General features: G+C 42.2%; 8 protein-coding genes across 15 annotated transcripts in view; 5 read left to right on the forward strand and 3 right to left on the reverse strand.

Annotated features, from left to right (window-relative positions):
- The window catches only part of chst3a (carbohydrate (chondroitin 6) sulfotransferase 3a), a 6,699-nt gene extending 472 nt beyond the window's left edge, over positions 1–6,227 (reverse strand). The window contains exons 1-5 of the mRNA XM_004551678.4: positions 6,144–6,227; positions 5,787–5,948; positions 3,689–3,845; positions 1,477–2,013; positions 1–1,210 (exon numbers count right to left, since the gene is read on the reverse strand). The exon at positions 1–1,210 is cut by the window's left edge and continues 472 nt beyond it. Of these exons, the coding sequence (XP_004551735.1) occupies positions 514–1,210; positions 1,477–2,013; positions 3,689–3,831 (1,377 nt within the window). The 5' untranslated portion in view covers positions 3,832–3,845; positions 5,787–5,948; positions 6,144–6,227 and the 3' untranslated portion in view covers positions 1–513. The remainder of the gene's footprint in view (positions 1,211–1,476; positions 2,014–3,688; positions 3,846–5,786; positions 5,949–6,143) is intronic.
- Positions 6,228–12,029: 5,802 nt separating this feature from the next.
- Positions 12,030–42,409, forward strand: cdhr1a (cadherin-related family member 1a). Of its 2 annotated transcripts, none has more exons than XM_004551680.4 (17): positions 12,030–12,195; positions 12,845–12,940; positions 13,367–13,512; positions 13,602–13,652; positions 13,746–13,835; positions 13,929–14,015; positions 14,644–14,760; positions 14,899–15,042; positions 15,900–15,978; positions 16,071–16,171; positions 16,541–16,744; positions 33,298–33,450; positions 33,554–33,718; positions 35,027–35,094; positions 39,809–40,037; positions 40,109–40,366; positions 40,664–41,627. In XM_004551680.4, the coding sequence occupies exons 1-17, from the start codon at positions 12,117–12,119 to the stop codon at positions 40,862–40,864; spliced, it is 2,268 nt and encodes a 755-aa protein (XP_004551737.1). In that variant the 5' UTR covers positions 12,030–12,116; the 3' UTR covers positions 40,865–41,627. The 2 variants fall into 2 exon arrangements, with proteins under 2 accessions (XP_004551737.1, XP_004551736.1); XM_004551679.3 differs by having other exon boundaries at positions 12,031–12,195; positions 41,518–42,409.
- Positions 42,410–50,520: 8,111 nt separating this feature from the next.
- Positions 50,521–54,684, reverse strand: lrit2 (leucine-rich repeat, immunoglobulin-like and transmembrane domains 2). Of its 2 annotated transcripts, XM_004551683.3 has the most exons (4): positions 54,267–54,684; positions 53,253–54,043; positions 51,610–52,349; positions 50,521–50,609 (listed from the first exon to the last, which is right to left on the reverse strand). In XM_004551683.3, exons 1-4 carry the CDS (start codon positions 54,374–54,376, stop codon positions 50,583–50,585), a joined length of 1,668 nt encoding a protein of 555 aa, XP_004551740.3. In that variant the 5' UTR covers positions 54,377–54,684; the 3' UTR covers positions 50,521–50,582. The 2 variants fall into 2 exon arrangements, with proteins under 2 accessions (XP_004551740.3, XP_004551738.3); XM_004551681.3 differs by lacking the exon at positions 50,521–50,609 and having other exon boundaries at positions 51,530–52,349.
- Positions 54,685–54,787: 103 nt separating this feature from the next.
- Positions 54,788–59,806, reverse strand: lrit1a (leucine-rich repeat, immunoglobulin-like and transmembrane domains 1a). Its single transcript, XM_004551684.4, has 4 exons — positions 59,200–59,806; positions 58,309–58,769; positions 57,162–57,467; positions 54,788–56,866 (listed from the first exon to the last, which is right to left on the reverse strand). The coding sequence occupies exons 1-4, from the start codon at positions 59,319–59,321 to the stop codon at positions 55,800–55,802; spliced, it is 1,956 nt and encodes a 651-aa protein (XP_004551741.2). The 5' UTR covers positions 59,322–59,806; the 3' UTR covers positions 54,788–55,799.
- A 915-nt stretch (positions 59,807–60,721) lies between these two features.
- On the forward strand, positions 60,722–67,740 carry rgra (retinal G protein coupled receptor a). The gene is made up of 7 exons (XM_014409856.3): positions 60,722–60,893; positions 61,170–61,326; positions 61,687–61,808; positions 62,324–62,477; positions 62,574–62,691; positions 67,205–67,318; positions 67,578–67,740. Exons 1-7 carry the CDS (start codon positions 60,815–60,817, stop codon positions 67,719–67,721), a joined length of 888 nt encoding a protein of 295 aa, XP_014265342.1. The 5' UTR covers positions 60,722–60,814; the 3' UTR covers positions 67,722–67,740.
- A 10,901-nt stretch (positions 67,741–78,641) lies between these two features.
- On the forward strand, positions 78,642–81,454 carry slc18a3a (solute carrier family 18 member 3a). Its single transcript, XM_004551686.3, has one exon. The coding sequence runs from the start codon at positions 79,131–79,133 to the stop codon at positions 80,679–80,681; it is 1,551 nt and encodes a 516-aa protein (XP_004551743.1). The 5' UTR covers positions 78,642–79,130; the 3' UTR covers positions 80,682–81,454.
- A 484-nt stretch (positions 81,455–81,938) lies between these two features.
- Positions 81,939–93,066, forward strand: chata (choline O-acetyltransferase a). Of its 2 annotated transcripts, none has more exons than XM_004551687.4 (15): positions 81,939–83,062; positions 83,305–83,403; positions 83,736–83,927; positions 84,188–84,306; positions 84,827–84,880; positions 84,982–85,162; positions 86,878–87,055; positions 87,146–87,315; positions 89,844–89,944; positions 90,052–90,180; positions 90,271–90,393; positions 90,476–90,617; positions 90,876–90,938; positions 91,018–91,155; positions 91,674–93,066. In XM_004551687.4, exons 2-15 carry the CDS (start codon positions 83,356–83,358, stop codon positions 92,103–92,105), a joined length of 2,070 nt encoding a protein of 689 aa, XP_004551744.2. In that variant the 5' UTR covers positions 81,939–83,062; positions 83,305–83,355; the 3' UTR covers positions 92,106–93,066. The 2 variants fall into 2 exon arrangements, with proteins under 2 accessions (XP_004551744.2, XP_004551745.2); XM_004551688.3 differs by having other exon boundaries at positions 81,939–82,122.
- Positions 93,067–95,447: 2,381 nt separating this feature from the next.
- Positions 95,448–107,654, forward strand: LOC143421789 (uncharacterized). 5 transcript variants are annotated; one of them, XR_013101364.1, is made up of 6 exons: positions 95,448–96,978; positions 100,715–100,794; positions 102,601–103,373; positions 103,854–103,984; positions 105,801–105,922; positions 106,065–107,654. XR_013101364.1 is itself a non-coding variant. In XM_076891651.1 (6 exons), the coding sequence occupies exons 1-3, from the start codon at positions 100,160–100,162 to the stop codon at positions 102,763–102,765; spliced, it is 507 nt and encodes a 168-aa protein (XP_076747766.1). In that variant the 5' UTR covers positions 100,149–100,159; the 3' UTR covers positions 102,766–103,373; positions 103,854–103,984; positions 105,801–105,922; positions 106,065–107,654. The 5 variants fall into 5 exon arrangements, 4 of the variants coding, with proteins under 4 accessions (XP_076747766.1, XP_076747767.1, XP_076747769.1 ...); XM_076891651.1 differs by lacking the exon at positions 95,448–96,978 and adding an exon at positions 100,149–100,421; XM_076891652.1 differs by lacking the exon at positions 95,448–96,978 and adding an exon at positions 100,149–100,421 and having other exon boundaries at positions 103,859–103,984.
- The last annotated feature ends 11,923 nt before the right edge of the window (positions 107,655–119,577 follow it).

Genomic DNA, 119,577 nt, shown 5'->3' on the forward strand with positions numbered 1-119,577 from the left:
AGCAAATGCCTAGACTAATGCTGATGTATAAAAACATGAAACCAGCCAAACTGGGTGTTATTAAGAAAAGGTCTTAGGATCCTCTAAGACAAAATTTCCCTTAGATAACATATGCACATAACTTTCACTTTAAGTTTGTAACATGAAATTCAACCATGAAGATTTAACAAAAATCCTACACAATAATCTGTCACATTTGGCCTTGATATCAATGCTTGTTTCATTTCTAAATGAAATAAAGAGAATGAAACAAAGTTTAATCTTCAGGCTACTCAGTGAACACAGTATGCAAATAAATACTTCCCTTTATCAAGTAGTTTTTCATTATTTCAATGAGGCACATCATTGGCGAGCATCTTACTGTATGGCCTACATGTGAGGCACCTTTGTTTGTATTTTTATGGCACCTTTGTTTAACAGTTTTGATCTGAACAGTAATTGCTTCTGCTGGCTCACATGCACTGCATGCCATGCAGTATTGTGCAGTTTCACAGCTGTATGTTGACCTCCTGATTAATTAAATAATCTATCCTCAAGCAAACTAATGGACTTGTTGGTCAGTGTCGTTTCATCATTCACAAATCTGTACCCGAACAGCTTCATGGTGGGTCCACACACTCTCTGAACTACCTGAGCCAATGTAAAGGGAATTGTAAATCTCCATTTCTCTGCCTGCTGTGATGAGTTCTTCTGAGTGGAGTAAATCCCGCTGGCTTTCTGTGTGGTCTGGGTGTTCCTCAGTATCCACTCCCTGGCCAGGGAACTAAATGGTATCCCTGCAAACTTGTACATCTCCTCTGCCTTTTGCATAGGGTAGAGGGCGATATCCTCATAGCGGACCAGCATGTAGCGGTTCCTGAGCCAGTGAGGTTGGCTCAGTCCAACCTCTGCAGACATCCTAATGTGATCACAGTTTCCTTTGAGCCTCTTCACCTCCTCATCATCTTCGGGCACCTGGCCGTTCTGCGCCCAGGCCTTCCACGTGTGATATTTTGAAGAGAACGCCACCATGCGCGATGCTAAGATAGCTCTTGGATCTCGAACTAGCTGGATAACTTTGATATCCAAGCGAGGGTCCTCTACCAAAGGCTGCAGTGTGTCCAGCTGATGCACACGAACAGTCTTAATGGCATGGTGTTGTTTGGAAAGGCAGGATTCAGATGCAAGAGTTAGGTTCAGTGGCCCACAGCGACGACTCTTACAGTGATACCTAAAACAAGACCATAACGTTTTTAAATGATAAAAAGCATTTTACAAAACTGAATAGTGGGAATATTAATATTTCATGCATATACTAAATTAATATTTTTTCTCTGTTGTCATGCAGAAGAACATTGGGAATATTATTAATAAGGCACACAGACGATAGCTTAGTGTTAAAGTAGTGTCATGACCATCAGGCCTTCCTTTTGCAGCTGCATAAATAAAGATTACAGGCTTGATTAGCAGCACAGGGATTTGTAACTTATACAATACCTCTCAAAAACATCTCTGATTACAGGACTGCAGACCCGTTCTTCACAGAGTGATAAACTAGACTCTCTGCGGAAAAGAGATGGGGTGACATGGTCCTGAGGTGGGGGAGAGATGAACTTCTCAAGAGGTGAGAAATCACACAGGAAAAGCCCCTGGAGTACATCTCGGTAAATTCCCGACAACACTGTCCCATTGTTTGCCTCTGCAGCCGGGGTCAGCATGCGCTCGACATGCCACAGTGGCTCAAACAGATAGAACATGTTCTCCCCGTGCTGGTTAAAAAATTCCCCCACAAATGAGGAACCTGTCCGTGTGGTGGCCAAGAGTAATACGTGCTTACGGCCACCGGCGTAGCTGTATGTCCCCAAATCATCTAGTTCTTCCTCCTCTTCTTCCTCTGAGAAATTTGAGTTATCCCTCTTTGTACCAGAGAGTCGCGACAGCAGCATTTTGAGTGCCATCAGGGAGCCCTTTTGTGTTATGTTGCTGAAATCCTGCTGCTGCGGAATCTGCCTCTGGATCAATCTGTCAGAGACCCTGACAAGATAAATAGACTTCATTATAAAATATCCATTGGCAAACCATAAGGTGTTACATTTTATTCTTTTTTTTATATATTTTATTTAGCTGATAGTTGCATTTATGTCTGAGTTATAACTAAAACAACCAGCAAGGGTGAAAGCACTTTTGAGGCACAGAGGATTTTTATAAGGTAAAAAGATATATATCTGTATATAGCCTACAGGAAGGCAGAACCCCGATCAGTTATCAGTGACACTGACACATGAGGCCACCTTCCAAAGCATGGTACAACTACAACCCAGTCCTTTCAAAATAAAAGTACATAACAAATTAAAACAAAAGAAATTATAAATTTCCTTCACAAAAACATGACTAAAACACACAACAGTACAATAACACAAAATATTTACAACTGCTAATCCAAGCAAACCTACCTAAAGATCTACCCTTTGGCCCCCAACTTGATTCATAGATGACCGATTCAGAGAAGACCATCTCTGAATCGAGGAGGCGGCCTAAGGATAGATCTTTCACCATCTTACAATGCTGTGATTGCAGCCATTCCCCAACTATCTGTGAATGGTACTCATGGCCATTGATCAATGGCCGCTGATCAATGGGGTTGTTGATCAATGGTCATGACAGTTTGCATATTAATGATCAATGAACTAACCTCACAGCCCACTGTTCGTCAGTGGTGCTGGTTTCAGTCATTGTGCAAATGTATTGTTTATAAGGTTGGGGAAACCTGCAGTCCGCTGAGACTAAAGAAGTCACTTGGATGAGTGCCAAAACGTTTCTCCCACTGAAAACGCTACGTCCAGATGAACAGACTCAACCTTTTGGAATTTACTTACCTGGATGATTGAGCATGCATCACGACATTCAATCTGAGTTAATTATGTTCAGCAGTGTCTTGTCCTCAAGTCTGCCTCCTCTGGCCTACCAGCGCTTACAGTGTATATTTTTATATTTCTGTCTATTTGTCCTTCTTTTGTGTGTGTGCCTTCACAGTGAAGTGGCTAATACATTTTCTTGGCAAGCCTCAGATCACTGGTTTGATTCCAGCTGAAAGTGTCCCTGCATCTACTCTGGCGTGATCCCTGTTTGAATTCAGTTTTCTTCCCTTTGACCTAAAAAATGTTTCATTTTTTTTATTTTGACAACCTTGAGTCCTGCTTTTGGCTCCTTACTCTCTACACATCTTGACACTGTACCATTTTATCTTTTTTAGATAGGGTTTCTTATCTATCTTATCTATCTTTTCATAATTATCTTAACACAGTTTTCTCAAAAAAACCTTCAGCATGGAAACAAAAGCTTAATATGATAAAGGCTTGAAACTCTCCCTGTGAGACAACTCACACCTGAGAATTATATCCTCCCCGGCTTTATGCTGCTTTAGGGTTAAGATTATTGTTCTTATGATTGTTAAATCAAGAAGGTGCATTCATCTGAAGCACAGAAACATCTTGGCAAGCACATCTGGGCAGGGCAACACCACATCTGAAGTCTTTACATCAAGGCAAGCTAAGCTAAGGTAGACTGCTGGGTCTTAATATGTATTTTTATTGGTAAGAAAGGAAACACACCTCCCAAAAAGTACAAGATCCCTTTAGCTTTCCTCAGATTTGCACAAATATAATATAAAATTTAGCAGATTATTACACACTCTTCTCCATACTCTTACCTAGAGAGGATGTTGCTTTCCTTTTCAATGATGACCAGGGCCACAATACAGATAAAGACGATTGCATACTTGGTCTTCATTCTTAAGTCTTCCCTTTGCAATGTGAGCTCTACAGTGCTGTTCTTTGGGTCATAGCTTGTCATGCAGAGGCTTCATTCTAAAGAAAGAAAAAAAAAAGACAAATAAAAATAGGATCTTAGTTCTTGTGCTATTTGTCACAGAGCTTCCTTAGTGCTTAAAGACAAACCGAAACATAACCAGTCTATTTTTAATCTCTAACCAATATGTGGTTGCATTTGTGCTGCTCTGACATTTCAACTATATTGAGGTGCTTGTGCAACAGCAACAGCTTTTACAAATTTGTTTGTCTTATTTCTTAGAGCAACAGAAAATGACACTATTGGTTTTCACCAGGATTGGAGAATGGCATAAGTTCAAAGACAAATGTTGGAACAGGCAACAGAGACCTACAGCCGAGGCCTGGGTTCAAATCTGTCTCACTCTGCATGTGTCAAATAAAGGCTAAAAAAAAAGGGGGGGGGGGACAAAAACAGGAGGTACAGGGGCTAAAACAGTCTGACTGCAAAGTAGTCCTTTAACACTTAATTCAGCATTAAGCCAAATACAAGACATCGTGGGAAACTGAGTAGAGCTTTACACATATTATAACTGTCTCTGTTGATGAATTGGGTCATCTTATCATCATCTTATCACCAGCATGTCATTCTTAGAAACCAAAAGCTTTCCCATGCCGTGGAGTAACCTTTAAGACACAAGCCTCAGCAGGTTTTCAGTTCAGTAATCTTCAATTCTAACTCTCAATTTTTTTTTAAAATTTATCAGCATAGACAGCTGGGTAAGTCGGAGCATGATATTTTCCAATTCTATTCAGTGTCATTAGCTAAAGTAGTAATCCTTCCATGCTTTGGGAATATTGAGCTGTGCTGGCATGGATAACAAGGAAAACCAGTTAGGAAGACATACCACACTGGTGTCATAGTGCTCCTCTGAAAACAAGTTAACCATATTGACAATGAATTTTAATTGAAATCATTCAGCACAACAAATTTCTTAACTCTGAATAATGCCGTTTCCGTGTTGCTGAGAAAGAAATGTAGACACGCACGCACATGCCATTTGGTCCTGTCAGGAGAGTGAATAATTTCTACAAAGCATATAATTAAAGGAAAAAATACAATTTTCAAGTAGTTTGTGAAATGATTGTGTGCTCCGTGAGTAAATATCCCCCAATTATCTTAGTTTAATACGGCAAAGCCGTCAAACTGTCAGGCTGAAGCGCTTGAGATGAGCACTTTTACATATTCAAGAGTCACTGGAGCGTTTGGCAAATCTGACTATCTGCTCAGGCAGAAACACACATCACTCTGTTTATCATCTCACTACAAATTACATTAATGGCTGCCTTCAAAGCCTCCGAGCAGCATCTCATGGAGATGTTAAAAGCCAAAAAGTCTCACTGAAAGATTTGCTGTTCCTGCAGGAGTGCAAGTGTAAACAATAAGGTGCTATAGGCAAATACTGAGAGCCATTATAGTTTGCACAGGTGTTATTATTTCTATGTAACTGACTGACTTTAATTTCACTGTTTACCACTGTTTCACACTTGCACCCCTCTATGTGTGGTGTGCTCAACACTATGGCACTGGCAGTCGATCATGGGGGAGGGGGATTTTAATTCAGTGTAATTTGTACCATCTACTGATCCAGAATAAATACAGACTACTGCATACTTCTGCACAGTATTAATACAGTATATAATGAGCAGGAATCAAAGCATTATTCCTTCATATATTCGATTTATTTAAATAAGAAATTGATATGTGTAATGGAAAGTGGGCTAAACGGAAATGCAGCTTATTGCAGCATATTTCTGCTGTCATCACAGAAAACAAACCGCGCATTTGAGGTTGAAACAATAGGTTAGCAAACTCAATTCAACATCCTTTTTAGCAAAAGGAAGAGGATGTTTACAAGCCCGTGCGATTCGACGGCTCTGCATATGCGCTGTTTAACCATTTCGCGATTTGCAGCCACTAAAATGAGAAGCGGGGATGTTCAGATGGTATGTCTTACAAACCTTTGTTTGGCCTCTTGGTGAGTTCAAGTGAAATGTCCCTGATTTGTGAGAAATACCGTCCTTTCGTAGCATCCTGCTGCTTTGTCTCGGAGATGGACGCACGGCTTCATTGTACTATCCCCGGTTTCGGGCTGCTCTCCTCCACCAGATGTAGCACAGAGGCTTCGTACAGAAACATTGATATACGAAGACTAAAAAGAGTGACCAGTGCGAAAGCATATGTATATATATCCTTTTTTAAATTAAATCTGACTGATTTAAAAAAGTAAAGCAAAAAGAGAGGAAACGATAAACCGCATAAAAGTAATTAAGCACGGTGTTGCCTAAATATAGTTAAAGCGTAGTATTTCCTCTTACAAAACTTTTTCTCCAACTTTTCTCTCGTGCTGGACACCACGACACGAAGAGCGAGCTGGCCACGCTTCACAGCACCCCTAACTCTCGCCCGGACAGCCTGTGTTGGTTGGCAAGGTCACGTGATTCCAACGAACCTTTCCTATTAACATAACCTCCTGTCAGAGGTAAAGCCTCGTGGCGCTGCGCGAATCATTCATGCTAAAGTGGGCTATAGTAAAACTTATTGTGTACTGAAATAGCTCCTAAAAAATTTAATGTATAAATAAATGTACTTTGTTGATGTTTGTCTTTAAGTTGCAGTCAATGTGGTCATGACATGACTAAGCTGCTCACCACACCGGATCATCTGCCACCATTTCACCCTATCTTATCCTCCTCTGTGACACCAGTCTCCTTCATGTCCTCCTTCAGTATGCATGAATCTTCTCTGTGGTCTTCCTCATTTCCTCCTGCCTGGCAGCTCCATTTTTAACATCCTTTGTCCAACGTATCCTTTATCCCTTCTCTGTACATGTCCAAACCATCACAGCATCCCTTTTCTTTGTCTTCATACCACTCAACCTGAACTGTCCCTGTGATATATTCATTTCTAATCTTGTCCTTGTCCCAGTCACTCCCAATGAATGAGCTGAGCCTATTCTTCTGCTGTAGACCACAAGAAAATAATTCAAACAAAGAAAAACGAGAAAGCACTCTTTGCTTTCGATTGTTGCAGTGTAAAATAATTCATTTCTTACAGGTGAGACTTTGCAGATGTACTCCTGTGTATATCCTGCTGCACTGGTTTGATTACTGTATAGCTATATTTGGTAGGGGTAGGTTAAGCAGCTCGTTTTATTAGCATCCTATCTTGCTACTTTGAAGAGCAGTGCTGACCTTTACACTGCAAGAAACAACAGAGCACAGCAAAAAAGGCTTTTTGCAGATGCTGTAGCTTTCATAAGCTATTTATTTCCTGTTATTCAAGCATGTCACAAAAGCAGGTGTGTGTATTTAGTTAGTATTGCCTCAATTTCACAGAGCCGGTCGATTTTCAAAGAACTTGCATGGAATCATAATGCAGTACTGTGTACAATGTACTTTCACATTGTCTGTGGGGTGCTGGTAAACATTGCTATTCTTATTATTGTTACGTGTATGCTGGCAAAAAGGTCCAGAACACATCTACAGATGTGGTTGTATAAGTATATAACAGCTGGATACTCACTACTACAGTTGACCCGCTGTTTGAGATAGATGCTTGTGTTTTGTTTTGTTTTTGTTTTGTCTTGTCTCTAAACTGTATCCAAGCAAACGCACGCCAAATAAACAGACCTGTTTATTTTTACATGTAGTGTTTACCATCTGATTTGTACCACTTGGGGGCAGCAAAGTAAAAGCAGAGTATGGAGCAGTGCATCAGAGAGCAAATGCTTAGTTTGAACTCCTCCGTAGGCTCCTGTCAGGGCTTAAAGTGTTTAATTCATTGTGATTTTTTTTGTCAGATTGCATTGTTATCCTCATTAAACATTTTGGGTTTAAAAGGATCTCAAGCATACCAAAGAATCATATATTTTCATTCCCTGAAAACAACAAACTAGGTAAGCACACCATACCCATATTTTGTGCATTTTTCTGCATATATTAACATTACTTTAGGTTTTAGTTTAATACTGTTGTGAATACTACTTTTTTTTTTTACTGATGCTGTTTTCCTAGATATTTTTTCACTGCTAAACCCTCATTTTAATTTAAAAATTCTTTTATTTATTTATTTTTAATGTAGTCAGGACTCATCCATAATATGGAAATAAAATGTTAATAGATTATATATAAACTGCTTATTGTGCAGATGCTAATGATCATTTTAGTCCACAGTTACTCCAGCAGAAAAAAATGTGCCGTGTATTCATTCTGCAGTTTATGAAAATGAAAGGCTGCTAACCTACAGTATACTGTAGATGGAGAGATTAAAGGCATGACCCAGTTTTAGAGTGGACCAGGACTGAAAGCAAACCTTTGGCCTTGGCAAACCACACTAGAGATTATCAATAATAATCCAAAGGGCCAAAGCTGAAGTGGGGAGCTTGAGAACAGGTGCTCTTGTAGTGATACAAGTACTGTTCAGTTTATTCAAAGTTTCCCTTTCTATTTTTGGTAAATCTCCTTTTCCGCCCAGGTAAATACATGACTTTCCTTTCATTTATTTTTTTTAAGCAGGGGGGAAAGGGCAGCTTGTTTTAACTGGAATTTTATCAATTTATGTTAAACATATCAAGCTCTCCAGATACCGTATAAACCCACAAGTTTGTTTTCAGGGAATAAAAATATATGATTTGAGTGTATCTTTGGTATGCTTGAGATTCTTTCAAACCCAACAAGATTAATCCAAAATATTCTTCGTCTTAGTGATAAACATATCTACATGTTCACTAGTCCTTTTTCCAGACTCTCACGTTTCAGAGACATGTACAGAAACAGAGCCAAACTAGTTCTACATGTAGCTCTCTCTGTCAACATCGCATCTTGATAAATGGCCAAAAACGTGTTCTAAATATGAGCTATGTACTCTAATCCTGTACAACAAGCTGAAATGTTCATGGCAGAAACATTCAGTCATATGATCATCATTACATGGAATCTGAAATAAAATGTATTTAAATGCTTCAGCTATCATTTTAATTTTGTAAAATAGTCGGCTATAGTTTTAGTTTGCTTACTTTCTTTTGTGTAAATAAATAATCAGTGTTTTCATTTGGCATTTTATAATTTAGGGTTTATTTTTTGTCACTAGACAGTAGCTGCAATATGTGAAAAGAAAAATCCAGTGTAACTGTAACACTTTATGGAGAAATAATGAAACTTAAAGAGCTTCCCCTTTTTAATACTTGGTTTGAACGATTCTTCATGCAGGTGTTTTTCACATATTCAGAAGCTATAAGTGATTGAATCCATGTTTGACCTTTATTTTGGAAAGAACTCTCTTGCTGTGTTTGCTTCCCTGATTGTTTTGTGATACAACATGTTCGTCTTCTGCTGCTCTTTATTCCTTAAATGTATCTTTTTTATGGTTTCATCTTGATGCTAAATCTTTTATGTTAACACAAACCCATTCAAAAATGTGGTATGACAAATGTGACCCATCTGGAAGCTTATCATTGTCATTTGTTGGCAGCTAGTACAAATGGTTCAGGTTACACTGAGGCAGGTTTAGTCTTAGTGATTAGGCATGGCCCTAAAATTCCTTTGGGCATCCTTATGGTCTGTCACCAACAATCAGAAGCTTATCACATATGTCACAATAATTGAAATCACAATACTAGAAACTATAAAAGAGTGAACTTTTAGCCATACTTTTTACACTCATCATTGGGAAGATATAAAAACCTTCATAGCATTCATATGACTATTATTAAATATAAGCACACATATAAAGTACTTGTTTTTGAACCTACATAATGTTACGTGCCATAACTCAGTTGGGCTTTTTTACAACCACAATGTAAGTGCTAACTGTGCTTCATATTTACATCTGATGTAGTTTATATTACCAGAGTTAGGCTCCATGCATCACATGTGTACAGATTAGAGAACAGTGGTTTAATGCATGCCATCCGTCAGTATTACAAAAATTAAAGCTGGAGGCATGACCCTAAGTACCAACACAGAAGTAACTTGACATGTGACCATTTTCAGTAAGTATATTGTGTAAGAGTTTCAAAAGGCATGAAAATGATTGATCTCTTTGAATGCTGGATATTTACATGCCCAGTCTGAAAGCTTTCATCATATATGCTGAGAATTTAACTGCTGTCAGAGGTCAGTGATATTAAACTGTACTGATGTTCCTGATGTTCTGCATCTGTGTGTTGTGTTTTTCTGAGTGAAAACATTCGTGAATTACGCACACACTTAGAACATGTTATCCACTATAAGTTCTAGGACAAAAGCTCAGATTATATATAGTAGATTTAATATCAGCACGAGACTGGATGCTGAAATGCTTTATTCACGTGTGTAAATCCTCTTTCATGCAAAGTGTTTTAATGGTATGCATAGAAATTAAACAATGCATTTGTATACTTGACCTATTTTTCCAAGTGGGGAAGAAACATATAACATCTGCCAATGAAAAACAAATGGGATTTTTTTTCCTTCTTGTTTTTTGGTCTGCAATTTGAGCTTATAAAGTAGATAGTAGATAGCTATGCAATAGAAATGTGGATATAAAAGGCTATCTATAAACACACATCAGGCATAACACTGACTATCTCTTCGCTTGTTAGGGATACTGTTCCATCCCATATTAAGGAGCAACAGAACATTTTGTCCTAAAAGTTGATGTGCTACAAGCAGGAAAAATGGGCAAGTGTAAGGATTTGAGTTTGATGGCTGGATGATTGGGTCCGAGCATGTTGAAAACTACATCTCTTGCAGGGTGTTCCTAGTCTGCAGTGGTCAATATCTATTGCAGTGGTGAAAGAGCAACAGGGTCATGGGCAGCCATGTGAAGGCTGGGCTGTGTGGTCCGATCCAACAGATGAGCTACTGTAGTTCAAAATGCAAAAAACTTTCATGCTGGTTCTGATAGAAAAGTGTCAGAATACACAGTGCAATACGGTTTTTTGTGTATATATACCTGCAGACTAGTGAGGCCCCTGTAGTGGCCCCTGTCCACCACCAAAAGCATCAACGATGGACACTTCACCATGACAACTTGCCACGATAATGGAAGAAGGTGGCCTGGTTTGAGAAATCATGTTTTCCTTTACATCACGTGGATTGCCCACTGTGTGTAAATCACTTACCTGGAGAACACCTGGCACCAGGAATAAGGTAAACTAGTAGACAGTGTGATGATTTGGGCTCCTGCCATCCATGTTGACATTACATTCACATGTACCACCTACTTAAGCCCCATTGCAGACCATGTACACCCTCGTACATTATATTAGGCCTCTTTCAGCAGGATAGAGACAGCGAGTTTGAGGTCTTTACTTGGATTTTTAAACATTACTGCACTCTAGAGAACTGAGAAAGAATTATTAGATTATTTGAGTCACTTTAAGTGATGATGACTGACTATTTGGATTAGTGAAAAAATGAATTTAAAACTATCAAATTTGGAAACATTTATGTTTTGTTTGTAAATATTTGTAAAAAAAAAAAAAAACTACCTTGGTAAAAAGAGGACCTCTGGCTAAGTATTATATAACATTTGTTTACAGGAGATTTCCACCTGCTGGAAAATGAGATTATCAATCAAGAAGATTAGCCCGCTTTAGTACTACATGTGATGTTTTTAGTTATAAAAGTTCAACATAAAAGCTACTTGCATAGGTAGTGAGGGTTTTTTATGTTACTGAAACATATGGTTGTAAAGTCTGCATGGCAGATGGTATCGTTGTCCAATATAAACAAATCACTGACTACAGTTACAGTATAGAATTTACATCAAACATAGTTGGTCACAATATTTTATGTAAAATGGTCATTATATTTAGTACGGGGTGGTTACATAGCTGAGACTGCGGTCATTCAGAGCAGATCATAAATCAAAGCTTTAAAACTAAAAAACAAAATTAACATCCTGATCGTTATGTTTCACTGTGACCAGTGATTGTAAAAAGTGCGATAATAGCTTAACTTTTATGAATTATCATTTAGACAACATCAGAATAAAACAGATTTCTGTATATTTCTGGCTAGTAATAACACAATTTACATTAAAAGTTGAAAATGTGAAGAATATAGCTGTACATCTACTGCAAAGTTGTAGATGTACAGCTTTTGCAGACAGAGTCATCTCCTTTGGCCTTTTGGTTGCTAAGGCCCAGTTGGAGACTACGGGGGCCCTGAATCAGCTCTTAAGATGTGTCATTGGATTAGTATGTGAGCATCTGCGTTTAGCCTTCTCCAGTTGCCAGAGAACACCTTGAGAAGTGTAGCTCATGTAGAGGTCTCTTGACGAAGCCGTCTTCATGGTGCGATTTCATGACTTTATTCTTTAGGATGAAGCATGTAAGGATACCACATTTGCTACTACTGTTTGTGTTTGTGCATGCCTGCTTTGGTAAGTTTACCTTATTGTTTGTCTGTTTACTGTTTACTAATCCTGATGCGATCAGATTGTGAATGATATTCAGACTCTGGGCTATTTTATGTATTAATTTTGTAATTCTGTCACTGTTATAAAGAACCTCCGCTCAGTTTTCAGTTTATTTATGTCCTGGGTTTTCCAAATGGAAATATAAGTATTTTTTTAAGATACACAAAATTATTTGCTTGTTTTATGAAATGAGTTTTAAAGCTGATATGCAATAGTAGGTTAAAACTGTTTTAAATAACGGGAATCGTATTACAGGTAAAAGCAGCAGAGATCGCAGGTCTATGTATAGAAAGAGTATTTTAGGAGGTTGATGTAATGCACCTTTAATCCCAGACAAAGTGCAAAGAAAGAGGAGGTTGTGTATACAGTTTACATAGCATTTCTTCTGCCATTTTAGCATCTATAGAGACAGAACCAGTTAAAATTACAAATTCATATCAGTAGTATGTGTACAAAACACTCAGTAGACTGATTCAGTCATAGATTAAGGTTGTGCTTTATTGCCTCCACTCACCGATAGTTCAGGGAGCACAATTTCTTCTTTCAAAGATTATGCCAAATAAACCTGTGACATTTAAATATTCTTTTCTCTGATTTATGTGTCTGCCGGCAGCACAAGCAGATTTTGCTCCATATTTCTACGACAATGGACCCTACAGTTACAATGGAAACCTGGCCTTGTTCAGCCTCTCAGAGGACACTGCTGTTGGTGAGATTGACCTCTGTACTGGGGAACATTTAGTGTGAACAGCTAATAGGACTGTAGAACAACCAATCATCAAAATGGTGTGTTGTGGTGGCCAATATGTGAGAGTCCAGGATGTTAAGTAGTCTTTGATAGATGAACAGATGTTGTGTGGCGTGTATGCACTCACACTAACATGCTCATCTGCTGCTGCCACCTGTTGATGTCAGGGACAGTTTGCTGGCTGCGAATGCAGTGCAGCTGTCCCTCTACACCTTGCATCAGTCTGGATACTCCAAATGGTACTTAGTGTTTCAGCCTGGTTTGTTCCACAGCAGTTGTTACCAAAAGAAACGTACACCTCATAGTAAATGGTTAGAAACTGTGTACCTTTCCACAATTTGTTTCTGTGAGGGGATATTTACTCTTAATAATGATATCTCTCTATAGGTACACAAATTTATCGTCTTAATGGCACAGATCCTGAAGGCCAAGAGGTGAGGTACGGCCTTTCCTTTGATCCAGGGTCCAAAGAGTACTTCAGCGTCGACTCCAAATCTGGAAACATTACATTAGTAGAAAAGCTGGACAGAGAGGTAAACTTTACAAAGATGTACAGATCGACAATTCAGTGTTTTTATAACAACTTGGTTGCTGTATTAACCTACTACTATTATTTACTTAGAAACAAGACTCTATTGATGTTCTTGTCAGCATCACTGATGGGCAAAGCAAGGTATCAACTTTTAGCTCCTTTTAAAAAAAAAGTCAAAATACTAAACTTCAACATGCTTTGTGGTTTTATCCTACTGTCGGTTCTTGCTTTTAGGTTGTGGAAAGAGTGACAATATTTGTAATGGATGCAAATGATGAAAAGCCTGAATTCCAAAACATGCCTGCGATCATTGATGTACTGGAAGTAAGTTAAGCCGAGACAACAGTATCTGTTTCTCCAAGTGAAAAAGGTCTTGTTAAGCTCTAAATGTTACCTTTTCTTTCTTGTACATTGTAGACAACAGAGTCTGGAATCAGTATCTACAAAGTTGAGGCAGTGGACAGAGACACAGGCTCAGGGGGCTCGGTCACCTACTACCTACAGGTATCACTTTGCAGTGGGAAAATATTGCCCACTCACACGCCCTTCCTTACACAACCCCAAAGGGATTTGTGTCACCTCCCGGGGCTCTTTTACTTGTTAGGTAAAATTGTAAACCGCTAAGTTTTTTCAATAATCTGCTTTCAACACTGATGACGTATAGTTGTACTAAGCAGGGGTTACATATATTTTCCTGTGTTACTGTGTATTTGTGCCTGAATATGTTGGTGTAGTTATGAAGATGGGGATTAAATGGCAGTTACATTTGTGTTGGCGAGGGGTGGCTCAGCGACACAATGTTAGTTTGCACTTTGGACTATTAAGAACAAAGAACAGCTGGCTTGGAAGTAGGAGACAGGCAGTCCACATCTGGACACAACAGCTTTCACCTGCCTGCTATGTCCTTGAGCATATGGGTACTTTACATCCAGATGGGCAAAGACTGGATATTGGAATTGGCTTATTTCAAGGAGCTTTTGTATGGTTTTATTCTGCCACCTGACCACTTTTCATGTGAGTGTTTGTTAAAGGGTTTTAAGAGTGCCAGTGACAGGCTTTTGCTCATGTAACCCCTTATTTGTGTTTCTGCGTGTGCTTTTAAAATCATGCATTTGTTCCATTTTCTTTGCAGAGTGCTCAGTCCACTCTGTTTGCCATCGACAGACACAGTGGAGTCCTTCGTGTCAAATCTGGAGAAATGCTGGACTATGAGAAAGCAAAGACACACTTTGTCATTGTTATTGCAAAGGTGCTTGGTGTATTATACTCAAAGATGAACATAAAATCATGAAACATGATTATAGCAGAGGAACAAATTAGCAATTTCTTGATCTAGGAGACTTACATTTAAAAATGCAGATTTAAACTGTTATTACTTTTGTTCTAGGATGGTGGTGGTAGCTTTAATGGGAAGGAGCAGTTTATGTCCTCCTCTGCTACCCTGACAATTAATGTGATTGATGCTCAAGACACTCTGCCATCTTTCATTGGGACTCCCTACTTTGGCTATGTTTACGAAATCTCAGTGCCAGTGAGTATGAAAACGCTCCCCCGGTGATTTTATGCACTGATTTTAGTCTAGAGTTGAAATACGTGGCAGTTATGGTAAATGGTAAATGGCCTGCATTTGTATAGCGCTTTTCTAGTCCATAGGACCCCAAAGCGCTTTACACTACATTCAGTCATTCACCCATTCACACACACATTCATCAGCTACATTGTAGCCACAGCTGCCCTGGGGCGCACTGACAGAGGCGAGGCTGCCGGACACAGGCGTCACCAGGCCCTCTGACCACCACCAGTAGGCAAACATGGGGTTAGTATCTTGCCCAAGGATATTTGGCATGCAGCCAGGAGGCAGCCTGGGATTGAACCACCGACCTTCTGATTAGTGGCTGACCTGCTCTGCCACCTGAGCTACAGCCACCCCACAGTTAGCACAATGGCTACATTTTTGTCATTTTCTTTTTCGTTTAGGACAACTTAGTTACACTGCTGTCATAAAGCGGCATCATGTGGAATGATTAGGTTTTATATTGGCAGTATAAATAATAACTAACAAAAGAGCCCAAAACCCAAGGCACATCACATCACATAGCTTTAATTACTGGCATTTCACTGCTTTATCACTATTGCAAAATGTCACAGCAGTAGCTCATCACAGCAAGTTTACACAGTCTGACTTTCATCCAAATGAGAATAATTAGGAATGTGACATTTAAATGAGCCTTTGAAAACAGAGAGAAGGTTAGATTTTGGCGATTTGTTGTGACTAACTGCACCAGACACATGGTGGTTCAAAAAGAGGCTTTTGAAGATCTATTTTTTATAGATGCATGCCACCACCAATTTAATAAATGCAAAATCTTTCTACTTTACTCTCTCTAGGGATCTGAAATATTCACTGTTGAGGCCCGAGATGGTGATGTGGGGAACCCAAATCCAGTCCGTTATTCATTCGATGATGGTGAGCCATTTTGTCAAAGGAAGCTACAATCATCTTAAAATGAAGGGAGAAATATTTATATAAAGGTTCATCCATCTAATATTTTTCACCAGGTGATGACGGTTTTTTTAGTATCAATAAAACAAGCGGTTGCATCACCCTGTTGACTCTCCCCATTTATCTGAAGAGAGAAATCTTCAACATTAAAGTCAGGGTAAGTTGCTGTTCAGTCACCAACTCTGTTTTGCATACATTCTCTCCTATATTATTTTAATATAATAACTGCTTTATAAATCAAAGCCTGATCTTCTCAGACAGCTATTTTCTAAAGACTTGCATGTAAACAAACACTTTGGGATTTTTTTGTACTTCTGATTTTATTTACAAGTGCTTGTGTCCACACAAAAATGTTTATAGACCTAATCAAAGTGCATTGATTAGCTGAACAGTGGCTCAATGAATCTACAAGGAAAATTAGGGGGAAAAACACGATAGTAAAATTGGTAGATAAAATACCCAATCGGCCCATGTCTCTGATTCTAAGAGTGATAAATATACCTTGACTTTTACTCCATCTGTTCAGGCTTCAGAAGTAAGTCCCGAAGGCAGACTCATGGACTATGAGGTCACCACAGTGGTGATCCGTGTTGTGGACCTAAATAACAATCCGCCTACTTTCTACGGAGAGAACGGCCCACAGAGCACGTTTGAGTTGACCATGTATGAGCATCCACCCGAGGGAGAGATCCTCCGGGGGCTGAAAATCACCGTCAATGACTCTGATCAGGTGAACACCTTTGTTGTCTTATTTTCTCTACACTGACTATGACAAGCTTCAAGTTTTCCTTTTTTGCAGGTATTTTTCAACACTCGTACCACTCATGGTTGTCTTTCAAAGGTGCCTTAGCCAGCCAAGAGTAACAATGACTGGTTTTTATGTAATAGCATTTGTTTTCTGTAATAATTATAATGTTATCTAATGAGTAACTGGTTTAGTCAACATCAATCATAGCATCATAGCACAGCACAGTGTTCAGGACAGAGTCTGTGTTTCTGTCCTCATAATGACTTTAATCCTGCCATTATCACAGTCAATCCTTCTAAAATTGCATGAGTTTGAAAGGAATCCAACACAATTAAAAGGTGCTTTCTGTGCCATTTGCCAGCTTACGCAAGTGTCTTTGTGTTTTCAGCTCTGTGTACTTTACGAGCCATATGACTGATTTTCACTAAATATGTGTAACACCCGTCCCACGTTCTATTGAGAGGGGCCCTGGGTTCCTGTTGTTACTTTCCTATTGATACTCCCTTTTTAATGCTTATGGTATTAAATATGCAATAAAACTACACTATATGGAAATAAATCACACACAAGCAGGTCAATTATAAAGTTAACTCCACTTTAGTGAATGCTGAATTAACAACACAAATAAAATAAGTAAAATCAATAAAGTTTGTTAAACAATGATAAGGTATCTACCTCAACAGAAACAAAATAATCAAATAATATTGTGGGCCCACACGCACTCTCACCAAACACACACACACACCTCAAGTGCTACAGTCTTTCTGCTAGCAAACCCCTCGTTGCAGGCCTGAGGCGTGGCTAGGGTGCGTTGGGACCTAAAACAATATGGTCGCTTCACTTGTTGCCAAGCAGTACAAATAAAAAGCACGTGCAAACAACAGTACTCACACCTCCAGGCAGTTCAAGGGGATAGCGGGGAAACTGGGTCACGGCTACCAGCAGGCCGCGGCAGCAGCACTCACAGTCGTCCTTTCCACGTGCTCCCACGTGAACACATAACTTCAGCACACCAGCAGAAGGGACCTCTCTGACCACCAGCAAGACGTCCGTCTCCTCCTACTGAATCACACAACTCCGCTAAATGCCAGTTCACATGCGATAACATTCAATCTTAGCATTAGCTTAATAAATAAAAACAGAGCAGAACAAGAGCTTAGCGAATATGCTAGGCTACGCTAGCGGCTATGTTAGCAGTTGTGCTAGCGGCTGTGTTAGCGCTAATCCGTTTTACACAATAACATTGGGTACAAGTGTCAGACAAAATCCACCTTTACCTCACAGTAGGGTACAACAGTTCTCGACTCCAGTTAACTATCCGTTAACCCGAAAATGCGTCTGTCGCCCTTCTATGAACTCTGCGTTCACTCGACACTGTTCAGCTCTCGTCTCTCTCGCTTCCTGCAGAGTGCACACGGCTCCCCACTTACTCCCACCCCTCTACCTGAGACTACTTCAGGGTTCACTGGAGCTGTAGTACATATCAATACCATATCAAAAATAATGACATAAACCTCAAAATACAAATAAAAAGGTTGTGCATTTAACTGACACACATCACATACTTTGCAGGCATTTGTATACATTCTTGAACACATTAAACATTTGCAATTAACTATCAATATTAATGAACAAATTGAAATAATGAGCTACTTATATAGCCAGGGCTACACCCTCCCCCTTCTGAATGTCTGAATGTCCCCCATCAGACCTATTTTCATTAGGCCAGTTAAAATCTCACTAAAGAGTACTGGCTAGGGCATTAACATTTAGGAGTCAGGGTCGTAGCAAATCTGAATTACCATACCTCGGTAACTAATAGTCACAGGTCTGTCAGTGGGCCTTCCAAGTTCATCATAACTGAGGCGCAAAACAGGTCTCACTCTCCTTTTTGTTTGGAGGTTATAGGTTGAGTCAGCACCCCCAACTGAGATACTAGGTGTAGGAACATCTCTGTCCTCCAGCTCTTCAGCCTCCACCAAGTCTTGGTGTTGCTGTGAACTTTCCTCCGTCTGATCTACTACTACTGAGAGTTCTTCCCCCTGTTCCTCCACCTCGGACAATTCATGAACACTGGGATGATCACTTTCCATATGGTCAGGAAGGCTCACAACCTCCTCACGTCGAGGTTCAACACTGTCGCGAAAGGCTAAAGGAGGTTCATAGTAGACACACTGTTCTTCAGACTCTGAGGACCAATCATCTTCACTCAGATGCTCCAAATTTTGTGTCTGACTTTCATCTTCACACCTTACTTGCTGTGCCCTGGTCCTTGGTCTCTTTGGTCGCGCTGTCTTTTCTGATGGAGCAGACATCCTGACCATGTAACCAATGGGCAGCAGGTGATCCCTATGCACGGTCCTCACAATACCAGTTCCTCTCTCTGGTTTTACACGATACACAGGGAGATTGGGTAACTTGGCAATCACTATGTAAGGTAGTGAGTTCCATCTGTCTTGTAGTTTGTGCTTTCCTGTGAGGCCCAGATTCCGAACCAGCACCCGATCACCTTCCTCAAGTGTCTGATTCCGAACTCTCGCATCATACAGTCTCTTGTTTCGGTCATTGTTCCTGGAAGCTGCATCAGCGGCTAGCTGGTAAGCTTTTTGAAGTTCTTTTCTCATGTTAGCCACATACTGGTGGTGCTTTAAGTCATTTTCTTCATCTGACCCCACACCAAAACACAGGTCAATGGGTAGTCGCGCCTCTCTTCCAAACATGAGGAAGTAGGGCGAGTATCCTGTGGCATCATTTCTAGTGGTGTTGTAAGCATGTACTAGCTGGCTTATATGCTGGCTCCACTTAGGCTTTTTAGCTGGATCCAGGGTGCCCAACATTGCCAGCAAAGTACGGTTGAAACGCTCAGGCTGCGGGTCACCCTGAGGGTGGTAGGGTGACGTTCGGGACTTACGAATGCCCAGCAGGGTCAATAGCTCCTTAATGAGCTTGCTCTCAAAATCTCTACCCTGGTCTGAGTGAATGCGAGCCGGCAATCCATAATGCACAAAGAACTTTTCAAAAAGGACTTTGGCGACAGTCAGTGCTTTCTGATCTTTTGTGGGAAATGCTTGAGCATACCTGGTGTAATGATCAGTGACAACCAGCACATTAGCCATGCCTTTAGAGTCTGGCTCAATAGAAAGAAAGTCTATGCAGACCAGGTCTAGAGGGCCATTACTGGTAATGTGCTGTAAAGGGGCAGCTTTCTGTGGGATGGACTTCCTAGCTACACACCTTCCACAGTTCTGTATGTATGTTGCAACTTCAGATGCCACTCTGGGCCAGTAAAACCAGTCTTTAATGAGCTCTGTAGTTCTTTCTGTGCCCAGGTGACCAGCATCATCATGCACTGATTTTAGTACCATTGGCCGATACTTAGCAGGCAAGACGATCTGACTCACTTCTCGACCAGAGGGTCTTGTGGTGACTCTGTACAGAAGGCCACGCTTAACCTTTAACTTGGATCTTTCTCGTATCAGCAACACAACATCTGGGTTTGCATGCGTGGAAGCTGAAACACTTTGGTTTCTCTCAACCTGAGGTTTCACCACACCTATAACTGGATCAGAGTCTTGGGCTTCTGACAGTTCTTTCAGGCTTAGCTGTTCCAGCGGGCCCACTTCTATCTGAGTGAAGTTTGCATATAAAGCTGGAATGGCGTCTGGCGAAACTCCCAGCTGGTCAACAAATCTGGTGGTGTGTTCTTGAAAACCATCTGTAGTGATCCGACGACACAAAGCTTTTACCCCAGAAGGTGGGATATCCACCCATCCATCTGTTGTGTCTTGCGGACTCCTGGACAGTGAGTCGGCATCCACATTTTCACGACCGGGCTTATATTGAATGCTAAAATCATAGGTGGAGAGTGCTGCTAGCCACCGATGACCTGTCGCGTTCAACCTGGCAGTGGTCAGGACGTAGGTGAGTGGGTTATTATCAGTTCTCACCGTGAACTTAGCCCCATAAAGGTAGTCATGGAACTTTTCCACTACTGCCCATTTCAGAGCCAAAAACTCCAGTTGGTGAACTGGGTAGTTCCGTTCTGCATGACTCAACTTGCGGCTGGCAAACGCTACCGGGCGGAGTCCTTCTGGGCACTCTTGGTTCAGGACTGCTCCTAGCCCATCCAAACTTGCATCAACATGTAGGATGTATGGTTTGGCTGGATCAGCAAATGCCAAGACTGGAGCATGTGTGAGCTTGTAAACAATGCTCTGAAAGGCGTCATCACAAGCTGGGGTCCACCGATCACCAAAAGGCTCGGCAACTCGAAAGTAGCTATTTTGCTTTCCTTTAGTGACACCCTTTTTGCTACCCTGTGCAGGAGGATATCCCTTGGTCAGTTCTGTCAAAGGGCGGACTATGGCGGAGTAGTTCTTGATGAACCGCCGGTAGTATCCACAAAATCCGAGAAAAGATCTTAGGGATTTCAGATCAGTGGGTTTCTTCCAGTGAGTCACCGCACTCACTTTCTCAGGATCAGTGGCAACTCCAGAGGCAGAGACAATGTGTCCCAAGAACTTCACCTGGGGTTGGCAAAATTGGCATTTGTCAATGGAGACTTTGAGACCACATTCCTCCAGCCGGTCCAGGACTTTAAGTAACCGTTCCTCGTGCTCCTCCAGTGTCCTGCCAAACACAATAAGGTCATCCAGATATACAAGGACTTGAATCAGGTTCATGTCTCCAACAGCTCTCTCCATTAACCTTTGAAAGGTTGCGGGTGCGCCAGTGATGCCTTGAGGCATCCTCTCAAACTGGAAAAACCCAAGAGGACAGATAAAAGCTGTTTTCTCTTTATCAGCCTCAGACATCTCCACTTGGTAATATCCACTTCTCAGGTCCAGTACAGAAAACCACTTGCTTCCTGTCAGACAATCCAGTGCATCATCTATGCGTGGCATAGTGTACTGGTCTGGGATGGTTCTGGAGTTCAGTAGACGGTAATCAATACACATCCGCACCTTGCCATTCTTCTTCCTGACTATGACAATCGGGGAAGTATACGGACTGCGTGACTCTTTGATTATGCCGGCTGCCAGCAGTTCTTGTAGATGGCGTCGGACATCTTCAATGTCAGCAGGTGCGATTCTGCGAGATCTCTCCCTGAATGGTCGAGGGTCTCTCAGCCTTATGTGGTGAGTGACACCTTTGGCTAAGCCGACGTCCCACTCCTCCAGGGGAAAAACATCCGCTCTTTTTCATAACTTTGCTGCTAACCTGGCTTTCCACTCTTCAGGAATAGGAGAATCTCCAAAGTCAAACAGTTCAGGGTTAATAGACCTTTCTTGGGCGGAGGTCTTTGTTAACTCAGTGACAGTGTCCACCAAGTACACCTGAGCTAGCACTGTACCAGTGGGGACAATAGTCTCTCTTTGGGACTCGTTTCTTAGCAGAAGTGTGAAACTGTTAGTGTCCATCTCAGAAGATGGTAGTACTACAGGTGGAACCAACACTCCAGCTGGGAGGTTTGTAGATTCGCCCACCTCCACCATTAGAATACTTTTGTCTAATGGCTGCTGTTGTTCCACCTTGCAAACTGCATACTGTACTGCACAGGGAGGGATAGTGATTGGCACAGGGCCTTGCCACTTCACATGACCCACCACGCCTGTTTGTTGAGTGATAAGGGCAGTTCTGAGGAGAGACTATTTATCCTCAGTGAGTGAATCTCATCTTTCCCTCCTACCTCTTCACAATCTCTCAGCAGAGAATGCAGTTTCTGGGAGTTAGTGCCAATGATGACAGGAACCGGGTCTGGGCTCTTTGGATCTGGACACACCAAGGCCAAGACAGTGACTGTCTCTACAGCTTCCTTTGAGTTGGGGGGGAAACCCACCTCAACTGCCACATACCCCTTGTATGGGTAGTTGGAATCACTCAGTCCCCATATGGCGAGATCTTTTAAAGGAAGAATGGGCACATTGGGGATGAAACGGGAATACCAGCTCTCAAATATAATGGTGACTCGAGAGCCGCTGTCAAGGAGAGCTTTACATGGTTGTTCTTCTATGGTCACATCGGTCATCATGGACGGGCCGACCAATCCTTCTGGGAGTCCACCCTGTGAGGATGTGTGCACGGAACTTTTCCGGATGGAACCGACCTGTGTGGGCTCAGAAGCGCCACCTGTAGCTCCTTTTCCCTCTTTGCTCCTACGAAGGGCTCCGAGTAGCCTCTGAATTACTTTGGCAGTGTTTTCAGGAGCCATGCAGTGGGTGGCAATATGGCCATTCTCCCCACACCGGTAACAGAAGTAACTTTCTGAATCTTTTGCAGCATATGGTCTGTTTACCTTGCTTCGTCTGGCTCTCCCATCTCTCTTTGTTGAGTCAGTTTGGGTTGAACCCTGTGACACTGCCATAACGGTCAGCTGGTGTTGTAACTGTTGAACTTGCTGCTTTAACTGTTGGACTTCATTCTCCGCGCCAGTCTCAGCAACTTTCTTGGTTTGTTTCAACATTAGCTCGGCATCTGAGCGCTTGCTTGTTAACTCTTTAAGCTCAGAGCGTAACTCTTTGATCTCGGCTTTGAGCTCTTGAACCTCTGTCGATTTGGCTTTTGTCTCTTCGCCAACTTTCACTTGTCTAACTGTGGTGTTTGACTCATGCCTCACTCTTGCATGGTCTTCTTCTTCTCGAATCTCACTGAGCAGCTTCAGGAAAGCGGGTGGCTCTTCCTTTCTTTCTCTGAGTCTTAGCTGCAGTAACATTATCTCTGACTCAGTTGCACCCCGTATAAGCTGGTCAATACGTGCACGGTCGACTCGATGGCTAGGGAGACCCCCTCTCTGCACTACCTTGGTCAGAGAGCGTTCCAATCTTCTCAGGAAGTCTGACAGCTTTTCTCCTCGCTGTTGACCCAGGCTCCTGAAGGCGAGGTACAAGTCTTCACCTGACTCCAGGGATCCAAATGCACTTTCTAGAGACTCTACATAGCTCTCCGGGCTAGCATCAGGGTTATCTCGTCGTACAGCTTGGATGATCTCCAACGCCGGTCCCTTTAGGCTCTCAACTACTCTCCTTCGCTTCTCTCTCTCAGAGCAGTCACACTCTTCAATCATCAGGCGAGCCTGCTCAACCCAGCTATCCAGGCTCTCTTCACCTGCTGGAGTGGGAGAGTGGCCAGAGAATATCCGCAGACGTCGAGATGCAGTATTCTCACCGGTAGGTCGCATAGTTTTCGCTAACAGGTCTCCGACTGCCCGAATGATGGATTCAGGGGAGTTTTCCTGTGGGGTTTCAGTAGACAGCAAGGCACTAACATCATCAATTGTTTTGCCTTCTTCTACCATTAGTTTCTTAAGCTTGGCTGAGAAGTCATCAACAGATTCAGTGAGGAGGGAAATCTTCCAGACAGGACCTCCATTCAATGGCTGTACATGCGGTGGTATGCGGTCTGGCTGAGTAGCTTGACGGCATTCACACAGCACAAGGTTATTGCCTGTCTGGGTGTCTCTTAGTCTATCTCTCACTTTTACTCTTCCAAAAGCTTTCACTGACTGAGCTGTCTCTTCAATGTCTGATAAGTCAAAATCAGAAGGAACATCATGCAGTACAAAAGCCCGGTTTGGGTCTATACCTGCTTTACTGCACCAGCTACTAAGCTCAGGTGCAATTTGAGACTCTTTTCGAGTAGTCATCATATAAACCCTAATGCTGGTGTGCTAGGCTGTGAAAATCTGTAAACAAAATACTCCTTTAAAGAACAAACTAGAAAAGTTAAGCACGGGAGTATCCCAGCGGTGCCTCCATAATTGTGTAACACCCGTCCCACGTTCTATTGAGAGGGGCCCTGGGTTCCTGTTGTTACTTTCCTATTGATACTCCCTTTTTAATGCTTATGGTATTAAATATGCAATAAAACTACACTATATGGAAATAAATCACACACAAGCAGGTCAATTATAAAGTTAACTCCACTTTAGTGAATGCTGAATTAACAACACAAATAAAATAAGTAAAATCAATAAAGTTTGTTAAACAATGATAAGGTATCTACCTCAACAGAAACAAAATAATCAAATAATATTGTGGGCCCACACGCACTCTCACCAAACACACACACACACCTCAAGTGCTACAGTCTTTCTGCTAGCAAACCCCTCGTTGCAGGCCTGAGGCGTGGCTAGGGTGCGTTGGGACCTAAAACAATATGGTCGCTTCACTTGTTGCCAAGCAGTACAAATAAAAAGCACGTGCAAACAACAGTACTCACACCTCCAGGCAGTTCAAGGGGATAGCGGGGAAACTGGGTCACGGCTACCAGCAGGCCGCGGCAGCAGCACTCACAGTCGTCCTTTCCACGTGCTCCCACGTGAACACATAACTTCAGCACACCAGCAGAAGGGACCTCTCTGACCACCAGCAAGACGTCCGTCTCCTCCTACTGAATCACACAACTCCGCTAAATGCCAGTTCACATGCGATAACATTCAATCTTAGCATTAGCTTAATAAATAAAAACAGAGCAGAACAAGAGCTTAGCGAATATGCTAGGCTACGCTAGCGGCTATGTTAGCAGTTGTGCTAGCGGCTGTGTTAGCGCTAATCCGTTTTACACAATAACATTGGGTACAAGTGTCAGACAAAATCCACCTTTACCTCACAGTAGGGTACAACAGTTCTCGACTCCAGTTAACTATCCGTTAACCCGAAAATGCGTCTGTCGCCCTTCTATGAACTCTGCGTTCACTCGACACTGTTCAGCTCTCGTCTCTCTCGCTTCCTGCAGAGTGCACACGGCTCCCCACTTACTCCCACCCCTCTACCTGAGACTACTTCAGGGTTCACTGGAGCTGTAGTACATATCAATACCATATCAAAAATAATGACATAAACCTCAAAATACAAATAAAAAGGTTGTGCATTTAACTGACACACATCACATACTTTGCAGGCATTTGTATACATTCTTGAACACATTAAACATTTGCAATTAACTATCAATATTAATGAACAAATTGAAATAATGAGCTACTTATATAGCCAGGGCTACACCCTCCCCCTTCTGAATGTCTGAATGTCCCCCATCAGACCTATTTTCATTAGGCCAGTTAAAATCTCACTAAAGAGTACTGGCTAGGGCATTAACATTTAGGAGTCAGGGTCGTAGCAAATCTGAATTACCATACCTCGGTAACTAATAGTCACAGGTCTGTCAGTGGGCCTTCCAAGTTCATCATAACTGAGGCGCAAAACAGGTCTCACTCTCCTTTTTGTTTGGAGGTTATAGGTTGAGTCAGCACCCCCAACTGAGATACTAGGTGTAGGAACATCTCTGTCCTCCAGCTCTTCAGCCTCCACCAAGTCTTGGTGTTGCTGTGAACTTTCCTCCGTCTGATCTACTACTACTGAGAGTTCTTCCCCCTGTTCCTCCACCTCGGACAATTCATGAACACTGGGATGATCACTTTCCATATGGTCAGGAAGGCTCACAACCTCCTCACGTCGAGGTTCAACACTGTCGCGAAAGGCTAAAGGAGGTTCATAGTAGACACACTGTTCTTCAGACTCTGAGGACCAATCATCTTCACTCAGATGCTCCAAATTTTGTGTCTGACTTTCATCTTCACACCTTACTTGCTGTGCCCTGGTCCTTGGTCTCTTTGGTCGCGCTGTCTTTTCTGATGGAGCAGACATCCTGACCATGTAACCAATGGGCAGCAGGTGATCCCTATGCACGGTCCTCACAATACCAGTTCCTCTCTCTGGTTTTACACGATACACAGGGAGATTGGGTAACTTGGCAATCACTATGTAAGGTAGTGAGTTCCATCTGTCTTGTAGTTTGTGCTTTCCTGTGAGGCCCAGATTCCGAACCAGCACCCGATCACCTTCCTCAAGTGTCTGATTCCGAACTCTCGCATCATACAGTCTCTTGTTTCGGTCATTGTTCCTGGAAGCTGCATCAGCGGCTAGCTGGTAAGCTTTTTGAAGTTCTTTTCTCATGTTAGCCACATACTGGTGGTGCTTTAAGTCATTTTCTTCATCTGACCCCACACCAAAACACAGGTCAATGGGTAGTCGCGCCTCTCTTCCAAACATGAGGAAGTAGGGCGAGTATCCTGTGGCATCATTTCTAGTGGTGTTGTAAGCATGTACTAGCTGGCTTATATGCTGGCTCCACTTAGGCTTTTTAGCTGGATCCAGGGTGCCCAACATTGCCAGCAAAGTACGGTTGAAACGCTCAGGCTGCGGGTCACCCTGAGGGTGGTAGGGTGACGTTCGGGACTTACGAATGCCCAGCAGGGTCAATAGCTCCTTAATGAGCTTGCTCTCAAAATCTCTACCCTGGTCTGAGTGAATGCGAGCCGGCAATCCATAATGCACAAAGAACTTTTCAAAAAGGACTTTGGCGACAGTCAGTGCTTTCTGATCTTTTGTGGGAAATGCTTGAGCATACCTGGTGTAATGATCAGTGACAACCAGCACATTAGCCATGCCTTTAGAGTCTGGCTCAATAGAAAGAAAGTCTATGCAGACCAGGTCTAGAGGGCCATTACTGGTAATGTGCTGTAAAGGGGCAGCTTTCTGTGGGATGGACTTCCTAGCTACACACCTTCCACAGTTCTGTATGTATGTTGCAACTTCAGATGCCACTCTGGGCCAGTAAAACCAGTCTTTAATGAGCTCTGTAGTTCTTTCTGTGCCCAGGTGACCAGCATCATCATGCACTGATTTTAGTACCATTGGCCGATACTTAGCAGGCAAGACGATCTGACTCACTTCTCGACCAGAGGGTCTTGTGGTGACTCTGTACAGAAGGCCACGCTTAACCTTTAACTTGGATCTTTCTCGTATCAGCAACACAACATCTGGGTTTGCATGCGTGGAAGCTGAAACACTTTGGTTTCTCTCAACCTGAGGTTTCACCACACCTATAACTGGATCAGAGTCTTGGGCTTCTGACAGTTCTTTCAGGCTTAGCTGTTCCAGCGGGCCCACTTCTATCTGAGTGAAGTTTGCATATAAAGCTGGAATGGCGTCTGGCGAAACTCCCAGCTGGTCAACAAATCTGGTGGTGTGTTCTTGAAAACCATCTGTAGTGATCCGACGACACAAAGCTTTTACCCCAGAAGGTGGGATATCCACCCATCCATCTGTTGTGTCTTGCGGACTCCTGGACAGTGAGTCGGCATCCACATTTTCACGACCGGGCTTATATTGAATGCTAAAATCATAGGTGGAGAGTGCTGCTAGCCACCGATGACCTGTCGCGTTCAACCTGGCAGTGGTCAGGACGTAGGTGAGTGGGTTATTATCAGTTCTCACCGTGAACTTAGCCCCATAAAGGTAGTCATGGAACTTTTCCACTACTGCCCATTTCAGAGCCAAAAACTCCAGTTGGTGAACTGGGTAGTTCCGTTCTGCATGACTCAACTTGCGGCTGGCAAACGCTACCGGGCGGAGTCCTTCTGGGCACTCTTGGTTCAGGACTGCTCCTAGCCCATCCAAACTTGCATCAACATGTAGGATGTATGGTTTGGCTGGATCAGCAAATGCCAAGACTGGAGCATGTGTGAGCTTGTAAACAATGCTCTGAAAGGCGTCATCACAAGCTGGGGTCCACCGATCACCAAAAGGCTCGGCAACTCGAAAGTAGCTATTTTGCTTTCCTTTAGTGACACCCTTTTTGCTACCCTGTGCAGGAGGATATCCCTTGGTCAGTTCTGTCAAAGGGCGGACTATGGCGGAGTAGTTCTTGATGAACCGCCGGTAGTATCCACAAAATCCGAGAAAAGATCTTAGGGATTTCAGATCAGTGGGTTTCTTCCAGTGAGTCACCGCACTCACTTTCTCAGGATCAGTGGCAACTCCAGAGGCAGAGACAATGTGTCCCAAGAACTTCACCTGGGGTTGGCAAAATTGGCATTTGTCAATGGAGACTTTGAGACCACATTCCTCCAGCCGGTCCAGGACTTTAAGTAACCGTTCCTCGTGCTCCTCCAGTGTCCTGCCAAACACAATAAGGTCATCCAGATATACAAGGACTTGAATCAGGTTCATGTCTCCAACAGCTCTCTCCATTAACCTTTGAAAGGTTGCGGGTGCGCCAGTGATGCCTTGAGGCATCCTCTCAAACTGGAAAAACCCAAGAGGACAGATAAAAGCTGTTTTCTCTTTATCAGCCTCAGACATCTCCACTTGGTAATATCCACTTCTCAGGTCCAGTACAGAAAACCACTTGCTTCCTGTCAGACAATCCAGTGCATCATCTATGCGTGGCATAGTGTACTGGTCTGGGATGGTTCTGGAGTTCAGTAGACGGTAATCAATACACATCCGCACCTTGCCATTCTTCTTCCTGACTATGACAATCGGGGAAGTATACGGACTGCGTGACTCTTTGATTATGCCGGCTGCCAGCAGTTCTTGTAGATGGCGTCGGACATCTTCAATGTCAGCAGGTGCGATTCTGCGAGATCTCTCCCTGAATGGTCGAGGGTCTCTCAGCCTTATGTGGTGAGTGACACCTTTGGCTAAGCCGACGTCCCACTCCTCCAGGGGAAAAACATCCGCTCTTTTTCATAACTTTGCTGCTAACCTGGCTTTCCACTCTTCAGGAATAGGAGAATCTCCAAAGTCAAACAGTTCAGGGTTAATAGACCTTTCTTGGGCGGAGGTCTTTGTTAACTCAGTGACAGTGTCCACCAAGTACACCTGAGCTAGCACTGTACCAGTGGGGACAATAGTCTCTCTTTGGGACTCGTTTCTTAGCAGAAGTGTGAAACTGTTAGTGTCCATCTCAGAAGATGGTAGTACTACAGGTGGAACCAACACTCCAGCTGGGAGGTTTGTAGATTCGCCCACCTCCACCATTAGAATACTTTTGTCTAATGGCTGCTGTTGTTCCACCTTGCAAACTGCATACTGTACTGCACAGGGAGGGATAGTGATTGGCACAGGGCCTTGCCACTTCACATGACCCACCACGCCTGTTTGTTGAGTGATAAGGGCAGTTCTGAGGAGAGACTATTTATCCTCAGTGAGTGAATCTCATCTTTCCCTCCTACCTCTTCACAATCTCTCAGCAGAGAATGCAGTTTCTGGGAGTTAGTGCCAATGATGACAGGAACCGGGTCTGGGCTCTTTGGATCTGGACACACCAAGGCCAAGACAGTGACTGTCTCTACAGCTTCCTTTGAGTTGGGGGGGAAACCCACCTCAACTGCCACATACCCCTTGTATGGGTAGTTGGAATCACTCAGTCCCCATATGGCGAGATCTTTTAAAGGAAGAATGGGCACATTGGGGATGAAACGGGAATACCAGCTCTCAAATATAATGGTGACTCGAGAGCCGCTGTCAAGGAGAGCTTTACATGGTTGTTCTTCTATGGTCACATCGGTCATCATGGACGGGCCGACCAATCCTTCTGGGAGTCCACCCTGTGAGGATGTGTGCACGGAACTTTTCCGGATGGAACCGACCTGTGTGGGCTCAGAAGCGCCACCTGTAGCTCCTTTTCCCTCTTTGCTCCTACGAAGGGCTCCGAGTAGCCTCTGAATTACTTTGGCAGTGTTTTCAGGAGCCATGCAGTGGGTGGCAATATGGCCATTCTCCCCACACCGGTAACAGAAGTAACTTTCTGAATCTTTTGCAGCATATGGTCTGTTTACCTTGCTTCGTCTGGCTCTCCCATCTCTCTTTGTTGAGTCAGTTTGGGTTGAACCCTGTGACACTGCCATAACGGTCAGCTGGTGTTGTAACTGTTGAACTTGCTGCTTTAACTGTTGGACTTCATTCTCCGCGCCAGTCTCAGCAACTTTCTTGGTTTGTTTCAACATTAGCTCGGCATCTGAGCGCTTGCTTGTTAACTCTTTAAGCTCAGAGCGTAACTCTTTGATCTCGGCTTTGAGCTCTTGAACCTCTGTCGATTTGGCTTTTGTCTCTTCGCCAACTTTCACTTGTCTAACTGTGGTGTTTGACTCATGCCTCACTCTTGCATGGTCTTCTTCTTCTCGAATCTCACTGAGCAGCTTCAGGAAAGCGGGTGGCTCTTCCTTTCTTTCTCTGAGTCTTAGCTGCAGTAACATTATCTCTGACTCAGTTGCACCCCGTATAAGCTGGTCAATACGTGCACGGTCGACTCGATGGCTAGGGAGACCCCCTCTCTGCACTACCTTGGTCAGAGAGCGTTCCAATCTTCTCAGGAAGTCTGACAGCTTTTCTCCTCGCTGTTGACCCAGGCTCCTGAAGGCGAGGTACAAGTCTTCACCTGACTCCAGGGATCCAAATGCACTTTCTAGAGACTCTACATAGCTCTCCGGGCTAGCATCAGGGTTATCTCGTCGTACAGCTTGGATGATCTCCAACGCCGGTCCCTTTAGGCTCTCAACTACTCTCCTTCGCTTCTCTCTCTCAGAGCAGTCACACTCTTCAATCATCAGGCGAGCCTGCTCAACCCAGCTATCCAGGCTCTCTTCACCTGCTGGAGTGGGAGAGTGGCCAGAGAATATCCGCAGACGTCGAGATGCAGTATTCTCACCGGTAGGTCGCATAGTTTTCGCTAACAGGTCTCCGACTGCCCGAATGATGGATTCAGGGGAGTTTTCCTGTGGGGTTTCAGTAGACAGCAAGGCACTAACATCATCAATTGTTTTGCCTTCTTCTACCATTAGTTTCTTAAGCTTGGCTGAGAAGTCATCAACAGATTCAGTGAGGAGGGAAATCTTCCAGACAGGACCTCCATTCAATGGCTGTACATGCGGTGGTATGCGGTCTGGCTGAGTAGCTTGACGGCATTCACACAGCACAAGGTTATTGCCTGTCTGGGTGTCTCTTAGTCTATCTCTCACTTTTACTCTTCCAAAAGCTTTCACTGACTGAGCTGTCTCTTCAATGTCTGATAAGTCAAAATCAGAAGGAACATCATGCAGTACAAAAGCCCGGTTTGGGTCTATACCTGCTTTACTGCACCAGCTACTAAGCTCAGGTGCAATTTGAGACTCTTTTCGAGTAGTCATCATATAAACCCTAATGCTGGTGTGCTAGGCTGTGAAAATCTGTAAACAAAATACTCCTTTAAAGAACAAACTAGAAAAGTTAAGCACGGGAGTATCCCAGCGGTGCCTCCATAATTGTGTAACACCCGTCCCACGTTCTATTGAGAGGGGCCCTGGGTTCCTGTTGTTACTTTCCTATTGATACTCCCTTTTTAATGCTTATGGTATTAAATATGCAATAAAACTACACTATATGGAAATAAATCACACACAAGCAGGTCAATTATAAAGTTAACTCCACTTTAGTGAATGCTGAATTAACAACACAAATAAAATAAGTAAAATCAATAAAGTTTGTTAAACAATGATAAGGTATCTACCTCAACAGAAACAAAATAATCAAATAATATTGTGGGCCCACACGCACTCTCACCAAACACACACACACACCTCAAGTGCTACAGTCTTTCTGCTAGCAAACCCCTCGTTGCAGGCCTGAGGCGTGGCTAGGGTGCGTTGGGACCTAAAACAATATGGTCGCTTCACTTGTTGCCAAGCAGTACAAATAAAAAGCACGTGCAAACAACAGTACTCACACCTCCAGGCAGTTCAAGGGGATAGCGGGGAAACTGGGTCACGGCTACCAGCAGGCCGCGGCAGCAGCACTCACAGTCGTCCTTTCCACGTGCTCCCACGTGAACACATAACTTCAGCACACCAGCAGAAGGGACCTCTCTGACCACCAGCAAGACGTCCGTCTCCTCCTACTGAATCACACAACTCCGCTAAATGCCAGTTCACATGCGATAACATTCAATCTTAGCATTAGCTTAATAAATAAAAACAGAGCAGAACAAGAGCTTAGCGAATATGCTAGGCTACGCTAGCGGCTATGTTAGCAGTTGTGCTAGCGGCTGTGTTAGCGCTAATCCGTTTTACACAATAACATTGGGTACAAGTGTCAGACAAAATCCACCTTTACCTCACAGTAGGGTACAACAGTTCTCGACTCCAGTTAACTATCCGTTAACCCGAAAATGCGTCTGTCGCCCTTCTATGAACTCTGCGTTCACTCGACACTGTTCAGCTCTCGTCTCTCTCGCTTCCTGCAGAGTGCACACGGCTCCCCACTTACTCCCACCCCTCTACCTGAGACTACTTCAGGGTTCACTGGAGCTGTAGTACATATCAATACCATATCAAAAATAATGACATAAACCTCAAAATACAAATAAAAAGGTTGTGCATTTAACTGACACACATCACATACTTTGCAGGCATTTGTATACATTCTTGAACACATTAAACATTTGCAATTAACTATCAATATTAATGAACAAATTGAAATAATGAGCTACTTATATAGCCAGGGCTACATATATTTTCTGATAATAATGTTGCAGCGTCAGACAGTATCTTTCTGTGTGAGCCAGAATATTATTGCTGCTACTCATCACTTTTATAAGAGACTTTACTACATGCCTGCTTTTTTTTTAGCTCTGAAAATAATGCAGATTATTATGTATTACAGATCTATGCATATGAAGCATAGATCTGATATGATAATTATGTGTTTTTGCTTTTGCAGGGTGCAAATGCTAAATTCAACCTGAGACTGATTGGACCAGGAAGAATGCTGCGAGTTGTCCCTCAGACTGTACTCAATGAGGCCCAAGTCACAATCTTAGTAGAAGACTCTGCTGCCATGGACTATGAGAAATACCACTTTCTAACATACAAGGTAAATTATTTACACTAGCATGCCAAAATATACATGCACTACAGTAGATTAAAATTAGGTTTGAAAAATGCATGTATATTTCTAATATTTTTTTCTTCCTCAGCTCCTTGCGGTTGAGATCGACACACCAGAGAAATTCAGCGCTACAGCGGACATCGTCATTCATCTCCTGGACACCAATGACAACGCTCCCAAATTCTCTTCAGATTACTACATTGCCAGAATTCCAGAAAATTCACCCGGTGGCTCCAATGTGGTCACAGTCACGGTGAGCCAGTCTCTTCATCCTGTCTAAAAATACATGCCATCACCAATGTACGTCACTCAGAGCTAAAGAGGAATGCTGATTTTAACAAAATGCCCAACAGGGCTATTAATCCCCTAAATGTAGACTTTTTGAGCGGGGAGGGTTGGGATAATATGTGAAAACATGTAGATAAAAGCTAGGCGACGTAAGCTGCCAGATGGCTATCACTTTCATTTTGTTGTGTAACACCAAATTCACAGACATGTTTTTTTTCTCTGATGCTTAGCAGCACATGCCTCTACAGCATCAAAATATGTACTGAAGTAAAAGGAACACTTAAGGACATGACGATTTGATTGATACTTGGCTCACATCGTCTTTTGCCCTTGTCTGTTCCTGTCAGCCCCACAGGGGCTCAAAGCAACAGGGAGGCTCATTATTAAATCCTGACCTTGCGTGAACACCACAGGGGTTTGTTGCCTTGATCCCAGGCAATTTCAATCAGATAGAAGAGCAGCCAACAACTGACCTTGGACGCATAGAGACAGGCATCCCAGCAGCTACAGACACAAAGATTAGCCGATGATGATGATGATGTTCCTATGACATCAAAAATCTGTCTTTTTATAGCTGACCCCTGAAACATCATGTTCCAGTTGAGCACATTTTCATTCAGTTTACTGAGTCCATGCTGGCAGACAACACGAAAGTGCAGATTTTTCTTCATTCATGACGAAAACAGATGCAAACTAAAAAGAAAGAGGAAAGAGAAAAGGCAAGTCAACACAGTACTGGTCATTGGCTGTGCTTGAATGACAGTTTAGTGTAGGATAGGTGCTGCAACATATTAAACTCACTGCTGTAAAACTTGCGTTGAACTCAGGTGTTTAATCTACAGCCAAACATGACATTTTATTCTCTATGATCTATCATAGCTCTGTCATTCACTTACACGGCACTATATGGATGAGACAGGGTGCTAAATGTCTATTAGGTTGTGCATTAAATATTGATAATTGCATGGACCCTCCTTCTCGCCTGTGGTTGCTCGGATAGATGGATGGATGGATATTTGTATCTAATGACATATTAAAAATAATACTGTTACAATACTAGAGTAGTTAAATAATTATTAAATAATTACAAATAATTAATGAAAGTATAATTACTCAGTGCATAAACATATTACACTAACATGAATCTGTGTGAACGTGAATTTTGTTTTTGTTTTTCCCATGTGAATATGATGGCTTTTGCTGATTTTGTCTTTACTTTATGTTCAAAATAAAGATTTTATTGACTGATTGATTCATTGATACCTGTCTACAGGCATTTGACCCAGACTCAGGACCTTGGGGTGAAGTTAAGTACTCTATCTATGGATCAGGGGCTGAGCTGTAAGTGCAATAAATGAGCTTTATGTTTTGCCAGTAGGACACAGTAAAAATGAGTCCTTTTAAATGCTGTTGTTCCATTCACATATTCAGATGTAACATCTCTGCAACATCTCCACAAGACCTCCACATATTCACATGCATTGGTGTAGAAAAAGCATTAATTTGATTTTAGAATATATCTTTTAAATGTTCAGAGAATAACTAAATAACTTTGTCGCCTTCACTGTGTCTATTCATCAGTCTTTGGATAGTGATCACAGAAGAATATTTTTAATGTTTATAGTACAAAGAAAAAAGAATATATTTTACTATACTATAGTAAAATATAGTAATCAACACCTGACATGTGGGTTTTTTTCCAGTAGTGAAACCAAATTTTATAGAATAAACATTATATCTAATGTACAACTGTGTCAAGAAGCTCAAATAAAGTATATCTCTTCAAATAATGCACTACACTGTAAGCATACACTGTAGCAAAAACACATCTGCCTGAAAGCTGGACAGATATGTAAGAGCACACTAGTTTTTCATATCACGACTTGATTCTTTTTATTTCCCCTAAGCACCGTAGCCCAGAGGATTTACTAGTGTTTTTCACTTTTTATTAGTTTCCCAGCAGAAATCCATTCTCCAGATCCAAGACTACACAGTTCTTTCTGATATTACAGAGTACTGTATATCCACAGCGTGCATTTACTCACACTTAAAATGCAGACACATCTTGCCATTGGGATCCTTTATTTTTTGGGTTTATATTTATGTTCACTGTCTGTTCAGCTGCAACACAAACCCACAGGCACATGCTGGTAGGAATGAGGTTACCATCTACTTTGGTTGTTCAAATGCAAGGGGAAAGTATTTTTACACCCCTCTGTAGCAATAAATTAGAAGAGATATGTGATGTCACATCAAGGCATCAAGGACAAGGATTTCCAAAATAAGCAGAGGAGAGAGATTTAGCTTAGTGCGTACTTGTTTAGTCAAACTGATTTTGAAACTGTGTCACCTCAGATTATTCTCGAAATTGCTGCTTTGATTTTAAAATGGTTATGAAGCAATGCATGACCACATGCTTGGGCTCTGCATCTGAAAGAATAAAGCAGTTCATATTGCAGACTTTACACTGTTTTACACTTTGTGGTTGAGCGCTTAAGTGTACACAAGAGTAGACAGTCCTTTTGCCTGCCCGCCCTCGGTCTGCGATAATCCTTTAATGGGATTGGAGGAGAAAATAGACTGCTCTTTGCTTCTGACTAACTTGTGCTGGAACCTTGTAGGACAGCTAAACAAGTCAGTTTGTGAAACAATCTGTATCTTTTACTGTATCTTATCTCTCCAGCATCGCATAATTAAAGAAAATCTGGCACTATAGGTTGAAGTTTAGTAATATGAGGTCTCCATAACAGCATCCTGCTTGTTTGTTTCCCCCAAAAAGTATTCTTCTTATTTCAATTTCATATTTTTCCCCTGGTTGTCCTCACCTCATCAGGAGTGGTTCTGTGCTCCATCAGTTGAGCCTACCCCGAGAGTTTGAGAACCAGAGTTTGACCTCGCTCACTAACACCTCTGAAGTCACCTTTCAAACTTGTTTTATCTTGTCCGTTCAATTTAATGAAAATTTTTGGCTTTACGAGAAGTTAGGGCAACCTTTCAGTGAGACAAGACTCCGAAAAGCATCTGCACGACTTCAACTAGTTCCAGTCTTTATACAACGTTAAGCTAGCCATGCTAAGACTTGCTGTTGCTGCATACTCTATACTCCATCCATCCTCATCCGCTTTGTCCGGGGCCGGGTCGCGGGGGCAGCAGCCTAAGCAAAGAGGCCCAGACCTCCCTCTCCCCAGCCACCTCCTCCAGCTTATCCGGGGGAATACCAAGGCGTTCCCAGGCCAGCCGAGAGATATAATCTCTCCAGCGTGTCCTGGGTCTGCCCCGGGGCCTCCTCCCGGTGGGACATGCCTGGAACACCTCACCCAGGAGGCGCCCAGGGGGCATCCTTGTCAGATGCCCGAACCACCTCAGCTGGCTCCTTTCGATGTGGAGCAGCAGCTGCTCTACTCTGAGCCCCTCCCGGATGGCCGAACTTCTCACCCTATCTCTAAGGGAGAGGCCAGCCACCCTTCGGAGGAAGCTCATTTCTCCCGCTTGTATCCGCGATCTCGTTCTTTCGGTCACTACCCACAGCTCGTGGCCATAGGTGAGGGTAGGGACGTAGATCGACCGGTAAATTGAGAGCTTCGCTTTTACACTCAGCTCCCTCTTCACCACGACGGACCGGTGCAGCGTCCGCATTACTGCAGCTGCAGCCCCAATCCGTCTGTCGATCTCCGGCTCCCTTCTCCCATCACTCGCGAACAAGACCCCGAGATACTTGAACTCCTCCACTTGGGGCAGGAACTCATCCCCGACCCGGAGTGGGCACTCCACCCTTTTCCGGCTGAGAACCATGGCCTCAGATTTGGAGGTGCTGATCCTCATTCCCGCTGCTTCACACTCGGCTGCGAACCGTTCCAGTGCGAGCTGGAGGGCCTCACCCGATGAAGCCAACAGAACCACATCATCTGCAAAAATCAGAGATGAGATTCTGAGGCCACCAAAGCGAAAGCCCTCCGCCACTTGGCTGTGCCTAGAAATCCTGTCCATAAAAATTATGAACAGAACCGGAGACAAAGGGCAGCCCTGGCGGAGCCCATCACCCACCGGGAACGAGTCCGACTTATTGCCGGCAATGCGAACCAAGCTCTTGCAACAGTTGTATAGGGATCGAATGGCCCGTAGCAATGGGCCAGACACCCCATATTCCCGCAACACCTCCCACAGGACACCCCGAGGGACACGGTCGAATGCCTTCTCCAAGTCCACAAAACACATGTAGACTGGTTGGGCAAACTCCCATGCACCCTCAAGTATCCTGGAGAGGATAAAGAGCTGGTCCAGTGTTCCGCAACCAGGACGAAAACCGCATTGTTCCTCCTGTATCCGAGGTTCGACTAACGGACGAACTCTCCTTTCCAGCACCCTGGCATAGACTTTCCCAGGGAGGCTGAGGAGTGTGATCCCCCTGTAGTTGGAACACACCCTCCGGTCCCCTTTCTTAAAGATGGGGACCACCACCCCGGTCTGCCAGTCCACAGGTACTGCCCCTGATCTCCACACAACATTGCAGAGGCGTGTCAACCAGGACAGCCCTACAACGTCCAGAGCCTTCAGGAACTCGGGGCGGACCTCATCAACACCAGGGGCTCTGCCACCAAGGAGTTGTTTAACTGCCTCAGTGACCTCGCCCCTGGAAATTGGCGGGTCATTCCCCTCATCCCCAGACTCTGCTTCCTCCTCGGAAGACGTGTCAGTGGGATTAAGGAGGTCCTCGAAGTATTCCTTCCACCGCCTGACAATTTTCTCAGTCGACGTCAGCAGCGCTCCGCCAGCACTATACACAGTGCAGGTAGAGCACTGCTTTCCCCTCCTGAGACGTCTGACGGTTTGCCAGAATCTCTTCGAGGCAGTCCGAAAGTCTTTTTCCATGGCCTCTCCGAACTCCTCCCACACCCGAGTTTTTGCTTCAGCCACTGCCCGAGCCGCATTCCGCTTGGCCTGTCGATACCTGTCGGCTGCCTCCGGAGTCCCACAGGCTAACCAAGCCCGATAGGACTCCTTCTTCAGCCTAGTGGCTCCCTTCACCTCTGGTGTCCACCATTTGGTTCGGGGATTACCACCACGGCAGGCACCAACCACCTTGCGGCCGCAGCTCAATGCAGCAGCTTCGGCAATGGAGACGCTGAACATGGTCCATTCGGACTCAATGTCCCCAGTCTCCCTCGGAATGCTGTTGAAGCTCTGCCGGAGGTGTGCGTTGAAGATCTCGCGGACTGGGGCTTCTGCTAGACGTTCCCAGCACACCCTCACTACGCGTTTAGGTGCACCAGGTCTGTCCAGCGTCTTCCCCCGCCACCTGATCCAACTCACCACCAGGTGGTGATCAGTTGACAGCTCAGCCCCTCTCTTTACCCGAGTGTCCAGAACATATGGTCGCAGGTCTGCTGATACGATTACAAAATCGATCATCGACCTACGGCCTAGAGCATCCTGGTGCCACGTGCACTTATGGACACTCTTATGTTCGAACAGGGTGTTCGTTATGGCCAAACTGTGATTAGCACAGAAGTCCAATAACAGAGCACCGCTCGGGTTCAGATCAGGGAGGCCGTTCCTCCCAATCACGCCCCTCCAGGTCTCGCTGTCGTTACCCACGTGAGCATTGAAGTCTCCCAGCAGGACAACAGAGTCTCCAGGTGGAGCACCCTCCAGCACCCCCCCCCCCCCCCCCCCCCCCCCCCCCCCCCCAGGGACTCTAAGAAGGCTGGGTACTTCTAGAAGTAATAAGATTGATTTTGTGTTAGCTCATTTAAAAATGAGGTAGGTTTTTTCTGGACCTAAATGACACTCTAAAGATTTGAGGTTGGGGTATTAGCAGCCTACATCACAATTATATTTCAAAGCTCCAAAACTCACAGTCTGTGTGACAAAATCAGTGCCAAGATTTAGCAAGAAGTGCAATCCAAGTGCTTAAAACAGATGACTAATTGTTTAGGGGGGAAAAGTATCATATAATCTACAATAACAAATACGTATAAAATGTTCATGGTGCATGGTGTCTTGATATTCATTGTCCAAAGAAGTCAGTTTACAGAAGACTCATCACTGTACACAGGTTCCTGATCAAACCTGACTCTGGGATCATCTACACACAGCCGTGGGCAAGCCTGGATGCTGAGGTCAGGTCCAAGTATAACTTCTATGTGAAGGCAGAGGACACAGAGGGGAAATACAACCTGGCTGAAGTCTTTGTGACTGTGTTGGACTTGAATGACCACTCTCCTGCTTTCTATGATAACTTCCTTGAGAAGACCATGGTGATTGGAGCTCCAGTGAAAATAGAGGTATGCAGCTCTCTTTAAACAAAATGAAACTTGGTAAAAGTGAATATTTTCAGTACCCTTACTGTCTGCAGGCTGTGGATGATGATGCAGAGGTCCCCAACAACGTTATCGAGTATGCCATCATGAAAGCTGAGCCAGAAAACAATATCTTTGACATTAACGCTGACACAGGCGAGATAATGCTGAAGTCCTACATCAAGTCAATGGCCATCATTCAGAACATCACCAAGAAGAGAGACTGCACCTGGTCGCTGGTGGTGCAGGCCCGTGACCGAGGCCATCCATCCCTCACCACCACCGCCGTCATCAAGATTGACATCACTGAAGCTGTAAGTTGAAACAAAGCAAAAGACCAGCAATATAACAATGAAATCTATGTGAGGCCTTCACGATAAACCCACTAAGATACCAGTTTTTTATGCATCGACATTGTATAAATCATCCTGCACAGTTGCGATGTTAACAGCATGATATCAAACAGAAGATCCACAGTTTATTATTATTTTTATGCACATTCATCAAATTTGAAACACTATACAAAGTACTATACCATAATATTTTAATTTGAGAATGTATAGTGAAATACAAAACTGAATCTCACACAAATGCAATTGTCATGTTTACAGATCAAATCCAGATTTTTCTCATACTTCATGGGCCTAAGGAAACGTCCAGGGACAGTGTTTGGGATTTGTTTGACCATTGTCAGCTTTGCCATTTCACTGACAGTCTTCATTTCAACTGTTATGTACTGCAGCTCTTTGAAAAAGACACGTGTGCAACCTCAGGGCAAGATCAGAAAGATTATAAGGAGGCCTGTGCCATAAAGGAAGCTCGCCTTGAGCTCATCAACACAGCAATACTATTGTTATTAGTATGTGGTACCAAGAATTTGTAGCAATCCGTGTCCAGAGGATTTTATTTCAGAACAAGGCTGTGTCTGTAAAAGAGTACAGGAGCACAATATAAATGATCCTATACAATTTGTTTTACCTGTATTTCTGGTTTAATATGACGCTACGACCAAATTAAACAAATTATTTACGTTTGTGTTTGGGTCACACATAAATTCTCATTTTCAGAGAAATAGCCGGAGCCCAGTTCGTTGTATGTGTGCACATACTTGGTCAATAAAGCTGATTATGATTCTGATGCTGAATGGTCTCCGCTAGTTTCCCAGACAACCTCTCTGATCTTGTCTTGACAAAATATAAGAAGAGCAGAATACTAATTTAATAAAAAATTAGTGAAGCAGGCAACAAAATCAATCGTCCATCAAGGAAACTACATTTAATAAATAAGCGACTTTGTTTTTCTTTATGTCTGTGTAAATTATAATGGCACTAAAGACTTATTTAACACATCTTTTACCAAATGATGAACGCACAAAGTGCAACAAAACATACACAGGACATATTTTTGTGTGACAGAGTATGACTTCACTCCCATGGATGTGAATTCTCCCTGTGCTCTTTTACAGACTCAACTCAAAGGGGGGCCTTTGGGATCATTTTTAATGCAGAATAGAAACAAGCCTTTGCAAATCCTAGGTATGCTTGCTGGTATCATTAGTCTCATGATCATAGTGACAGTCCTCATCTCCACCGCAACATTCATGCGCAACAAAAAGTCCAACCGGATCCTGCCCAATCGCCGTGTGAAGAGAAGGCCGAAGACACAGCACACCTGGCTTTTTAAAAACCCCTTAAAGAGACCCGAAAGGAACGAACAGAAATTTAAGGTTAAAGAGGAAGAGCGGGAACCAGAGGTAATCGTGGAGAATGTCAACCACAACAACAATGCTGGCAGGATTTTGAGACAGTGGCCACCGCCACCGCCACCCTGTGCACCTCCACCAGCTTTTTGCCTCCCGGTGGAGAGGCAGTGGGTCATTCCCACAGTCTCAGCAACCGTGGCACCCAAACCTCTAAAGAAGGCAGTGGTGACCAGGCAGGACTCTGTGAGCAAAGCGCTGGTTTCAGAGCTCAAGATGAGGCTGGAGCAGAAGAGAAAGCCAGATCATTAACACTATTTAATCAAGGTTCTATTTTTACTCTCAGACCTGAGGCCATCTCAAGAACTTAGAAAGGACAGACAATCAGACAGAGTTTCGTTAAGTCCTGTGTGATGATAAAAAGCTCCAGAGCAGCCAGCAAATGAACCTGAAGGTGGGATTGTTCGGTAGACTGATGCTTTCATAACCTACATGAACAGTGCTTTGTGTGTGTGTGTGTGTGTGTGTGTGTGTGTGTGTGTGTGTGTGTGTGTGTGTGTGTGTGTGTTGAAATATACTGAAACAACAAAGAGCTTCACTCCTTGTAAATCAACAACACAATTTTTATTAAAACAGAAAAACATTCCTGGCATGTTTGTCATTATTCAAACCATGTTTTCAGTTCACACCCTTTGGCTTTTGTATGACTCTGAAACAATTAGATCCCCCTTATTTATGTGGCGACACACCAAATTTAAAATTCCTGAACGCAAACCTGGTTTTGGAAATGAAGTCATTCAGAATTCAACAAATGAGACTGTTTGTTTAGGATCTATCCAAGCTCCTTACAAGAGATTTCATGACACTTGAACTCTATGACAAGATCAGCCCAGGTGAAGGAGACCAAGTGATCACATAAGAAGGGCCTTTAATCCGACTCTGCAGGTGTGCTGTACTGTTTGGATCACTGTTTTGTAGCAGCTGCCATATGTTTATTTTCTGGGTTCTTCTGTTTTCTATGTGGCAGATTTTGGGAATTTTCTACTAATAAAAGCACATTGTTTTTCCAAATAAAGGCAGTGTTAGTTAAATAAAGTAATAACACACGTAGCAACATTAAAGTTCTCCCTAAACTATATTATCAAATTATAAGCTGTATGTTATAGATACAGCTCTATTAACTTGTTAGTTTGCAAGATGAGATTACTTTATTTAGGTTACAATTATTTAGAGTTACTTTAGAGTAGAGTATTTCCCCTTCTTCACCAGCAAATTTAACTTTTCAATGAACTGTAAAATTTGAAAAGGCACTTATTGAAGTATTTATAAACGTGCTGATTTAACTGTTCAGGCATCCAGACTGCAACATAGTTAATGTGACATGTATCATCACTACCGGGTGTGCCTGTCCAAAGTAGCCTTGAAGGCACTGACACAAACTTAAACACAGCTTTGATGTCATTAATTTAAGACAAATGCCGTCTTAATGAGCTTGCAAACCGTACTCTACTGCCACTTTCTGGTAACAGTAGAAGCTGCTTAAACTACTGTCCCTGAGGTGAAACACAAAGAAGGTGTTTAAAAATACTTCAAAATGCTATTCTCAACTTTGCAAATGTTCATGTTGCAGCATTTGTTGTGATATTGCCATAGTTCGAGCACTAATAGTCTTGGAGCACGATGGAAATATGAACAACAGGAATTAAAATGAGATGCTTGAAGAAGGCCTTACACAACAATATTACACATGCGCTGTTTTTTTTTTTTGTTTTTTTTTATTAAACCAGATGTTCTGCAAATATGCAGAGGTGGCAAAAGCACAGACATCCTGTGCAGACACTAGTACAGACACTAGTGTTGAAAAATACTCCAGTAAAAGTTGAAGTACTGATTCAACTTCTATACTCAATTAAAAGTAAAAAAAAAAAGTACTGCCTCAGAAATATACTCAAAGTTAGAAAGTAACTCCTAGACCTGTTTTTATGGAAAGCTAACTGGACCTCGTGCCTTATTCATGTAATAATTAAATTAAATTAGTAGATATGAATACAAACTTTATTTCAGTCTAAATATTAATTCTAATAAACATACTCTGCTTGAATCCGTTAAGCTGAACATGAGCAGGAAAAATAAAGGAAAATAATAAAAAATAGCTCTATTTTCTGTTAATCACATGATGATCAAATGAACACAGTCAGGGTTTAAAGTGGGATTCAGCAGGTGGGGGAACCCTAAAATCAGCTGTAACGGCTCAGTATGAGGAAAAAGAATCACAACTCACAATAATTTCTGAGTGCTTCAGTAGATTTTCTCAATGTACAGGCTGTGATTAGCTGACCTGCTGCTCTTTGAGGATGTACACAACTGAATTCAACCAGATGTGAGCAGGTGTTTCATGAGTTGTCCTGGCTCATTTCCATCGTCTACACTGACAGTACACTGTTTATGCTGTCTTTATATTACACCCTATGCAGCTGGTATGCAGATAGAATTTGATGAATGAATCTAGGCATTATCAGCTAAAGTTCATATTAATCTCTAGTACTCTTTATGTAACTTAACTTGACCATGAGCACCACACTCACTGTGCACCAGTCACACACACTTTAAATCCATCACAGTACAGGAAACTAACCAGTTTATCCTGGACTAAACTGCAGACTATTTTCATGCAACCTTTAAGTAACACCGTCAGCCCACCTCATTTTATTTTGCATAATATAAAAATTAATAATGTCACACACAAACAGTTTGTATGTTTGCTGATGTTTGTTAAGCTGGTGGAAATGCTGCATTTGAAATTACCTGCCACGAAATATAACTCCCTTTATGGTCACTCTTCTTCTGTAGGGCTAGCTAGATGCTGAAGTACCGCTACCACAGCTTACCTGTGGACACCTGCAGTCGTTCCGACACCAAAACGCCCAGAAAACAAACATTTTTTTTAAAAAATCACTGACTCACTTTAACCCCAAACTGTGGCACACAGTTTTTTTTGCATCTTTCATCTCTTTTTACCCAGCATCTCCTGGTGATTAATACACAGGATTGCCTTTAATGTGTTACTGCTTAGGCTCAAATGAGTTTGATGTTTGAAGGCCCACAATGACATGAAATTATAAGTCCCCTCAAATGTTAAATCAAAAGTAACAAGTTAAAATGTTAGAAGTAGAAAGTGCAGATATTTGTTTAAAACGTAGGGCTGAAAGTAAAAACGTTTCCATTAAAAAACTACTCAGATAAATTCTACTTAAGTGCAGTAACAAAGTATTTGTACTCTGCAAATATGTAATATACTTTATTATGCTGATACAAGCCCTTTTGCTCTGCTCAGATTCAATGTCAATGTCAGCACTACTAATTATGAAGTTACACTAAACCAATCTCTGGGTATTTGTGTAGACATCAGGCAAACATGCACACTATTTCAGAGTTACATAAAACATGAAATTTGCAGATTACCCTCTCTAATCCAAAAAAACAACTTGTTCATCTTTGCACAATATTGCATAGTGGCCTAAAACGCAAAGTCCATCTGCCCTGATCTAGTTTGAACCGGCAAGATGTGTGTGACTGAAACTGAACATTTTGCAGCCTCACCTGACACATTTGACGTGCTTATGCCTCCAGTACGATGGAGACAAAACTATAATAAAAGAAAATCCACATACAAAAACGGTTTCACTTTTGTTGCAGGTCAGGACACTTAAAGTTTAAAGTTTTTTGAGGATCCAAACTCACATTTTTTCCCCCGTTTTTTTTCCAATGTTGCAAGCTGTTAATGCTCTGGAGTGAAATGGGGGAATATGAGGAAAAGCCCAAATGATCATGCATTATGACATGTAAGAGGCAGCCAGGATTACTGGGCTATTTGACAGAGGATTACAGAGTGGAAAGTTGCAAAGAGCATTGATGCTTTAGAGTGAAAGAAAGCATGAAAGGTTCAAAGCACCCACAATATGTTTGCAGCAACAAAAGTTTTAAAAGGTAAATGAAATGTGAGTTTTCCTTACTAAAAAGAAAAAAAGGCTTTTGTGTAGAGGGTTAACGTTTCTTTTATTTATGTTGCTACTGCGGAGGTCAGTAATAATAATGCACTGCTTTAGGCAACATTAGGGCAAGTGGGGAAAAAATAAGATAAAATCTTGTGCTGTTCTGTGCTGAAGTAGCTGAAATTGTGTGTTTATAGAATTCTACATTGCATTGTGTCATGGGCAGTGGAAAAGGATTACAACAAAAAGCAGCATCAATCCCCCACCCACAAATCATATAAAGACATCAGAACAAGAAAGAAAGCAGATGTATCTGTGCTCCAGAAAATGAGAGCTGCCAATCTCAGCCAGTCATTTAAAACCCTGATCTTAAGTGAATACATGCAAACCCCGTCAGAGATGAACTGATCTTCTTGCGTCACAGGGGACAACACATGGAGTTGGAGGAGAGGGTTTGTGTGATCTGATCATAAAGTGACGGCAGGAGGGGATATTGGAGAGGATGCCAGTGTTTGGGTATTATGTCAAATGAACAATGCCATTGGCCAAAGGATATCTGATGTGCCATCTGTGCGGGTTGGTCAGTGCAGATCATGTGTGATACATCGCTGCTGTGTTGCGTGTGTACGCAGAAAAAAAACGGGAACTGTGACGTACATGTACAGTGACTGAGATAGGATTTAAAGAAATCAATGAATAAAACTAAACTGAATGCCTTTCAGCACATTATCCACAAAAAGGAAACTTCCTCTCTGCATAACCTAATCCTATGAATGAATTTCACTCAGATGCAATCAAGCGCAATTTTTGCAATTTGATCTTTAAGGCTATGCCTATCTTCAAATATGGAACACACAACTTAAATAATAAAACAATGAGATTCAAATAAACTTGTGTTTTCTGGTAGCCGCAAACTACATAAAACCAGACTCAAAGGTTTTCTCCCTACTTTGAGATTTTCCCCTTATAATCCTGCTTTAGCAGAGCTATAAAAAGGGCTAAACAGACACTGACAACAGACAGTATAGAATAGAATAGAATAGAATTCAACTTTATTGTCATTGCACATGCACAGGTACAGGGCAACGAAATGCAGTTTGCATCCATCCAGAAGTGCTTTAGTGATATAGATATATTACAATATATATTAGCAATAATATAGATATGTGAGTATATTACAGAAATGGGTCTATTATGGTATGTTATAATGTACACGGTATGAAGTATGTTGTGAATATTCTATAACTATAAGTATGTACAGGCTGTAGTGAGTACAAGCTATGTACAGGATATGAACAGGATATAAATATGAAAAACTATACAGAATATGAAATAAATAACTTTACAGAATCTGGGATATACAGCTATACAGAAATGGGAACTATGCAAGTTGTAAACAGTTGTAGGATTAAAGATTATCGAATGTACAGAATGATTATTTACACAGAGCTATACAGTAGTGCAGTTAAGATAAGTGAGGGTGTAGATAGTTTCTACAGAGGCTATATAAAGTGCTAGTGGTTGTGAGTGGTGGTTCACTCCATGTTATTATTGTGTTTGAGGGTACAGTTGTCCATTGTGGGTGTGTGTATGTTCAGTCCATGAGTTTAACGTGGGTCAGATGTCAGGAGGCAGAGTTCAGGAGTCTGACAGCTGTGGGGAAGAAGCTGTTCCGGTACCTGGTGGTCTTAGTCCGGAGGCTCCTGTGGCGCCTCCCAGAGGGCAGGAGGGTGAAGAGTCCATGTGATGGGTGACTGGGGTCTTTGATGATTTTCCCAGCCCTTTTCAGACACCGCTTCCTGTAGATGTCTTTTATGGCAGGAAGTGGTGCTCCGGCGATGCGCTGGGCAGTTTTCACGACCCTCTGCAACGCCTTCCGGTCCGAGGCAGAGCAGTTCCCGTACCAGACTGTTATACAGTTGGTCAGGATGCTCTCGATGGTGCAGCGATAGAAGTTCACCAGGATGTCTGAGGACAGGTGGTTCTTCCTCAGAGTCCTCAAGAAGAAGAGGCGCTGGTGAGCCTTCTTGACCAGCTTGGAGCAGTTGGTCGTCCAGGTGAGATCCTCGGAGATGTGGACTCCCAGGAACTTGAAGCTGCTCACACGCTCCACAGCCGTCCCCTTAATGTGGATGGGTGGATGTGGGTCAGCATTCCTCCTGTAGTCCACGATGAGCTCCTTGGTCTTCTCGGTGTTAAGCAGCAGGTTGTTTCTGTCGCACCACTCAGCCAGACGATCCACCTCCTCCCTGTAGGCGGCCTCATCGTTGTCACTGATGAGGCCAATCACCGTGGTGTCATCTGCAAACTTAATGATGGTGTTGGAACCATCAGCAGGTCTGCAGTCGTGGGTGAAGAGGGAGTAGAGGAAAGGGCTCATCACACAGCCTTGTGGTACACCGGTGTTCATTGTGATGGTAGATGAGCAGCGGTTATCCAGCCGGACATGTTGGGGGCGGTTGGTCAGGAAGTCCAGTAACCATTTGCAGATGAGGGAACTGATGCCCAGGTCTGTCAGTTTCCTGATGAGTTGTGAGGGGTGGATTGTATTGAATGCTGAACTGAAGTCTATAAACAGCATTCTGGCGTAGGTGTTGTTGTTGTCCAGGTGTGAGAGGACAGAGTGCATTGCGATGGAGACTGCATCCTCTGTGCTCCTGTTCCGGCGGTATGCGAATTGGTGGGGGTCCAGGGTGGGGGGGGAGACAGGATTTGAAGTGTGCTAGGACCAGTCGCTCTAAGCACTTAGTGATGATGGGGGTGAGTGCTACTGGGCGGTAATCATTGAGGCAAGATGGGTTGGAGTTTTTGGGTATCGGGACGATGGAGGTGGATTTGAAGCAGGCCGGTACCACAGCGTGGGCCAAGGACAGATTGAATATGTCTGTGAGCACTCCTGCAAGCTCCCCAGAACACGCTCTGAGAACACGCCCGGGGATGCCATCAGGGCCTGCAGCCTTGTGGACATTGATCCTGCTCAGCACCGCTCCTACATCGGTGGGGGAGAGAGTCATAGGTTGGTGGTCTGGCGTCATGTCTGCTTTGGTTGTGGTTGTGGGGTTCCCTCGCTCAAACGAGCATAAAAGTTGTTGAGCTCGTTGAGGAAGGAGACATCAGAGGATGCGGGGGAGGGTTTGGTGGTCCTGTAGTCTGTAATGGTCTGGAGTCCTTGCCACATGCGTCGGGGGTTGGAGTTGGAGAAGTGTTCTTCTACCTTCTTTTTGTAATGGTGTTTGGCTTTTTTGATGCCCTTCTTTAGATTAGCCCTGGCTGTACTGTAGGCATGTGCATCTCCTGACCTAAAGGCAGTGTTGCGGGCCTTCAGGAGGAGACGAACATCCCGGTTCATCCAAGGCTTCTGGTTGGGGTACATGGTGATCCGTTTCTGGGTGGTGACACTGTCTGTGGTTTTGGAGATGTAATCCAGTACAGATGAGGCGTACTGGTCCAGGTCTGTGTGGGTGAACATATTCCAGTCTGTGTTTTTAAATCTGTCCTGGAGCACTGCGTCTGTCCCCTCTGGCCACACTTTAATTGTCCTCACAGCAGGTTTCACACGTTGGATGAGTGGTGAATACCTAGGTGTGAGGAACAGGGAGAGATGGTCCGATTGTCCAATGTGGGGGAGGGGTGTGGCTTTGTAGGCTCCAGCCAGGTTGGAATACACATGGTCTAAAGTCTTGTCTCCTCTGGTGTGGCAGGAGACATGTTGGTGGAATCTGGGGAGGACTGTCTTTAAGTTGGTGTGGTTGAAGTCGCCAGCAACAATAAAAGCAGCCTCGGGGTGTTTATTCTGGTGTTTGTTAATGGCTGCAGAAAGTTCTTTCATGGCCAACCTAGCATTAGCGTCGGGGGGTATATACACGGCAGTGAGTATGATCGAAGTGAATTCTCTGGGGAGATAATAAGGTCTGCATTTGACCATTAAAAACTCCGCATTAGGTGAGCAGTGACTCTCAGTAGTAGTGGAGTTCATGCACCAAGCATTGTTAATATAAATGCACAAACCTCCACCTCTGGTCTTGCCGGAGTCATCTGCTAGCCTGTCGGCTCGGTGTGTGTGGCGTCCTGCTAACTCGATAGCATTGTCCGGGCAGCTGTTGTTCAGCCATGTTTCGGTGAAAAACATGACATTTGAGTCCATAATCCGTCTGTTGTTAGTGATGGAGAGCCGTATCTCATCCATTTTGTTTGCCAGAGAACGGACATTGGCGAGTATGTTTTAAAGCAAAATATATTTTCTGCTGGGTATTTGTAAGAATCTATAGTAACTGACACTAATTCTGCATATGTGCTTGCTTTATGTAAAACCTTTGTAGAATTTATAGAAAATGTAGTAAAACAACCACTTTAGTCTGCACACATGAAACATGTTGAGGTATATATGCACTACCATACAAAAAATGTAACTAGAACATTTTCTATTTACAAGGTGTGAGGTTTTTTCATATAATAACCATCTGTTTTTCTAATTAAAAATCCATCCTAACTTACACTTTTGACATGACAAGAAGAAAATGAGGTAAAATTAACACGCATGTAAATCCATAGAATAATGCTTAAGTGCTAACACATAATAGTTGATAAAGAAGCTAATATCCATCATTGGAGAAGCTGGAAAAAAGTCTTCTTTAGAAAGTCATTTGATATCGTTCTGATTGAAATCAATGGCAAAGGCTTTTTCTTTTCTGTTTCAAATATTTATAAAATGAATTATTACTGATAGTTAAAAATGCTGCATTGTGATAACAAGAGAGATGCATTATACTTCAGTCTGAAAAAAATCAACTTCAGCACAGCCTCTACCCTGGTGCAAATCCTTGACATAACGGCCATCGTTCACATCTTTGCAACAACCTCCTCGGCCTAGAACAGAGGAAGAGATGAGATTTAAAGCAAGGCAGAAAATATGATCATTCCCCTGAATATTGTAGTAATATAAGCCTAACAGCACTGGATCTTGAGCCACTCCTCATTTCTGCATGTTTTGCTAGGATAAAGGGAAAAAAGTGCAACAATTCTTTTAAAACGTGCCCAAATTTTTAGAATTATAGTATATAAGACAAAAACAGAGTTTGTAGAGTTCTAACAAGCTTTAAAGTCAATAAAAACCTATACTTTTCAACGCATCTTTAACTCTATGAGACAAGCTTTCTTGTAATTTAATTTAGCAGTCTTCTTTGGATGTTGGCTGCCTTTTGTTCTGTTCTCTGTTCTCTTCAAAAATTTGAGGTCTGGGCTCTAGATCTGCTGATCCATCGACTGATCGACTGAAGGGCCCAATGCCTCACTCAGGGCATGTGTCAGGTCTTTTCTTTTCTTTTAAAGCATATACTGCACAGCATGCCTAGACGTTTTCAACTAATAGCACTTTGAAACTCACCTTGTTGAAGCAAACATATTTTTTATGTCTATCCAACTGTGTTAGCTTTGGCTTTTTTTATAGACTAAAGAAATGGGGGGAAATGATCTGTTTTTGCAACAGGCTGTTCGAAACAAAGTGCCTAAAGATAGAATTTAAAATAGGTTTGTTACTAAGTTGTTTGTTATGTGTAGGCACAAGTGTCTTTATTATGTATGTCTGATTCAGGTCAGTGTTAGGTGGCTTAACACACAAAAAAAAACATTCAAAAAACAAGCCAAATATCGAGAAATAACGGGTGGCTCAAGACTTTTTCACAGTATAGTAGAGCTAGTATTTCTATTATTTATTCCAAAAATAGAAAGTAAGACATTGTTCTATAACAATGTCACTGCCATGTTTTCTGTTGTTGTTTTAACTGAGGGTTTTTTAATATAGTTCAGCTGTGAGTCTGCTGTGGTCAGCTTTGGCCTTATTCAGTCTGTCCTCTGACCTCCTCCTCACCTTCCTGTCTTCACTGGAACCTTTATTAACCAGGCCCTCATCACTGGCGGCCTGCAGACTGTCGAAGGTACCCTGCCTCTCCCTTTCCATGCCTCCTGCTGAGCCTCTGTCTCTCCTTCGGTTCTTCCAGCTCTCCATTATACCATCCAAACAGGCCAACCTGGTGTCAGTGGTGCATGCATACATGCCTACAGGCACTGCCAGCACCATGGCTAAAACTATCACTACTATATGTATCAGCTTCTCCCTCTGTTCCATCTCAGTGATGTCACTTCCTGTTACAAAGATGATGCACTGTTCTGGGCGTGGTGCGTGATTCTTGAGGGTTACACAAATTTCATATTTAGTTGCAGGCATCAGGTCCGAGATGGAGTAAGAATTAATCCCAGGTCCAATGTAGATTATTTCTTTTTTATCAGCATCTGCACGACCAAAGTGGATCGTGAACCAGGTTTCAGTGGGACGTTCTAGGGCAGCGAACCACTCAATGGAGATACCCCGTATTGTTTGCTTGGCGATGCGGATGTCGATGTAGACATTTTCATCACCAGCCCGCGGTACAGCTGGGAGGAGTGAAGACTGGGAGCTTCCTGCAGAGCGCACCTCTAGAAAGATGCTGACGGAGGAGTTTCCAATGAAGTTGACAGCGATGCAAGTGTAGACACCATGATCAGCTGCATGGACAGAGGGGATCACCAGGAGGGATCTGATGGTGTCATCATCCACTCTTTCTTGAGATTCTGGGATGACATTAGGGCTGTTATTTTATGGGAACAACAAGCTTACAGAGTAAAATATTTTTAAAAATTAAAGAACATTAAATAAAATTAAATAAAAAGACTAAACAAAAGTGTCCTGCAACTGATCTTCCACAAACATACATAGAATTAAAGAGTCCTGTACTTTATTAGACAGTCATAGATACACATTGTCTGTTTTTTGTTTTAAACAGTTAAACAGTAAAATAACAACTAATGTTCATTATATATTGTGCAAACCTAAGCTGAAGTGATCATTACCCTGATAGGAGCTAAAAAGTTCAATTTACTGTAACCTGCACTATATTTCCATCTATAACAAATCCCAAGAATTTTGCAACTTGAACAATTTTGTTGTTCTCAAGTCAAAATAGAGGATGGTTTGTTTTGCTTCATCCACAAAATCGAAGGTTTAAAATAATAATTATTCTCCTGTGATCTCACATTGTAGACTGTAGTTATTATACTTGCATGGCTCAATATTGTTATAATGTTTGAGAATATTTCTTATGAGCTAAGACAGATGAATGTCAGCAGCAGAAATAGTGGTGGAATAGCAATGGGGGCAGTAGTGTGATTATTATGAGTTTGCATGTTGTTTGATTGATCTGCAGTAAGCACTCCTCTCAGCAAGTTAAGTCTAATGACATGCCGGTTTATTTAATTACAAGGTGGCCAAACAAGATGGACAGCAGTGTAGACTCTTAATCAACACTGACAGTGTTGTGCAGATTGGGAGATTGGTGGTGCTTACATCAGCATGTGCATACATTGAGTTTTAATCCTCTTGATCTTAATAAAGGTTTGCTGCACCACCATTGAAATGTGTGTTTAAGTATCAGATGTGCAGTAGTTTATTACACACTATGGTCACCACACTCTTACCATGAAATCCTCTGATTATCTTCAGACCATATGTCCACCACACTGAAGGGTCAGGCCTTGCTTTGGCGATACATTGCAGGGTGACGTTGGCGCCCTGTGGCAGGCTGATGTTGGCTGATTGGGTGCTGACTTCGGGCTTCATGCATGCCTGTAGCTCTATCTCATGGAAGAACTTGCCCGCCCTAAAGTCCGGCCCTGAGCAAGTCAAGTAGGAGTTCATCAATATAATCGGAGGGCTCAGAGACCTTATGAACTCCACGAAGCCCTTTAGGCGACAATCGCAGAGCCAGGCATTGTCGTGGAGTGCCAGGACGACGTTTGGCCCAGATGTTGTCGCCTCCCGCTCCTCCATGTTCTGTAATTTTTGGTAGAGAGGCCAGTTTTGGAAGACCTCCTTCGATATCACCGTAAGACGATTGAAGGATAAGTCTAAGTAAGTCAGACCTGGCAAAAACCTTAACGCATGCTCCGGTAGGACGTCCAGCTGGTTGTGCTTCAGATCCAGGATCTTGAGAGCCGGCGTGTCCTCGAATGCTGTCCATGGTACTGAACGTAGCTTATTGCCTTGCAAACGGAGCTCGGTTAAGTTCCTCAAACCCTCCAGACCCTTTGAGTTTATCAGTGTGATTTCATTAAAGTTCAACCACAAGTTCTCCAATGTCAACGTTTTTGAGAAAGCCCCTCTGGGTATTTCAGTAAACTGAGACTTTTCAATTCGTATTTTTGTCAACTCATGTGGAAGGTCTTGTGGTATAGCCCCAAATGCTCTCTCCTCCATACATATTAATGACCTAAGATTAAAAGAAAGAGTTTATATGATGATGTTATTATTTATTGTAATATCTGACTGACTGCTAGGATCCGTCAAAAAACAAATGTTACCTTCTGGAGGCAAATAACTATATAACTATGTATTATAACTATATTCTGTATCACTGACTCGTATACACCCACAGACATATAAATAAAACAGAAATCGCCAGGAGGACTGAACTACTTGAAACCAGTTCTTACCTTCCATGTCGGTCTTCTACACAGCTGCACCCGCGTAAACACTGAGAAAAAGTTTCACAAGCCTGAATGTTTATTAAAGCTATAACAAGCAGGTAACAAATTATGTCCATAGTCCACAAAAAAAAAAAAGATCCTGAATTTGAGGGCTACATTCGTGCTCCAGACATGCCGAGTGCGGCAGACCAGAGAAGCCTATTAAGCTTAATCCCTGACGTACAGTGCAGGAAGAAGTGACATTTAAATCTTGGGCAAGACACACACGATTAACACTTAGTGTCACTAGGTCTGACCCACTGTGCCTTTTAGATAGCTCTATATTCTGATTAGTAAACTATAAATAGTTCAAAGTTTGATATTGTCCAAGAGATTAAATATGCAGATATATAAACAAAATATTTTTTAATGAACTTTGTAAGTGAAGATTACAGAGACCCATAGTATCTCAGAACCAAAGTATGGAGACTGATTATTATTGTGAGGTGAAGTAGAGTTATAAGAACACACAATATCACTCAAGTACATGCAGTATAAAAGTTTATTTAACTATATTCAAATAGGTAAGTATCATTGGAACGAACAGATCCACTTTTAATGGGGTAATGATGCCTCTAGGTGGCACAAAATAGTCACATGGAAAGATTTTAAGTATGTGCCTCATTGGGGGAATATAAATGATTTAACATTTCCTTTTTGCACCATCTCCACCCTATTTACATTGTGTCATAGTTCAGTCCTTCAGTACTTCTCTCCAGCTCCAGCTTCTCTCCATTCACCAGAGAAATGAACCATGCCTATGTGTATATCTTCTCTCAGAACATATGACAGATATATACAGAGGCACAGAATTAACTGCATATGTATATGTGTACATAATCTGATAAAGTATTTACAAATCATACACATACATATATGATATAAACAATGGATTGTCTACCATTGACTTCCCTTTAAATTAAATTGGATTGGAGAGGTTTCTTCGCTGGGCCGTGCACGTGAGGTGGAATAAAACTTTAGTGTTTGCTGTGCTCTTTCACTTCATGCATCATGTTTTCTTCTTACAGGCTTAGTGATAAAAAACATTCTTTTAGACATAAAAGCATGAGCGCGCTTGCAGTTTAATATTAATGGATGAATATGCGTGTAACAGTCCAGTGAGTTTCACTACATCTGCAAGAAACATGAAATTTTCCAGATCTACGCAGTTTCCCAAATTCTTTAAACTGATATTTCCATTATTGTGCAGCGTGCAAAAGTCCGTTGATAGAAGTTGGCTCTCTGTGGCGGTGGAGTTGGTGGCATTATCCAGCGAGGAGGGATGGGAGGGGGTGTATGGGAGCGCGTTACAGGGGGACTGACGTCAGGATGCTGCTGAGGGGAAGAATATGGGTAATGCTGGGGATACGGATGTGGGTTGAGATGGGGATGAGGGTGCCGGTGGGCATGTGAACGAGTTTTGGGGTTTGGACTGTGACGTGAGTGTGGGTGAGTGCGGGGAAGATGACGTGGAGCAGGAGCCGGAGCTGGAGCATGACGTCAGCAGAAGTACTCATTAGGCTGTCCCTCTATTTTAGCTGTGGCCTCGGAGTCCAGGCTGGAGCGGGCTGACAGCAGCCGGTTGGACTCCTCGGGATTCAGTCTGTTCAAATACTCACCCTCGAGCCCTTTGGCCTTTGTGCCGGGTGAGAGTGTTTCAAATGTAACATATGAATCTTGGATGTCTTTTGATTTCTTTCCCCAGTACTTCTGAATGCGTCTCTTCAGCGCCCCGCAGCATACAATAACAGTGAGCGGGACTGCAATGATACAGGCCACTGTGATCACAATAACATTAATCAGCTTCTGGGTACCAGTAGCACTAGCTGCTTCATCAGTGGAGAATATGACACACTGCTCCTTCTTGGGGATCAGACCCTTCACACACACACAAGCAATGTACTTGGTCCTGGGCACCAAACCATCGATGGTTACACGGTTCTGCCCAGCTCCAACATTGATCTTTCTCATGTCCCTCTCTCCAAACACTGCATAGAGCACACTAAATGCTGTTGTGTTTTTGGCTTTAGGGGCTCTCCAGTTTAGAGAAATTGTATTGTCTGTGTCCCCTACAACTTTTACTGAGCGGACCACTCTGTCCGGGTCCTGCTGTAACGATGAGGCGTTAGCTGCCAAGTTACTTAGATTAGTCTTTTCCAGATCCAGCAGTGCATCTGAGTTGGGGGAGGTGGCAGGCCCTGGGGTGGCTCCTTCAGTCAGGCTGTAACTGGATAGTCCAGGATCAGGCCCAACACCAGGCAGGAGGCCAGGATCCAGGGCCGGCAAGGATGAAGGAGCAGAGGTTGGAGCCACATATCTGGCCACCAGTTTCTCCTGGTAGGCAGCTTTGCCCATTTGGTTTGGTTTTTTGATTTTGGGCTTCTTGTCATTGTTGGTTTGGTTCCCCTCTGGTTTTGGCGAGTTGGAGACAACGAGGGAAATGACAGCCTCTGCATTCCCTGCGTAGTTAGTGGCCTTGCAGATGAATTTACCTGAATCACGGTAGGACACTGCTGGTACACTGAGGATTGACCAGGTGATTCCTTCCTTTGAGGTTTCCTGCTGGACTGTAGTGGCAGAGATGGAATAACACAGTTATAAAATAACAACAGAAGAACGATTTTTAAAAAAATAAAGTAATTTGACACCGGAGACGTCCCCTTTGACAAATGTGAAAAGAGACAACAAGCTGGTGATTACACAATGTTGCATTGATGATCAGTGTTGCGTAACTCACTGTGTTGGCAATAGATGTCACTCAGACTTACTAACTCCACTCGTGGCTCTCTATTTAATTAACAGCAGCAATACAGAGCACACAAAATCATCTTATCTCATCTATCCAAATAGCTGCTGACTCACCTGTTCCATTGAGGGCTCGTCCATCTGCCCTGCACCATGTCAAGTCTGGGATGGGGACGCCAATGGTCCCACACCGGAGCAGCACATTGTTTCCAACAGCGCTCCTTACTCGTGCCACAGCTGTGTGGATACGTGGAAGCTGACAGCGGCGAAGCTCTGCGTCGCTGAACAGGACCCCCGACACGCTCTCCGGAGCTGAACATCGAAGTCTCGTGTCGATGAAAGCCACTGAAAGAGTTGGAGACTTCTGGAACTGGACCAGGTCATAGAGCCGGCAGTCACACACCCAGGGGTTGTCATGGAGACCTAAGGGCAAGGGTACAAGTGAGGCTACAGGAGGAAGACAAGTGTCCAGCTGTGGACGAAGTGATAGACCAGCCTACAGATGGTTGGTGTGGATGTAGGGATGTTAATCCTGTAAGAGGATTAATATTTAATTCATAAACTACATCATGGCCATGACTATGGCAATGATGATGATGATGATGATGATGATGATGATGATGATGATGATGGTGAAAATTGACTAGAGATCAAGATCAAACTTTGCTGTCATTTCACACTCCCTACAAGAAGATTATAAGAAGACTCGTTGTTGATCACAACACCTCCACCAACAGAGTGCATAGAGTTGTGTGTATTTTTATATATATACAATTTGAACTGTGTTTTTCTTTTTTCTTTTCTTTAATAAAATGTAACTTAAATCCACCCATTATAAGAGATAATGTTTTAAACAAAAGCATCTTAAATCTGCTATGTTACACTCTAAAAGCATGTAATAGATGTCAATATACAGCCTGTTAATATTAGTTATTAAATATGGAATCTAAAGATGAAATATCAAATATTATAAGAGCTTCAGAAATTATTATTGAAATTGTTACCTTCATATTAAAGACAAGATGTTACTTTTTTCCAATGTTACTTTTTATACAATATGTTTTTACTCACCAGAAACAGCTGTTGTTGTCAAATTATATATTGCTTATGTAAGCTTAAGATGCTTTTTAAAAAAATAAAAAAAAAAGTTGCTTTGCAAAAAGTTAGCACACTTTCATTAAGCTCAGAAGAAAACAATGCACCTAAAATGCACTTTAAAGGATTTAAATGGAGACTTGATGTTAGGATGAGCACTGCCTCTCACCGAGTATCATCTTGGAGCTGTCTGGCCCTTGTGCAGGCTTTGCAGCCAGCCAATTGGACAGCACTTCTGCAGGTAGGGTCACCAGACTGTTGCTGGACAGATCCAAGTAGGTGAGGTTCTTGATGTACGTGGTGGCCTCCGCGGGCAGGGAAGTGAGCTGGTTGTTGTGCAAATCGAGAAGTCTGAGGCTGGGCATATCCATGAGAGATTCCCAAGGAAAGGCGGTAAGGGCATTCCCGTCCAGCCGAAGTTCTTCCAGGTTATAAAGCCCCCGGAAACTGTCCGGGTTCAAGGCGGACAGCGTGTTAAAAGACATCCACAAGAATTCCAAACTGGAGAGGTAGTTGAAGGCTTCGCTGGGTATCTGCTGGATGGATGTCTTCTCAATCCGCAGCTTGGAGGTGTCAATAGGAAACCCGACAGGCACGAGAGATATATCGGGATCATTGCAAATCACGCTCCTAAAAGTCGGAAAATATTTGAGTTAACTTCACAAATTGCATTTGTGCATAGTTTACGAATCACTAAAACTTTAAACTAAATCGACAATTAATGACAACAAATGTGTATTCAAAAGTTCACAAGCAGCAAAAGTTATGTGGATAATGATTTTTTTAAAAAACTTATTCCCCGTCCTACCAAAACACAAAAAAGCATAGATGAAAGCCTGAAAGTGCCTTTGAAAGATAATCCCGCATTAAATAAAATTGGAGCGGCATGCACTCCCTGAATTATCTTTTGTACACGTGTTCACCTCTGTGCAAACATCTGTCCTCATATGATGACAAAATGCATCACTGTGCAAAAAAACAAATAAAACAAAACAAAGAAACAAACACACAAAAAATACCACACAAGATACATTCATTTCACTTTGGGCATCCAACTTACCTCGCCTTTGATCCATCACTCAGGTTGTGGTAAAAGCAGCTGCACTGCGAAGGGCAGGCGCTCACTGGGGAAAAAAGTTGACCCGTGGCCACGTAGAGCCCCAGCAGCAGGACGAGGAACATTTTGGCCAACTTTTATGCATACGCAATTTGCCTACATGCGCCCACTTTGCGCCCACTGAAGTCAATCAGACTATTTTTTTTCTCTTTCATTTACAGGAATGTCATCCGTACGGCGCTGTCCCACCGCTTCGCTGCCCCATAGTGATCAGACTACTATGAGTCCCGAGATAAAAAAGGATAGACAAGGATTAGCGAAAAGGCTGGCGTTCGTTTCATCTGGATGCGTATTGCCTCCCGGAATCGGATAGGCTGCGCAGAGACGTCCCTATTTATTACCACAGAAAAACACTTCCGAAATGGTCATAATCCACTGTGATGTTTGCTTTTTTTTCTTTGCCTCAAATGTAGCATGTTTATTTGAGCCCTGCCGTGACTGTTAATCATTATGAGTTTTTTCAGTAAGTAGCACGTTTTTTTTACATTACCATCTGAATTTATCCAGATTCTTGATCCTTATGAGACTTGGAGAGATCTCTGTCCCCTCTCCCTATATTGAAACCTGAGGAATCCACAGAAGTCTAGGGACAATAGCATGATTTCATGTAATTTCCACAAATGTTGATCAATAAAGAAAAATCTGAACTTGGCTGTTAGTGTTCACAAGTTTTTGTCTTGAAGCACACAAACCCACTGTGTGCTATATTGTTTGTTTGTTTTTTATGCTGGTCCAGTTTTTGTTTTTATCCTCTATCATTTTAGGCACCTTGCACAGCTGATTTAACCACTTGATGTCAGTCTGTTGATCAAAATCTTTGATTCTTTGCACACAAGAACAAAAAATTATAAACAGAGATACAGAACAGCAGCACTGGCATGGCTCCGCTGTAGAGTGCTTCCAATAAATAATTGGTTAAGATAGCTTTACTGAATTGCAACACATTGCACACACAGGCTGCAAAGCACTGGTGTGAAAACGGTAGTCTTAATCTTAATCTTAATTTTGAATAATGTGTATGAATGCAGATAATAGCAAATGCCCACAGACATTTATCACTGTGTATTTTTAGTATTATGGCTTCAGTTGTACTTTTTAGGCTTTTCAGTTTTAAATCTAAACACTGATGCATGGGGAATGCAGGTGTGGTTCTGATTGGCAGGGGCATTGTTTTGCAAACACTTGTTGTGCCTCCATGAAGCAAACCTGTGTATATACACGGCTGTGGACTCGGTCAAACCCGAGTCTCGTCGTTTAACTTCAGCAGCCGCTGCATCCTCACCGGGACACCACAACACAAAGGCTTGTTGTGCAATTAATAGAAGGCTTTATTGTTGCGGCGCGTAAATGCGCATTAAGGGTTATGTTCCGCGTTCATTAAGACATTCCTGCGCGGATTGGGGCGACAGAGAGGCTTTACATAATAAACTGCAAGCATTCACGTGAAATGCCCCTTTAAAAGCCGGCTCTCTTCGGTCACACCGAGGGGCATCGTAAACAAGCGGAACGAGAGGAGTCTGTGACAGCTGCACTTTGGTGTGTCAAACCAGGCTTCAGGATGGTTTCTTCGTACCCTTTACCGGAGGGCTTCTCCGAGTTTGATGTGTTTTCCCTGGGATCTTGTCTGCTTGTGGAGGGTAAGTTATGTCTTGGAATTCAGCCAAATACTACGAGGACTTTGCCTGCTGTGTTTGCCATTAACCTACGCCAGGACATGTCTCCTCCCGGTCACTGACACGGACCCGTTTCTCTGTAAACTTGCAAAATAATGCTTACTTATGGTCTAAAAACAAAATAAAATAAAATAAAAATGAATGCGACGAATTTCGCCTGAGGTGTGAGCTATTTCGCAGTAAGCATCGCTGTGCGCGCTGATTTGCATTGTGTGCGTTTTTTGTTCCCCTTCCCCAAAGGTCTGCTGGGCTTCTTTCTAAATGCGGTCACAATGCTTGCTTTCCTCAAAGTGAGAGAACTGAGGACTCCCAGCAATTTCCTAGTATTCAGTTTAGCAATGGCTGATATTGGCATCTCCATGAACGCCACGATCGCCGCTTTCTCCAGCTTTCTGAGGTGAGTGATGTAACCACCCCTTTCATAATGGACATCGAGGTCCATCCGCATGTGGGTGGGATGAAATGTAATGAGAAAATAATGCCGGTGACAATAGGCTACTGCTGGCCACCTGTTGTGACGAATCATCTGTACAGAGCTGTATAATCGATGTAGAGTGGTCCAATTAAGGCTGTACAGTGAAGAGGGTCAGTACAGAGCATATTCAAACTGCAATCAGGAAATGAGACACGTTGCTCTCAGTGTTCACCAGTTCATGGATTAAATGTTATACTAGTGATTTGTTTATGTATTTTACTAAAATTGGTGCTTAAGGGGTTTCTTGTGTCAGTCAACTTTGAATACATCCTCTGTCTTTAGGTATTGGCCTTATGGCTCTGATGGATGCCAGACTCATGGTTTCCAGGGCTTCATGACAGCTCTTGCCAGCATCCACTTTGTAGCTGCTGTTGCCTGGGACAGATATCACCAGTACTGCACCAGTAAGTCAATATCTGGCTGATGATACCAAATGCAGTCAACTTTTCCTCTCCTATGTTGCACAAATGTGCACATAAATCAGCCAAGTACACTGCTGTCTTTAAATTTTCTACAGACAAAATAATGAGACAATATGCAAATAAATAGCAACCTGAACAGTTGCTATAACACAGGCTGACACCTCTGTACTAAAACTGCAACCTGGAAGGCTTGAGTGTTAACAATAAGTCCTACACCTTATTTTTAAACATCATTACCAGGGTACATGGGCAAGAGGAAATGACTCAACTCAAATGTCCCTTGGTTAGTGCAGGGTTTATTACACTGTTGTTAACTCTGTTATAACTGTTGCAAACAAGCAGCTCTAGTTAAGATATTAGTTTAGCTAAGAATGCACATTTGTTTCTTAGCAGCAGTGTGACATTTAAAACAGAAACAAAATCAGTAGCCTACTTGAGTATGCATTCATTGTGTTGCTGGTGTTTAGACTAGTCATAAAGAATATTGTTCTTCCCAGGGACAAAGCTGCAGTGGAGCAGTGCCATCACTCTGGCTGTGTTTGTGTGGCTGTTCACTGCCTTCTGGTCCGCCATGCCCCTCATTGGCTGGGGAGAGTACGACTACGAGCCCCTCAGGACTTGCTGCACACTGGACTACAGCAAGGGAGACAGGTACCATATACAAACATAATTTCTGCACAGTGCTTGCAAGATAAATATATGTTATTTTCACTTTTTTTAACCTGCTGTGTGTGTCTCTGTCCATAGAAACTACGTGTCCTACTTGGTTCCAATGAGCATCTTCAACATGGGTATCCAGGTGTTTGTCGTCATGTCTTCTTACCAATCCATTGCACAGAAATTCAAGAAGACAGGAAACCCCAGAGTAAGTTCAGTAAATTAAATTATGCACAAACTTTAGCAACATAAGATTAGAAGAAGATGTCTTTTGCTGGGGAAAAAGGTGTTGTAGATTGCACTGATATCCAGATTCACTTAGGAGTAGCAAGAAACGCATACAGAACAAATCCAAACAAGTTTAACTGAATTTTGGGAATTACTCCAAAATCAAAGAATCTGACATTTATAAGAACAGATGCATAAATCCTCTAAAATATGTAGTCCTTGTAAAGGCTCTCTATGCTTTGAAGTTGCCCACTGAAAGAAATCAGAGGGATTCTCCTCAACCTAGCATAAGCACAATAGCCTCATGTGGCCTTTATTCAGAGACACAAAACAGTGTGTGAATGAAGAGCATTTACGCTGGGATATATGTAGGTCATTACCACAGGGTGAAGATCAGTGGCTTTAGCTGGGAATGTGGGTACTGGTGTGCAGTGAGAAGAACAATGTTCATTAGGGGAGTTCTGGAGGGGTTGAATCAGGTGACCCGCTTTGTGTTGCATAAGCTCATTACTTACAGTCATCCGAGCTGGCTGGAGGGACACTTTGATTACAAACACAAACTGCCCAGTAGATACACCTAGTACTCCACCAGAGAATAGAGATGGCACGATACCACTTTTTCATGTCCAATACCGATATCATAAATTTGGATATCTGCTGATACCGATATGAATCTGATATAGTGTGTTTTTTAATCAATAAAACTGTTTTTTTAAATATCTTGCTGCTTTTTGTATAAGTTCGTACTCAAGTTTAAAAACAAACAAAAACTAAAGCTATTCTGTTATACCTGTATGCAAAAAATACACTACACCCAAAATATTTCATAGTTCAGCAATACTGATCAATCTAATAAACTTAAACCTACTCCATCCTTCCTATTCTGGTATTTTAAAGAGTAAGCAACCTAACTAATAGGGCTCTAAAACTCCCAGCAAAAAAATAAATAAAAATAGGGAACCACCCACCCTCCACCTCATGATGCTTAATTGATGTAATCAACTTTAATTTGATGCAGTGTGGGGAAAAAATGCACAGAAATCAATTATTTTTCAAGAATAATTAAATAGATTCAACATCTTTCTTCAACAGAACTGCAGACTGCACAGATGGTACCTTCCCAAAGGAAAAAGTACTATAGCTTACTAGGGTATATTAGACTTAATAGTTACTATGTACAGTAATGGACTTCTATAAATTTTACATCAGATTAAAACTTTGGTTGTAAGATTCAGATAATTATTTATTAAAAGCTGGACATTTTAAATGAGAATAAGAAAGAAAAGTATGTCTTTGTGCCCCCTTTCCCTGTTCATGCCCTATCGGCCCCCCTGGCTAAACTTTGCTAGATCCGCCCCTGCACAGTTACCAGCCGTCAGCTAAGTAGAAAACGATCCTGGTGTAGAAAGTAATATTAAATAAATTCTAACAACAGCTTATCAAGCTTAAACGTGCTGCTGTTGTTCAGCCGCTGGTTTCCTCTTTCTGGCGCGAAGTGAGCGATAGACAAGCAAGAGAGATGGACTCGCGACAGAAAAGCCGATCAGCTGATCATTGATCAGTTTCATGATTTCATGATTGAAGTAGCAGCAGGAGAGGGAGGGAGAGAGAAGAGACAGTCGCTCCATATATCGGCTGTAAAGCTTAACGCGGGAATGCTTTACAAACATTCAGAGATGAACTTACACACTTGCTTTACTTCTCTCTGGGATAACTTCCTCGGAGATGAAATGCCAGATTGGTAGGCTATACACACAGCCGCTCTATCACCTGAGGCATACTGCTGCCACGGTTAATGATCCAAGTTATGCCTTGTTGCAAGTTTTGTGAGGTGCTTTTTTTTATATTTAATGGATCGATTACATTTTTTATTTCTCTCCGATATCCGATCCAATTTACGTCAGTATCTGACCAATACCGATACTAATATTTGGATCGGTCCATTTCTACCAGAGAACAGTAATTATGTAATAATCAAACAGTTTACAGTCAAATTATTAGAAAAGGGGGAAAGTCTGCATTAAAACTTGGAAGCAGAACAACGCCTAGGAATGTGACACAACCTAAATTAAGGAGAGAAAATGGTCACAAATAATTTGGGGTTATCTAAAAGAAAACTCCATCTTGTAAATGTGTAATCAGTTTTACAGAGCTGATCATTATCCCTTCTGGAAAGGTTCAAGCATAAGCAAATGTCAGTGTTTCTTTTCAGCTACTTACAGATGATTAAATATAAGTATGTAGGGAATCCCCGATATATGTGGATGGAGTTCGGAGATTCTTTTCACAGTCTCAGCACCACACAGATTCACCATGGTGCTAGAACACTTGGACATTTTGACTTTAAGTGGACTTGTATGTCATTGAGGTTTTTTTTTTCTTTTGGTTTGTTTGTATTAGAAAAAGACAGAAAACAGTAGTTTGTGAGCCACAGATTTATCTGCCAGGCACAACAGCAGTAAGTGCCTGATCAGGATTTAACAGACAGTGACTTTGTGTACTCTTCCACAGCTCAGACAGATCACAGTTTCTTAGCTATAGTTCCATTATAGCTGTTGGGACAATTTTATTTAGTTTTTTGTAAGCTTAGTATATTTGCTGTTATTTAAAGTACAGCCTGTTTAAGTCAGCAATATTTTTTCCGTCTTTTTAGCTTTAATAATAGAGACTTTGTGGTACTGTGCAGTGTTTACATGTTCTCCCTGTGCTTTTGTGGGTTCTCTCTGGGTACTCTGATTTCCTCCCATGGGCCAAAGAGACGAATGTTAAGTTAATTGGTGAGTCTAAATTTGATGTAGGTGTGGATGTGAGCATGAATGGCTGGCTCTGTGTTAGCCCTGTAATTTGTCTGGCAGCCTGCCTAGTGTGTATTCTGTGTCTCACCCACTGTCAGGGGTGATACAGAAAATAGATGGACGGATGGGATTTTTATAAGCTTAAATCAGGCTAATGTCCAGCAAAAGCACTACAGTGCATATGGCTTTATTTTGATAAAGTATCATTAAACACAGAGAATTTTGTCTATTCTTGTCTGACTTGGTCTGATTGTTATCACTTCTTTATTTCGAGCATTTTGGAGTCTTCATCTTTCTCTGGGGATAAATTAAACAATCCTCTATAAACAAAACTATTTTATTTACCTCATGAACCTAGAAGCAAGCTCATTTTACTGAGATAACATTAACACTCAGTGTAGGACGGTCTTTCACAAACACACATTTGATAAAATGGCCTCAAAAACAAATTGTTTATAGAGGTTTAGCTAATGTAATGTTCCCATTTGAAAGTCAGTTCATTCAATTCTACCAAATTGGTAGCAGTTCACCTAGATTGCACTGCCAACATCGTCCTCATAGAGCCTAAAGTTTAAACCTGCTTTCATACAAAAAATGAAAGCCCACAAAATATTTGAAAATCACTAATGTACTCTGATTGCTTGGCACCTGTTTTCAAAAGATTACTATATCACAAATCAGGAGCAAAACAAGAACTTATATGTCTTTATAAGAGGCAGCTGGTTGTGATGGTAGCCCAGTTAGTTGGGTGCTGCTTGAAATGTGTGAAATCATTATGGAGAATTTTTTAAAGCTGCTTTGGTGCATACAGAAATGTGTTTTACTGAAATTTAACACTTTTTTTTTTTATCTCGACCCCAGCTATCAAATTAAATTTTTTAGAAAAAAAGTGTTCGGACTTTCCTTTTACAATGGGTCTTTAAGGACTCACTGTCTGGTTTCCCTATGGACGGTCTGTTTCCCAGGCAGTACAAACTGAGTGTGTAATAATAGCCTATTAAATAAGTAAGTAAATATTTATTTATAAAACATCCTTCAAGATAAATATCACAAAGTGCTTCACAATGAAATCATATGTTTTTCATCCCACTTTTAAATCAAACATAAACCCCGGTTTTTCATCATTTCTTATGTGTAGCATACATTTGTGGAGCTCTGTGAACAGAGTAAATCTAAACTCAATCTGTGCACACAGTAACCCAAAAAGTTACTATACAATTAAATGACCAAAAAGTGACAAATAGACATTTGTATGCACAGTAAGCAAAAGTGTTCAGTTCTGTGAGGTCAAAAATCTTTTTTTTTAAGGTAATATAGTGTCAGTGAAACGATGTTAAGAAAACTAAAGCTACTTATAGGTAGGAATTGTGAAAACTATATGTAAATTTGTCAGTGCTGCTTTGTATGTGTGAACTGAATAATGTCTGCTTTCAGCCTTGGATTACACAGACCTGCCCTCTCATTCACCCACTCAGTGTTTTTGTTTTGTAGCTTAGCATTGATGATCTTAGCACAAACTCGTTTTCACCAGGGCATGTGACTTGCCTCCAAGCAGACAACCTCATGACACAAAGCCTTTTTCTCACCTTCACTCTTTGTGGTTTGCTAATCATTTTTGTTCTTATCCTCTCTTTTTCCCACTTTTCATTCCTTTGCACATTAATCCTCCCTCCACTACCTATTGTTTCCCCTCCACAGTTCAACCCCAACACTCCTCTGAAGACTATGCTGTTCTGCTGGGGGCCCTATGGGATCCTGGCTTTCTATGCTGCTGTGGAGAATGCAAACCTTGTCTCACCTAAGCTCAGAATGGTAACAACTATCATTACATACTTTGGCACAAAGTTTTTCTGACTCCACTTAGTAATGCATTAAAGAAATACAGCTTAGCTTAGCTGCTTGTTTTTGCATGTAGTTCAAATGTACATATTTAATATAAACCATTTGTTCCTTGAATTTAAAGAATTCTGCCCTTTGTTACAGAAGACATGCAAAGCGCCATGTAGAGTCCAAAACATGAATAAACAACACAAATCTAATTGACCATAATATTTGGGTCCTGTCTCTGCAGATCGCGCCTATCCTGGCTAAGACTACTCCCACCTTCAATGCCCTCCTGTACGCACTGGGAAATGAGAACTACAGAGGCGGCATTTGGCAGTTAATCACCGGGGAAAAGATTGATGTGCCTCAAATTGAGAACAAGTCCAAATAAACTGAGCATGCAATAATTACATGCATTCTGTCCTTGTGGTTTCTCGCAGGTACATAGATGTTTGTGAGTGTCTGTGCATTTTGTGTGTCTTGAGCAGTGGTAGCCATTGCACCTGTTCTGCTCCCCGTTGTGTCTGCAGTTGTATTTCTAAAATGATTGTCACATTACAAAATAAACATATGAAATAACAAGTACCTCCTAATGGACTTTGGGAGATCAGCAATAGTTTATTGTGCTGTTTAATAATATACAGTTCCATACACAACAGCAGAAACTTTGGGCTTGGCTACTTCTGTAACCACATGAATTTCTCTGTCACTCAATTCAAATGTGATTTGTTTTAATTTTGAGTTCAGAATTAAACATATCCATCCATTCATGTTAATCCAGTTAGTTTTAATGCAAACACTCCTGCAGAGCAAGTGATGCACAGAGCAAATATGACTATTTATTCTTTTACAGACTCTGCTACAGCAGCCTGGGATATTTTAATCATTTTTCACTTTGCTTATAGTGCAAATGTCCTTGCAGACAGCAATCAGAGCATTTTCTCCTTACTAGTTGCCTATTTTGCTATCTGGTTGAAGATGAAAGGCTCTTAAATAGATTAATTCAGCTAAAAAAGAGACATCACAGTCTGACATTCAGTTTCTTAATCTTTATGGTGCCTGTTAATGAAATATGAAAGCGCATTCAGGCCACTGATATCCCATCATGTGTTGCAGGGTTGTGAGTGATCTCTCTCACCAGGATGGAAGTGCATTAATCCTCTAAAAAAAGAGGACCATTCTTGAATTCACAGCCCCCACAACACTCTGCCTGTAGATCGACTAAACATGCTTCTTTCCTCCACGCCAGCATCTAAAGTTTGCTATAACAATACAATATCACCAAGAACTGAATAAATCAGTGTTATTTACTGAGGCGAATTCATGTCTGGTCCAGAGTGCTCTATGAATTAATGTTCAAGGAACATTTCACTTCATCCATTTGACTTCTGCATATCATGAAATTTGTTTTTACTTTGATGTTTATGTAAAATACACCATTGTTTAAGCACAACATTGAACAATACACAGTACCATACTGGTTATTATAAAATGACTATTTTTTTTAAGTAGGTTTCAGAAACCACGTACCACATTCTTATGGTTTTCTTTTACCAACTGTTGATACTCGTAATATGAAATGCTAAAATGTAGTTTTGCTAAACAGCAAAACTACATTTTGGAAAACTTTTGGAAAACAGCAGAGTGCTTCAGAATTTAATATAAAAGTTGTTTTAAAAAGGATATGTTTTTAAAGATGAGGACTACTTTAACAAATCATTTTTCTGTTTTATGTTACAACATAAAATACATTTGTGGTCACAAATCATTCACACTCATCATGGACATGAATGCCATGATAATTCTGGGCTTTTAATTATTTCTTAGAACTGTTCATTTTCCCAGATGGAGTCATTGGAGTCAGAAAACAAGAATTTGGTGCCCACGTTTCAAAGTACTTTTATTTTTCTCCAATCCGCATACACACACCCCGACTACTATTTGGTCCTTTAGCAAGTTGCACCTCAACCAGATGCTTTTAGCAGCCATAAACAAGCTTCTGTATAATTGTGGTTTAATATTTGATCACTCTTCTTGGCAGAATTGGTAGAGTTCATTTTAATTAGTTGGGTTCCTGGCACGAATGGATTTTATGCACAGTCCACAAATGTTCAGTAGGGTTGAGGTCAGGGCTTTGGGAAGGCTGTTTCAGAAGTTTATTGTTAGCCTAATTTATTGATTCCAAAATCAGTTTTGATGTGTATTTGTGACTGTGCCAAAATAGCTCAATCTTTGTCTCGTCTGACCATACAATTAAACTTTTCTCCTGAAGTCATTTGACGTATTAATTGGGCAGATCCAAATTTTAGTCAAGATCGAAGGTGTTGAGTTTGGAGCAAGGGCTTTATTCTTGTTGGTACCCTCAGTTTGCTCTCATCTGAGGGTGACAGTTTGGATTTTTTACCAGTACTTGGCAAAGCGGTGACACATTCGAATAACTTATCGTTATGTACAACTAATTGAACTGATTACTGTGGACTGGCAGGTGTTTAGAAATGCCTCCAAGAGACTTTCCTGGGAAAATGCAATGAATGAAATAAATGAAGTCCTTTCAAATCTTAAATATTAGTTGGTGGAATTTGAAAGACAACAATTCTACTCTACAATGTATACAGTAGATTTTGTATAATGACCGGTCCCTATAAAATCCTATAAATACTGGAAAACATTGTTTTTGTGTGGCTGATGTAATGTTTATAATTTGCAGTCATCCTGATTAATCTAAAACAGTGACAACATGCACTCAATATCCATTCAATAATCAAATAATAAAGAATTGCAGATAGATAAACTCTCTTGTCTTTTCTTATCGTTTTATTCATGTAAAAAAGATTATGATGCTTATCTAACAAATGTAAATTACCATTAATGACTGACAGTCCTTGTGAGGTTTAAATAGCAGCTATGTGTGCAGTGCTGGAAACCTCTTTCTCTTGAATCTTAACTTGAGAATTCAAATGAAAAGATGCACAGAGCAAGTTCAACACTTGGAATCAGCTAAACAAGGAAAAAGGATTTGCCTGGTCATGAAACTGCTTGTCCATGAATTATCCAATTACTTTTGACCCTCTGAAAATATGGAATGATGTGTAAAGGGGGTTGTAATTCCTAAAAAACACTAATTCCAAATTTTTCTGAAAAGCTTGAATTAATATTGAAACACTGCAGGTCAATCACATCTTGATTGTTTGCTTTAAAATCCACTGTAGTTGTGTACAGGAGGTAAACTATCAAATAAAATTCACCATTATCAAAAATAAGCATCAAGATCTAACTGTATAAAGATCTGATGTATACAGTATGTATTGTTGCGTGTATTTCTACTCTTCAGTATCGCTATTTGTACTTGAGTTTAGCTCTGGGTATTTCTTCCTCCACCGGATGTGTGTCAGGGTGATTACACTGTAGTATTCATTCAACCAGCATTGTGGACCTAACACTCAGTGGATGTAACATACAGTAGAAGCCCCCAGTTGGTGTTTTTAAGCAGATTAACTGATGACAGTCTGTCAGTTGAGTGTGTTGTTGCATAATTAAGAACTGCTGACACATGTGTCATCAGCAACTTTCTCATTTATTGCAGGTAAGTCAACCATTTTCCATTAGAAATTGGACATTTATGGTTCCTTGATCTGTACTTGAAAAAAAGGACTATTTCTGCTAGATGCAAGAGTCCTCTAGAGATTATTTTAGTAATTATCAACATAAAATAACCACCAGAGCCTTAATGACATGTACATTGAAGTGCCCGGACACTGGTGGGCATATGGAGCTGTCATCTGGTAGGAAGGGTTATTCTGACCCCACTTCCTGAACCGCTGCAGGCCGTTATTAACTGCCAACATGAAAGGATCTGTTGTTTCAAAGAGCATTATGCAATAAATAATTAGAAAGTCAGTTCACCACCAGAGTAAAATAGTAGTAACCCAGCGCTTATCATTTCAGCTCCTATCTGGTATCGCCATAATTTCTCCAGGAATCAAAATAGTGGAACATCTTCAACTCAGCAATTTTAAGTAAAATGAAAAGTACAGGAAGCTTATATTTTCTAGATAATAAAATATTAAACAAGAAAAAAAATAAGAAAATACTTGTTTCTGTGCAGTATGTTATCCCTGACTATGAAGAATTGCTGTGAAACACTTAAGGATAGAGATAAAATCTCGTTAAAGGGTTTATTAATAGCTAATCATGAAGTGTCGTCATATATTATGTCTGCAGATTAATTATTTAAGCCACACTGGCCAAAGATTTACTTCAAATAGCTGCTGGATTATGTTATACTCTGAATCCAAATGTCTGGCAGCAGAGCTGTCACGGCGGGGTGCGCCGGTGTGTGTGTGGAAACAGGACCCAAAAGCAGATGACGATGAGGAGTAGTAAGGTTTTAACAGAAGGTGAAGCTTTATTGCGATGCCGGCAGGAAATAAACCAAGAGACCAAAACAAACAGGCAAAACACTAAGAAACAAAACACTAAGCTGGCAAAAACACTAAGAAACAAAAAACACTAAACTGGCAAGACACTAAGAAACAAAACACTAAAGGTACTAAGACCAAAAAACTATAACTATGACTGCGGTGATGTAAACAGACGAACCGACAATGGCATGGAGAAAACAAAAGGCTTAAATACAGACATGAGGTGATCAGGGGAAGTGGCGACACATGGGGGAAAACAGCTGACAGACATAAACCTAATGACAGGACCAGGAGAGGAAAGCTAAATACAATAAACAAAGAACACATGACATTGCCAGAATAAAACAGGAAATACTAAAACATGACAACACAACTTAACAGACCTAATACGTGATGAATAATTACAAAACCCCAAAAACATAGAAAACCAAGAACAATAACTGCCTAAACTAAAGGAAAATAGGAAATAACACAAAACTGATCACATAACAAAATGAGACAAATACAAAGAAAACTCAGAGTGCTGGGTCGGAGACCCAGCCTGTGACAAGAGCACGGGTAGCTTTTTTTTCCATCGGCTTTCCTTCTCTTACAATCAAAAATATTCAGGTACTTAGAGTTCACTGAGGATTATGTCTGGTCAACCAATGAAGTTTTCATATGGGTTTTTTGAGAGGATTACACAGGAAGATGACTACAAGTGCTGGAGAAAAGGTGGGGGGGGGGCGCAAGGAGAGTCTGGACTGTTCGAGAAAGAAAGAAGTCATGAATCAGTGTTATAAAAAAATAATGTGGAAGATTGGAAGGAATACGATTGCAAGTGTGTGTGTGTGTGTGTGTGTGTGTGTGTGTGTGTGTGTGTGTGTGTGTGTGTGTGTGTGTGTGTGTGTGTGTGTGTGTCTGAGGCCCCCAAAACAAGTCTAGGTAGCATGTGATTTGTATTAACTATATTGTTTGAATGGATCCTGTAGCCTCAAGCACAGACTGTTTTTTAAAAAAGAAGGTGGTTAATGTCTACAGTTTTTGATTAATTATTTTTTGTTGATATTATAAAAACCTCAGCATTTACAAATTAGTCAGTTAATTCCAGTATTTTATTTATATGTGACTTTGCCCTAATTACCAAGTATCCTTCTGTGTGATACACAATCATGCTCACTAGATTTGCAAGGTATATGAAAATACAGCACTCCACCTTCCCGTCTAAATATGTTTACTACTTTATCTCAAAAACCCAAATGCAAAATATCAGATTTCAAAATGGGACTTCACAAACCAAAAGGAGACCTAGCTCTATTTCATACACAGTCTTAGTCAGTCTTAAATCTTACATCAGTACGTCTTTATAAAGCTGGACCTACAAACTGACAAATTGCTAACAAAAAAAAGTAAATTAGCTTGATAATGGGTAATACTTTCTATTAATATAATATTAATATGTTTATGCTAGCCTTTTATCATTGGCTTCTACCTCCTACCTTAATAATAGACAGCTAATGTGGCTACCAGGAAATTGCTAATAGTCAAACAGCTGAGTTACATTGAACCTTAAAGCAGATTCGAGCACAGCTTCTTATTTTTTATAGACAATGCTTTGCTTAACAATGATTTCACAAAGATCAAAGCGCTGTAAAGAGAACTATACAGGAAACCGAGCGAGTGCAACAGAGGCAGAGGTGTGTTATTACATGGCTTTGGATGACGGTGATTACTGTAACATAGCATATTGGAAAAACAAAAATATCTAAAATCATTCATAACGATAATTTATAATGAATTTATAATCAATCTTTTTGAAAAACATACAGGTAGTAATTGCTGCATGTGTGACAATGTCCCACATTCAGATTGGTCTGCCCATTATTGAAAATGTGTATAAAAATAAAAATAAGTGTTTAATAATGTTTGTTATATAAATGAATAAATTATACATTTCAGCAGGTTTAATTCAAAATATTAATAAAGTAAAAACGTGCAACAGGCCCAGTTGGTCTTATTTTAAATCCTTTGGTGAGGAGGAATGAAAAGAGAGACCCAACCTGGGGTGCTAATTCCTCTGCCACCCTTTTTAATAGAACCAGAGAGGGATTTCGGCTCCTCATGACTGACCCCAGGCCAGCCGAGCACAAACACAAGATAAAACATCAGTCGGCTGCCTCAGGTCGACCAAACTCTCTTGACTGTCAGTGATCTTGACTGTCAGATGTGGAGCCGATTATATAACCCTGACAACATGAGACTGCACACGCACACACACAATACACAGCAGCACAAATGCTCTTGTTGAGCAGCCACAGGACAATCAATGGTAATGCTGAACACAGCTGCTCCTCCAATCAGTTCATTGAATTTTAGAAATCCCACTATTTGTACACAGTGTGATTTACAGAAAATGAATGGACATGTGAACACTATATTCACATTCATCTTACCAATAACAATGTACACATAGCACATTACATATTAGCAAAAACATATTTGTTTTGAAGAAACCACATTTTTACAGGATTAGTGTTTCACTATAATCTGGATTAAAGAGGGGCTGTGCATCACTGCTCTTTAGAAATCACTATTTTAAATCATTAAACCACACACTTTGACCAGAATAGGATGTACCGGTCTGAGGCCACTTCATACTTCACATGATTTACATTTACACGACATATTAAATATTTAAGTTTATCAAACAGATTCAAATATTAGACAAAGAAAAAACAAGTAAAGACAAAAAGCAGCTTCTAAATGAAGGTACTTAAAATTGCTGCTAAGAGTGGCCCAACCAGTTATTAGGTTTAGTGAAATCACTTTTTCACACAAGGCCATGTAGGTTTAAATTTTTTTTTTTCACCTTAATAACAGACTGCTTCTTTTTTGTATGCTGGAGTTTTAGCCTGTATTTTCGGATGGCACGGTGTTCACAGACAGTGTTTTCTGGAAGTGTTCTTGAACTCACACAGTGATTTCTGTAACAGAAACAGGGCAGTTTTTAATTCAGTGGGACCAGAGAGCCCAGATATCACACAGGCATCCAATTTTGAGTTTCGGCCTAGTCACTTGCACACAGAGATTTCTCCAGATTCTTTAAATCTTCTGATGTTGTGTGCGGTAGATGACAAAAACACATTTTTATATTGAAGAAAATAATTCTGAAAGTGTTACACAGTTTTTTGCAGATTGATGAACTTTCACCCATCTTTACTTCTAAGAAACTGTACCTCTCTAAGATGCTCTTTTTTAAAATCTTTTTGACACATGTTGCTGTAACCAAATTGAAAATCAGTTATTTACTATACATGAAATAATAAAACGTCTTAGTTTAAATATTTTATATGTTTTTTTATGTTCTATTGTGAAGTGTGGTTTATTAGATTTGCATTTTTTATATACATTTTGCACAGTGACCCAACTTATTTTGGAATCACTGTTGTATACTTAATTTCTTTTTTTTAAAGTTCTCACTCTTCATTGGTGCACAGTGTCTTCTACAGCAGCCACATAGATGAATCACACTCTACTACATAGACCAACAGCTCTTACTATTAATTTGACCTCAGTTGTATTTTACACATAAACATTAATTTTGGCCTAAAGCAGCAGGCCAGTTTATGCACAACATCCAGCCATCAGTTTTTCTAACCACACAGGGCCTGGACGCCATCGCAGTTGACACTGGGCAAGAAGGTGGACACACTGCACAGGTTCCCAGTCTATCACAGAAACAATCCATTCACACACAGAATCACCAATTAGCCTAGCATGAATCTCTTTGGATATCTGCATGGACTGAAGGAGGTTTTAGCACCCCCAAAGAAAGGCTACTCTATATCACTGAAAGTAGTATACCCTGCTTTAAATACAAATGAAACTTTGCATTTAGCATTTGCTGATTTCAGTTTCAGTCTATTAAAAAGAAACTAATATTATAACCATCAGTGGCGGTCCTAGCCTGTTTTGATCGTGCCTATGCCATTCCCACTATGCGCTGGCATGACGTCGGGGCAGCACGAGTACGAGCATTTTTGTTTGTTTGTTTTTTGTCGATGCCCGTGATGCCGCCCCCCACCACGATGCCGCCCCGCCCATATCAAAATGGATAACCATTTAGCTCCACAGGGGTTATTTTTGACCTTTCATAATGTGTGCATTTGGCCTCAGTAGCTTTGGATTTTGTGTGGCTGCTAGAAATTAATGCTTTGATAACTGCTCGAGATTACATGGTGATCTTGAATCTCCTGAGCAAATCAGATCAGAGCAGAGTCACTGGGAAAACAGCAAAAAAAAAAAAGGAAAATGTTGATCCCCTAACACAGCCAATCCAGTTATGAGGTCTGTGCTGGCCCTGAGAGGACATTGCACTTAAAACAGATAAAGATGGGGGTGATTGACAAAATAAGTAAACACAGTTAACTAAGTTTGAAATCTGTATAAACGGTTTGTGTTTATTTATCTGCCACTTCTGTGTGTAACTGTGTCTTCATATGTTTCTGTTTATGCGTGAATGCTAACAGACGGAGTGAGCAAGAGGACGTCAAGGTCAAGAGCCCCTTGGGAAAACCAAAAGCCAACTCGCAGTTTGGCCTTCATGACTGTGCATAAGCTTTTCCGCTACAGTATGTTTACCGAGGGAAATAAATGTGATTATCGAGGCTGTTCTCTCATTAATGTGACATAACATGTGGTCTAAAAATAAAACTAATTTTGAGCTGCCTTTTTGTCAGATTTGTAACAATTATTAGTCGGATTTAACATGCCTACGTCAAATCGCTCGGGGAAAACAACGGGATTTAATTCAAAGAGGGATCAAGTAGAGTGTAAATTAAAGCTAAATTTATTCTAACTTCAGCTTAGAATACTTGATCATACTCATTGTTTCCTTTATGTCTGACGGTCTCACAAGTGTTTAGATTTTACACCGTTGCCCTACATTAGTCATAAAAAATTAGGTCTTTGAGGTCTTTTGGGTCTTTTTATAACAACAGAAAATTAGGGAACACGTATCAACTGGCAGCTAAACTTCATCAAGAACAAAAGATTTCTTTCTTCTTACAGATGTTAACATCAAGAATCTTTGAAGGGTTTTTTTACTATCACACACGACGATTCGTTTAATTCTTTCAAGGCTCATGAATCCACCACATTTAGTCTGCATGCTTTCTATTTTGTTTCATTTCAAAGTTGTTTAAAGAGAGGACAAGAGTGTTGGTGGCTTCTACTTTTTTCTGACTTTTTAGGTTTACTGTGTTTTTCCTGTGCGTCTGGCGCTTAATGTCATAAAGACTTTTGAAAATGTAAAAACATAGTGCACATAGTGAAATATGAGTTTATGATGAAAATTATAAAGAGCAGGAATGAGAGAAAACATTGAAATAATAATAGCAGCGCTGCGGGGATATGAGGACATCTACCGGCTGAACAAATGCACAAAGGGCAAAACACAGTAATCACAGTAAAGATACTAATAAGTAATAACTGATTGATAAACTTATCAAAACACAATCTAGCTAGACGATCCTCATTGATTATATAAATATAACTCACAATCAAACCATAATGTAGCATAATCATTAAAAAACAAACACAAAAACTGATTTTGCTGTGCAGTTATAGGTTGGTCAAAATTCACATCTCAGGTTTTTGTTTTTCATCAATTCAATCTTCCTCCACTAGATGTCGGCACAACTCTGTCTCATATCCCAGGTCTGTAGCTTACTACAAAAGCTGACAAATCAAGTTGTATTTTACACGCGAACACATGAACACAGTATTTGCCTCTCATTGAGTGAAAAAAACAAAACAAAAACGGAAATGAGTTTGAATCTACTTCTACTTCTTTAAATCCCATTGTACCTGCTTTCAGTTTCTTAGAAAGTATAATAATAAAAGTATTAATAATAATGAAATTGTGTATCATGACAAAACAAAACGACATGTGACTCCGATAACTGATTCATGAAAATTCTCTGAAGGGTAGACATCTGTTGAAACTGAATTGTTTTTCTCTCTTTATTAGAAAAAATTGCTGTCACTGAAAAGTCCTGCGGTTACTGTTTATTTCAGCCTCACCACTGGATGGCAGTATCTACTTTTAAAAAGTCAGTTCACTCATTTTATTCAGCTTTTCTGTTTTCTGTCGTTTCATGACGTACTGGGGTTTTACTGATGTTTTTTAAAGTTTGCGACTCTCTCTCTCTCTCTCTCCCCACACACACACACACACACACACACACACACACACACACACACACACACATATATATATATATATATATATATATATATATATATATATATATATATATATATATATATATATATATATATATATATATGCACAGTCATGAAGTTAGCTATATATATATAGTTAACTATATATATATAAACTACTGGGTTATAGCAGTGGTTAACAAAAGCGCATTGTTTAACTGTTAAAACGCATTGTTTTAGTGTCGTGTTCTGTGGAGCTGTCCACTTGATTGTGGTGCTGAATGGAGGGTGGGCGGGGGTCATTTTAAAAACTACAATTCTGCATGTTTCTTTCCTTGTATGGGTACTGCTGCTCGTGATCGCAAATGCATTCCTTGCGTTACTGAATTCAGAATCAACCAGAGAACTGAATATGTGCTCCTCTGTATGTCCGATTAGAAAAGTATTCTACTTTTAGCTTTGAATCAATTATAACCGCTGAAAATCTGGTAAAAACTGTTTAACATTGAGAAGGTTAAACTGAGCCTTTCAAGCAACTCAGTGGACAGCAGTGCGCACTCGGGATTTTATGTTTAATTAGCATAAAAGATCTGCTGGAGAGCAGCAGGACTGTGCGTCACAGCCATTGGCGAAGGTGGGAGGGGGATACCTATGGGAGCCAACAAAGTGCAGTGTGTACTCCTTCCTCCGCCGACAAAAAACATCTTGCCTGATGCGAAATGATGACTTAGCTCACAGCGTTACAGGTGACCGGAGACAGCTGGGAGTGTCTGGGTGCCGGAGGGGCGCAGCAAACGGACCTGAAACAGCCAGAGCACTGATGGAGCCGGCACTGTGAGGAGTGGGTGAATCCCCAATCTGGGAGTGCTGCCCGGGGCAAGCGCGTCACCTGAATGACGGGATATGAGACAATGAAGCAACTAAGGACGGCGGGGATAAAACGAGTGCAAGTCACACAAGTGGAAACGCGTGTGCGATGACGAACAGCGCAAGCGACAGAGAAGAGGTAAAGCAGAGAAAAGTTACTTAGTTAATTGGAGTGCCGGAAAAGAAAACACCATTTTTAAAAGAACATACACACATGTGCCAAGTGTGCGTAATTCTGTGAAAAGCAAACTGAGGAAGCAGCATTTCTTTTTCAAAAGTCAAGACTTGAGTCAGAAAAGGATAAAATCATGGAGCCGGAGGTGACCACAGAGGGCCGGGGCGCTAATATGGCACAGTCTGCCGCCTCCAAATTGTCCCAGATGGGTGAAAGAACTAAACAACTGGGCAATGTAATGCAAGACCCAGAACGACAGAAACGGATTATTCTAGTAATAGTCTGCATAGCACTTTTATTAGACAACATGCTGTACATGGTAATTGTGCCAATTATACCCGATTACCTTGAAGAGCTACAGAATGCAGCGGATCAAAGCCAAGCTGTTGCAACCAACTCCACTAATAGCACCCACAAAATCACCAAGGGGAACTTCGATCTGCAGATAGGCGTTCTTTTTGCCTCTAAGGCCATCCTGCAGCTCCTGGTCAACCCGCTAAGCGGCACGTTTATAGACAGGGTCGGGTATGATATCCCGCTCTTCATCGGACTAAATGTCATGTTTCTCTCCACTGTTATTTTTGCCTTTGCTGAAAACTACGCGACTCTCTTCCTGGCGCGCAGCATGCAAGGCCTAGGCTCTGCTTTCGCCGACACATCCGGGATCGCTCTGATCGCAGACAGGTACACAGAGGAGACAGAAAGGAGCAAAGCGCTGGGCATTGCCTTGGCTTTCATCTCTTTTGGGAGTCTTGTGGCGCCCCCGTTTGGAGGGGTCCTCTATGAATTCGCAGGGAAGTCGGTGCCCTTCGTGATTCTGGCCTGCATCTGTCTCATTGATGGCATATTATGTCTGACTGTGCTGAAGCCCTTCTCTAATCGTGAGAGAGAAAACATGCCAGTTGGTACCCCCATATACAAACTCATGATTGATCCTTACATAGCTGTTGTGGCCGGTGCTCTGATCGTTTGTAACATCCCCCTCGCTTTCCTCGAGCCCACTATAGCCAACTGGATGGAGGACACCATGCATTCCAGCCAGTGGGAGATCGGCATGACATGGTTCCCTGCATTCTTTCCTCATGTCCTAGGTGTGTATCTCACTGTGAAATTATCAGCCAAGTACCCCCATCTGCAGTGGTTTTACGGGGCTATAGGTATGGTATTTATAGGCGCAAGCTCGTGCACAGTGCCAGCCTGTAAAAACTTTGGACAGCTGATGATTCCGCTGTGTGGCATCTGCTTTGGAATCGCCTTCGTGGACACGGCACTTCTACCAACTTTGGGTTTCTTAGTGGATGTGCGCCACGTGTCAGTGTATGGCAGTGTGTACGCGATTGCAGACATCTCCTACTGCGTGGCGTATGCCCTGGGGCCCGTGGTGGCCGGACAGATAGTGCACGACCTGGGCTTCGTTCAGCTCAACTTGGGCATGGGGCTCGCCAACGTACTTTACGCACCGGCGCTGCTCCTGCTGAAGAACGTGACACAAATGAAGCCTTCTTTCTCCGAGCGAAACATGCTCCTAGAAGACGGTCCAACGGGACTGTATGATACGATTAAGATGGAGCAACGAGAGAAAAAGAGAAAGGGTTTGTGTACAACGATCGACGAGAATGGCATTGAGACCTTTGCTCGGCGCTCTTATTCAGAGGAGGAATCCTCTGGGGGAGAGTATGCGTAAAAGACCTTTAGCTGGGTGTTAAACTATCCAAGTGCCAATGTAGAGTTGTCTGTATCATGTCCGATTCAATCAATTCCATAACACTATTATGATTGTGTAACAATATCAATTATTTACCGCTTCTGGTGACAAGTTCTCTGGGTTTTGTCAAATCGAGTAGGTTAAAGCTTTAGCAGAAAGGTACTCGCTTGCGTTTCTTTATTTAAAGGTAAGATTCCTGTGAAAGATTTTGCTGAGATAAATGTATATTCATTAAGAGTGTTTATCATTGTATCGGAAACTGACTCATATCGTGTTCAGGGATTGTGCAAATGTGTTTGAACAAAAGAAGAAATGTAATGCGTCTTTATCTGTAATCTGTATTGTATGTCAAACGGCATTTGAGAAAGGTGGGGAAAAAGGTGAAATCTGCTTTTGCGTTTTATTAATTTTTTTCTGGAATGCATAGGAATGTATAGCCTCACTGTATGATGATCCGCGACTGTACATAAATGTATATTCATGTACATAATTAAATCATCATCATGCGAATGATATTGTTTACTGAAATGGTTTATTTAGGGCACAAATTGTAATTTTTATTCTGAAATGTTATTTTCCTCTATAAATGGAGATAATATATACTTAGAAAGTTATCGCAACTGAAGAATGATATTTAAATGTGTTGTTAAAACACGAAAGTGTCTCATTTAAAGATTCTGACATGTTTTGCCCGTGGAAACAAATTGGTTTGAAAAAGAAAATCTGAAATTAAAGTTTTTAAGGCCAACATATTTGTGGTGCTCTGATCCTTGACCGTGAATTTCAAATAAAGAGAAGCATTTGATTTTACAGTGAAAGTGTAACTGAAAATTTCTGGGGAAATGTCATTGGTTCAAAATATTAATAATTTCAGAGGGTTTTATGGTTTATATGAATAATAGGGTCTATTGAAGCATCTTGTTGGTCACACAAATATCTGCTCATAACGTTAAATGGCGTCATCTGAATCGGTCAGGTGCAGTCAGGTGAAAGGAGTCGTGCACCTAAACTGTTCTGCGTGTAGTGTTTGTAAATTTTGAAAGCCAAAGGAGGGGAAAATCCACGAAAAAATGCGTCCTAATTGTTTTCCTGCAAAGTGTTTCAGCATCTGAGGAGCTCAGATGGCGTCTAAATAAGGTGGGGTGAGCATGTGAAGTGCCAAATAAACTTCCCGGCGAATAGCAGGACTTCTGGGAGGAGCCTGGCTGTCAGGAGGCTGAGGTACCCTCTTTTAGCATCTCTCCTGAGCCAGCCAGGGAGTTGTGCTCATGCCATGTAGGGGATTGAAAGATGCTTAAAATGAAGGATCGAAGCAGTGACATTTTAAAGAAATTCTGTTATAAACGGATTCAAGTAAAGATGGACCAACTAAAACTACCTTCTTGAGCTCCAGGAAGAGAGGGTGTTTTTTCCCTCGCTGGTGAGTAAAAAATTCAGTTGCACTCTATTTTTTGTTGTTCTTGTTAGTTTCGCCTTAGTACTGGGAACATGTTTTCATCAAATGTGCAGTTTTGTAAGGCAATTTTCTCAATGTTATAATCTTGAAGAAAGTGCGCATTTGTATATTTCTGGCAGACAGAAACAGTCTGATCTTGTATTTTTCATCAACTTTCTGCGTGCATCATAATATTTTTCATCTGCAGATGAAAACTGATGGTTCTTAAATTGTTCTTCAGATGTCTTCATGGTTCTTTAAAGAGCCATCATACGTCAAAGAACCTTTTTATTTTGTAGCTGGTTCTTCAGCTATTACAAATGGTTCTTTAAAGAAAAAAAGGTTCTTCATCCTTAGCTATCTAAGTTTGATGGTGTAAAATGGCATAAATATTTATTCACTATAATGAGGGTGTGAATTATACTGTGTGTTTTGTTTGTGTGCATGTGTGTGCGAAGGTGGAGGGCGGGTTACCTGGTGATTACCCTTTAAGAGCAGATGGTAGGAAACTGAATATTCAAATAAAGCTAGAAATACTTGCTTAAAAATATACTGGTGGCAGGGGTGGGGGCCAAAGCCTAATGAACACACTTATCAACACACTTACTTAGTTTTGGCAAAGCACACTGCTTGGGTAAATGATCTGAGTACTTGTTCATCACTGAGCAATTTATTAAAAATGTTTTTGAGCCGAATGACAGGGAGAGAGAGAGACGTTAGAACACGTTGTACTATGGCAACCTCCCGGGAGCGGATGGAGGGGGTCAGTCGTTGGGATGTGCATGCGCAGGCAGATCGCGCGAGCGGTGTGCCTTGAACTTTCTAAGGGAAAAACACTTTCTCACGACCGGTGACAGCGAAGCGGATAACAGTCTTGAGCACTTGCTGGTCTTTGAAGATCTGGATTCTGGGACTGTTGGAAAAGGTAAAACATTTCCACTTTCCACTGAAAGAAATGGTTCTTTAAAGAACCATTGTTTGAAAGGTTCTTTGTGGCACCAAAAAAGGTTCTTCTATGGCATCAGTCTAAAGAACCACTTTTGGTTCCAGTTGGCACCTTTATTTTTCTGAGTGTGAGTGTGTTGGTTTCCGATTGTCACTGTGACTGACATTTATATTAATAAGTGTCGACTTTAAATAATGACTGTAGATTTTGTTTGTGGACAGAGAGTTCCTCTTGTGACTCCACCTGCTTGATTGCCCGTCTACACCGCCAACATGCCAGTTTTCGACCGAGACGCCTCCGAAGATTCAGGGGGCCGAGATGTAATTACATCTTCCATCTGCCTTATAAGCACACCGTATATGTTTTTCTCAATTCTACAACAGATAAATTTACATTTTACGATTAAAGGTTGCAAAATCAAATAAGGTCTAACAACATTTCAGGACATAAAAGTGGCTTTCAAAGGATTACGCTGGAATTCATGGGCAATTTAATTGGAATTTAATTGGAATCTCATCGATTCCTTAAATATTTGCTTAATAGCATGCGCAATCCTTGCATGGGGAGACTTACGTCATGTTTAGTCAAGAATTTGGAAAAAGGAAAACTGGTGATGAGAAGTGAAAGCTTTTCATCCCGCCATGTTCTCCAGGCTCTGCCAAAGCTGCCGGTGCCCAACCTGAAAGACACACTGGACAGATACCTGAGGTGCATGAAGCACCTGCTCACAGAAGAACAGTTCAACAAGACGCAAAACATAGTGATGCAGTTTGGAGCCCCTGGAGGAGTGGGGGAGCTACTACAGAGCAAACTCACGGAGAGGAGCGAAAACGTGGCAAACTGGGTAAATAAAAAAGACGTTAATTAATAAATGAAATATATGTATTTAAGAAACAAAACTGTGTTTTGGATGCTTATACGTTTAAAAATGTTAAAGTTTTAAACCAAATCTTGAAGACATTACTGATGTCGATAAACCTTTTAGAAAGATTGTGAAGCATGATGCTGTTTTATCTGCTTTTAATGGTCCAGTCCCTTTTTTTTTTTTTTTTTTTTTTTACCTACAATCCTGTTTGGTTTTTGCTTTTTGTTTTTCCACCATAGGTTTATGACTACTGGCTGAATGATATGTACCTGAACAACAGACTTGCTCTACCTGTCAACTCAAGTCCTGCAATGGTCTTCCCACAGCAGAACTTCATGGCTCCTATTGACTCTTTAAGGTATGCACACCTGAGACGAGTGAACCACAAAAAAAATCTCATCATTTGATACAACGGGACAGACGAAGCCTCTGCAATCCACTAGTAGACAGAATCCTTTCTTCACTGGTGTAGAAACAGTCTCTGAAAGAAAAAAAATATCTAATTGCTCGTGTTACAAGTTGTAGGTGATTTTGGTTATTCCAGCACAAAGACTGACAAATAATAGTGAACTGTGAGAATTGCTTTTCTACCAGATTTCATTGATTATACAAATTTGAACACTTCCCTCTTGGCTGGACACTTTCAGAAAGGGTCATTGCTCAGAATGCCTCGAGGTCGGAAAACTGTGGTTTGGTTAACATGGTATTGATCTGTTACCGGTTCCTTAACCACATGATTTACATGAAGCATTTATGTTGTTAGGTGTAATGAAGCTACACAATTAATCAAGAAAAAAAAGTGTGGTGGCAAAAGAGTGACCAAGTACAATGTGTGTGTTTTGTGAAGCATTAAAACTGAGCAAAGATATTCTTTCTAGATTTGCTGCACACTTAATATCTGGAGCTTTGGAGTACAAGACTCACCTTGATGAGTGAGTTAACATTTAATTCAAATTGTCATAAAAGAATATTCTTCACTTTCAGTTCTTGTGTAGAGAAAAAGCCTGAAAATGTTGTGTATGTCTGCGTGTAGCCGTGACCTGCCTGTGGACTATGCCCGGGGCCAGCTGGCAGGAACGCGTCTGTGTATGGAGCAGTATTATCGTCTCTTCACCTCCTACCGTCTGCCAGGACCTGAGAGGGACACTCTCGTAGCACAGGAGAGTAGCGTGATGCCAGAACCTGAACATATCATCGTGGCGTGCAAAAACCAGGTCAGACTTGGAGAAAACAGTCCCAGGGCAAGAGCCATTTCTTAGTTCTCCACCATATTACATGGTCTTCATCCAACGAGAGATTGGTTAGCATGTAACACAGCACATTCCAGATTTCTCATAGATATGCATTACAATTTGATTGATAGATTGAATCTTTATTTTGAACATGTTGAAAAAGTACAACAACATAGAATTAAAAGAGACAAATGAACAAAGCAAAACAAAAGGAAAACGAGCAACCACAACTACAAATAACTTTCATGTTCAAAAAGGAGCAGGAAGAAGCATAAGCTTATTTAATCCCACCCCTTTTCCACTATCTAGTAATCAATAGACTACAGAAATACCTCCTTGCAATTACATTATATGTCATGTGTATTTTTTTATTATTATTCTTTAGATATATATATATATATATATATATATATATATATATATATATATATATATATATATATATATATATATATATACACATTTTCAATAACCCCAGTAACACCTCAAAGGATACACAACCTACAGATATATATATACACCCATACCAACATACCCGTGCACCCACACACACATGAAAATATTGGACAAGAACACCCTATCCAATCTTTACCTCTTCCCTGTACCCTGTAAAAACCATATCCTTAAACCGCTTTTTAAACTGTGCCATGCTCGGACATTGCTTCATATCTTTATTTAGTCTGTTCCACAGCTTCACTCCACACACAATTTTGTTCTTTATGTTGGAATGCTAATGAAAACAGAACAGATCACTTCACAATAGGGGTGACACAGTGGTGCAGTGGTTAGCATTGTCACCTCACAGTAAGACTGTTACTAGTTTGAACCTACTGTAGTAAGAAGAAATTCCTTTTGATGTAACTAGGTCGGGCTTTTCTGTGTGAAGTCTGCCTGTTCTCCTCATGTCTGTGCAGATTTCCTCCCACAGCCCACAAACAGATTTGTTAGGTTTGGTTGTTCTAAATTGGCTGTCTGTGATGGAAACTTGATGTTTACTTGAATTAAGATCATCACATCCAACTAGATTTAATAAAGAGTGTAAATAAACTAAGACTTTATTATCAGTTGAGCTAATTCAAACAGCAATTAGGAAAGAAAGAAAGAAAGAAAGAAAGAATGAAAGAAAAACGATTTTATAATAATAATGGATTGCATTTATATAGCGCTTTTCGGGGCCCTCAAAGCGCTTTACAATTCCACTATTCATTCACTGGTGGAGGCAAGATACAGTTGTAGCCACAGCTGCCCTGGGGCAGACTGACAGAAGCGAGGCTGCCATATCACGCCATCGACCCCTCTGGCCATCACCAGTAGGCGGTAGGTGAAGTGTCTTGCCCAAGGACACAACGACCGAGACTGTCGAACCGGCAACCTTCCGGTTACAAAACAAACACCCAACTCTTTGCGCCACATCGCCCTTATATCATGTGACCCACTATTTGTTACACTTGCACAGTTTTTCTGTGGCTTTAAACTGCTTCTGTGGGAGTCATACCATCTGTGCAGGTACTCCTTGTTCTTCTTGTTCTTTGTGGCTCTGGCTAAGTTTGGGGCTCAATGCTGCTAAAAGAATCACTTAGATGTTATTTCACAATGTCAGGAAATTCTGAAACAATGCATATGTCCACATGATTAGGAAAGTTAGTCAGTACCAAAGATTCCTAAAACTTTGTGGCTAATCTGAACCCTTTGTCCAGTTCTTTGTGCTGGATGTGATGATCAACTTCCGGCAACTGAATCAAAGAGATTTGCTGACTCAGCTGGAGAAGATTGTCAAGATGGCTGACAACGAAGAAGAGCAGCTCCCTCCTATAGGGCTTCTCACTTCAGATGGACGGACAGAGTGGGCTGAGTCTCGTAGTGTACTAATGAGAGGTACATTTCAAAAGGGATTTTATGTGGACTGCCAATAAAAACTCTCTTTTATATGAGGTGCCTCTCAGATGGACTTTTGTTTTCCTGTAGAGTCTACCAACAGGGACTCGCTGGACATGATTGAGCGTTGTCTGTGTCTCGTCTGTCTGGACGACGCAAGTGGACCTGAACTTAGTGACACCAAACGAGCCATGTTGATGCTGCATGGAGGTGGATTGACAAAGAATGGAGGCAACCGCTGGTATGATAAGCCAATGCAGGTAAGTGAACACATTTATCAACAAAAAAGGTTAAATTAATGTTTGTTTTATTAACTTTTTGTACATTCTGTGTGGAGACCAAAATTCTGAGTGATATTTGTTATTAAGGGAAAGAAAACTCTGAAGAAAACGTGGGAACTGTCTAAAATAACAAAACCCATGTAATGATACTGAAAGATAAGATACGATAAGATATCTGGGCCCTATTTCAGGAAGCCGGTTTAGTGCAAACTCTGAGTAAGTATACCCTGAGTTAACGAAAACTCTGGGTTTTCGGTTTCACAAAGCGAGTTTAGATTAATTCTGAGTGAGTCACTATGACGACACACTCCGTGAAGCTAACCTGCCCCCTAGCAGGTTTACTTCAACTAACCCTGACTTTCTCCGCCTCTTTGTCGGAAACCTGACTGTAGGAAGTGTCAGACATGGCGTGCTCCTTCCTTGAAGAGCCAGTAGATGTTGAAGCCCAAATTCTCCGCAGAGCTCTCCGCCGGGAGAGAGTGATTAGAGCGCGTTTGGACATTTTATCATTTCCTGATGATTTTCTGTGTGGACGTTACCGTTTTTCAGCACAATCTATAATTTATTTGAATAACATCCTCAGGCCTAATATTGCTCATGTGACACATCGCGGACATTCTCTCAGTTCTGTACATATTATTTGTATTGCACTTCGGTTTTTTGCAAACGGGAGCTTTCTGTATAATATTGGTGACGCTGAGCACGTTTCCAAGGCTACCGTCTGTCGGGCAGTCAGGAATGTTACAGTTGCACTGAAACGTCTCGTGTACTCGTTTGTGGTGTTCCCCGGTCATAGACCCACAAGATTTATCAAAGAGGGATGCCACAAAATTGCAGGTATCAGGATGAATGAAACTTAATTCATGATGTGGTGATACTTGAACTACTACTTAAATTTTACATTTATTCTCACGGTTCCCAGGCATGATTGGCTGTATAGATGGCACTCACATTCCAATCATTGCTCCTTCAGTAAATGAAGGAGACTATGTGAACAGGAAGTCTTTCCATAGCATTAATGTACAGGTACATAGTTCCCTGTAGCATTTCAAACTAACAAATTATTTCATTATAGTAATGGATGCTAATTGTGTTCTCTGCACTGTGAAGATCATATGTGATGCTGCCAACATTATCACAAATGTGGGAGCCAACTGCTCAGCCTCTGTGAGTGGTGGTGGTGGAGGACCCCCACCTGTTTTTCGGGCCTCCGCTTTTTTTCTGTTGGCTATAACGGGTCGCATATGAGCATACAGAGTAAGCAAATATGTACTTGTAATGTGCTCAGATAATTTCAATAAGTGCTTACAGAAAGAAAATTAATGTAGCCTCTAACTGCAATTGATTTACATCGGACAAACAGACCAAGCACTATGGCTCATAATACAATTACACCTTACCTGTTTGGACTATATTTTTATATTTCATTTTTACTTGCTGCCAGGAACGTTTGGGGCCTGTTGGGTTGCACCTGCGCTCACATCACATCACAAAATCAAATGTATAAAATAAAAAATGAAATATAATAAAATAACGTGTTAAATGGGTGGAAATCTCTAGATCAATGTTTAAATTAACACTCACGCATTGACTCTGTCGGCTATGTTTTGCCATGCATGCTCCCTTTCTTTTGCAGCTGAGGCTGTGTTACTTTTTTTCCACAAAATTTGCATGTTATCGGCATATGCTGCCATCAGAATTTCGGCCTCAAGCGCTGTAAGATACATTGACCGCGCCTTCTTTCCCTCCGTCTCCATGGTGACTCGCTTAATCTGTGCTCCACTAATCAGGGCTTTATGTATCCTCGTGCGCGCGTTTAACTTGGGGTTAAAGCAACTCCGCGTTGACTGAACTAATTGTTATCAGCCTTTCTGAAACCGAATATTCCGAGTTGGACAGTTCGGGGTTACTCAACCCTGAGTATCATTTTTCACTCAAGAGTTTTCTAAACCGGCTTCCTGAAATAGGGCCCTGATGTCCAAAGTGAACAATATTTTTGGAGATAATTTATTTGAATTTCAGGAGCAGGACCACACCTCTACGCACGCCCCTTTCAGTTCTCTGTCAGCCCAGCAACCACCACCAGTCCCCACTGAGGCCCCAAACCACGGCCTCAACTCATGATCAAAGCCATCTGCCATTATCTAATAGAAACACTGTCAAATCTTAATGAGGAAGTTTTTTTGCCTTCTTAATGAGGAAAATTAAATGAACAAATTCATGTTGATTTCTCAACGCATTAAAGGATATAACTAACCAGTTCCATGGCCAATTAAGGAAATGCAAACTAAAAGTGGACGTTCCACTGGATTTAAAGCCGTCATCTCACAAAATGGCAAAATAATTTAGTTTACTCAGGATTTTTTCACTTTAGGGGGTAATGTATGGATGTAAGAACATGTATTTGGAGCAAACAGTGCAGAGGTGCAGCAATCAAAAATTTATATTATTAAACATTTCAGTCCAACTCAAGAAAACAACCCCTGAAAACAACCTTTCTGTAACAGTTTATTGTAGGAGCTGATGGCTGCTGTGGAGTCGTGTGTGAACACTCTGCATTTGAAGGAATTGTCCTTGTGCAGTGCACAGAGTATCTCCTCAAATGCATGTGAGAAATGACACACATCTGATTTTGGAAGTGTGCAGTATATATGAGTTACATGTTTTAAAATAAGACTATTATAAATAATTGCTCCATTTATTTCTACTCATAAGGATTGGGAGTCCATCAAAGCTGGTCAGAGCTGCAAGTGTGAGCGAGCTGCCCGCGCCACGCAGACTCCGCTGGAAATGCACTCCTGAAATTCACAAGCTCATCACATCTGCTGCTGATAAACTCCAGAGGTGTGGTTTTCTTTAGTTCCTTGTCATTTGAAGAGATTAATTAATATGAGAAGCACATGATTTCAATAAAATGTATTCTTATTTTGTCAGAATGGTAAAGAATCTGGATATAAATGTCCACAAGTTCCATGATTACGGGAAAGGGTTTATCAAGAAGCAGAAGATGAGTCCAGATGCCTACATCCAGCTTGCTCTTCAGTTAGGCTTCTACAGGTAAAAAAAAAAAAAAAAAATAGTCATCTTACAGAACTGATTAAACTTACCTACATTTTGTTCTCCCTGTACATGACTGCAGGTGTCATGGCAGACCGGTGTCCACCTATGAGAGTGCTTCTCTACGTCGTTTTCAGCAAGGCAGAGTAGACAACATTCGCTCAGCAACACCTGAAGCCTTTGCCTTTGTCAAAGCAATGACTGAAAGGAAAAACAGCACAAGTGTAGGTTGTTTTTATGCAGAAACTAAAGTCATACTGTGACTCAAATAAAAGCTGCTACAGGTTTAAATTAATTTTGAGTGGCTTAATCAGTTTGAGGTTTTTTGTTGTTTTTTTTGGGCGGGGGGGGGGGGGTGTTCAGTAATGCTATTCTGTTTTCTATTGGATTTTGTCTTGATGTATTCAAGCATGAAAATCTACTTACTGTAAATTAATGACCTTAAAGACTAAGCACTGACTGTCAGTTGTTTACTTCTCCAGGACACAGAAATGATGGAACTGTTGAAAGGAGCAATAACTGCACAGACCAGTTATACACGTCTGGTAACTATTCTCTTCTTCCAGATTTCTATGACAGAGACTCACATTAAATAAATGCAGTAACATACTTTCTATTTTTCAGGCTATTACAGGGATGGCAATAGACAATCACCTACTAGGGCTGCGTGAAATTGCACATGAAATGAAGATGGGGAAGCTCGAAATGTTCAAAGACGAAGCTTATCTTATCAGTAATCAGTTCATTCTCTCTACAAGTCAGGTATGTGCATGTAATTTTGGAATAAAATGATTCATATTTTAAAATTCAGTTCAATTCAATTATATTTATACGGTGCCAATTCACAACAACAGCCACCTCAAGGCACTTCATACTGTAATATAAAAAAATATATATATACCATGACATGATCCTCTGTGAGCATGCACTTGGTGACAGTGGGAAGGAAAAACTCCCTTTCAACAGGAAGAAACTAAAAGAAAGTGGGACAGCCATCTACCCTGACCTTTGATCTGTATTAATACATCGTAACACTGCAGTTACTATAATGGTTATGCCCTTCTTGTTTATTCTTTATAAAATTTCTATATTGTAACACAAAAATGGTAACTGGTTGTTTGAACGAAAACTACAGTTTAGGGTTTCCTTGTAATGAATGAGGAAAAACATAATAACACAAATCAGTCTCACTACCTACCTAAACCTTTCCTAGAGCAGTATTTCATCACACCAGTAAAGCTTCTAGTAGTTTAGGACTGAAGCATTTATTCTTCCCTCAGGTTCCCACTACTGTTGAAATGTTCTGCTGCTATGGACCCGTGGTTCCAAACGGATACGGCGCGTGCTACAACCCTCAGTCAGACCATATTATCTTCTCCGTGTCCAGTTTCCATGAGAGCGAACAGACATGTTCAGCAGAATTTGTAAAGTGCTTGGTGCAGGGACTTCGGGACGTAAGGGATCTGTGCAATAAATGCAACGCTGACTGCGCTGCCACAGAGGAAAGAAAGGGCCAGACACAGAAGGCACACACACAGACCGAAACAAAGTGGGAGGAAAAATCCCCCCAGAGACCATCTGATTTGACTAAAAACAAGCAAACAGTCCCACAGGTTCTGGTGAAGACAACAGACCAGAGTAGCGTGGAGGCCCAAACTCAGACGCTACCACACGGAGAGGCACAGCCGCTGAGCAAAATTAGTAAATCATAGAAAACTGTCAGTGCCTGTGGTAATAGTGGTGATGTGATATTAAATGTGTTTTTCTGTGCTGCAATAATGTATTAGTAAGTCAATTTTAAAATATACACTGTACAAACTGTGATACAAAATGTCATGTAGATATTTATTGTTGTAGAAGATGCTTTTTCCAGGAATTGAAATGTGGCTACTACAGGATACATGTAGCTGAGAGTTTGTGCCAGACGAATGGGTAAACCTGACATGAATCAGCCAAAGAAAGAAGTTTATTTATTGCTGACCAACAGGTCTTAGAGTAAGGTTAGTGGGAAATATTGAAAAAAAGGGAAACGAGAGATGCAAACACTGGAGGTTCATTCGTATTATCACATCTCTGCATCATCTTTGCCGTCAGTCAGTTTGACAAAGCAAAAGCAGGCTGTGAGTTATGCCAAACGGCTGATTGTCTCACAGTGTCAACCTGCAAATTGCATGCTGCTATCTAATGATTTTCGGAAGACCAGAAAACAGCAATCTTCTCCTTGTGTTGTCTTCATAAATTCTTGTGTCTGTTGTACCAGTACCATGTGCCAATACATCTGCTCAAAAAACAAAGTATCCATTTATAAAATCCTCTTCATACTGTTCTGTACTCCTTATACTGGGACTCACACTGTGCTTGTGTACATAATAAATCCAATGTAGCCGTCCAAGATTTTATAAGGATACTTTATAGTTAGCTTAAAGAATGTTAAGTTGAACCAAATGTGTAAAGTTTTGAGCAGAATATTTCAATTAAAAATTAAGTTATTTATTTTTGTATCATATACAAATATATCTATATATATATAATGTTATAGAGAAGTAATCTGAAAAGTAAATATATAAAGGTTACTAACCAAAGGTGTTCACTGTATTGATGACTGTCAAAGTACTGTAATTAAAAGGCGCTGCTAATGAATAAAAGGAACAATTTAAAATGGTATCTTGCTATTAAGAGTTGAAGCATATTTCATGTTTAGTTATTTTTTTTAACCTCATATGTTTTATTATCACATGCACTACACTGCATGACAAGTTTCTCACATGAAAATGGCAATCATTTTGACCGTAAACAATGATCAACATACAGTCAGGTCCATAATTCACTGAACAAGATACATTTTTGCAGTTTTGCCTCAAACAATCAAGACGTGATTGAAGTGCAGAGTTTCAGCTTTAGTTCAAAGGGGTTTCATAAAGATTTGAAATAACTGTTTAGGAATTACACACATTTTCATACACAGTCACCCATTTCCAGAGACTTCAAATTAATTGGACAATGGTTTGTTTAGCTGATTCCAAGTGTTAAACGTGCATCGAGTAGCTTTACACTGGAATTCACAATTCAAGTTCCAACGGGGTGTCAATATAAGTGAAACAGTCCATCATCAGGCTGAAAAACAAGAAAAAACTATTGGAGATACTTGAAAAGCTTTAGGATTGACCAAATCAACAATCTGATATAGTCTTTAAAAAAAAGGAATGCACTGGCCAACAACACAAAAAGGCCTGAAATACCAGAAGCAATAACAGAATTGCATTTCATTGGTTAAAAAAACCCCCAACAACTTCACAACATCTAACAAAGTTAAGAACATTTTCAAGGAGGTAATCATTATCAAAGTCTGCAATAAAGAGATGGCTTCACAAACATAAATATAAAGGGTTTGCAGCTAGTGGCAAACCACTAATAGTTCAAATGATGACTTCAGATGATCTCCATCCAAGTGCTGAAACAGTCTTGATATTTTGTAATTTTGTCTAATCCCCTTTGAGACCTTGACAATGGGACTGTGCATAAAAGTATCTGTTATTCCAAAGTAGCTAATACAATATTTTTGTCTCTAATTTAAAAGCAAAAAGTCTGCAATTACATTACATATTGATTGTATTGATAGTGTGATGTAAATTTACTGTTGTGGTGTGCACAGGCAGAATTTGAAAAACTGTGTCTTTTTCCAATAAATATTGGACATAACTGTAACCATAAATGTCCGCTGTTAGACCCAAAACTCAATCCTCTGATTTCATCAATTCAATTCAATTCAATTCAATTTTATTTATATAGCGCCAAATCACAACATAAGTCGCCTCAAGGCGCTTCATAGATACAGAGAAAAACCCAACAATCATATGACCCCCTATGAGCAAGCACTTTGGCAACAGTGGGAAGGAAAAACTCCCTTTTAACAGGAAGAAACCTCCAGCAGAACCAGGCTCAGGGAGGGGCGGCCATCTGCTGCGACCGGTTGGGGTGAGAGAAGGAAGACAGGATAAAAGACATGCTGTGGAAGAGAGACAGAGATTAATAACAGATTTGATTCAATGCAGAGAGGTCTGTTAATACATAGTGAGCGAGAAAGGTGACTGGAAAGGAAAAACTCAATGCATCATGGGAATCCCCCGGCAGCCTATGTCTATTGCAGCATAACTAAGGGAGGGTTCAGGGTCACCTGGTCCAGCCCTAACTATATGCTTTAGCAAAAAGGAAAGTTTTAAGCCTAATCTTGAAAGTAGAGATAGTGTCTGTCTCCTGAATCCAAACTGGAAGCTGGTTCCACAGAAGAGGGGCCTGAAAACTGAAGGCTCTCCCTCCCATTCTACTTTTAAATACTCTAGGAACAACAAGTAGGCCTGCAGAGCGAGAGAGAAGTGCTCTAATAGGGTGATATGGTACTACAAGGTCATTAAGATAAGATGGGGCCTGATTATTTAAGACCTTGTATGTGACGAGCAGGATTTTGAATTCAATTCTGGATTTAACAGGAAGCCAATGAAGGGAAGCCAATACAGGAGAAATATGCTCTCTCTTTCTAGTCCCTGTCAGGACTCTTGCTGCAGCATTTTGGATTAGCTGAAGGCTTTTCAGTGAGTTTTTTGGACATCCTGATAATAATGAATTACAGTAGTCCAGCCTGGAAGTAATAAATGCATGAACTAGTTTTTCAGCGTCACTCTGAGACAGGATATTTCTAATTTTAGAGATGTTGCGCAAATGGAAGAACGCAGTCTTACATATTTGTTTAATATGTGCATTGAAGGACATGTCCTGGTCAAAAATGACTCCAAGGTTCCTCACAGCGTTACTGGAGGCCAAGGTAATGCCATCCAGAGTAAGAATCTGGTTAGATACCATATTTCTAGGCTTTTCAGGGCCGAGTACAATAACCTCAGTTTTATCTGAATTAAGAAGCAGAAAGTTAGCGGCCATCCAGGTCTTTATGTCTTTAAGACATTCCTGCAGTTTAACTAATTGGTGTGTGTTATCTGGCTTCATGGACAGATAGAGCTGGGTGTCATCTGCATAGCAGTGAAAATGTATGCTATGTCTTCTAATGATGCTGCCTAAGGGAAGCATGTATAATGTAAACAGAATTGGTCCTAGCACTGAACCCTGTGGAACTCCATAATTAACCTCAGTGTGTGAAGAGGACTCTCCATTTACATGAACAAATTGGAGTCTATTAGATAGATATTAGAGCTGGACGATATATCGAGTTTTTAAAAAATATCGATATATTTTTATACGAGATATAAGATGTGACAATATCCTTTATATCGATATAGTCTATGTTACGTTATAATTATACTTGTGGAGCCGCAAGTTTGCCTCTCTTTCGTCCACTTTCGTCTTTACGCAACGTTACTCGGCCTCCCCTCCTCCCCCATCGCTTCACCTGCAGGAAGCGACAAGATGGACACGGCAAATCTCCGTTAACGAGTTACTGCGCATCGCCCCGTGCGTGGGGCTGGACGGCGTCAACGTGTTAGCTAGCTAACCACGCTAACGAGCTAACCACGCTAACGCCATGCAGCCCAGAGGTGCTGCACGGACTAAAATCCTTTCATTTTCTCAAAAGTTGACAGCGCGCCTTATGTATGAATTCTGGTTGTGCTTGATGACTGCGAACCGATTTTATGTGGAACACGGCGCTCAGCAATCTGTCAAAAAATGTTTTAGTACGACTTTGGTAAGCTACGGAGCTGCACCGCTTGATGGATTGTCGGAGCATTACGGCTGAGCCTCGCGGAGTGATACGTACTGTGCTTCAACGTAATATTACCCTACTGTGTATAAGGACCATAAATGGCACCTGTTAAGAGACGTGGTTGCGAAGCGGATTTCAAACTCCAGGCTCTCAGTCACGCAGTACAAGTTGGGAACAGAGCAGCTGTGAAACTGTCTTTGTTATTGTGCTCAGCGTCTTTTAGTTTACATTTTGACTGCACAATTGTGAGCTTTTTGTTATGCACAAAAACAACATTGTTTTCTTTTATTTATGGAGCATTATTATTTAATAAATGCTCATAATTTATTTTTGAGTAAATTTTATGTACATCTGTTCTATGTTAATAAAAGTGCCTGTGTGACATCTGGGACACAGCTTTGACTAAGAACTCTCTTTTTGTTCTTACTTTATGGCTTTAAAAAAAATATATCGAGATATATATCTTATATCGCCATCCAGCTAAAAAATATCGAGATATGAATTTTGGGTCATATCGCCCAGCCCTAATAGATATGATACAAACCACTGCAGTGCAGTACCTGTAATACCTACAGCATGTTCTAATCGCTCTAATAGGATATTATGGTCAACAGTAGGGCTGCTCAATTAATCGAATTTTAATCACGATTACGATCTGGGCTTTCAACGATCATTAAAAATGACTGAGCCGATTATTAGCCCCTCCCTCATTTATCCGCGACACCTTAAAGGCCGGTCCGTGAAAATATTGTCGGGCATAAACCGGTCCGTGGCGCAAAAAAGGTTGGAGACCGCTGATTAAGAGGACCCGAGGGAAGCTCGGAAAGCTAAGCAGAAGTTATTTGGAGAGTGACTGCTGTTGGTTGAAAAGAGAGGTAAAAAAAAAAAAACTTCAGTGGTGTTGCACACTATTTTATATTATTTTTTAAAGTCATTGTTAACCCTTTAAATCCGGTCAGAGCAGCACGCTCCGTTTTGTGTAACTATTTTTAAATCCCTGTAGAATCTGAACCGCGTAAGCTAGCGCAATAATTTGTTTTGCATATGAAACCGGAGGAGTTGTACTTACATCTTATGCCATCAGCTTGTCCTCGGTCACGGTTTCCTTCCACATATAGCTTTGCAAAAATTGCATAAAAAGCGCTTGCAGGAACAAAAACATAATATTCCAGAAACACGCTTTGCCGATCCGATCAGCTGTTCATAACACTTCCCACAGTGAAACAGACGTCAGCGCGAACTGTCGCATGTCCGCCATTTCCTGGCCGAAACCGGAAGTGACGTCATTTTCGCGGAAATGTAGTTTTTTACTTGTAGACCTTAAAAACCTCTACTGGTCATGTTTGGCTTTTCTGAATAGTTTCTGGGATGCTTAGAACTCGAATTGCACTGCTGGAAATAGTTTATTTTGATGCACATGCTGTTTTCTTTGCAAATTTGCATCATAGGATTGTTTTTTTTTTTGTTTTTCCTGCAGTGTATATAAAAATTGGTGTATCTCCAAAATAAAACTATGGAGACACTCAAAATAAATTTCCTGTTGTTGTAAACTATTTTTTGCAACTTTTTTGTATTTAAAGTTTTGAGGGATAAACCTCTTAAATTTCTCCAAGTAGAAATATATGTAAAAAAACAAAACAAAAATGATTTTCAATTTTTTTGTAGTTTATTGCACTTTTTTGCAATTAATGTAGTTACTATGGACTTAATGCATACATATTATTAAAATATGGGCTATAACAGTTATTTAGCAACTTGAAATGCTCCCACAAATGGCACTACAACATGTAAAAAAATAATATAAGCTCTGGCAGACTTGGTTCTATAGTAGGTCTTAAAGGGTTAAATAAATATCGTCAAATAATCGTGATCTCAATTTCAGTGAAAATAATCGTGATTATCATTTTTGCCATAATCGAGCAGCCCTAGTCAACAGTATCGAATGCTGCGCTAAGGTCTAGCAGGACAAGCACAGAGATGAGTCCACTGTCAGAGGCCATAAGAAGATCATTTGTAACCTTCACTAAAGCTGTTTCTGTGCTGTGATGAGCTCTGAAACCTGACTGAAATTCTTCAAATAAACCATTCCTCTGCAGATGATCTGTTAGCTGTTTGACAACTATTCTTTCAAGGATTTTTGATATGAAAGGAAGGTTTGAGATTGGCCTATAATTAGCTAAGACTGCTAGGTCTAGAGATGGCTTTTTGAGTAAAGGTTTAACTACAGCTAGCTTGAAGGCCTGTGGTACATAGCCGATCATTAGAGATAGGTTGATCATATTTAAGATCGAAGAATTAATTAATGGCAGGATTTCTTTGAGCAGTTTTGTAGGAATGGGGTCTAAAAGACACGTTGATGGTTTGGAGGAAGTAATTATTGAAGTTAACTCAGAAAGATCAATTAGAGAAAAAGAGTCTAACATTGCCGGCAATAAGTCGGACTCGTTCCCGGTGGGTGATGGGCTCCGCCAGGGCTGCCCTTTGTCTCCGGTTCTGTTCATAATTTTTATGGACAGGATTTCTAGGCGCAGCCAAGTGGCGGAGGGCTTTCGCTTTGGTGGCCTCAGAATCTCATCTCTGATTTTTGCAGATGATGTGGTTCTGTTGGCTTCATCGGGTGAGGGCCTCCAGCTCGCACTGGAACGGTTCGCAGCCGAGTGTGAAGCAGCGGGAATGAGGATCAGCACCTCCAAATCTGAGGCCATGGTTCTCAGCCGGAAAAGGGTGGAGTGCCCACTCCGGGTCGGGGATGAGTTCCTGCCCCAAGTGGAGGAGTTCAAGTATCTCGGGGTCTTGTTCGCGAGTGATGGGAGAAGGGAGCCGGAGATCGACAGACGGATTGGGGTAATGCGGACGCTGCACCGGTCCGTCGTGGTGAAGAGGGAGCTGAGTGTAAAAGCGAAGCTCTCAATTTACCGGTCGATCTACGTCCCTACCCTCACCTATGGCCACGAGCTGTGGGTAGTGACCGAAAGAACGAGATCGCGGATACAAGCGGGAGAAATGAGCTTCCTCCGAAGGGTGGCTGGCCTCTCCCTTAGAGATAGGGTGAGAAGTTCGGCCATCCGGGAAGGGCTCAGAGTAGAGCAGCTGCTGCTCCACATCGAAAGGAGCCAGCTGAGGTGGTTCGGGCATCTGATAAGGATGCCCCCTGGGCGCCTCCTGGGTGAGGTTTTCCAGGCATGTCCCACCGGGAGGAGGCCCCGGGGCAGACCCAGGACACGCTGGAGAGATTATAGCTCTCGGCTGGCCTGGGAACGCCTTGGTATTCCCCCGGATAAGCTGGAGGAGGTGGCTGGGGAGAGGGAGGTCTGGGCCTCTTTGCTTAGGCTGCTGCCCCCGCGACCTGGCCCCGGATAAAGCGGATGAAGATGGATGGATGGAGTCTAACTTAACATCAATGGTACTAAGAGTAGCTGTAGATAATATTACATCTGTGGGATGATTACTGGTAATTTTTTCTCTAATGATAAAGATTTTATTTGTGAAGAAGTTCATGAAGTCATTACTAGTTAACGTTAAAGGGATTGTCACATTTGTATAGCAGATTTTTCTTTACAGCAAATTTTACAGCAATGTTCCTTTTGGAATCATAACCTCTTTTAGAAAGGTTCCACTTAGCTTCTTAACAAAATCATTTATTGAAATACATACTGACCTTAAGAGGCTCCTGCAGGCAACCAGTTGATTTGAGCCGAGTTTATGTAGTGATCAGTTGCTCCAGACCATTGTATGGTTGGGCCATCCTGGAGGAGCTACCTGTGCAACCTGATTGGGTTATAGGTAATATCTCTTGATATCAGCAGTGAGAAGGACAGCAGCAAAAAGCAAAACTAAAGAAAAATCAGCCCAGATCAATAACGGGATAATTTCTTTGAAAAGTATGTATGTCTTGGTGTAAACATTTGTAATAAACACTGATCAGCAGTGAGTCTGCGGTGGCGCAGAAACCGATGGTTATAGATTGCTTCTCTTTCTTTGATCTGCCCACATAGGCTAACCATGTCAGCAATTGATGCATATTGAATCAGTTACCCAGGTGACACACAACAAACAATGCCAGCAAATGCGCGGGTCACACTTTGCTACGGACCTTATAAATCCAGCGGAGTAATACAACACAGGACCTTCCGCCTCCAGGGTCTCCAGGGTCTGTCTCATATCCCAACACGTTCTCACTCCCAACTCGTCAAACGTGTGACGCATGGTCAGGCTCCCTCTGCTTCACTTATGGACGCGCAGGGTACCCTCCTCGCGTCGGGAATTGACGTGAAGGGTCCTCCGATTGAAGAGATTGCCGCGGAAGTGCCTGTTGTCGGTATATTTAGACATTTTCCAAATAACATTGTAGTGACGTATACAGAACACAATAAATTATATAATGTAAACAACTACCTGAAAAACAGGTAGAACAATACTTTTGTATCGTTTATTGCATTTATGGAGGGAGTGATGTATGCTGGGTAATGGCACAGCTAGCTACTGGGTGACTTTATTCACCCGCTTCGGCTGTTATCAGTCCATACAATGGGCGTTATTAGCACAAATCAGTCCCATAGATATGGGCCATCTCCTGCTGGATTTTTCAGAAGGTTGTTCTCATCCATCCAGATGGAGGATCACTAACAGGAGCGTGGGAAGACTCCAGAATCCACTCTGGCTGGAATCCGGTGGATATGCAGTGTGTACAGGTAAGACCATTTAAATGGACAGCATTTATAGAATGACTGTTAAAAGTCAGCGAGTGTCAGTAATGTTAACGTGGTTATCTTAGTAATACACAGAGTGCTAATATAACAGCTTTAAGATGCATTTGTAGATATTATTACGTGTTTTACCGTCTTTATGGTGCTAGCTTAAACGTTAGCTTATATTGGAGTAAAGCTGTTACTGTTTAAACGATGTTAGCACAGAAATATTAGCTCCTGTCATGACTGATGAAGTTACTAGTTAATAAAGTTTCCAGTAAAGTGTTTAATCGCAGCCACAGATTGACAGCAAATATCTCGATTAGCTTCAGTGCATCTATAATACATATGTGCAAGTTTCAGTGCTTCGTTTAAACTGTATGATACTTATACTGACCCAGGGTCAGTGTAAAATACAATCCTAGCTGTGTGAACAAAGCCACCGTAAATTTAATCCTGCATGACAAACCTCAGAATGCAGGTTATTATTACTCTTTCCTGCTGGCACACCTGTCACACCTGAGAGTCAGCTAGAAACTTACAGTGACGTGGACATCATGCAAAGACTGCCAGACTCTGTAATACTGCAAATGATCAGTGACTCAGGTTATCACTAAACTTTAAACGGCACCTCTGTGTCTCTGTGTGCTGAACATTTAGGATTGAGTCAGGCTGCATCAGCTGAAGCTGTTATTTGTATATATCAGTATTTTTTATTCAGGTGTGGGGAAAATACGTAAGACTGCAGTGAAGCGATGCACCAGATTAATCCCTGGCCAAAGGTATCATACTTAAATCAGACTACTGATCCAGCCACATCAGCCTTTTGTGAGGTCTGTTTAAAGTTGACTAAAAGTGAACTGCAGGTTCCAGAGAGGTGGATTGTGAGCACAGAAACACATGTTCATACATACAGCTGCAGCAAACTTACATTAATTTTAAATAGATTTGTTACTCTGATGTCTGTCTCTGTGTTAGTCCTCTGACAGACTGGTGACCTGTCCAGGTGTGCTCTACCTATGACTACTGGGACAGGCTCTAGCCTTTTTAATAGAAATTTTCTGTTATTCTCATTTAAAATATTTAAGTGCTTATGCATATGCTTAGTTGTGACACTGTTATAGACTGTTCAGTGAAAGTTTCTAAAACTAGATGAACGTACTTCAGCGTCAGCAGTTTGAGAAAACAACTCCCTTTACAGGTGCTGATAAGGCCAAGGGCACAAAACAGCATAACCACTGATCCGTTGAAGTGTGGTAGGGTCAGTTTGTAACTTCCTCCCTCTTCCTTGGAATGCATAAAGGAGGAGGAGCACCACTTCTGTGGAAGCGCTGACATGACTGAACTGTGATGTTTGATGTGTGTTGGCGCAGTAATAAATAGCTTGATCACAGCTCTTTCTGTGTTGCAGACTTTATTTAAAAAATTCCACGACACCTCCCACCCTCCCACTGTGAACCTGAATTGAATATTCAGAAGACATTTGTTTAAATAGTTCTACAAATCTGAGCTGTTGGTGTGTCCTTGGATTGTGTGGTAATAATATTAGAGCCTGCAATCTTTCTTACTGAATCTCTACTATGAGTCATGTTACCTGAGATTAATTCTATGTTTACCTGTCAGCCTGGACAAATGTGCTGTGTGAAGGAAATTAAATTAAATCAGATCTGAACTGCGTACATTTAAGGAACCTGTTCATATTTAATTGAAATATGAACTAGTGATTTTTTTGATTGCTGATTCCAAGAGAGTCTTTGTGGAAATCCTGTTTGGCTTTTTGTTATTTTAATTCTCTTCTCTGTTTTCCAGAACAGTTCTCCACAGTCACTGTCCACATGGGTCAGTGGGACCAAGAAGCACTCTGCTAATGTGTGGACTCTGACCAGCAACATCCAGCAAGACCCAGACAGCGTTTTCTATCTCCCAGCTGGAGTTTTTTGTTTGTCTGTGACTGGAGAGTCAGATTTTTGTTGAGCTTCACACTTGCAGAGTTAAGTCAGTTTGCAGAGATCCCTCCCACCCTGGCTTTTATGTCCTAGATTTCTTATCTGAAAGAGTAATATTTCAGTGACTGCTGCTTATACCACAGGTTAATACACGCTACTGATCCCTGATAGGAGAATCATCAATTTTGGCAACAAAGAAGCCTGGTGGATGTTTGTTTACAGTCTGATGATGGGACATCATGCTCTGCATCTTCAAAGTTTGCCTCCTCATTATTATTCATACCCAGTAATGTGAAGTATGCTTATATCTACTATAACTGAACCAACCTGGTGCTCTTCATTTATGGAGGCTGTTGAGTCTGAATGTTGGATGTTGTGTATCTCGTGTTCTCTGGGCTTTGTTGTCCTCATTCTTTTCGCAGGATCAGAAAACAAAACCAGGAGGCGCGTAAATGTTTCTTCTCCATGATGTTTCTTCAAATGTTTCTTCTGGATGATGATAAGACTGTGACACGGGATGCCACCTTTGGTCTTGTGATGAAGCAAAGCTCAGGAAGAAGGGGGATTAAATGGTACCCACATGTGTGCTGCTGAGAAGGATGTACAGGGGCACCTGCAGCCAAATCCAAGCTTCAGGTTAGTTGTAGTTGCAGAACGCTATAGACTGAGACATCTAAGGCATCAAATGTTTGATTAAACGGATGAAAAAGAGAAGTTTCTTCCCTATAATTATCACTTCTTAAAATCTGTAGCAACTTCAAGTCTGTCAGCGTGCTGAGCATGCTCAGAATGTGACAATATATTTTTGTTCAATATTTAATTTCTTTCAGTTGCAATTGTTAAATGAAAAAAAAAAATTCTTATAATTTAGCAAACTAATTTATCAAAAATATATATACATATATCTGTATTAGTTTTAATAAATTAATTTGACACCTGTATTGAAAATACCATATTGTATTCATACAGAATCAGTATGGTATCATTGTTTGTCTGCTCACTGATTGCTGAAACTAAGAGCTACTTTGATCTGTTTAGATCTAAAGTATCCAAAGTTGAGCTCTGATGTTTCTTCACCCCTGTGTGTGTGATATGTGATTTCCTACATGCTGGCAGAGCAGAGCGGCAGTTTGTGCTCACAGATGGTGACAGTGTGGAGAGACGGTGGTGTTTCCTCAGAAGAACCAGCAGAGTCACTTGCTGACTGATGTTCGTCTGCACTGCACAGAGGAAATCAACTGACCGAGGTTTGTCCAGTGACGTGTTATGAAATGTATATTTGTTTTATGCTTACAGATATGTTTTTCTTGACAGAGGCTCTGCAGAGGTTAGACAAAGCAGAGAAAACATGTGCTTTACATTTTACTGTGATTTATTGAGATATTTGTTGCCTGATGTTCAGCAGGAATGCAGAAATAGAATCAAAGGGAGATGTTTTTGATGTTTTTGTAATGATGTAAGTAAATCTTCAATATTATTTATTTGCTTATTATTACACTCAACAAAAATATAAACACAACACCTTTGTTACTGCTCCCATTCCCCATGGGATGGACGTAGAGACCTAAAATTCATTCCAGATACACAATATAACCATCCCTCCCAAACAGTGGTCACAAATCAGTCCAAATGTGTGGTAGTGGGCACATCTGCTATATTGAGATAATCCATCCCACCTCACAGGTGTGCCACATCAGGATGCTGATCTGACATCATGAGTAGTGCACAGGTGTACCTCAGACTGCCCACAACAAAAGGCCACCCTGGAATGTGCAGTTTTGTCTCACAGCAAAATGCCACAGATACCACAAGCAATGAGGGAGCGTGCAATTGGCATGCTGACAGCAGGAATGTCAACCAGATCTGTCGCCCGTGCATTGAATGTTCATTTCTCAACCATAAGCCGTCTCCACAGGCGTTTCAGAGAATATGGCAGCACGTCCAACCGGCCTCACAACCGCAGACCTCGTGTAACCACACCAGCCCAGGACCTCCACATCCAGCAGGTTCACCTCCAAGATCGTCTGAGACCAGCCACCCAGACAGCTGCTGGAACAATTGGTTTGCACAACCAAACAATTTCTGCACAAACTGTCAGAAACCGTCTCAGGGACGCTCAACTGCATGCCCGTCGTCCTCATCGGGGTCTTGACCTGACTCCAGCTCGTCGCCGTAACAGACTTGTGTGGGCAAATGCTCACATTCGATGGCGTCTGGCACGTTGGAGAGGTGTGCGCTTCACGGAGGAATCATGGTTCACATTGTTCAGGGCAGATGGCAGCTGAGAATGTCCCAGTTCTTGCATGGCCAGCATACTCACCGGACATGTCACCCATTGAGCATGTTCGGGATGTGCTTGACCGGCGTATACGACAGCGTGTACCAGTTCCCACGAATATCCAACAACCTCGCACAGCCATTGAAGTGGAGTGGACCAACATTCCACAATTGACAATCTGATAGACTCCATGCGACGATGTGTTGCACTGCATGAGGCAAATGGTGGTCACACCAGATACTGACCGGTTCTGGGTCCCCAGACCCCCAATAGCGCAAAAAACTGCACATTCCAGGGTGGCCTTTTGTTGTGGGCAGTCTGAGGTACACCTGTGCACTACTCATGATGTCAGATCAGCATCCTGATGTGGCACACCTGTGAGGTGGGATGGATTATCTCAATATAGCAGATGTGCCCACTACCACACATTTGGACTGATTTGTGACCACTGTTTGGGAGGGATGGTTATATTGTGTATCTGGAATGAATTTTAGGTCTCTACGTCCATCCCATGGGGAATGGGAGCAGTAACAAAGGTGTTGCGTTTATATTTTTGTTGAGTGTATTTATTGAGTGTTTCTGAGTGAGGGGGAGAGGAGTCATCATCCAGGTAAAGTGACGTAGATCAGTGGATACACTTGTCTCCCCTTTAAAGGAGACAATCCAAGTCATCCTTAAATGTTAGTGCTTTCAAATACACAAACATTTTTAAAGGACAAAAATGAACATCCAACTTTGACTGTAATACAAAATAAATCTTTGCATGTGTGTTTTCAAACTCTCAGATGGGCAGCATATCTGTCTTGGACTGTCTAACCTGCCGGAGCAGCACTGAATGACCACCACACATGAGCAAGTTCCTGCAACATTCAGCATCTGATCCTTCATCTGTGTGCTGCTGCTTTTGGTAAGTAGAGTTACCCAACTCCAGTAACTCTAAACACATGCCATCCATTTCTAACGGCCTGGTTACTTCCTGTCAGTTACTTTAGAAACCATGTGGTCACCTGACCTAACACTGTTTCTTCTTCTTCCCCTTAATGTTCAAGTGTTACATGTCAAACAGCTGGAGAGGAAACTACACCAGTGTACTGAGATGTTTCACCAACACGTGCCAGATGCTGTTCCTTCATGGTGACATCACCAGAGACAGCCCCACCCACCTCAGGACCTCGCCATTGATCATGATGATTATAATGATGACAGCGAGCGGAACTAAGACTGTAAAAATCCACGACCAGAATTTTTCTTTCTAATTATTAATGAATACTGAGAGCCTCTTTCTGTGTTTTGTCTGTTTTGGGGTTGTTTTGTTTTTACCTCATTTGTTACTAACAATGTTGGAAAGGCTGTCAGCTGTGTGGGGGGGCTCCCTTGTGGCGAGAGAGCACAGTTGCACTATTGAGCACATGTTCCAGTGATCAGAGTTGGAGCTAACACATAGCAAGAGTCGCCTGGCAGACTGACTCTGCGGGGGATGTCTACACACGGTGTGAGTTGTGTGCGTCGCTAAAGAACTGTGAGTAGACGTGGAGCCATGCCTGAAAAGGACAGTTTTAGTCTTTTATGCCAATTAGACATTTAGTGGATGTAGAAGGAGACTGAAAAGATTCGGCATGAGCCCCCGCATCCTCAGGACCTTCTATCACTGTGCCATTGAGAGCATCCTCACTGGATGCATCACCACCTGGTATGGCAACAGCACCGCCTACAACTGCAAAGCTCTCCAGCGAGTAGTGCGGTGCTCTGAACGGATAATTGGAGGTGAGCTTCCCTCCCTCCAAGACATCTACAGGAAGCGGTGCCTGAGGAAAGCGGGGAGGATCATCAAGGACTCCAGTCACCCCAGCCATAAACTGTTCAGACTGCTTCCATCAGGAAGGAGGTTCTGCAGCATCCGGTCCCGTACCAGCAGACTGAGAGACAGCTTTTTCCATCAGGCCATCAGACTGCTGAACACGTCATAGACACCTCAGCTTCACTACTGGAACTTCAACATTATGCACTCCACACTGTATATAAATGCCACTTGTTTTGCACATATTCAACTCTGTATATTTTATTATTATTATTATTATTATTATTTTATTTTATTTTTTTACTATTTAATTTGTAAAAATGTGTATACACACACACACACACACACACACACACACACACACACACACACACACACACGTAGGAAAATATTTAGTATACACATCCAGAAATGCATACACTATTATATATTGTACATATATTTATTAGTTTCAGGTTGGCCATTCTTGTATTTTGCTCATTTGTGTTGTTGTGTTTGCACATCTCTGTTGCTTGTGGGGCTCGCACACAAGAATTTCACTCGCATGTGCTGTGCCAGTGTGCCTGCACATGTGATGTGACAATAAAAAGTGATTTGATTTGATTTGATTTGAAGTGCAATGTGTATCGATCTGTTCGCTATGTGGCTAGTTCATGCTACTAATGCTACCTGTTATGCTACATACCTGCTAGCTGTAAGCTAAACGATTTGGTGTTTGTGATATATTGTTGTTGGGTGTATTGGCAATCAATGTCATGTACTGTAAGGGTTTGGGAGTAGTGTATGAAACTCGTGCATGTAGATGTTCATATAGGAATTCCCATTTGTAGTTCTGGTTAGATTCGAAGAATGCTAATGCATCATAATTCATGACTTAGATGTTTATTACATTCAGTATTCTGTATATGTTCTGTTCACAGACCACACACACCCACACCCCTCACGACACCCTACCGTCACTCATACACAGCACAGTATGCACCCGGGCTAGAAGAGCGAAAGCAGTACGTGCCATCGGCAGTGTCTGTACAGACCTCCCGCTCGTCTAGCCCAACAAGTCAGCCTGGATGGGAACACACCGTGGATGAATGGACCGCTTCCCCGAACGATCTGCAGGATATGCGGCAGCATGTGCCCAGTAGGGATGGCCTGAACCATCAGCCTCCTTCTCCTTTCCATCGACCATGGGAAATGTCTGCAGTTTCGGGTTCGCAGTATGGTATGAATGGCAGACCTCAGCCTTACGCCCAAACACGTGAACCAGACAGAGGTGGTTACCTGTCGGAGCAACAGGACCAGAGATCACCCCCAACACATGTACCCCCTCTGTCTTCCTCCCAACGTATGCAGCCCATCAGTGTCCCCACAATTAGTTCCCATACACATAGAATAGATGCACGAACGAGTCCATGGCCGCAGTATGACAATAGGCAGGACATCCATGCTCAACAAGAATACCAAAGGCCATACTTTCGCCCACCATCAGCTCAGAGTAGTCCACCCAAGAATACTACAATGATTGATACATTGGATAGGATGATAGGTGAACTACAGCTGTTAAAGGAGCAGACACTGACAGCTAGTCGGCCAACCCCGCCATTCCCCAACAGTGCACCTTCCTTTCGGTTTGAACATCCACCTATCATTCCGCAACATTTGAAGCCTCCTTGGCAGGAGCAGTTTTCTGCTAGGGCTTATCCCAGTTTCCAGAGTCAAGCCCCCACCAACATCTGGAGCCAGCAGCCCGTCGCCGAGGTATCAAGACCTATCACAACATCATCGCAATATAAACCTCATCCATCCCCAGCCTACCAGCCACCACATGTAATGGCACAAGAGAAAACATACAGGGGTCCAACTCCAAGTATTCCTGATCTCATTAAGAAGGACCCAAGCGAGTTTGCCCGGTTAAAGATCGCACTTGACAATCTGCTGCCACCGGATGGGACAGAGCTTTTCAAGTTTCACATACTGATGGATCATTTGAAACTAGATGAAGCCTGTCTCATAGCTGATGCATATCTCAATTCTCCATCCCCCTATACTGACACCATGGCAGCCCTATCGGAGAAGTTTGGTCAGCCCCACCAGTTAGCCCTCAGAAAGATTGCCGGTGTTATGGATGCACCGGACATTCGTCGCGGGGATGGGGAGGCTTTTGAAAGATTCGCACTGCAGATTTGGGCTCTCGTTGGTATGCTGAAGACCCTTGGTCCGGATGGCGAAGTGGAACTGAAATGTGGCTCTCACGTGGCACGGCTCCTCAGTAAGCTGCCAGCTGAAATGAGGTCTGAGTTCCGGAGACACATGTGTCGCCATCCAGGGGTAGTATACAACCTAACAGACTTTTCAGACTGGTTACAGCTGGAAACATGGTGCCAAGATAGCAGTACCCAGCTTGGGGCTACAGGGCAGAAGGAGAGGGTCATCCAGAAACCAGAGCGCCTGAGAGAGGCGAAGTCAGTAAAGCGCATGGCCACTATCCTGCATGGCTCAGAGAATCTGCCAACGAAGCAGCCTGTCGAGTCGGTGAGCAGCAAACCAGCTGTCCATAGCAAGAAGAAAGGCCCGCTGAAAGCTTACTGCCCCTACTGTGATACGGAGGACCATTATCTGAGTCAGTGCCCCATATTCCAGTCGTTTGATAAGGCTCAAATCATAGACTGGATTAAGACAAACCAGCGTTGTTGGCGATGTGGCAGATCACATCAAGCAGCACAGTGCAATCTGAAGAAAGCTTGCAGCCTATGTCAAGGCAAACACCTTCAGATCCTGCATGAGGTCAACGGCAAGAGTGTGAAGGAAGGTACTTGCCTGGTGAGCTCTGCAACTGAAATACTCCACCTAGATAAACCTTCAGATTCTACCCGTGTTCTGCTTAAAGTGATTAGAGTTCTACTGAGCAATGATGACAAAACTCTGGACACGTATGCCATCCTGGATGATGGCTCTGACCGCACCATGCTGCTCTCCTCTGCAGCTCAGCAACTGGGCCTAACAGGCACACCTGAAGACCTCGCCCTGAGAACTATCCGTCAGGATATCCAAACGTTACATGGGGCCTGCGTTTCATTCACACTGTCCCCTATCATGCAGCCCCAGAAATCCTTCCACATAGCTAATGCCTTCACTGCCCAGCGGCTTGGCTTAGCTGAGCATTCATATCCAGTTACCATGCTCAAGAGAAGGTACAGACATCTGAAGGACTTGCCCCTACAAACCTTCAGCAGAGTTTCGCCCCTGTTGCTAATTGGGGCTGATCACCCACATCTCATAAACCCTATAGAGCCTGTGCGCTTTGGATCACCAGGAGGGCCAGCTGCGATGCGAACCCGACTAGGATGGACTCTGCAAGGGCCTGCAAAGTCGCTTGAGTCACAGTTAGAGTCTCAACAGTGTCTGTATACCTCCTGCAGCCCCCTATCTGTTGAACTCCAGAGGAATGTGGAGAAGCTGTGGCAAGTGGATGTTCTACCATATAAGAGTGAAAAGGAGGTGACAAGGTCGAAGGAGGATCATGAAGCCCTTCAGATATTGGAGGCCAGAACAAGGCGCGTGGATGTTAAGGGAGTGCTCCGGTATGCCACACCCTTATTGAGGAGGAAGGATGCACCACTTTTTCAGGCCACCCAAGAAGCGACACTGCCCAGCCTGAGGAGTATGGAGAGACGTCTGAGCAAAGACCCGGTTAGGGCTGCTGCATATATGGACGAGATTGAAAGATTGGTGACCTCTGGGTTTGTAGCCAAACTGCAACCGGAGGTTGCCTCTCAGAGCCAAGAGAGTTGGTACATACCTCATCACATGGTCCAGCACAATGGCAAGAATAGAGTGGTCTTTAATTGCTCTTTTCGACACAAGGGACTTAACCTGAACGAGTCCCTATTGCCTGGCCCTGTCCTGAGCCCTTCTCTGGTTGGAGTGCTCCTGCGCTTCAGAGAACACAGCATTGCCATCAGTGGTGACATAAAAGGGATGTTTCACCAGGTGTGCCTACTCCCGGAAGACAAACCGCTCCTGAGGTTTCTTTGGCGCAATATGAATCGGGATGAGCCCCCTCACAGCTCTGAATGGCAAGTCCTTCCCTTTGGGAGAACATGTAGTCCCTGCTGTGCCTCCTTTGCGCTACAGCGGCATGTCCTCCTGCATAGTGAACCAGGAGAGGAGGTGAGGTTCTCCATCGAACGGTGCTTCTATGTGGACAACTGTCTACAGCAGGGGTGCTCACACTTTTTCCGCATGTGAGCTACTTATAAAATGACCAAGTCAAAATGATCTACCCACTACAAAAATCCAAAACATATACTTATTTATAAATATATTGAGGATTCTTTATATCTACAATGTATATACATGCATAACCGCAATATCCAATATTTCACAACACAATTAACAATGTAAAATTTTGTCATTACCTGAGTTTACTCTGATGACTTGCACTGAATTGAATCAGCCAGGGATGCATAGTCCGGACAGTAGCTGCTGACGGCCAGCCTCAAACACACTTCCAAATGTTCATCAGTCATGGTGGAACGGTACTTGGACTTAATGATCTTCATGTGGGAAAATGATGACTCACATAAATAACTGGAGCCGAATAATGCAGTCAAAGAGGCAGCACATTTCAAGTTCCAGAACTGTCCATGATCTCTGGACTTCAGCTCAATGTCGGCTTGTAGTGTCAAAATCTCATCTTCCACTCCAGAAGAGTTCAGGTGAAATAGTTTTGCAATTTTTGACGCGAGTGAATCGACCTCAGCATCTTCCCGAAAAGGATAGCACATGAAGGTAGCGACTGGCTCGAGCAAAGAAAAGTCTTGAAAGCGTTTGTCAAACTCTGACAGACAATTGTCAATCTGCTCTGTGTAGCGTGCACTGTCAAGTTGCAAACAGGCCATCCCTTGCATCTCCAGCTCTGACGCCAGGTTTTGAAAGTTTATCGAATCATGGCGCTGCAGCTTTAAAGAGAGATGTTGCATCTTTCGTTTGAAAGCATTAACTGAGCTGATCATGTTGATCACTGTTTTGTCTTTTCCTTGCAGCTGTAGATTAAGGTCATTCAACATGTTTGTCAGATCGGTTAAAAATGCCAAGTCTAACAGCCACTGACCGTCATTAAGTTGCATGTATTCTGCTTGTCCAGCTACACGGAAAAACTCCTTAATCTCCGGACAGAGCTCTCGAAATCTTTGCAGGAATTTCCCTCGACTAAGCCACCTCACGTCAGTGTGTAGCAACAACTCAGAGTGGTCGCAGTCAGCCTTCTCCAGATGTGCACGAAATAACCGTCTTTGAAGAGATATGGCGCGAATAGAACAGGCGATCTTCATTGCAACATTCATGATCTCCTTCATGTTGAGCATTTTAGCGCATAACGCTTGTTGGTGGATTATGCAATGGTAATTTAGGAAGTCCGGGAAAGCATCGTCCTGCCTGCACTTGGCAATAAATCCATTCAAGCGGCCAACCATTGCGGGTGCTCCATCTGTGGTAAATGGACTAGTTCTTATATAGCGCTTTTCCACTCTTCTGAGCACTCAAAGCGCTTTACATAACTTGTGCATTCACCCATTCACACCCATTCGCACAAGCACAACTGACATTCACACACATTCATACTCCGATGAATGCATCGGAGAGCAATTTCGGGTTAGTATCTTGCCCAAGGATATTTGGCATGCAGACTAGGGGGAAGCCGGGAATCGAACCACCAACCTTCCGATCAGTAGATGACCTGCTCTACCACCTGAGCTACAGCCACCCAACGCGGTGGTAATAGACACCAATTTGTACACTGGGAGCTGGGTTTTCTCGATAAAGTTTTTGAACGACTGAAATATGTCCTCTCCTCGCGTCTGTTCTTTCATGGGCAGGACTGTTAATAGCTCTTCTTTTGCAGTGATATCAGTAAACACCATACGAATGAAAATGCACACCTGGGCTGTGTCACTCACGTCCGTAGATTCGTCCAACTGCAGTGAGAAACACTGGCAATCTCCGATGTCCTTCCAAAGTTGCTGGGTTAAATCCTCCGCCATGGCTTCACAGCGCCGTGTAACTGTACTTCTTGACAGCTGGAGAGCTTTGATCGAAGATGTTATTTCTGCCTTATTTTTAAAGTCTCGGAACAATGAGTCAGCTGCTTCAACGAATGCCTCTTTTACCATCTCTCCATCTTGAAAAGACTTCTTGTTTTTAACGATGATGTGACTCACCCGGAACGATGCTTCGGTGGCGGCTTTCGCTTTTTTTGTTTTTGTTTTTGTTTTGTTTTTTGCCTGTCCCGTTTGGCTCTTTTGCCATCAGAATTGTTGTCTAAAGGCAAAGAGAGATGCCCAACGGATTTACTTTACCAAATTGACCATCCTAGCCTTGCCGTAATGGTCCATTTGATTCACCTTTTATTGTTTATTTTATTTTTGCTTACTGAATACGGGACAGACTTGACTGGGGGAAAGAAGGGGAGAAAGAAAGAGGGAAAGAGAAACAGCTGAGAAGAGGGACGGGGGAGAAGGGCAAAAAACAAAAACCAACGGAATGAGCGGGGAAAAAAATGCATATATCAATCATCTGGATCACCTGCTGAGAAAGAAAAAAGAAAACAAGCAGAAGAGAACAAGAGTAATAGAATAAACAACATCACAATGATATATGGGAATATGACAGTAAATACTAAATATTAAACATTATTGTGCAGCACATAAGATCAACAGAACACAGTGTGCTTTGAGGTAGGAGCCAAAAAGGGTGTAGTTTGTGGGTGTGATCACCCGTGTGTACACCTGTGAGCATGGACGCGCTTGTTTTTTTTTAAAAAAAGGTTCCTTCATGTAATGATCTGCTAGAGGGTGAGGGGGGGCCACAGCCCCGTCCTCCAGGACATGAAGCAGGTATGGAGGAGATCAAAACTCCAGACATCCAGAGGCCCCCAGAACACAAGAGACCAAGGAAGACCAACAGAGGGGCAGCCGCGCCACTGTCCCAGAAAGAGCTGAGGAGAGTCTCAGATGAGGGCTCACTCAGCAGCTGCGGAGCAGAAGCCAGGGGGAGTTGCAGTGACGCGCCCGTGTGCTCCGCCGGCAGCCAGTTGTGCCTGAGTGACCGAGCCCCAGGCCAAGAGGCCGGGGGCACCCCACCTCCGAAGTGGCCCGAGCGAGCCCCAGGCTCCAGGCCCCGATAAGCGGCCGCCAAGGAGTGAGCCGGTGTGTACCCGGACGCCCATCCCCGGACACAAAGAACCACCAACGCACCAATGTCTGAGGGAGTCTGCCACTGGCAGGGGAAGTGGTGGTAGGGGGAGATAGGCCTCCAAACCTTGGAGGGCCTAAGATGTCCCCAGAGAGGTGGCGCCTGACACCCAACCTGACATATAGACACAGAAATACAGGCACACACATATACAAACATCCATTCCCACCCTCATGCTCTCATATGCACTTATTCCACACTCAACCAACGTGGAGACAGACATAAAGAGACGCTGTACACACGATCACACTCCCCAAGCGTACTCTACAAACCGGGTCTAGGTACCCTTGCCCCTGGAGGGGGGAACTGCACCCAGACCCAGGTGGTGTTACCCTTTTCCCTGCGGTGGGGGGAGGCAGACCGCCCTGACTCCGCAGCAGCAGGGAGGCCCCACACTCCAGACCGCAGTCGGATGGCCAACTCCTCCTCCTAGCCCCCCCGCTCCAGCAGGTTGCAGAGAATGGGGGTGAGAGAAGACTCCAAACCTCCCTCCACCCGCTCATTGTAGTGTTGATGCATGTGTGTTCTAAGGTGCATTTAAAACCCAGGAGGGCATGGAGCTACCTGCCAGAGAGCAGCAGGTAAGCGCATGGTCCCTCCTGCTAGCCCTCAATGTCTACGTGTATTTAACATTGAGAGGTGGGCAACGACGCCAGGGGTGGGGTGTACACCCTGATGGTACTTTGGATTCCGTGTATCATGCCCACCCCCAAGATCCTATATGTATGTGTAATGAGAGTGTGAGTAATGTGAATGTCTAAGTTGTGGGATAAAATTGTGGCAGAGGCAGCCAGAAGGGGACGGGGGGGGGGGGGGGGGGGGGGGGGTAGCCTCCTCTGCACCCTGGTGACATACCCCTACTCCAAGGTCCTGCATGTGTGGGTGGTTGTGGTGGAGCGGGAAGAGGGAGGCAGCTGGAGATGGGGAGGGAGGGAAGGGAGGGGCAAGTGACCCCTCCCTGGGGCCAGCTCCCCCGCTGACCCCAGTAGGCACCCCCATACTCCGCGACCCGCCAGGGAAAGGGGGCCCAGGCCCATCCAGACCGGGGCCCAGCGCAGCAGCGCCTCCCGGCCCCATAGAGCCCGGGACAGTCCACCCAACCCCACCACAGAGAAAACTGCACCCACCCCACCATCCACTCATCTTCCAGACTACATAAGACAATAAACACCCAGGCTGAGATCGTCCTCCACCTCTCCTGTATCTCCCCCTCCTGCAGAGAGAGCCCCTGAGGAGAGGAAAGCTCCTGCAAGATGTGACAATCTTCCCCACCAGTTGAAGAGCCCCCCAGGTGGCTCGATGCACCGGCGGCTTTCGCTTTTGAAGTTTGTTGTGTGAAAAATGACTGCTGTCCGGACAACTGGGATTTTAGTTTATTCACCTTTTTCTTTCTTAGCTCGCTTTTCGGCGGGAATGTAGTCGTATTTTCCGTGAACAGTTCGAAAATGCCGCTCCACATTTCCCTTCTTTGGCATTGCGATGGTAGCCTGGCAGATGAGGCAAACGCACTTCGAAAATGACATCGTGAAAAAAAAGTCCTCCTCCCATTCCGTATGAAAGTGATACGTTTTTGTCTTCTTACTTGGTCCAGCTCCCTCACTCATTTTTAACCCTTTCTTAGGTTTAAGAGAAAAAACCGAGAGCTAAAAATTGGAGTTAACTCGCTGACTAGCTTGTCAGTTTTACTACACTTCGCGCCGCTGTTTGCGCATGCGCAGCGACCTAAGCGTCAGAAAAAATCTGATGTCATCTGACTGGCTTCCCTGTATCAATCAAGTGACGGGATGGATGATAGGCTGGCATCTATTTTTTTTAATGCCATGCGAGCTACCAATACTACCTTTGCAATTGACTGGTCGATCGCGATTGACGTATTGAGCACCCCTGGTCTACAGAGTGTTTCATCGATTGAAGAAGCCCAGCAGTTGGTCAAGAAACTACGGCAGCTTCTGCAGTGGGCTAGTAATAGGCCAGAAGTGATTAGTCATCTGCCATCCGAGGCACGGTCAGACAAACTGGAAGTCTGGCTGTCACAGGACCGACAAGAAGCGCATGAATCAACCCTGGGACTGAACTGGAATTGTGAGACGGACACCCTCAGCCTCAAGCACTGACCCATTGACTATGGAGAGCCCACTATGAGGAACATATATCGAACCCTGGCTAGTCAGTACGACCCACTTGGGTTCATCATTCCCTTCACCACCAGGGCCAAGATTATTGTACAGCAACTCTGGGACAAGCATCGAGATTGGGATGACCCCCAGTTACCTCATGATTTGCTGCACCAGTGGAAGACATGGAAGGGGGAGTTGGTGCATTTATCAGAGTTAACATTGCCACGATGTTACACACTGCCGCACATGGATCTGTCTGACATTGCAAGAGAGGTACATATCTTTTGCGATGCATCAGAGCGAGCCTATAGCTCTGTGGCTTACCTGAGATCAGAAGATCATTGTGGTAATGCGAAGCTGTCATTCCTCATGGCCAGATCACGGGTTGCTCCAAGGAAGCAGATATCTATTCCCAGACTCGAACTCTGCGCTGCACTCACTGGAGCCCAGCTCGCAAAGCTACTTCAGACAGAGCTAACGTTCAAGGTGACCACATGTACGCTGTGGTCTAATTCAACCACTGTCCTCAAGTGGTTGCATTCCACATCCTGCCATTTCAAGGTGTTTGTTGGCACCAGGATTACAGAAATTCAAGAGCTTACTAACCCCAAAGACTGGCGATATGTGGATTCCAGAGGTGGGACCAAGTCATTGTTTTGCAAGTCTCAAGTAAGTCTCAAGACTTTATCCTCAAGTCTCAAGTCAAGTCTCAAGTAATGTCAGGCAAGTCAGAGTCGAGTCTCAAGTCACTGGTGTAAAAGTCCAAGTAAAGTCACAAGTCTGAAATTTTGAATTTCAAGTCCTTTCGAGTCTTTAAAAAAAAACGAAAAAAAGCATGTTGCAGTTATATGCTAAATGTAAATATTAGAACATGTAATTTTTAAATCTGTGTTTTTCTCAACACATAACAAAATAGTGAACTTAGAAAATATACACAAATTGTGAAATTGCACCTCTTTAAAATGCAGCTCAATTAAACCTAGCTCCAAGAATAATTTTCACCAACAGTTCTGAGATAAGCTGCATGTTATTCTTGGATGCGGTTGTAGGACTGGCTTTAAAATCGCATGACAAAAATATCATACATAAATAAATGATTTTTTTTTAAAAATATCATTAAAAAAAAAAAACTGCATCACCAACGTAGCCTGGAAAACATTTGCTAGTTAGATGAAGTCAGCTATCTCATCGTAGCATATTTATATGCATATTTATAATCATACGGTTCTTGGAGTGAGTGCATACACTCATGAAGTTTAGTAACTTCCGGTCACTGCAACAAGCCCAGGTACAGTTTACCGACGGATGGGTGCAGGACCTTGAAATGCACCGTGTAGAAAGTAAAGACCATCGTACGTATCATAAGTTTACCAGTCTCACAAATCGTCGTCATAAATACACATTCATTAACCGTTTATTAATAGGACCTTTGAGCTCAATGGTAATTAATTAGCAGTGGAAATAATTTCTGGTAGCATCACAGAAATGTAGCAGTGACAATAATACTGTATGCTGTAATCGTACTGGACAATTAGTGATACAAAACAACTGTTTTATCCTGTGAATAAAAGTATATGTTTTTGTCAATGTACCATAATAACAGAAGCGAAACGCAATATTGTGTCAGGACAATTCACTATTTATGCACAATAAATAAAGGAGCATAGCGCGACCATTTCTGTTCAGCGCCAGACTTGCTTGTAACCTATATCACCAATTATGTTAAGAAAAATGACGTATTAACTACAACAGCAGACTGACCTTTGTGGAAATGCTTGGAGCAGACTAACCTGTGAGCTGGAGTGTTCTGGGACGTTATAATTGGTCTTTGAATGGCTGCAATCCAGTCGCCTCTTTGTTACTTCGGAAACATGGCTCGAACAATTTCTCTTCAACGACGTAATCCGATAACAACCGATCTCTTTACTCGTCGGCTTCCCGTGGCTGTCATGCGACCGGCTATTGCAGTTAATAATACAACAGCTTCTTGACATTTTTGTGTTTCTTTTTATCGCTGTATAACTGATTTTAATTGAAAGCCTGCGTGCGCTAGTACCGCTTGCCACGAGTTCCCAGAATCCTTTGCGGTTCTACCCGTGAATGACGTCACATTTTCAATCTCTATATAATATGCATGTTAAATTTTATATTTGGGGTAAAATATCAAGTCTTTTCAAGTAAACCGGTTCAAGTCCAATTCAAGTCCCAAGTCATTGGTGTAAAAGTCCAAGTCAAGTCACAAGTCTTAGAACATTTTTTCAAGTCAAGTCTAAAGTCATAAAATTAATGACTCGAGTCTGACTCGAGTCCAAGTCATGTGACTCGAGTCCACACCTCTGGTGGATTCTACAAGAAACCCAGCTGATGACATCACAAGGGGCAAAAATCTCACTGAACTGGCCAGCCCAAATAGGTGGACTCAAGGACCAGATTTCCTCCTCCTACCTCCTGACCAGTGGCCCTCCTGCCCATCGTTGGGTACATCAGACCCAGAGGATGGCATCGAGCTAAAACGCTCTGCCATATGTCATATGGCTAACACGACCCCGGGTAATCAAACCCCAGAGGCCCAGCGGTTCAACACATGGGCAGAATTAGTAGAAGCCACAGCTAAGGAGATTCAAAATGCAGCAATGCAGGGTGACCCAGCTGGGAGTAACTCACCTACTGCAGGGGCCTACACCGAGGCAGAGCAACAGATCTTGAGACAGATTCAGATGGACTGTTTCCCAGAGGACTACCACCTACTACAAGCAGGCAAACCTATACCGGCTAACAGTCGGCTGCTATGCCTAGCACCGCAGTATGATGCCAATCATAGACTGATCCGGGTTGGTGGCAGGCTGCGGCGAGCAGAGAGCCTTGATCTGTCTGTTGTACACCCTGTGGTCCTGGATCCCACCCATGTGTATACCAGACTACTTATTCAAGATGTGGATGCACGTCTCGGTCATCCTGGCCCAGAGAGAGTATTCGCTGAGCTTCGGCGGACTGTATGGATCCTGCGAGGTAGAGAGGCCGTTAAGCGGCACCAACATAGTTGCATGGATTGCTGTAGGTGGAGGGCAAACCCAGCTTCTCAGCAAATGGCTGACCTGCCGCCTGTCCGCCTCAGGCTGTTCAAACCTGCCTTCTATTCGACTGGCATGGACTGCTTTGGTCCTTTCTGGATCAAGATAGGCAGACGCAGGGTGAAGCGATGGGGCATTTTGTTTAAGTGCCTCACTACTCGGGCCGTCCATATAGACCTCCTGACATCCATCGACACTGACTCCTTTCTGATGGCCTTCCGAAGGTTCATTGCGAGAAGAGGGAAACCGGCAGAAGTTTACTCGGATCAGGGGACAAACTTCAAAGGAGGGGAAAAGGAGCTCCAGCAGGCGTTCTCCATCATGAGTC

This window comes from Maylandia zebra, linkage group LG13, assembly GCF_041146795.1.
Source record: "Maylandia zebra isolate NMK-2024a linkage group LG13, Mzebra_GT3a, whole genome shotgun sequence".
Classification (NCBI taxonomy): domain Eukaryota; kingdom Metazoa; phylum Chordata; class Actinopteri; order Cichliformes; family Cichlidae; genus Maylandia; species Maylandia zebra.

What these genes read in the sequence shown, in the direction of transcription:
- cdhr1a (XM_004551679.3), top strand. Translation starts at nt 12,117, where the DNA reads ATGACTTTATTCTTTAGGATGAAGCATGTAAGGATACCACATTTGCTA. An exon ending in ACCACTTTCTAACATACAAG is followed by an intron (nt 33,451 to 33,553) that starts GTAAATTATTTA and finishes TTTCTTCCTCAG; the next exon opens with CTCCTTGCGGTTGAGATCGA. An exon ending in CCAATGTGGTCACAGTCACG is followed by an intron (nt 33,719 to 35,026) that starts GTGAGCCAGTCT and finishes ACCTGTCTACAG; the next exon opens with GCATTTGACCCAGACTCAGG.
- lrit2 (XM_004551681.3), bottom strand. Translation starts at nt 54,376, where the DNA reads ATGGACATAATTTGTTACCTGCTTGTTATAGCTTTAATAAACATTCAG. An exon ending in GTAGAAGACCGACATGGAAG is followed by an intron (nt 54,044 to 54,266) that starts GTAAGAACTGGT and finishes TTTTAATCTTAG; the next exon opens with GTCATTAATATGTATGGAGG. An exon ending in GATAATCAGAGGATTTCATG is followed by an intron (nt 52,350 to 53,252) that starts GTAAGAGTGTGG and finishes ATGTCATCCCAG; the next exon opens with AATCTCAAGAAAGAGTGGAT.
- lrit1a (XM_004551684.4), bottom strand. Translation starts at nt 59,321, where the DNA reads ATGTTCCTCGTCCTGCTGCTGGGGCTCTACGTGGCCACGGGTCAACTT. An exon ending in AGTGATGGATCAAAGGCGAG is followed by an intron (nt 58,770 to 59,199) that starts GTAAGTTGGATG and finishes TCCGACTTTTAG; the next exon opens with GAGCGTGATTTGCAATGATC. An exon ending in CAGCTCCAAGATGATACTCG is followed by an intron (nt 57,468 to 58,308) that starts GTGAGAGGCAGT and finishes CCTTGCCCTTAG; the next exon opens with GTCTCCATGACAACCCCTGG.
- rgra (XM_014409856.3), top strand. Translation starts at nt 60,815, where the DNA reads ATGGTTTCTTCGTACCCTTTACCGGAGGGCTTCTCCGAGTTTGATGTG. An exon ending in ATCTTGTCTGCTTGTGGAGG is followed by an intron (nt 60,894 to 61,169) that starts GTAAGTTATGTC and finishes CCTTCCCCAAAG; the next exon opens with GTCTGCTGGGCTTCTTTCTA. An exon ending in AGAAGACAGGAAACCCCAGA is followed by an intron (nt 62,692 to 67,204) that starts GTAAGTTCAGTA and finishes TCCCCTCCACAG; the next exon opens with TTCAACCCCAACACTCCTCT.
- slc18a3a (XM_004551686.3), top strand. Translation starts at nt 79,131, where the DNA reads ATGGAGCCGGAGGTGACCACAGAGGGCCGGGGCGCTAATATGGCACAG.
- chata (XM_004551687.4), top strand. Translation starts at nt 83,356, where the DNA reads ATGCCAGTTTTCGACCGAGACGCCTCCGAAGATTCAGGGGGCCGAGAT. An exon ending in TCGTAGTGTACTAATGAGAG is followed by an intron (nt 87,056 to 87,145) that starts GTACATTTCAAA and finishes GTTTTCCTGTAG; the next exon opens with AGTCTACCAACAGGGACTCG. An exon ending in GCTGCTGATAAACTCCAGAG is followed by an intron (nt 90,181 to 90,270) that starts GTGTGGTTTTCT and finishes TTATTTTGTCAG; the next exon opens with AATGGTAAAGAATCTGGATA.
- LOC143421789 (XM_076891651.1), top strand. Translation starts at nt 100,160, where the DNA reads ATGCCAGCAAATGCGCGGGTCACACTTTGCTACGGACCTTATAAATCC. An exon ending in CGCGGAAGTGCCTGTTGTCG is followed by an intron (nt 100,422 to 100,714) that starts GTATATTTAGAC and finishes TCATCCATCCAG; the next exon opens with ATGGAGGATCACTAACAGGA. An exon ending in TGGATATGCAGTGTGTACAG is followed by an intron (nt 100,795 to 102,600) that starts GTAAGACCATTT and finishes TCTGTTTTCCAG; the next exon opens with AACAGTTCTCCACAGTCACT.